This window comes from Suncus etruscus, chromosome 16 (genome assembly GCF_024139225.1).
Source record: "Suncus etruscus isolate mSunEtr1 chromosome 16, mSunEtr1.pri.cur, whole genome shotgun sequence".
NCBI lineage: Eukaryota > Metazoa > Chordata > Mammalia > Eulipotyphla > Soricidae > Suncus > Suncus etruscus.
The window spans coordinates 57,880,278-58,024,456 of NC_064863.1; the positions used below are offsets into that span (position 1 = coordinate 57,880,278).

Here is a 144,179-nt window from a genome sequence, read left to right on the forward strand (position 1 = left end):
ACAAGCTGTTCTATGTTACTTAATAACCTTTCACAAGTAACTCTGAATGTGTTCTGAGTTCTACCTAGGGTGGTAAGTATCCTTATTTGTAATGGAACATTATGTATTAAATATCCTTATTGGTAATGGTATTTTTATTCTGAAAAAATAATGGCATTTTAGACTAAAATACATTTACAGTTTTATCCCTATGATGCATATGTCAGGAAAAATAATATGACAGAGTAAAGAGATTAGGAAAAGCCATTTATAATTTCCTATTTTATTTTATTTATCTTTTTCATTTTATTTTTTTGTGGGGGTCACACCCAGCAGTGCTCAGAGGTTACTCCTGGCTCTACACTCAAAAATCGCTCCTGGCAGGCTCGGGGGACCATATAGGACACCGGGATTTGAACCACCATCCTTCTACATGCAAGGCAAACGCCCTACCTCTATGCTATCTCTTGGGCCCAAGGTTTAGAAATCTTAAAAGATGCTGTTCATAAAGTTACAGTCTTCCTTGCTCCCTAGACTGTTTGTTTTTGTTTTTGTTTTGTTTTGCATAGAAAAGGGTACAAAAAGAGAAAACCCAGACTAAAGTTTCCTTGTCTAAATCTATGGTTCTGAGAAGGTACAAGTGATATATATTTCTTTCAAATAAAGCAAAATTATCCAACAAGATTTTGAATTTTGAAAAAATAAAATTTAGAAAGTGAAACAAAAACAATTGTTGTACAATATAAGCACATCTGGCAAGGAATGCAATTAATAGGGTTATGCAGTGAAAGACATTTTCATTTTGTAGTTTCTTCTAATATTATATACATGTTTGAATTTGTTTTTGGTTTGGTTTTCAGAGGTTGACTCTTTAGCTGCATAATTTTAACCAGGATTTAGCTCTTCTTTTGTCCATGGTAATCTTATCCGTCTACAGCTTAACTGTACATTTCTATGACTTAAAAGAGTTCACAGCATGGTTTTGTGTGGCTTTATTTTTATAGAAAATGCAGCAAGAGTTATTAATATCCTGTCCTGGTTAGATCATTGTTCTTGTGTTTAGAACTATGGGGTGAAAATGTTACACTTAACTCCTAGAAAAATCTCTTATCCCATGGATGAAATGAATTATGCGTTTTATTAAAAATATCAGGATTTCAGATTAAGAAAATGTAATTGTAATTGTTATAATAAAAACATTAATAAAGAAAAAAGAAAGAAAATGTAATTGTAATATGTATAATGATCATATAAAATGACTGCATTATTCTGTGTAGTTAAAAATAGCTATAATAAACAACAGCAAAAATGTTAATACTTCTCTTAGTGAGTCAGGTCTTTATTATCATATCTATTTGAGTATGGAGAGGCAGAAATTATATAAAATTATGTAACTACTGATGAGACATCATAAAATGCCATGTAACTGCTATCTTATTTACCAAAAAACCTCTTGGAATCTGGTGCATCAAAAGAGAAGCTACCTACACTGAAGTACTCATGTCATGATTCTGCTATTGAAACTGCAGAAAAGGATAGGTAGTGTCCCAGGCAATATCATAAATCCTCCAAGTTGTCTGTTTGAAACACTTTCAGGACATTTCAGTATCCAGCTATTGAAATTTGAATTTTCTGTGCAGTCCCAAAGAATCATGGAACAAAAGTAAGCCACACTCTTTTCTTTATCTATTCTAAATACTTTAATAAGAAATCTCTTTGAGAAAAATAATGTTTTCACAGCTAAATTTAGGGACTTTTTGTTACATGAAAATGAGTAATAGGGGACAGAGTGATAGTACAGCAGTAGGGCATTTGCCTTACACACAGCTGACCTGGGACAGACCTGGGTTCAATCCTCCATATAGTTCCCAGAGCCTACCAGGAGTGATTTCTGAAAGCAGAGCCAGTAGTTACCCCTGAGCGATGCCAGGAGTGACCCCAAAACAAAAAATAAAAAATAAAAAGAAGAGTAACAGTTTCAATAGCAGTGGCCTCTGTTTAATTTTTAAAAATGAAAAAATGTTATTTTCAGAAATTGCTTGATAACTCTAATCCTTCAAGGGATTTTTGCAAGACTTCAATTCATCTAAACAATAGTATCTCACATTTATCTTTATAGTTGTATTACTCATTTTAATTTTCCTAAATTATTTTTATTTCTATTTTGTCCTACCATTACCTTTCATTGGCTACCAAACACTGACAATACATGTTCCTTAAAAAAGCAAAATAATAAGAGGTAAATAAATTGTATGAATTTTGAACTTTTGTAATAATCCTTTTAATTTTTCCTTGCTGTTATAGTTAGAAAGTTTTGACAACAAATTTTTCACAAAAGTTGTTCACAAGAAAGTCAATCATGCAAATCATTACCATGATTACCTGCAGTATATCCTGCCTTTTGAATTTTCCCACCTGACATGCTAATTTATGGAAAAGTCACATTCAGCAATATTTAACATTCCTTTCACTGAACCTGGAAATGTGATGATTTTGTAGAATCATGTTCAGACAAAACAAAAATATCTACACAAAGGAAAGGAAACTATGTACTAAAACAACAACAAAAATTGAAATGAGTATTAATAATCTCATAAAAGATATGATAAGTAATCAGTTTTCACTCTTGAGAACCTCTGTTTAATTCAGAGTAATCGGTTCCATTATGATGATCAGATTTAATTGGCTAGCCATATTCTCCATATTTTACAAAGTAGAAGTCTATTGATAATTTTATTTTCAGCCATAATATTCTGGATAATATTTCAGAAGTGAGTTTTACAGCAGTTCAAATTATTGTTTCATAATTTGATTACAAATCAAAATTATTTTCATAATGACAATTTGGGGGGATTTGGGCCACACCCAGCAGTGTTCAGGTGCTATTCCTTGCTAGGCACTCAGAAATTACTTCTAGAAGACTCATAAGACCATATGAGATCCTGGGATAGAATTGGGTTGGCTATACACAAGGCAACATATTTATTATACTATATTTATGGCTTCAAATGTGAGCATTTTTAAGCAACTAGTAACAGAAATTATGAGATGCTTCAATAGCAGCAATACAATAGTTCTAGTATTTTTTTTTATTTCAAAAACCATGATTTGCAATGCCATAAATGTTAGGATTTCCTCCACAAGAGTGTCCTTTTTTTTTTTTTTTTGACTGTGTGAGGATCCCTTCTCAACTAGCCCACCCGGTTCCCAGATCTGTAAACCATTTCTCTGGTGTCTTTCTTGGTCCATGTTTTATTTCCATAATAGTGGAAGACATTTAACAACCCCATTCTCATCATTGGACAGATCAACCAGGCCCCCCCAAAAAAAGAGAAAGAAAAGAAAAGAGAAAAGAAAAGAAAAGAAAAGAAAAAATAGTGGGAAGCAACAGCCCAAAAGGAGGAACCAGAAGAAGTGGATTTAATAGATATAAATAAGGACCTTTATTTTTTAAAGCCAAATAAATATTTTTTCTCTCAGTACACTAGAACCATCTCCAGAACAGAGAACATGCTGGAATGCAATGTGAGTATAACTAAAAGCATGAAAATAGAAGTAGCTTTAAGTCTTTTCTTAGGCCACAATACTGCATATACAAATTAACCATAAGAGTTCTTAGAAATATGAAGAGTACATATAGATGGGTAACAGGCATATGTAAAAGTGCTCATTGTCATTTATTATTAGGGAAATGAGAAACAAAATAATGAAATACCATTTATGTCAATGAGAATACATATATAAAAAGGTTGGAAAGTATCTGTCGGTAACAATGTGGTGAGAAAGGAATATTCATTTACTCTTAATAACAAGAGTATAGACTTTCCTTTAAAATAATAAGCAAATCATCTAGCAGTACTTGATATCTACCTCCTAAACACAAAGCCATGCATTCAAAAAGATAAATGAATAACTATGTTCATTGTAGTAGTACTGAACAATATTCAGAATGTTGAAATAACAAAAGCATCCAAAATGGATAAAGAAGTTGTGAAATTCATACATAATGGAATTCTATACATTCATAAGAAAAAATGAATTCACATAATTTGCTGCAACGGATATGAAACTGGAAGTATCATGTTAAACAAAGTAAGTCAGAGAGAGAAGGAAAAATGCCAGATAATTATATTATTTGTGAAAAGGCATATAGATATAAATAATTAACTAAACATGAAATATATGATATCAAATAATGGAAAAACATTGGTCCAGGATTTTAGAACAAAGAATGTCAAGAAAGAGGGAAGAAGAGGGTTTTAGTAACTTTAGAGTATCTATCTTTATAAAAGAATTAAAGCTGGCTATAGTAACATTGTGGCTTTGTACAGTTTTATCATGTAATATCTCCCTATTATTTGTGCAGAATGTTCTCATGTTCTGGCAAATTTCACAGAATACCAGCACACTTGTAATAGATGAGGACACAAAATCAACACAGCTATAAAACAAGGTGTTGCCTAAGGCAGTTCCTAACTTCCTTCCATTTATAGGCATGCCTGTGTTTGTCTTCTTATTCATTCTGATTACTTCAATTTCATTTTTTTCCTTCTGTGCTTTTAAGTGAACCATTTAGACAAATTAATCATTTAACCATTTAGACTAATTAATCATTTAACTTTACATTTTTAATAGACCTGTGACAGAGAAATTGGAATTTGACAGAAAAATAATAAATCAATAATCTCAGTATTTACTTCAACTGAAATTTATTTTTGTCCTATTTTGCTTTTCAAAATAAATTACTAGAATATAATGACCTGGTAAGGATTATGGAATTCTCACCTTTATTAAATTTAAGTAAGAATTTTATAATGCAAGACTGTGCCATAATTTTAATAATATTTGTTTTGAAACATATTTCTTCTTATATTAGTAGTTTTATTTTATTTTATTTTTTTTGTTTTTGGGCCACACCTGTGACGCTCAGGGGTTACTCCTGGCTATGCGCTCAGAAGTTGCTCCTGGCTTCTTCGGGGACCATATGGGGCGCCGGGGGATCGAACCGCGGTCCGTCCTAGGCTAGCACAGGCAAGGCAGGCACCTTACCTCTAGCGCCACCGCCCGGCCCCATATTAGTAGTTTTATAACTTTGAGACTGATTCTCCTACAGGTTTTCTGATAAAAAATCAATTGATTATGAATATGTATGGTGTGTTACGCCAGAGAGCTTGGTTTAAACATATGGTCTCATAAAAGCAACATAATTCTGTTGCTTTTAGAATAATTTCTTTAGTGTGAAGAGTACCTGACATTTATTAAGGACAGAATATATAAAACTACATATAGGGATTGGACATTTATATGTATACATATGCATATATACTAATTTCACTATTACTACAATCCCATGGACAAGACTATTCTTATTTCTTAGGGGGATAAACTGAGACAAATATTAAATTACCCAACCATTAACACCATGACAATTTTGTCATGGTCAATCAACATAGGTACTCTTACTCCAAGACTTGTAATATTAATTTTTCTAATAAAGTATCTTATTTTTGGTATTTACTGCTAATATCAGTGATTATACTATAGTATATGTTTATATGTATGTAACATTCATATATTTTGCACCATCTTCAAATGAAATCTATATATTGGTAGAAATTATATTCCATTTATTTAGTATTTTATTGTCAATATATGCAATGAAAATTTTATACGATAGTGAAAAAGAATTAATTATGCTGACTAATGAAGAGAGATAAAATTGATCTACTTTTATCTTTCTTTTTTTCTTTATTTCTTTTTGCCTTTTTAGGCCACACTCAGTAGTGTTTTTGGTGATTACTCCTAGTCCTGACAGTGACAAGTATCGAACTTGAGTCTGCAAATCAAGCGCTTATTTCTGTACTATTGCTCCATCTCTATATCTTACTTTTTAACCTTAATTTTTTTATAGTGGTGCCACATCCAGCTATGGTTAGAGCTTACTTCTATCTCTGCTCAAAAGTTACTCCTGGATGGTTCAGAGGACCATTTGGAGTTCCTAAGATCAAATTCCAGTTTGCAGCATGCACATTTTATCCCCATCCCCCATTAATCTTGATTTTTAAAATTTAAAATTTTATTTAATTTAATTATTTCACCATCATTTACAATTTTTAAAATACTGGTATTGGTATCTGGGCATGCTTATAGCATTTTAACACCACACCCATTACCAGAATAACTGTTTTTTTCTATTGTTGTTAGGGTCCCGAATCCCTATTGACTCAACACTACTTTCCATCTCATTGCCATGGCAAGCTTTCATTCTTTAGATTATAGAAGACATTTTTTTCAATGTATTAGTTTAGTCTCTATGATCAGCAAGCATACAACATAATCAATGATAGGGTTTCATTAATACAATACATTCTTACGTCACAGCCCCATCAAACTGTCTACTTACCCTCACCATTGTCTCAAAGTGGCTCCTCACTCTGTCTCACCACATTCTCCTCTACTCCATATCTCACAGATGCAATAAATTCAGTTCTGCAGACCTATTCTGTTGCTTTTGGTTTTTATTTAAATGAAATTGTTAATCAAATCACAATGAGATAGTTACAAAGTTGTTCATGTAGGGTTTCAGTCATACCCATTTCTTCATTAGTGCACATTTCCTACCATAACCAATGTCCCCAATCTTCCTCTTGACCCATCCCTGCCCTTCTCCTGCCTCATCCTATAGCAGAAATTTTTATTCTTTTTCCCTTTCCCCTTTAAACACCGTGGTTTACAATATGGTTACTGAAGGGGTATTATGCATATCACTTTACCTTATTTCTGCACCTAGTTCTTGTCCAGAGTGATCATTTCCAACTATGATTGTCATGGGTGTTTCTTCTCTGCCTTAATTGTACTCCTCTTCTCTTTGTGACAGACTTCCTATCATGAACCAGTCCTCTTGGCTCTCATCTCTATTGTCAATGGGTATTTTTACTATACATTTGTTTCTATTTTTTAATGTCCCATAAATGAGTGCAATCATTTTGTCTATTCCTATCCCTCTGACTTATTTTACTCAACAAAATACTCATCATGTCTATCCATATATAAGCAAATTTCATGATATCCTTTTCCTAACAGTTTCATTGTGTGTATATATATACAATAGTGTCTCATTGTGCATATAAACCACAGTTTGTTTATTCACTCATATGTTCTCAGATATAGATTGTTTTCAGAATCTGGCTATTGTGAATAGTGAATTGTGAATACAATGGACATAGGACTACTGATGCCTTTTTTTGCATTGTATTTTTGGCTCCCTAGGGTATTTTCCCAGGAGCAGTATTATGGGGTCATATGGGAGCCAATTTCTAGTTTATTTTGAAGAATGTTCTTTTATATTGTTTTTTTTTTGACTCTTTGTTATTCTCCTACTATGCTTCTTTATATCCTTCAATGAGAGATATCACATTTATTTGTCTCTTCTTCTTGCTAACTTCATTCCGTTCAATCCATGTAGATGCAACTGTCATGATTTTATCTTTTAATATAGTCAAATAGTATTACACTGTGTATATAAGTCACAGTTTTTAATTTATTTAGTCCTCTATTCTTGGTTACTTGTGTTGTGTTTATATTTATCTATTGTGAATAGTGCTCAATTTACATAGAAACACATATGCCTTTTCTGATTATAATTTTGGAGCACTTAGAGGAGAAGAGGCACATGGAAGCACAACTTTTAGGTATTTTTTTAGACTGGGAGAGTGTTCATATCAGTTTTTTTCTAAAAAAAAAAAAGGTTGAATATGTTCACATTTTCACCAGCAGAGGATGAGAATTAATTTTCTTCCACATCTACAGCAATACTGGTTGTTTTCACACTTTTTGATGTACCAGAATCAGTGGTGTGGGATTCATTGTTTTGAATGGTTTTTTCCTAATAGTGAGACATATAAGATTTTTTTATGTATTTATTGGCTGTTTCTTTTTTTTGCGGGAACTTATTTTCACCACTACCTTTAATTTTTGATGGGTTGTCTATTTTTAGGTTAATATTTATAAGTGATGTATCTTGAATATTAATGTTTTACCTTGTATTTTTGTTGTATGTGAGCACATGTAAATCTGGGTGTGGGAGTGATAACAGGTGAAACTCTCAGTGGTGAGCAACCTTTTTTTTCAACTAAGCCAAATCTCGCCAAAACCACGATTGAAATTTATTTTGAGAGCCACATTTTTAAAACTGAAAATACATTGTTTTTAGTTTCAATAAGGTTTTATTGAGAATATTCTGCATGCAAGTATCCACATAGGTCAGCAGGATACAAATTACACAACTAATAAAACAAAAACTTTAGAAAGGTATTATTTATCGATAATGTTAAATTCCATAAAATTTGCCTTACAATGTAGAGAAAATTATAGCCTGTCAATGACTAACAAAGTCACAAACACTAATGTGAACATTGGCTTTGGTTCTGATCAGAGCTGTGTGAAGTTGGCTGCTGGGGCTGCACACTGAGACTTTATTGATCTTATATATATTTGCTAACAGTATATAAAATTTTAAAAAGTAACCCAAACAGTGGTAGGAACAATAGTGCAGCTGTAGGGCATTTTCCTTGCATGTGGCTGATTCAGGACGATCCCTGGCATTCCATATGGTCCCCTAGCCAGGAGCGATTTCTGAGCACATAGCCAGGAGTAACCCCTGAACATCATCAAAGGTGTGGCCCTAAAACAAAAACAAAAACAAAAAAGTAATCCAAACAAACTCAATAGTACCAATAACAATCCAAAAAATTCTGATGACAAAAAAGAAAATCAATTTTAATAACTGTCTTCAACCATAAAATTATGCCTTACATCTTATTGCAGACAAAAATAATTAACTTCTTTTCAAAAGTACACTATTATTTACAAATTATAAAACAAATGGAGAAAATAACTTTTTCAAGATTCTATACATGAAATCCTCAGTACAGCATGAAAAATTTGATCAAAATAGCTTTATATTATTTTCAATGACTTGTCACTTTTCATAGGATTCAGAGCTGATAAACATATTTAATTAAATTGAAACATAAACTGTGAGATTAGTTTTAGGTTAGTCTACAGCCTCAAAGCCACAGTTCTTGAAATTATTAGTATTAGCAGCTTCCATAATCTTTATTTTTTTTGGTGAAATCAAGTAAAAGAAGCTAAATTTCCCTTTTGTTGTGAAATTCTGAAGTGACATGGATTGAAAAATATTCACTGATAGCTCCCATTTAACAATAAAAAAATCACCTCATTACAAAGTTGTTGCCCATTCACTGTCTGTGAGCCATATTTGTTCTTTGGGTTTCTTTTATGCAAAAGGAATCTATTGAAATCCATATATGAATAAAGATACAATTAAAATTATTCACTGACCTTATAGACAACCTCGATAATTTAAAGATCACAGATCACCTAAAATTTGTTTTTTATATTGATAAATATCAACTGAATGTCTTTACACAATTTTTTTTAGATGGTAGGAACTGAGGATGTATTCAGCAGTGCTCAGGGCTTTATCTTGGCAGGACTGTGGAGACAACATAGGGTGTGTGGATGGCAAGCAACATGGCCAATACAACTTTTATTTACAAGTTTTGCGATTGCCACATATTTTTTAAATTCTTGCTAGTAAAAAAAATTACTTGCTAATAATACCTGAGCTAATGCTTTCAACTCAAGCTTGAACTCTCCCTACTTTCATCAATAGAAGTTTGAAAACGTCTCTTATACTAAGTTTCAACAAAACAAAACAAAAGTTGAATCATCTAACAGCCTTGAGGACATTCTTTGTTGAGGTTCAATGTGGTAATTTCTGTGTTTATATAGCTCTATGATTGCATTAAAACAAAACAGAAAGTTCTGCTGTAACCTGAAATTCTATCTTGTATACATCTTTTATTTCAAATGCCCACTCATTTGGCTTCATTTTGGTTTGTGTTCTCTCTTATTAAGGCCATTCTGTTGGATCCTAAAAAAGAATCAATCACTTGAGGTTAAATTACACATTAAGTGCAGCTACCTGCAAGGCCTCTTTACCTTATAGTTGATACAAGATTTCTGTACAAGGCTGCAGAGATCAAAATAATCATTATAATTCCTAAAATTATATCAAGGGAAAAATTTTTTCCCAATATAATAAAGGTTAAGGAACCTAACAGATCTCCTTTGACTAAAATTCACCCTCTAAACAAATTTTGTCTAAAATGTCATACTTATTTTAGTTTTTATTTTTTGGGGGTGAGGGAAAGGGGGGTTGGAGCACACTAGTCAGTGCTCAGGGTTTATTCCTGGCTCTGTGCTCAGGCATCATTTCTGGTGGCACTCAGGGGACCTTATGGGATGCCAGGGATCAAACTGGAGTCGATATAGGCAAGACAAACACCTCCCCCACTGTGCTATCACTCTGGCCCCTAATTTTAATTTTTAACATTTTTAGACAAAGCACAAATGTATCTTTCAGGGATTTATTATCACTTGTTCATTCAATAAAATTTCTGAACAATATTAAAAATAAAACAAATGGTTAAAGATGAAGCCAAAATTGCCATTACTATTGACAAACCACATTAGAAAATATGATTTCATATCTCAGCCAGAGAATTTCTAAACCTTAAGCAAAATTCATCTCAAGAAAAAAATCACAAGCTCATTCACAGGAGAAAAAGCAACTTGTATAAGAAAAATGTATAGCCATATTATCAAATGCATTAGTCTGAAAGACATTTTGATTTCAGTTGAATTTTACTTTTCTGAGTACATACATGAAAAAATAGTTTTTTAGATTAAAAAAACAAACAAGCTACCTATTGAAGCATCTTTACTACCACTGGAAATAAAGTATTTGTTCACTTACATTTCCCCCAGGCAGCCCATTTTTATCAATCTGAAAAGAGTAGTAGACTTGAAAATAGCAAAGCCCAGTCTGAGAAGATATTTTGTGTTTTAGCTAGAAAGCACCAGAAATTCTATTTTACTGGGGAATCATGAAATTGGAAAGATTTCTGCAACTTAGATATTCCTTTATTTCTGGTAGTTTTCTAATTCCTTAAAGAATGCTAATCATAATCTAAAATCTAATCCTAACTACATATTTAATGAAAGGTAGTTTTTAAGAAGAAAATAATAGTTAAAGGGGAAAAATGATTATTGAACAAATTAGTTGAGTCTTCTAAGACAGACAACTAAAATAGTAGATCAGCCTAAAATATAAAGTGAAGATAGTCCTCAACTTACTGATATAATAGTTGCACTTGTGAGCCTGTTATCCAAATAATAGGATATGATGTACACTTGTCATGCTCCAAAACTGATTAGTATATAATATACAATTCCCAAACAATTCATAGAAGTCTTTAAATTTTGTAGAGTAGTTACTATTAACTAACAGTTAACAGTCTTGAAGAAAATGAAACAGAGGTATTATACTAGCAGATAACTTTAATAATAGTCTTATTAATTATAACAGTATTGTGCTGACAATATAATTAAAAAATTGTGAGCAAAACGAAGATCAGAAATAGATACACATTTTTGAGCTAAAATAAAAAATGGCTATAGCACAATAAGGAAAACACTGGATTTATTTAGAAATCACTCCAGGCAGTGTTCTGGGGACCATATGAAGTTCTAAGGATCAAACCCAGGTTAGCCACATACAAGGCAAGTTTTCTACCTGTTGAACTATCTCTCTGATTGTAGAGAGAATAAGGAGGGGAGGGCTTCGTTATGCTTCCTTTTTTGTTTCTCGAGATTTGAATCTGGTTACTTACACATGTTTTATCTGAAAATATTTATCTGAGTACCTTAGGTTTGTATGTTCTTTTGTGCATACACAAACTTAAAAGAAAATCTGAAAAATAAAACCACACAATAAAAATGACAATAAAACTTAGAAATAAGGAAAGAAATTTTGTATCATTTGCATACTATGCCTTTACTAGTACAGTGTTGTAAAAGATCTTGCTTATGTACTTTTTCTTTAATATTTATTTTTGTCACTTTCTGGTTTCATTTATTTTGTTATACTTTGTTATGTTTGCCTATTGTGCATGAACTTTAAGACTACACTATAAATTAACAAGAATAATTCAGATAAAACAGTATATATCTATTTTTATACATTTTAATATATATATATATTAAGCTTTTATTCAACGAAATGATTAATTTCCCTAAATATATGGAAAGGTATTTTCAATAAAATAACTTTATACCAATTGTTTAAACTAATAAATAGTTAATATACTGAACATACTGTGCTGAGGAAGTTACTCATTCTTTTTAAAACATGGAACACATCTGGATGAAGGCCCAGGTTAAGCTGTATAAGAACTCATTACTTTATTTCAAATTATCAGAAGTCCCTATATTTGCTTCTTTTTTGTTTATGTTTTGTATTTATAATAAGAATATAATCAATCCAATAAGAATTTTTATTTATCTAAATACTGACCTCCTATCCTTGTTTTCTGAACAAGAAGTGACATATTATTATGAAAACTGATTAGATATGTCTTAAAATATTTATAATAGATAATGTAGTTATTAAAATTGGTTTATATTAATAGGAAATGCATAATCTGGGACCTCAGTCCAGGTTATTTTATTAAGATACTTAGGGAAAACCATAAAAATTTTTGTCTTCTTTAAAAATGCCTGTAATGATCTCAGGAATTTTTACACTTTGACTAATAGTACTAAGAAAGAAAAATATACAAAGAATACAGGCTGTTGGGATATATTTTGTTCTTGTCATTTTCCTCTAGTGATCAAAATTGCACAAGAGTTTCTCCATAAGATTTATGAAGGCTGTTCTCTTCTTCCCTGAAGAGAAGAGAACAGGACAGAGTACAGTTAGTACTCATGAATAAACTGCCTTACAGAAACTCTTATTAGTTTATTTGGATTTTTATTATTTCACTAAAGATTCCTTTCTAATTAGCAAGTATTCAAGCATCTTGAAAGTCACAGTAATTGAGATGCATTTGAAAATATTTTAACAGTCAAATATAACAGTTAGAACACAGCTTACAGCAAAAATAATAGCATTTTTACATCTAATCTTCATAGGTTTATAATCAAGTTCTCCAACAGTTGTTCTCTCTAAAGAATATATTTTACACACAAATTTCTAACTATATTTATATGGTATAGTCTTTAGAGATGTAATCTAATGTACAATATAGAAAGATTGTTTGAAATCTTATAAAAATATATATATATGTTACATATAATGTCCTTGTAGTTAAGAATGATATTTTGGGGGACAGGGAAATAGTACACTGGCCATACACACATGTCAACCACTCTAATCTTAAGTGGTTTCTTGAGCTCACGAAGAGTGATCCCTGAGTGCAAAGACAGGAGTAACATCTGAAAACCATGGGTTATGCCAGCCCCCCCACATGCACACAAATATAATATCCATATATCATCTTCTACAATTGATAATTGTCATATGTATAGTTTTATTTTCACATTATTAGGTAGAATGACAATTTGTTTCTCTTGTAAACTTATAAAAATAGTCCAAGATAAGCAATGGTGTGAATAACTTTTTTTTTTTTTTTGGTTTTTGGGCCACACCTGGTAACGCTCAGGGGTTACTCCTGGCTATGCGCTCAGAAGTCGCTCCTGGCTCGGGGGACCATATGGGACGCCGGGGGATCGAACCGCGGTCCATCTCCTAGGCTAGCGCAGGTAAGGCAGGCACCTTACCTCCAGCGCCACCGCCCGGCCCTGAATAACTTTTTTATATACAAAGATATATTATTTGTATTAACTACTTATGAAGTTATATCAATATTTTCTCTAAGAATATTATCATTTATCTTCTTTTGCACCACAGAAAGACAATGTGCATCATTGTTATCTGGTAAGAAAAAATTGCATTTTGATATTTTACTTTTAAAAATAAATTAAAAATACTTGTCTTTTGAATGTAGAAAGTATTATTGCTACACAAAATATGTACAAGATGTCAAATATAATTAAGGCAAAGATACTTGAAAAGGATACAGCCACCAAACAGTACAAATTTTCTTGAATTAATGAACTAATTAATTAATTTGGAGTTAGAGTTATACAGGTAGATTTCAGAGGCTATTTCTTTACTCATTACTTATGAGAGTTCACTGGTGGTTTCATCATATAAAATACTGTGATCACATTGGGGTCCTGCCACAGGTAAGGCAAATGGTTCCAAAAATTATACATATATAACAAATTATATATATAACAAAATAATCTATATTATCAGTTGCTGCTAAATAAAAAGGAGTACATTGTGGTGAGGACAATTTATTAATATGAAAATTCTAATCAAACACAGTTTCTAGTGATTACATATGCAAATTGGGTATTTCTGCAAAAAAATTTCTTAAGATAATCTGGCAGCTCTTCATCAATACCCATTACTATTCCCTTTTTTCTTCCTAGACTTCCTATTTATCATATATAAGCAAAATAATTGTATCTCTATATTTAGTTAATAATAATTATTTTGAAAAATATCCCCTATCTTTGCTTTAGCTATGAAAAATTATGTAATATATAAACTAAAGTGTCATGGCAATCAATAGTGAAATGAAACAGTACTCAAGTTAGAAAAGATCCAAAATATATAATTTCATTATCACAAAAAGGTCTATTGAGAAAAGCCTGTAGATAAGGACAAAGAGTAGAACACAGTGGAATAGGTTGGAGAAAAATTTCTTTCATGAAATTATCTACTAGAACTCACATCAAAGAAAGAAAAATAAAAACACAATCCTAAATGATTCTTATAACTTTTGAACTTCTAAATTTGTGGTTCTTATTAACTCAGATCATGTTCTGAAGCTTAAATTTATCTTGGCCTTCAGTTACATTTGCAGTGCCAAATCTTCCTACTTTAATCTAGTAGGATGATCTAGTTAATATAGGGATATTAAAGCCAGACTTTCCTTTTGTTGTCAACATGGAGAGCACCAACTGTTCCTAAGTTTTACAGGTTATATAAGCCTCTAGGATGCTTTTATTTTGTAATCTCCATCCATGTTTGAGAAACTATTATCAATTTAGAAATGTTATCCTTGAGGTAGCAAGAGATTAACCATATTTTCACTGAATATAATATTAAAACAAAAATTTGACAGAGGTCTAAGTTTATTATTTACATTCAAAACTTAACTTTAAAAATAAAAAATAGATACCATAAGGCTAAAACTTACAACTTTCCATTAAAAGCATTTATAATATCATGAATACATAAATAATTAAGAGAAAAAAACTAAGAATTTTATATCCAGAAATATTTCTCAAAAGGTATAGGAGAAATTTTGGAAGTCCTGTCAGCTAAAACCACATCCATAAACATAGTCTCCATGTTTGTATCTAACCAGCTCGATAGAGCTCACTGACTCGACTCTATTCTTTAAAGATATGTGAAAAAAAATCAAGACATGAAAAAGTGTGGGTACATTGGCCCATGCAGATAAAAATGTCAATATAGGGAGCAGAAGGTGAGCCAAGTCTCCACCTTGCTGAAGACACACCAACTGTACCCACCACCCACAATATTCATTTTGCCAATTGTTCAGTTTCACCACTCAACCAGAAATGTCAAACCAATGGAAATTCTTGGTATGCTGGTATTTGAGTTGATGTTTCCAAGACGTTTTTAAAGTGAGTGCAGGAACCCTCCCCTTGCCTTCTCATACTTACAGAAGCTATGACAGCCAAACCACACCCTATGAATGCCACTATATTAGCCACAGAGCCTGGAACTCCTGAACTGCACAGCCAGGAATTCAGTCATGCAATAACCTGAATTTTTTTCGGTACTGTCATCTCAGTAGGAATTTACAAATTTAGAGGTCAACATAGATTCAAACCCACCTAAAGTTCAGGAACAAAACAAATGACAAAAACTTAACTGACAACAAATTTCTTATAAACATTCTGACAATGATTTAATTACCTCACTGCATGACACATTAACATTTTCACAAATTTTCTTATTGCACTACTTTATACTAAAATATTTAAGAATACTACTTAAGCATACTTAAGAATGCTTTAAATATGCACATTAAATAATAGTGAAAATAAAAGACATGAACATGAAATATTCAAAGGCCCTGGGGAGTGAGAGTAGTACTCCTTGTGTTATTTAATTAACTATATGGCCATTCTATGGTGTAATGATTACTGTTTGGGACTCTGATATTCAGTCATTCTGGAGTCTAATATCCAGATGATTCAACAATGTGCTCAACTATGTGATGTGCTACAAGACCCTAATGGGCTAAAATCATTAGAACCATATCCAAAGTGCTGGGGTGAGGGAAGAGTCTATGGTGCTGAAATTATAACTAGGGACCTTGAAAATTCATTGCATGTGATCCAGCTCCTTTGAGCCATCTACCAAACCTTGGGAAATTAATTTTAAAGCTTATGTGGAAAAGATCAAAATATCAATAATATAGTAGTAAAAATATAAATAACGAAAGGTCAATAATAATCACCAATACTACAGTAGAACCAAGTTGGAAAACTTGCAAAAAATGATTTTAACTTATCGTATAGAAGGCTAACAGCACAATCATGTGTAAAGTAGCATACACACATTTTAGTAGAGAGGAATATAGAGCTCAGCAATAGGCATATTCAAAAGTAATCATGTTGATGGAGTGGTGACAATGGGTGTCTGTGTTAGCCCATGATTCCCAGGTTCCTCAATGTTCTCAAGAATAAAAATATTGAATAAAAAACCTGCTCAGACTCAATACAAGGTAAAAAGGTATATTGAAAATAGAGGAGAAATAATAGTTCCTCTACATATGAGGAGGAACTTAAATAGGTCTAAATTTAATACTATTTGTTTGTGAGATTGTGAGTGTGTGCGTGCATTTTTAGATAGTAAAATTGCATCTTTGTGCAGGTCTTAAAAGTGTTATTAAGTATACTCTAATTTGCTTCGAAAATTTCTGGTATTACTTGCTGCTCTTTTGTAACCTTTTATTTATGATAATTAATGTGATTACTGCACCTTGGTTGGAAATCCTGCAACAGTTGTAATTTTTAAAACTGGGAAAATAAGTAAATGTCAACTTATAATAAAATCCAAATGAGTCCTTGAAAAAAAAAAAGAATCCTAGAGTGGTCAAGATTATCTGAGACCTTTGTGTTTGTCATTTACCATAGGCATTTCCTATTATCTTAGTCTTTTAATGAGCATAATATCAGAGATAGAATGTCATGGTCTTGGGGAATTATAGAAATGTTAGGGGCCAGGTGGTGGCGCTAGAGGTAAGGTGCCTGCCTTGCCTGTGCTAGCCTAGGACGGACCGCGGTTCGATCCCCCGGTGTCCCATATGGTCCCCCAAGCCAGGAGCGACTTCTGAGCGCATAGCCAGGAGTAACCCCTGAGCGTCACCGGGTGTGGCCCAAAAACAAAACAAAACAAAACAAAAAAAGAAATGTTAAAAATTGTAGCTGGTGGTAGTCAAAAATGGGACTGCTCATAGCAGTTGGCAAGGGAAAAAAGAGGCTTCCTCTTCCAATGTAATCTGTTATTTAACAAAGGGGAGTAATTGGCAACACAATAGAGAAAAAAAATAGCATGTACTTGTGTTACAGATTCCCAGGTTTTGGGGTTTTCCAGAACTATGCATTTGCAAAAGGTCAGGATATATTTTCTCAAAATTATTTGAGGGAAGAGAAAGATGGGAAAGAACTGTGTCATGTTTGAGAACAAGGAAACTAACCCAGAATATGTTGTCTTGGCTTACTTGAAGTGGGGTGTCACCCCCACCCCCATCTTCCTGTGTAACCTTACCTGAGGCTAAGATCTGCACTTTTCTGGGAGGGGTCTTTAGTAGGTAACAAAAGGATTACCTGAGGGATGGATTGAAGGATTTAGGAAGGGAGATGGAGGAAGGAGACATGGCAGAAAGAGGTTGAAATGTCAGGGCAAATGATGAGAGCCTGCTTAAAAAAGGTTAAGATTATAGGCCACATATATTGTCCAGGGCTTTAATAAAGTTGATGACTTCTGAAATCTGATTGCTGTGGATCATTTCCTCATGGCTATTCTGAACCCTCAGACCCGCCTGCTGGAAGGAAGGGGTTGCATGCGAGTGGCCCAGGATGCTAGAGAAAGGCCTCTCCATCCATCTCACCATCATCCACAGCCATCCAGGACTCAAGAATTAATCTTTTTTTCTACAGTAGGGATGGTAGTCAAAGGTTTTAAACTTGGTCTTGCAAGATTCAAAAAACACTTTCCAATTAATCAATTCTCTGTCTATTGCTAAGGAACTGTGTAGCCAATCAGAAATGTGCAAGGTCCACTAATCTGCACATAATTTATTTGGCTATGTTGTGAAATCTTAGACAACAGGTAGTACATGCCTAATAGAAATCAATGACATGTGGCTTAAGATGACATGATTGATAATTACTACAAAACACAATGTTTTGATGTTAGTTATCACTGCCAACAGGCCATGTGTGAAGAAACTGTCTTTGCTATAAAAGTAACAATGGCAGAAATTCCTAATTGAGTAAGATAGTTGTAATGAAAGTTCTCATAGCTTCATTATAAACTGGGGGAGAGGTGAGGTGTTTGTCTTGAAGAATGTTCTATGAGAATTTTACTTTTGGTGCTCTTTTGTAAAGTGAGAATTCACATTCTACAAGATAGAGACTATCTTATACTCTATGGGTAAGAAAATGAATATTGACAAGAAAATCTAACTTAAGCCAAAATTAACATAGAACCAATCACAGATTCAAAAGTAAGAACTATAAAAAGTTTTGAAGTTTTAGAACAAATGCATAAAAAATCATCAGTATGATCAGGAATCTGGTTATTTGTTTTTAAATACAGCATTATAGCATAAGTCATGAAATGATAATCATTTTAAAGCCACATCCAGAAATGTTCAGAGCATATTCCTGACTCTATGTACATTGATAATTCCTTGAGTGGTTTGGAGACTGTATGGGCTGTTTAAAATCAAATATCAGTCAAATGTGTGCCAGAAAATACTTACCTTGCCTTGCATACTCTCTCCTGATGTGATATCAGATTATATATACATATATATATATATATATATGTATATATAATAAGGAGAATTGATTTTTATTTGAAACCTTAGAATATTTTTATGGTCTCTTATTTAGTACATAAACACTAATAATTTATAGTAAGAAGGTGGAAAAACAATTGATAAATTAATCAAACAAATCAACAATAAGGAAGGATGACCGATGATTATCCTGGGGAAGAACTGGGTGCTAAAAAGAGATAAACTATATGCATGATAACCCTTCAGAAACAATATTGAAAAGCACAATATTAAGGAAAAACTTAGACGAGAGAAAGAGACATATGAAAAATGTTTGCTGTAGAGGCAGGCAGGGAAGAGGGCACAAGGGGAGGGCTGGAGGGAAATGAGACGTTAATGGCAGGAAATGTGCACTGGTGAAGGACTAGGTGTTAAACATTGTATGACTAAATCTCCATCAAGAACAATTTTGTAACTCATGATCATTCTATTGAATAGTTAATTTTATTAAAAGAAAAAACAGATCATTAAATTGAGGAGTACAGGAAAAAAAACTTTAAAGAACAAGCATAATGATTCAATGGATTTAGAAAACATGGTTCTAAGAATTTAGAAACATGGTGCATTGTGAAAACTGGTGAGTAAATTATAGTGATTGAAGGGCAAGGTAATGCAAACCAATGCAGATATTTGATTTGCAAACAAAATATTTTTGGATAGAAAAATTTCTATCCAAAATAAAAAAATAAAAAATTGCTAAATATCTGAATAAACAGAAAATCAAATAAAAATATAGTCAAAAATTATAAAGTAAATGTCAATAGTGGGTGCATGGAAGAGCCACAGAGGGAAAGGATAGTCACCAGAGCAAATGTGCTATCATCAGTCTCTAGCTGGGCTCTCCACTAAATCACCTTTATTGAATTAGGCACCCAAAGAGGTCAGATTCACAAGATTACAGGTGCTTTTACACTGCAAGGAGTTTGGCAGTTTTCACAGTCTAACCTTCATCTGGGATCCTCAGGCTTCTCTATTCTTTCAGAAAATAATTTTAGAAGTTCATAGAGAAACTTTCATTAAAAGATGAAGGAGGAGAGCAAGAGACAGAAGGGAGGACCCAACACTGCCAGGTCTGCAACTACTGGCTAGGTTGCATAGGGGGTTACATACGACTACTAGTTCCAACAGCAAAACTGAAAATGGCTTATATTTTAATATTTTAAATAGGAGTAATGGGACCTAATAGGGAATGTAATAGAGAGAGAGATAGTAAAGCAGATAAGGTATTTGCCTTGCATGCATTTGACATATGTTTGAACCCCAGCAGCTCATATGGCCCCTTGGACACTGCCAGTATTGATTCCTGAGTTCAGAGCCTTGAATAAACTCTGAGTCTCACCAGATGCGGTCTAAAAACAAAACAAGACAAAAAGTAGGGAATAGGATACAGATAAATAGATTACAGTGTAAGCACAGGGCCTAAAATTTTATCTCTTGAATCCTTTAATCCCCCAAGGTCAGCAAGCCCTAGTTGAACCCTGCATCATCATTGAGAAGGTCATCAAAAATAGCAAAGAGAAAAATGAACTAATATAATCATAATTTTATAAAATTAAGATGTCATCAAATGTAATGTGATAACCTGAGTGACTTCGTCGGACAAAAAATGACAATTGTGAATGACTAGAAATTTAATGTTTGAACTTTAGCTAAAGTGACACATATGTATGTGTTCTTTAATTATGGAAGAATTAGCATGTTAATATATTTTTAACATAATATCGAGCTCAGAGTTCTCAGAAACACTCTGTACTTTCTTTTCAATAGATCTATTAGTTCAAAACCTTTATAAAGACAATATTAAAAACAAACAAGCAAAATACAACCACTAAACTTGACACAGAGAAAGGACAGTTGATCTTCCCCAATTCTACACTCCCAGTTGCTTGGCAAGTTCTGAGGAAGCAGATTCCAGGAATTCATTATCCTCAGGACTTAATGCCTAAAATGTTAGAAGATGAAAAAGAATTTTAATTTACTAGTGCAAAAATAAAATTTTAAGAGACCTTTAATTTAGGACTAATTAAAATTCTATTAATTCCATTGATTTCTTTTTAAGGGATGTCCCTCTGTTATAGAAAATGATTAAATTTATTTGGCAAAATTACTCTCTTTCTCTCGTGATTTATTTATTTAGCTAGTTAATTTTGGGGGCTACACACATGAATGAGTATTAAAAAATTACTCCTGGCTTTTGCTCTAAGTTTACTCCTGGCATATCTTCAAGATCACCACTGGCAGGACTAGGAGGCAGGGTGCCCTTATTAAGGCAAGAATTTAATTTACTGTGTGATTTTTCAGACTCAAGCATGTTCTCTTTAAAAGGTTAAATTTAGTGCCTATGATCAGTTTATCATAATTAGAACTTCAATGTTCTTAATATTTTCTTCAATATTCCTAAATACATTATTTTTTAATTTCATTCAACATAATAGATTCCATGTACATTCCTGTATAGGAACATTTTATGTCTTCAACTCTTCTGAGGGCTGCATAATATTCTATATATTTTATATGTATATATTCTATATTCATCTGTTGAAGGGCATCATGGTTGTTTCCAGAGTCTGGCTATTGTAAATAACACTGCAATAAATATAGGTGTGAGAAAGGGATTTTTGAATTGTATTTTTGTGTTCCTAGAGTATATTGCTAGGAGTGGTATAGCTTGATCATATTGGAGCTCAATTATCAGTTTTTTGAGAAATCTCCATATTGTTTTCCATAAAGACTTGACTAGAAGGCATTCCTACCAGCAGTGAGTGAATGAGAGTTCCTTTCTTCCCACATCCCTGCCAGCATTGATTGTTCTTATTTTTTGTGATGTGAGCCAGTCACTTTGGTGTGAGATGTTATCGCATAGTTATTTTGATTTGCATCTCCCTGATGATTAGTGATATGGAGCATTTTTTTAATGAGTATTTTGGCCATTTGTATTTCTTCTTTAAGGAAGTGTCTGCTCATTTCTTTTCCCCATTTTTGATGGGGTTAGAAATTTTTTCTTGTTAAGTTCTGTTGGTACCTTGTATATCTTACATACAAGCGCTTTGTCTGAAGAGTATTGGGTGAATAGTTTCTCCCATGGCTTTTGTATCCTAAACACTATTTCCTTTGAGGTGCAGAAGCTTCTCAGCTTAATATAGTCCCATCTGTTTATCTCTGCTTCCATTTGTTTGGAGAGTGCTGTTTCCCCCTTGAAGATTAGGCCAAAGATTTATTCTTTATATTTTATCTAACTTTTACTGCACCTTTGCAAAAAACTGCCATCCTTTTTTTAAATGTGTTTGTTGGCCACTGTTAGTCTACATCAGAGAAGTATCTGTTCATTTTCTTCTCCCCATTTTATTTTTATTTTTTATCTTTTAGATAGGGGCTCCCACCTTTCATAGAACTCTGGGACATGAATTACTCTGTTCTACCTCATATTTCTGCATTTTTTAATAAAAGTTAAGAATGGGGTAGAAAGGATGGGGCTAAGGCCAACTTGTGTCATGTGCATTGGTGGTCTTCTAAAAGGACTATCAGGAGCCAGAGAGATAACATATGTGGCCTTGCATGCGGCTGACAAGGGGGGAACCTGGTTTGATTCCCAGTATTCCATATGGACCTTCAACCTCCAGGAGTTTCTCAGTGCAGAGCCAGGAGTAACTCCTGAGAATCTCTGGGTCTGACCCCCAAATCAATCAATCACTCAAAAAGTTTAAAAAAAATACAAAAAGGACTATATAAGCCAAAGTAAACAACAATGGAATCAAGAGATCCAAAATCTAACAATCTAAACTTAAAATGGTCCTGTTATACTGGTAAGCCAAGGGGCAAATAAGATGCACTCTAGGAACGTTGGTGGAGGGAGATCAACACTGGTGATGGTAATGATCCTCTTTCACTATATATCTGAAATACAACTATGAAGGGCTTTGTAAATCACAATGGTTTCAATACATTAAATTTATAAAAATAGATAAGAAACATGTATCTGAATATGAATTTAAAGCAACATTTGGAATAAAAAAATTCTACATAGTACACATTTTTAAGTATATGTAGTTACTTACTATATCAGTCCCATGACTCTTTCAAATGAAAAGAAGATTTCCTAGAGCAAACTATGACTTATTCTATCCACCACTGAATATTCTTCAGAGAAGGGGACATAGAATCTTTCTGTATTAGTAAGAATTCATTAACATTTATATAGATTGGTATTTTTAGTAATGATTTAGAAATCATTTAGTAATAATTTAAATTTCTAGTAAAATTTAAATTTCAGACAATTGAGATACATTTTTGTATAAATAACTATCTTGCATGTAATATTTATGACATACTATGCTAAATAAAATAGCTAGATGACTTGAAATTTGATTTGATGTTCTGAATTTTATTTAAAACATTAATAATAAATATGTATTAATTTGCTAAGTATTTAATTATGCTTCTACTGACATGGCACATACAGGAACAGCACCAAATATAGAATGAAAAATAACCATTCTAAAACTAACTATTCATCTATGACTATGATATTAATATATGTCTTTTTGTAATAAAATGTTTATTTTTTATATTTTTAAACGTAGTTAGAGAAAATGCATCACATAGTTGACAAGGTAAGTGAAAGTAAAGTTAATTAAAATAAAGAAGGAAAAATTAAAAAATAAAGGAATAAAGTTAAAAATGAAAAAAGAAAATAAAAAACAATAGCAAAAACAATTGAGGAAATTATTGTATCTCTAATTAAGTCATGAATACAGGGGTCTGAGCAATAGCACAGCAATAGGGCATTTGCCTTGCATGCTGGTTAACCAGGATAGAACTCAGTTCAATCCTCAGTCCCAGATGGTCTCCCAAGCTAGGAGCGATTTCTGAGCGCATAGCTAGGAGTAACCCCTGATTGTAACTGGGTGTGGCCCAAAAAGCAAACACTCCCACACAAAAGTTCATGAATACAATAGCAAAAGGTTTAGTTTTCTCTTGTTATCTTTCCATTCTCTTAAATTGGTGTAAACCTAAAGGTATGATAGCATTAAACAAGAAGTTGTTCAGAGATTCATAGCACTATTACTGATACTATGAATTTTAGGGCATGTACTCAGCTTCCAGGGCTCCTGGAAGAAGGAAAGTGGGAGGGTTTCTGCACTCACTCCAAGAAACCTTGGTGGTATCCAAAGCTTTGTCAGATTGGTTTCCCAGAAGGGAATCGTAGAGTCAATGATGAGACAGGGACGTTGAAAAAATGGTGATTGTGGGTGGTAAAGGTTTCATGCATGGCTACAGCAAGATGAGGTATCTCTTCTGGAGATAGCCAGCTTTCTGCTGTATGGGTTGGTATACCCATAATCCTTCCTGGCTTAGTTTATATCTTGTTTGGAAAAAAAAGAGTGAGTCTACAATGTTGGTCCTGTTCGAAGATAGCAATTGTGTTTGTGGGTGTGGTTCAATATAATTTTCTTATATATTGGTGATAGGTTTTGTTTTGGAATGATGTATATATAAAATCTGTGATTAACCATACTGTAAACCACAGTATTTTAAACCTATTCAAAGGGGTTTAAAAATTAAATTACATTAAATTAATTGAAAAAAATTCCTATGTCTGTTGTTCCTTTCTACTCAAATTTGAGGTTCTTTAAGTTAACCCTAATATTTAAAAATATAAATTAAAAATAATTTCAAATAGTATAAATTCAACATGTACATTCAGAAGTAAATCTGATTACAAGTTGAGCAACTTTCACGAGTTTATTCTCAACTAAATACTCTCCAATGATGCTCCACAATCTCACGAGGCATCTCTAGCTTTCTAGTACATGAATACTTTAATTTGTAACATTTTCATTGTAGACATTTCTATGATCTGGGAGTATTAACTCACAACTATTGAACTTTATTTGGCTGTTTGCTTAAGAATAATCCATCCTTTGTTTAAAGATTTAGGCCAAATTTTTTCAAATTTTAGAGTTACACATTGAGTAATGGGATGCTCCAGGCATTAGTTCTTCTCTACCTGTGAACACATTAACTGCAACTGGGAGATATAACTTTGATAATGCTTTCCAAATTTTCCAAAGTATCATAATAATCCCATTTTATCATTCAAGTTTCTTAGTAGCATGTTTCTTAGCTAGTAATACATTTTTTCCATCTTTCTAGAGGACACCCTCTTTTTCTGATTATCTCTTGAATCACTAAGTATTTCTATTTAGTTTTACTTACTGCCCTTCTACACTATTAACACCCTAAAGAATGAAATTCTAGACAATTCAATACTGCTCTTCTAATTGCTCAACATTTTTTCTTGAGTAAATAATCACATTAATTCCAAAGTAGAAGATGGTGAAAATTGCCCAATTGAAATGTCACTTACCTTCAAATAGCATAATTTTAACCTTAATAAAGTTATTAACTAGGACTTTAAATGTGAAAATTTCACACAAAATTGCTGTTAATCCTATCATCAAATATATCCCTATCAATTATTTATTTATTTATTTATTTATTTGGTTTTTGGGCCACACCCATTTGACGCTCAGGGCTACTCCTGGCTATGCACTCAGAAATCGCCCCTGGCTTGGAGGGGACCATATGGGACGTCGGGGGATCGAACCGCAGTCCATCCTACGCTAGCACTTGCCAGGTAGACACCTTACCTCTAGCGCCACCTTCTCGGCCCCCCTATCAATTTTTTATATGACAGCTCACTTGAATACAGAAATAAATCTCTGGGATTGTTCTGCTGTTATGTATTAGCTTTTAAGTTTCTAACACATTCTAGAAACTAATCCAAATATATTTTCCTCACATTTTGAATGCCATTTCCATGCAGAACTTCACTGTGTATTTATATTTCAAACAACACAAACAATTAAGAACGACTTATTTTTGGTCTAAAGCATTGTATATATTCTGGCCCAGAGATGCCACAGGGGCAAAATGCCTTAGTCTTGCACATAGCTGGTTCTGATTCAGCAGCGCAGATGATCCCTCAGGAACCTCCTTGCATAATCCCTGATCACAAAACAAGAGTCTACCATGAATATAGCTGAGTGTGATCCAAATCCCAAAACAAATCAAAAACATAAACTTTGTATCTTTTTCTTAATATAATAAAATAATTAATACGTGACTTCTAAAGAACCACAAGATTCTGAGAATTTGGCTCAGTTGTATATCAATTACCTTTCATATAGGGGCCCATAATTTGATCCCAAGCATCACCCCATATACTTCAGTAGAAAGTGGCAGCAAAGATGCACAGAAAGTATCCAGTATGTAGCACTCAGAAAACACATCAACAAAGTGTCAGATCCCTGATAATTAGAGAAACAACAAAAAGAAGGGGGATCAAAGAATCCCTCACAAGTCCTACATGAGCTGCTCTAGTTTATTTTGTCTTGACAAAATTTTCCTTACTTGATTGATTGTTATTGTACCTGTTCTTTTTGTTTAGTTTGTTGTTTCTAATTGACACAAAAGTACGTTTCTTTTTAACCTGTCTGAAATAATATTCCTCCTACCATATGCATGATTTTAGGATAAATTTAAGAACAATAAGGATAATATTTATTAAAATAAATTCTACTGCTATCCTCTTTCATAAAGTTCTATTCTTTTTATACTTAAGACTAATATGTAGATAAGAGAAAGAGAGTAAAAATATATGGCAGATTGGGTAAAGGGGGACTGGATGTGGGAACTGGGGAATTGATGGCAAGAAATAAATGTGCACCAATGAAGGGATAGGCACTGAAACATTGAATGAATGAAACTCATTCATGAGCAAGTTTTTAACTGTGTATCTCACTCTAATTCAATTAAAATATTTTTAAAAACTCAAAAATATGAACAAATTGTTAATTTGTATGTACATCACAATATTAAATATTAAACATAATTCTCTTTTTATTTGTATTTTGGGGGGACACACTCAGTGATGCTCAAGGTCACTCCTGGCTATGTACTCAAAAATCATTCCTAGCTTGGGAAACCATATGGGATGCAAGGGATCAAACCACAGTCTGTCCTAGTCTAGCATGGGCAAGGTAGACACCTTACCACTTGCGCCACCGCTCCAGCCCCTAAACATAATTCTTCAGCATTTCCAATCCCAATTCCAAATAGCCCGCATTAGTAAATTCTTTAGGATTATGACTTCTAATTTAAAAATTAGAATTTAAAATTTTAGAATTAAAAATTATTTTTATTTAGCTACTGTGAAGTAAATAATTATTCAAAAGTATCCAACATACATTTTTAAAATAAAAATTAAATGAGTTATCAGCTTTATATTTTAGGATACTTTGGTACATTAGACTTATTTAACTATAATGTCCTAAATTAATTTTGTTATTTTTATACGTCAAGTTCTATGCAACAGGGGCCAAAGTGGTGGCACAAGCAGTAAGGAGTTTGCCTTGCATCGCTAACCTAGGATGGACTGCGATTCTATCCCCTAGGGTTCCATAAGGTTAACCAAACCAGGATCCATTTCTGAGTGCATAGCCAAGAAGGAGTAACCCCTGAGCATTACTGGGATGGGCCCCAAAACAAAACAAAACTCTATGCAACAATGTTTAATAAAGGCTGTCTTTTTTCATCTTTTAGTTTTGGGGTCACACCTACTTATGCTCGGGTATCCACACTTGACAATGCTTAGGGAATCATAGGCAGTACCAGAGAACCAAGCCAGGACAGCCATATGCAAGCCAAATGTCTTATCTGCTCTGTCATAAATTTTTTATCATTATTAATTATTTATAATTAATATTACATAAGTAATTAATGTGGCAGACAAATGATCGAAGCCCATGTTTAGTTTAATTATTTACACATGCTATTTGTTTTGTCATGTTTACAGATTCTTACTTGCAAAAGGCATATGCAACTTAGTTGGTTGATTCTACAAACATATGGTGTAATTACATAGATAGGTGGTGAATTTTGGGTTAGTTGGTGTTGCTACATTAGTTGTAAAAATGTTGTGACAGCAAAATCTGAAGGTTAATGTGCTAATATTACTAGCTCTTTATAAAAACTTAAATGGAATCAAATTAATATAACAATGTATAGTATATTAAGTTATTAAAATTATTTTTTACAATAAAAATCTTTGGGGCCTGGAGTGATTTTACATTGGGTAGGGTATTAGTTTTGCTTGAACCAGCCTGGGTTCAATCCCCCAGCATTCTATATGGTTCTCTGAGCACTGCCAAAAGTTATTCCTAGTAAAGAGTTAGGGTAACTTCTGCGCATTTCTAGATGTGTCACGAAAAATAAATAAATAAAATTCTCATCTTCTATTATCATAAATGGGTAGGCAATAAGCTAAACTACTATTTTTATGTGTCTTATAATATAACTAGAAAACTCCCATTTTATCACTAAACCAAATCATTTTTAGTGTAAATCATAAATAAAAGGTTTCATAAAGCATATTAAAAATTATAATTCCCAGGTGATTTGGAATTACCTGAAATATTTAGTCTAAAGAGAGACATTTTAAACATTGGATTTTTTTGTTTGTTTTTTGGGGGGTCACACCTGGCAGTACTGGGTGTTACTCCTGCCTCTGTGCTCAGAAATCACTCATGGTAGGCTCGAGGGACCATATGGGATGCCAGGATTTGAACCAGGTTTTGTCCTGTGTTGGTCCCATGCAAGGCAAATGTCCTACCACTGTGCTGTAGCTCCAGCCTCACATTGGATTTTTTTTATTCTAATATTTAGACACTCTGCTTTTAGGCCTTGGATTATATTTCTACTAACCTACCACTTTCCATTATCTCCAAATTCCAGATAGCAGTTCACAAAACTTCTTATTCTCAAATTCATGCACAAAGCACTCTATGAATCACCTACATCAGAAGTTTTGCTACTGTAAAAATAATTTGAAGCAAGCCTCCATTCAATTTCACCATCTTCCTGGGAGAAAAATGGCCCAGCTTTACTACTGAGCTCCAAAAGAAAATGATGACTCTTGACTCTTCACAGGTAAACTTGACTGATCAGACAATTTTGGGTCTTCTCAGAAGGGACAGACTCTGTTTTCTGTCTGAAGGCACAGTAGCTGGAGGTCATACCCCTTACTTCAGTAGAAATGTACCAGCTCCACAATTTAACCTTATCAAATTGCAAAGTCACCAAATTTGTCCTGGATTGACACCTCAAAACATCATAGTAGTGTAAACAGATTATGATCACAGCAAATCTGCAGGGAAAGTTGCATAGAAGACCACCAATCTCAATGAGGTGGAACAGTATCACAAAAGTCTCAACTTGCAGCAAGAACCACTCAGTAAGGGGCCGGGCGGTGGCGTTAAAGGTAAGGTGCCTGCCTTGCCTGCGCTAGCCTTGGACGGACGGCGGTTCAATCCCCTGGTGTCCCATATGGTCCCCCAAGCCAGGAGCAACTTCTGAGCACATAGCCAGGAGTAACCCCTGAGCGTTACCGGGTGTGGCCCAAAAACCAAAAAAAAAAAAAAAAAAAAAGAACCACTCAGTAAATCCATAATCAATGACTTTAGCAACATTATTAAGAGATATAATAATTATTTCAAATTTACTCTTAGTGATCTAAGTTTTTATAACAGCATTTATCTTTGTGTTGCATGAACACAAACATAAATTTCTTTGTGTCTGCAAGTTTGTGTCTGTTTGTGTTTGTGTCTGCAAGTGGGCAGGCCATGGTGGTGGGAAACTGGGAATACTGGTGGAAGCTAGGTCACTCACACTGGTGGTGGAATTGTTTTTTTTGATTTTTGTTTTTTTGTTTGTTTGTTTGTTTTTGGGCCACACCCAGTGATGCTCAGGGGTTACTCCTGGCTATGAGCTCAGAAATCACTCCTGGCTTGGGAGACCATATGGGACACCTGAATATCGAACCAAGGTCCATCCTAGGCTAGTGCGTGCAAGGCAAACTCCTTACATCCTGCGGTACTGCTCCAGCCCCTGGAATTGGTATTTTAACATTTTTTGGTTTGTTGGTTTGTTTGTTTATGGGTTACATGCAGAGGCACTCAGGGAATACTCCTGACTGTGCTCAGAAATAACTTCTGGCAGGCTCTGAAGACCATATAGGATACGGGGGATTGAATCCCAGTCAGCCACAAGCAAGGTAAATGCTCTACCAGCTGTGGCCCAGTATTTGAACTTTTATTTTTATTTTTATATACAATCTTTATTTAAGCACCATGATTACAAGCATGATTATAGTTAACTTTCAGTCACAAACAGACCCCCATCCATTTCATCAGTTCAACATTCCCACCACCAATTTTGATAGTATTTGGACTTTTCATGCCTGAAACAAATAATTGAACAACATGGTAAGTCATGGTGTTAAAATAGCTTTTTTTAATTAATATTTTTTTTGCTTTGGGAACCACACCTGTGGTCAGGGTTTCCTTTTGGCTCTGCTTTTAGGGATCACTCCTGGAAATGGTTGAATTTGGGTAAAAGTAAAAGTCTGAAGCACCATCTAGTTAAGACAAAGGAAAAAGAAAAATCAATATACCGGCCGAAGAGATAGCACAGTGGTAGGCATTTGCCTTGTAAGCAGCCCATCAAGTATGAACGGTGGTTCAAATCCTGACATCCCACATGGTCTCCCGAGCCTGCCAGGAGCAATTTCTGAGCACAGAGCCATGAGTAACACCTGAGCACTGCCAGGTCGGACCCCCCCCAAAAAAACCCAAAAAAATAAACTAATAATAATAATAATAATAATAATAATAAATTCCAACTTAAAACAACTTAAAACTGAACACTAAAGAGTAAGTTCCTCTTAATTTTCTAAGTGTGTGTGTGTGTGTGTGTGTGTGTGTGTGTGTTTCTTTTTCTTTCCTCTTGTTTTTAACCGTTTAGATTAAGTTTCACATAAGGGTTGGTGAATTACTTGATAAGAGGCTATGTTCAGTCTATCAACACAAATGTCAACTTTATCAATTCTCAGAGACACACCTAAAATAATATTTGATCACACCTGGTTAATGTATGGCCTTCTCAAAGTAACAATTTATCCTCATAGAAAATTATACTTTATTTACTTTGTGCTAATCTATAAACACTGACCTTTGAAACTGATATCTTTAAGTAATTTGGTTGCAAATTAAATGTGGGAGATGTATTTATGCCACTTTTAATCTTTCTCTAACCACATGAGGTATATAGAAATTATTTTTTAAACTGGGTGTATCTTTTGGAGAATAAATTTTATTTGATTGTGCTAAATATATGTTCTGTTACCAATTTAGAAGCTAAATCTGATTTTTATTTTATAGATGTCTCAGGAAAAGTAGCTTTAGATAATATTCTCAAAGACACATAAATGTAAGTGGCAACCAGTTGATTTGGCTTACTTGGTAAATTGTATCTCTGTCATAAGTAGGCTCCATCCAGAATCAGACAACATTTGTATTTTATCTTTATCAAGTAAAGGGTTTATAGATTATAAAAGAAATATTTCTTGATAAAGAAATTTTCTTCTGACAACATATTAATGCTATTAATGGAAAACATTTTAAAGAATGTATTAATGAATAAAATATGGCATAAATTGCTATACTTATTAGAGACAAAATATATTTCAAACTGAAGAAGCTAATAAGAGACAAAGATATATGTACCAAAATAAGTTTCTATTTAGTATTGTTTTCTTGATATAATAATCCCTTAATCATACGCACACATATATACATATATCACCAAATAATGGGACAACAAAATAGAGTAGCAATTTACTGATCTGAAAACTTTAATGTTTTTCATCATTCATCAAAAAGACAAAATAAAAAGGAAGCAACTATATTAAGTAAGGAGTTAAAAGAATTGGGCTGATTAGACACTTGTAGAAATATTCACCCTTAAAAGTCTGGGTACACAGTCTTCTCCAGTGCACTTTTTTAGGCTAGATAATATTTTGGTAAAAAATAAAATTAATAATATTATTAATTAATAATTTTTCAGATCACAATGCTAAATGGATAGAAAATAACCATAAATATTACAGAGGTCTCTGCCCTCATTGCACTAATAAACATCTTCAGTGAACAGACTTTATGCTCAGGTTGGTCCTTGTTTGATAACAAATATCAGTGTAGATAAATTTATGACTACTTAAGTTATAAATAAATAACAAAGATATCTTGCTTCAGGAGCCTTGTGCTCAGCATTTCTAGTGGGGAGCAAATCCTTCAATGAGAGGAAAACAGGTAACACGAGTGGCCGAATATGAAATATGAAATAATGAAACCACACACAAAGTATGTGGGGTCAACACATCTTCTGGCAGGAGTGCGACAAGTTTAATTTTTTGAGCAGGGAGATTTATAGAGGTAAAACTAGCCATAGGTGTAGAGAAGAATAATTATAGTCACAAAGCAAAGTACAACAGTAACAATATCTAATCTATGAGTGTGACTGTAAAAATTCTAAGTTACAAAGGAGATGGTTACAACTCAAGGCAGCTCTTAGCAAGCATACTTCAAATGCAAAATCAGGATTAGGGGGAAATAGGAAATATCTAGGCACTTGGTCTCTGCTGAGCTGGGCTCTATAGTTTTAGAGGTCAAATAAAGGAAGGACCCAAATCCCCTTAGGTGTGGTTAGGTGTGATTCCCTTTTTCTAAGGAGAGTCAATAGCCAAGGGTCTGCTTTCTGGCTTTGCCCTTGATTACCAGAAATTGCAGCTTCAAGGACACATTATCTTTGCTTTAGGTGCTAAATATTATCCAGAAAAAAAGGGTTTTCTTAGTAACTTTGATACTGAAATTTCTGAACCAAATTACTTGATAGAGGCCATAATTTTGCCTGATATTTACAAAGGCGAGATAGTCAAATACTGACTGAAAATGTAATGCCAAGCATCTCTTTGGAAATTCCTCAACCATCCACGCAGGGGAAAAAGGCATTCACAGAGTGCCTTTTGAGGAACTCCGTGGGGGTTATTTTAGTTCTCCCCACCAGGAAAATCTGAGAATACATTTGGTGGGCTGAGCTCCCCTAAAAGTTTATGTATGTCATGACAATATCTTTTTAGATAACAATGTTTATAGAAAGGAAATTGACAAAGAAAACTTGTAAAATATCAAATATGTTGTAGCTGAAAAACTATGCTACTGATAACCATATGATAAGTATAGGAAGTCAAAGGAACATAAAATAATTTCAGAAAGCAAATAAGAATAAATTCAAGAAGTAGCAGAATATGAAAGACACAGTAAAAGTGGTGTTAACTGAAAAATTTAACATAATACAGGTTATAATAGAAAACAAAGAAAAATACAAATCTACTATCTAAATTCATATTTAAGAAACGGAAAAGAGGGGCAAGAGCGAGAGTCAGTAGATAGGATAATTGCCTTTCTGGTAGGTGACCTGGGTTTGATTTCTGATACCCCATATGGTTCCCCAAACTTATTTCTGAACACAGAGCCAGGAGTAGGCCTCGAGCACTGCCAGTTATGCCTCAAAAAAAAAAAAAAAAAAAAGGAAAATAAAAGAAGCTACAAATAATAACAAATGAAACCCAAAGTCAATGGGGAAAAAAAGAAAAAATATTGAAAGTAAATAAAATTGAAATAAAACAGAACGCAAATCATCAATGCATTCAAGAGAAAGAAAGGAAAGGAGGAAGAAAGAAATAAAAATGATAAACCTATTATCTAGAATCATCACAAAATGTAAAACCAAAAATAGGTTGAGAAATGAAAGAGGAGTTTTAATAGACATCATGACATAAAAATAAATTCTATGAAAGTGTAAGGTAAAAGAATTTCTCTGCAGCTTCCAGAGGACTCGCCCTTGACCGAAAGATACATTTTTTAACTGTTGAGCTTCAGGAGGACCCTACCCCTTCCTTAATCCCAAGAATTTACCCTTGACATTTTGACTGTTACAAATCTTATGACTTGTGGTTATCTATATTTTGCAAAAAATGTAACTGAGCAAATGTCAAATGAAACCCTACTGTGAAAGTTATATAAAGGCTTGTTAAATCTTGTCGGGGTGCTCATCATCTGGCTAATGCTAAGCCACGATGGGACCCCTAACATATGCTGAATTAAACCCCTTGTTTTTGCATGGATTCTGACTCTTGGAGTCATTAGAGGGGTGCATGTGGAATTCCCGACCTTATCAAAAGCAATTAATTAACCCAGGAAAGTAAACAGGCTACAAAGTAAATATGTAAAATATTTTGATTTAGAGGTGGAAACTTTGAATTCAAGCAAAAAGAAATGAAAAAATCTCACTCAATTTTATATCAAGAAAAAATCAAGTCCCTAAGAATCAATTTACTTTAGATGATGTGAAGAATAAATGGAAAAGTGTAAGATAATATCAAAATAAATAATATGATACTATTACAATAACAATATATTATATTATAATATTATATAAAATATATATAACATTAATAAATAATAAATATACACACAGAAAAATACCTTCGTGTTCAAGAATTGGAAGACTAACTTGTTGATATGACCATCTTACCTCAAAAAGTATTTTATTTCAAAATAATCCCTATTAAAAGACAAATGCCTTTTTTCATAAACATATAATATTTATTATATTATATACAAAATGATAGATTTTCTCCCTCTTTCTTTTGGTGAGGGGTAGAACTTGGGTCAATTGTTGCTATATACAGGGCTTCCTGGTTCTGTACTCAAGGATCAATTCCATAGGTTATCAAGGGACCGTATGTGGTGCTAGGAATAAATCTTTGGGTCAGTTATAATCAAAGCAAACATGTTTAGCTCCTGTCCTAATGAATCACCACATGTATATACAGATAATTTATGATAAAGGAATTAAAAGTATTAAGTTAACTAAACCTGACATAATGTTATAGCTGAGTTTGTAAAATATTTAAGAAGAGGAGAAATAAGGGACAAAGAGAAAAAGGAAGAAAATAAGGAAGACTGGGGCCTGAGAGATAGCATGGAGGTAAAGCATTTGCCTTGCCTGCAGAAGGACGGTGGTTCGAATCCCGGCATCCCATATGGTCCCCCGAACCTGCTGGGGCGATTTCTGAGTGTAGAGCCAGGAGTAGCCCCTGAATGCTGCCGGGTGTGACCCAAAAACCAAAAAAAAAAAAAAAAATGAGGAAGGAAAGAAAAGAAGCAAGAAAGAGGAAGGAAGGAAGGAAAGCAAGAGAGAGAAAAAAGAAAAAAGAAGAATGAACAAATGAAAAAAGAAAGTGAAAAAGAAAGAAAGAAAGGAAGGAAGGAAGGAAGGAAGGAAGGAAGGAAGGAAGGAAGGAAGGAAGGAAGGAAGGAAGGAAGGAAGGAAGGAAGGAAGGAAGGAAGGAAGGAAGGAAGGGAGAAAGGAAGGAAGGAAGGAAGGAAAATACTCTGTGGCGTTCACTTTAGTGGTACATTCTGTGATTCAACAACTTAAAAAAAACTAAAAGAAATACCAAAGACAAACAAAAGGATTACAACACTGAGAAATAAACTATTGATAAAACCAAAAGGCATCCTACAGGAGAATATATTTGTACAGCATGCTCTGACAGAGGCTAATGTACAATATATATAAAGCATTCACAGAACTATACAACACAAAAAGGAGAAAGAACTAAATATTTCTCCAAAGAATAAAAGAGATGGTAATAGACACAGACACAGACACACACACACAGACACAGACACACACACACACACAATTAGGTATGTTTATTATCAGGAAAATTCATATAAAAATGAGAGTGACATATAACCTTGCACTAGTGATAATGGCCTAGCTATGGGAAAAAATAATCTAATGTCCACAGTAAGACATATGTCTTGTGTACACCCTGACTAGGTTTGATTAATAGTATCGCAAATAATCCTTGGACCCACTAGGAGTGATGCCTGATTTCAGAACCTGAATACTATCAGATGTGTCTATTCCCTAATACAAAGAAAAAAATTTAAGCTATTGAAAATATAGAGCAAGAAATTATGGGAGTGATAGGAAAAAAATAACATTCACTGTTGATGGGAATAAATACTGGTTCAACCTTTATTAAAAATGAATAGAACTTCTTGAAAGATGTTAAATAGAACTCCCATGAAATCCAGAAATTACTGTTAATTCCTAGACCAATATGCTAAGAACATAAACCATGAATTCAACATAATGTATTTGCACACCTGTCTTATTGCAGAACTATTCTAAAAGCACAGATATTGAAAGAGTGCAAGTGCCCCTGAGTGGTAATAGTAAAGAAAATTTAAATTGTTTCTTTTTTTACAATATAGATAGACCTCATAAAAGTGAAATACATCTGGAGAAAATCAATACCAGATGATCTTGATCTAACCTTAAAGAAACAAAGCAAAGTATATACATTATAAAAAGCAAAACAAAGCAAAAAAAAAAACCCTATTTAACTCTGAAATAGAACTTAGGTTACCTAAAATGGGGTAAGAGAATGGAAGCAATTATATTGCTTAATTTTCTTGGATTATAATCATCATTGAAACAGAAATGAACACAGAACTCTTCCAAACAACTACTATCAACAAATTTGTTTTCCTTCCACAAGAAAGGAAGATTTAGGCCAGAAATCGAGTACAGAGGGCAAGGAACTTGTTTTGCACCAAGCCAATACTTGGTTAGATCCCCACACTACATATGGTCTTCTGAACAAAGCAGGAGTGAGTTCTTAAGAACAAAGCCAAGAGTAAGCCCTGAACATAAATAGGTGTGGCACATAAAACCAAAACAAAACAAAACAAAAAAAGAGAGAGGGAAAGAAAAGTTTCATTTGGCAAGATAAGGTTCTTAGGAATGTGTATATGCAAATATTTTCTTCTTGATAATAAGTGAGAAAAGTCTTGTACCTAATGTTCAGTCTTCTCATTTATATTTACTACACTGTATTGATAAGGCCCTCCCCACTTTCAAAAACACAAATATGATAAATCTACTCTTGCTCACCATAGCATTATAAGCTTACATATATTCCTTCCTTTTCTTTACGGTGATTGAATAAGCCCATTGAAACACTTGCTCTTTCTCTTGTTTATCAGTTCTGGGAAAAGTAAGAAGCTGCATCTACTTCCCATACTTTTCCCTAGCATTTACATTTTCTGAAAAATAAGTTATTAAAAGCCTTCACAAGAAAATGTACTTTTGCTAGCAGGAGAGATGGCTCATGATATGCATGCAAAGGGCTTCTATCCTCAGAACCTCATGGTCCTTAGAAAAGTGCAAGAAGTGAAACAGCAGTTCGAAAACCAGCATCCCATAAGGTCCCCCTAGCCTGTCAGGAGCGATTTCTGAGAGTAGAGCCAGGAAGAATCCCTGGTGGCTACTGGGTTAGACCAAAAAATTAATAAATAGATAGATAAATAAATAAATAAAATAAAAAGAAGTGAAACAGGAGAGCAATGCTATGCAAGGCCAAGAAAGCAATGCCAGAGAATTATCAGTGTGCCAGACAAATGCCCTACCCACTATATTCACTCCATTCTCCCTTAGATGAATTTTCCTCCTAAGTTCCATCAGTGCCTTGTATATGTTAGATATTAACCACTTATCAGATAAGTATTGGGTGAATAGTTTCTCCCATTGTATCCTAGTCATTGTTTACTTTGGAATGAAGAAGCTTCTTAGTTTAATGTAGTCTCATGTGTTTATCTTTGCTTTTACTTGCTTAGTCACTGTTTTTTCATCTTTGAGGATACCTTTAGATTCAATGTCATAGTGTGTTCTGCTTATGTTTTTCTCCATGTACTGATTTAACATTTTTACATGTAGTTGACCTGTTTTCTCAGCAACACTGGTTGAAGAGTCTTTCTTGTTTTTCTTTGTATTTCTTGCTCCTTTATTAAAGATTTATTGAATGTATACTTATCATTCCATTTTAGAATATGAAAATCTATTCCATTGATCTGAGAGTCTGTCTTTGTTTCAGTACCATGAAGTTTTAATAATTATTGATCTGTAGGACAGTTTGAAATTTGGAAAAGTGATTCCACCCATCATTTTGCCAAAGACTGCTTTAGCTATTCATGGATATTTATTGTTACATATAAATTTCAAAGATTTTTGATCCACTTCTTTGAAAATATTATGAGTATTCTCATAGGGATTGCATTAAATATATACAAAATGCCTTGAGAAGCATAGTCATTTTAATGACGTTAATCTTCCCAATCCACGAGCAGGGTATTTTTTACTTATTTTTGTCCTCTATTATTTCTTTTTTTTTTTTTTTTTTTTTTTTTTTTGGTTTTTGGGCCACACCCTGTGACGCTCAGGGGTTACTCCTGGCTATGCGCTCAGAAGTTGCTCCTGGCTTCTTGGGGGACCATATGGGATGCCGGGGGATTGAACCAAGGTCCGTCCTAGGCTAGCGCAGGCAAGGCAGGCACCTTACCTCCAGCGCCACCGCCCGGCCCCGTCCTCTATTATTTCTTGAAGCAGTGTTTTGTAGTTGTCTCTGTACAGGTCTTTCACCTCTATAGTTGAATTAATTCAAATTTCTTTGATTTCCTGAGGCATAATTGTGAAGAGGATTATTTTTAATAAATTTTTCTTCTTTCACTATTTGTATATAGAAAAGTGATTGAGTTTTGCATATTTATTTTGTATCCTGACACTTTATTATATAAATGTTTTTTTTCTAGAATTGAAATTTTTTTTTCTTTTGTTGAGTTTAGGATTTTCTAGATACTGTGTCACTTCATCTGCAATCAGATGCAAAAAGCGAAAGCTTAATTACTTTGTTTCTTATAGAAACAACTTTGTTTCCTGTAAAATTGTTTTTGTAGAAATTTTCAGGCAAGTACATTTAGTACTATATTGAATAGAAGTGGCAAAAGGGGGCAACCTTATCTTGTAACAGATCTTAGAATAAAGGATTACATTCCTGGGATGAATTTTACTTGGTCATGGTATATAAGCTTCTTGATAAGTTGTTGGATTCCATTGTTAGTATTTTGGTGAAGATCTTTGCATCTATGTTTATCAAGTATATCAGTCTCCTAATTTGTGGTATCTTTGCCTGCTTTGTTATCAGGTAATGTTAGCCTCTTAAAACTATTTCTTCATTTCTTCTCCATTTCTTCAATTTCCTAAAGAACTTGAAAAGGATCGGCAGTATTCCCTATTTAAAGGTTTGAAAGAATTCACCAGTGAATCCATCTGGGCCTGGGCTTTTGTTTTTAAGTATTTTTTTTACAATTTAATAGCCTGATTATCATTACAATTTTCTCACTTTTGATAGGTCTGTTCAGGTATTTCAGATTATGTTAATTCAGCTTTTTAAGTTTATAGAAGTCCTAAAATTTATCCATTTCTTTTATAATCTTAACTTTTGTGGCATAAAAAAATCTCAAAATAGTCTTTGATTACCCTCTAAATTTATATAGTATCTGTAGTGACATCCCCTTTTCATTTCTGATTCTGTTTATTAAGTTTCTATCTCCCTTTTTCTGTGAGGCTTACTAAAAATTTCTTGATCCTGTTTATATTTTTAAAGAAATAACTCTTGCTTTCATTTATCATTTGAATTGATTTTGGATGTACAGAACATTCATTTAAGCTCTAAGATTTATTGTTTCCTTCTGCCTGCTTGCTTTCAGTTCTTGTTAATTCTATTCCAATTTCTTAAGCTGTGCCAAGAAGTTATTTCCATAGACTTTTTCTTCCTTTTTGACGAATGTTTGTAAAGCTAAAAACTTTTCTCTTAATATCACATATTTTGTGTCTCACAAATTTTGATAATTCATTTCACCATTGTCATTTGTTTTCTAGGATCTTTTGATTTCCTCTTGGATTATATCTATGATCCACTCATTACTCAACAAGTGAGCTGTTTAATTTCTAGGTTTTAAAGTTGTTTCTCCATTTCTGTTTGTAATTTACTCTTTTTTGGGTGCACCATAGTAGGAAAAGATAATTGATACAATTTCTATCCTATTTATTTATTTATTTGTTTATTTTTGTGGGTTTTGGGTCACAACCAGCAGTGCTCAGGGGTTATTCCTGGCTCCATGCTCAGAAATTGCTCCTGGCAGGCACAAGGGACCATATGGGACACTGGGATTCGAACCGATGACCTTCTGCATGAAAGGTAAACGCCTTACCTCCATGCTATCTCTCCGGCCCCTATTCTCTTTATTTTTATGTAATACGTATTATAGCTCAGTATATGGTTTATCTTGGAGAATGTCCCTCATGCATTGGAGATAAAAACATGTATTCAGCTTTTAGGTAATGAAAATATACACACACATAAGTTACTCTCTTACATTTCTTCTTTCAAAGCCAGTGTATCTGTTATGTATAGCCTTGTTGATCTATCAAGAGGTGATAGAGTACTGTTGAATTCTGCCACCACTATTGTGTTGTTATGGATGTCTTTCTTCAAGTTTATTGGCAGTTGTTTTTCTGGCCCTTCATTGTGTGCATTTATGTTTAAGATCTGATTTCTTCCTGAAGTACAAATTCCTTTGCTAGGAATGATATTCTCTTATAAATTTTTTTAAACTTGAAGTCTGTGTCATCTGATATTAGTATGGCCATCCCAACCTTTATAATAATATTTTTGTTTGAAGGTTGTTCTCCAAAAAAGTTTTATGTAAGCACTTTAAACTTTAAGCATAATAAATATATAATTGTTAATCATTGTGTTTCAGTCATACAATGTAAACCATCCTTCAACTGTGCACCCTTCCCTTCACTAATTACTCCCGTTTCCCTCCTAGCTTTACACCCACTCTTGCCTTGCTCTAAGTAGGCAAATTTCTCTCTTTCTCTTTCCTTTTTGACACCATGGTTTGCACTATTGTTAAAGGAAGGGTACTTGCCTGTTAGTTTCTCCACTTTCAATAGTGAGTTCTTGTCCAAACTGGTCAATTCCATCGATCATTTTCCTAGTCAATCTACTTTAGGTATACTATTTAATCTTTGTAGTAAGCTTTCTACCTTGGGCTGGATCTCCTGACCATTGTTTCTATTGTGTCTGAGTATTATTACCATACTATCTCTTTTTTTTCCTCTATCTCACAAATTACTGAGATTATTCTATATCTACCACTTTCCCATTGGCTCATTTCATTCAGTATAATAACCTGATGTCCATTCATGTATGAGCAAATTTCATGACTTCTTTTTTTCTAATGACTGCATAGTATTTCATTGTGTAGATGTTTCACTTTAGCCAATCATCTGTTTATCAGAGACCTAGGTTGTTTCCAGATTCTATCAATTTTAAATTATGATGTGCTGAACATAGGAATAAGAGGATTATTTTATTGTGTTTTATTTTTTTTATTCCTGGGGTATATCCCTAGGAGTGGTATTTCTGGATATTTAGGAAGCTCAATTTCTAGCTTTTAAAGTCCTTGTTGTTTTCCAAAAGACTGGACCAATATCAATTTCCCCCAACAGTGAGTGAGAGTCTCTTTCTCCCCACATGCATGCCAGCAATGTTTTTTTTTCTTGTTATTTGTGATGTATTTTAGTGAGTTGATTGTTGTTTTTGTTTGCATCTCCCTAGTGGCTAGAGATCATGAAAATTTTTTCATATGCAATTCTTGGCAAAAAAAAAAATACAGGAGGAATCACTTTTCCCAATTCTAAACAGTATTATAAAGCAGTAGTCATTAAAAAAGCATGGTATTGAAAATAAAACAAACCCTTAGATCAATATAATAGTCTTAAATATTTACAGATGGGATCACAAGTTTATGAAAAATTAATTTTTTAAGAAAGAGTAGGAAACACAAAGTGGAACAAGGAAAGCCTCTTCAACAAGTGGTTCTTTGAAAAATGGTCTACTACATGCCAAACAATGAACTCATACCTTCCTTAACATCATGTACAAAGATCAAATAAAAATGGATCAAAATGGATTAAAGACCTAAACATCATTTGGGGCAGGAAAGATAGTAAAAATAGAATGTTTTCTTTGCCATCAGACAACCCTGGACAGACATGGGTTCAATTTCCAGTATATCATATGGTCCCCAGAGCCTGCCAGGAGCTATTTTTGAGCACAAAGCCAGGAGTAACCCCTGAGAGCCACTGGGTGTGGCAAAAAAAAAAAAAGACCTGAAACCTTAAGGAAGATAAAGAAAAAGGTAGGCAGAAACCTGCACAACATTGAAGCTAATGACATCTTCAAGGATAAAATACCACTGCCCAAGCAAGTGGAAGCGAAGATAAACAAATAGGACTACATTAGACTCAGAAGTTTCTGAACCTCAAAGGAAATAGTGACTAAGATACAAACGCTACCCACATAACGGGAGAAACTTTTCACCCAATGCTCATCAGATAAGGGATTGATATCTAAACATACGAAGCACATACAATTGTCCTGCAACTTTTGACTTTGAGTTTGTTTGTTCTGATTTTCAAATGTGTTTCTTGCAGGCAGAAAATTTTGTATTCAATTTTCTGACCCACTATATCACTCAGTGCCTTTTATTGGTGCATTTTCTCCATTGACATTGCGAGAGATGATTGTCATGGTATTTTGTTCAACTTTCTATTTTGTCTGGTTTTGTCTTAAAGTAGAGTCTTCAGTTCTTCTTTTAAGGTTGGATTTGAGTCTGTAAAGTTCCTTAGCTGTTTTTTTTTTTTTTTATCTGTGATGCTGTATATCCTTCCTTTGAATCTGTATGAAAGTCTGGCTTGTAAAGAATTTTTGGTGAGTTCATTTCATTGAAATTTTTTAACTATATCCCTCCACTTACTGGAGGTTGCTTGTGATTAATCTGATAAAATTTTAGAATCTAATAAGTCTACTAAACTCTGATATCATTTCTTTTTACAATCCTAACTTTCAATTTATTTTATTTTTATTTATTTATTTATTTGAGGTTTTTTTGGGGTACACCCAGCAGTGCTCACTTAGAAATCACCCCCGGCAGGCTCAGGGGACTATATTGGATGCCAGGAATTGAACCCAGTCAGCTGAAAACAAGGCAAACTTCCAACCACTGGGCTGTAGTTCTGGCCCCAAATCTGATAAAAAAGTCTTATGGATGATAAATCTAATCAAATTTTAAGGATATTTCTTTGAATGTAATTTTTCTTTTGATCAAGTTGCTTTCATAATTGTGACTAGAATGTGCTTGTGGTTGTTTTTATTTGGGTCTCTTTTAGCTAGTTGTCTTCAGGTAATCAGGATGTGGATACATGCATTTTTCAGCTTTGGTAACATCTCAGCAATGATGTCTGACTGTTGCTTCTTCATAGGGGTTTTCTTCCTGTCTCTCTAGGACCCCTATTATTCTTATTTTGTTCATGTTACATTTATTCAAAAGGTCCCTTAAATATTGTTACCGTACTCCATTGAGGTTTTTGTTTTGTTTTGTTTTGTTTTTTGGTTTTTGGTTTTTGAGCCACACTTGGTAGATCTCAGGGATTACTCCTGGATCTGAGCTCAGAAATCAAACCTTGGAGGACCATATGAGATGCCGAAAATCAAATCTGGGTTGACTGCATGCAAGGCAAATGCCTGCTCGCTGGGCTATGAATCCAGCTCCTCTTTTGTTTTCTTAAATCTTGCAGATGAATGAGACTATTCTGCATCTGTTTCTCTCCTCTGGCATGATACTCTCCATTCCCATCCATACAGGAAAATTTCATGACTTCATTTTTCCTAACAGCTGTGTAGTATTCTGTTGTGTAGATGTACCACGGTTTCTTTAGCCAGTCTTCTATTGTCAGACATCTGGGTTGTTTGTGGATTCTGATTATTGTAAATAGCACTGCAATGAACATAAGAATGCAGATTTTATTTATTTATTTATTTATTTATTTATTTATTTATTTATTCATTTATTTTTGGATCTGGGCCTCACCCTGTGATGTTCAGAGTTACTCCTGGCTATGCACTCAGAAATTGCTCCTGACTCGGAGGGACCATATGGGACATGGGGGAATAAACCAAAGTCAGTCCTGGATTTGCCGAGTGCAAGACAAATGCCCTACTGCTGTGCTATCGTTCTGACCCCATGAAAGCAGATTTCAAACTGGCCCATCTGATTTATTTCAAAAGCTTCCCACTGTCACCACAGTTATTAGTCCCCACTTTTATCTGTCACAAGGCCATGCTCTTGTCAGTGTGAATGAACCTTATTTAAAAATGCAGAGTGGGACTGAGGTTCTTGTTGAGTTATTATGGAAATGAAACCAGGCCTGTTGAAAGGATGCCCATATGAGGAGCTGCTCTTAGGCCTCACTGTTATGGCTGGCCAGCTATCCATCTGTAGCCAGTCTTTTAAGAGCTGTGCTGCCACTGCTATTAATGGCAACCCTGCTTCACTTAGCCGTACTCCTTCGGTGCCTCAGCTACACTTCTTAATGTCTGTGTCCTGTGATCTTGGACATGCAATGGACCCATGCTACTCTCCAAATCTTCCTTACAGCCAGGACAAAGTTAGGGTTCCAATCACTGTGTTACTGTATTCTCCAGCAATCTTCTATGTGCTTGATTTTTGGTCTGAAGATGGATGGTGTTTTCTCTCCAGGAGCCTGGCATCCCATCACTGGTCTCAGGGTTTCAAAGTTTCACTCTTGGGAGCTCCTGAGGATGAACTGTTCTTGTTGTCTCAAGCTCTCATTCAACTGCTTTGTAGCAAACACAACTGTGAGTACCTCTAATTTACCAGTACAATTTTTAAAAAATGAATATTTATTGATTTCAGAGTGAGTAATATATTGCACATGTATTCACAACTTAGTAAAAGTAAAAAAGTTTTTAAGATGGATCTAGAAATTAAGATGCTATATTTTACTATGTCCTTAAATTTTTTTGTTAAAATTTTGGCCACTTTACCCATTTACCCAGATTACTTTGCAGCTAATTGTCATTATTTATTGGTTTACAATAATTTGTATCATTTTTCCCAACTTACTTATAAAGTTCCTCAATTCAAGCTATTAAATTCAACTTTTACTTTTGTTACTTTGGCCAAATCTTTGTTCAGCAATCAATCCTAGTAGTCCTCAGATGACCAGATGTAGAACTAAAGAACGCCATGTATTTGGCAAGTATACTATTTTTATAGCTCAAGATATTAAAAAGAAAGAAAATTAATATAAATGTTAACTTTCAAGAAATAAAATAAATTATAGCTATATTCATTTTAATTTTAGTAAAATTAAGTTGTAACATTTATTAAGCTGTTCAACATTTATATTAATTTGAAGTCTGTGAGACTAAGGTATTTTCATTTTTTAAAAGAAATAAACTGCTAAGTCTGTAGGTAATTTCACATTACTCATTAATACAGTATTTTAATTGACTGATATTTTGAATAATATACCCTATAAAATATTAATAAGCTCACAAAATAAATAATCAGATCCAAAAATTAACTCAGAATGGTGAATAAATCTTCATAAATTCCAATTCTTTTACTAATAATTTAAAACCTCTCCTGAAAAACCAAAATTCTTAGCAGGATTAATGTGCTGAAAATTAATAGGGGTAAATATAATATATAAAATATACATTACAATTCATACTTCTATTTTCATACACACAAATCATGTGCCTAATTTTAGGACCTAATCAGCTATGTTTTTCTTTGTTATATGTGACTTTATTTACAAATTACTTAATCTCTCATATTTGTACCTCTTTTGTAAAATCAGTAAGTACTTAGGATTAATACTTTCTAGCTGGTATCTATAACTTTACTATTAGTAGTCCCTGAAAAATAATTCTTAATTTCTTCAGTATCTATTTAATTTATAAATCATGACTTTTTTTTAAGGATGAGGTTGAAGTTATAAGAAGTTAGAATTTTTGAGTTCAATTCTACTTTTCTTTAAAAATGACATCCTAAAATTTATTGTTTTTCATTCTAAACTTAAAACTGTATATATACACATGTGATTTTTAATCATGAACACTGGAAATTCATGTAATATTATAATATAGTGTTATCTCTAAAAAAGGATGTAAGTATAATTGAAAAACAAAATATGTGGGACAAGAGAGATAGCACAGTGGTAGGGCATTTGTCTTGCACACAGCAGACCCAAGATGGACCAGGTTTGATTCCTGGCATCCTATATGTTCCCCTGAGTCTGCCAGGTGCCATTTTTGAGCACAGAGCTAGAAGAAACCCATGAGCACTTCTGGGTGTAGTCCCAAAATCAAAAAACAGAATAAAAAACAGGAAAATTCTATTATTTACCTATAACTATATATATTTGTATATTTTTTCTCATCTAGAGCTGCATTCCTTCTGAATCCTAAGTCTCCATTTATCTCTCATTGATAACATTTTTGTTTGTTTGTTTGTTTGTTTTGGGTCACACCCAGCAGCGCTCAGGGGTTACTCCTGGCTCTATGCTCAGAAATTACTCCTGGCAGGCTCAGGGGACCATATGGGATGCCAGGATTTGAACCATAATCTTTCTGAATGCAAGGCAAACACACTACCTCCATGCTATCTCTCTGGCCCCAGTGTTAACATTTTTTAGACATATTTATTTTCCAAAATTTTGTAGTCATTGTAGTGCCTTAAACTATGATAAATATTCTTCTAGAGTCACAGCTGTAAGATTATAATATCTGTTTTACTTGAGAATTTTATTTGATTTCAAAAGAAAATATAGTCTTATTTTGAGTTATCTATGCACTTTTCCATGGTTTGGAGCCTTATGTTATTAATATTATGTTATAATATTCAGCAGTTATTTAACAAGAGGATTTAAGAAGAGCATAAGTACTAGAATAATTTGTTTGATGGCCAGTAATATATTCTTTCTAATTGTTACAGAAAAACTGTAATGGACTTAGAGTGAAGAAGAACAGAGGCTAATTTGTAATATTAAATAATTGATACTGAATGATTTCTAATTTTTCTCAAGTATTATCAATAAAATGTAGTTTTATTGGCACATTTTGATGGTTGCCTGCAGCAAAAGTCACCACAAGGACTAAAGAGTTATACCAGTAGCACATGGTTGACACGAGTTTTATTTGTCACCACATATATCTCTCAAATCTTGCCAGGATTGACTTCTGAGCATTGAACCAGAAGAAAGACCTGATCACAGCCTGGTTGGCCATGGCCAAAACCCCATACTTCACAGAAAAGAGTTTCTACAATCCATCAGCAGCTCAATAATGCTGCAGTCACTGTTATTTTTTTATTTTTATTTTTATTTATTTATTTATTTTTATTTATTTATTTATTTATTTGGTTTTTGGGCCACACCTGGCATTACTCAGGGGTTACTCCTGGCTGTCTGTGCAGAAATAGCTCCTGGCAGGCACGGGGGACCATATGGGACACCGGGATTCGAACCAACCACCTTTGGTCCTGGATCTGCTGCTTGCAAGGCAAACACCACTGTGCTATCTCTCCGGGCCCTATTTTTTTTTATTTTTTAAAATAATTTTTATTGTGACCAAAAGAGAATAACAGATCTTTGACAGTAATATTTATGGCACATAGTGACAATGAATCAGGGCCATTCCCAGCACCAGGGTTATTTTAAAGTTCATTTCTAACTTTTTCTCTGGTTTCTGCTTTTAAATTGTTTTAGTAAAATATTTATAAAACATTTATTCTATACTGTTATGAAGTAACTTTCAGTCATCATAGTAGTATTATAAGTCACAAGAGTTAACTATCTTTATTTAAGCTGAGTTCCTGAACCAAACTATATTGGTATCAAAAGAAGCATCCAGTTTAGAGAGGGTTAAATATAATGCTTAGTCAGAGCGAGAACTAGATAAGAACCATACAATTTTCCCAACTGAGGTACCCATGTTTTGTAACTCAGATTAATTTAGATAACTAGTCAATTAGGACAAGTTTTTCATTCACTTTTATTTCTCTTCTTTTGCTTTAAAATTCCTATTCATATATTGAACTTATCAACAAGTAAATCTGTGAATCCCTGAAATATAAATGCCTCTTTTATTTTCTTCTCTCCTAATAAGAAAAAGAAAGACTATTGAAAGTAATTAAGGATGAACTTTTTGGAAATGATGAAATGTGAGAATTATCAGCTTCATGATGTCTGATGTGTAACAAAATTAAGAAAACATTTTAAAAACAAGAACAATATGACCTGTAAAGGAATAACATTGCATTGTCAAAAGATTTCACAAGCAGCAATGGTCAAGTATATTTGACTAACATATTGTGAAAAATATTTGACAAATTTGAATTGTTCTAAAACAATTTGTTTTTAAGAGCAAGAAGGGACCCTGTGTTCTAATTGTGGCCTGGTAGCCCCTGGCACGATATAACTCATCCTCAACTTTCAACTCCTGTACTGATGAGAAATACTCACAAAGTAGAAGGGCTGTATAGTATAATCATGAGTACTAGCATGCTAGTATATTTATTTATTCATTTTTTGAGTTTGGAGTCACATCCAGCAGTGCTGAAGGGTGACTCCATATACTGCACTCAGGAATAATAGGGATTTCAAGGATCTTATTTAGGTCTACCCCATGCAAAGCCAGTGCCTTAATCACTGTATTATATCCCAGCCCCTTGAAAGATATTTTATTTTTTTTGTTTATTTGATTTTTTGGCCATACCCTGTGATGCTGAGGGCTTACTCCTGGCTATGCACTCAGAAATAGATCCTGGCTTGGGGGACCATATGGGACGCCTGAGGATTGAACCATGGTCCATCCTAGGCTAGTGCGAGCAAGGCAGACACCTTACTACTTGTAGTATAGCTCCTGCCCCGCTTGCAAGATATTTTATACAAAAGCACCAAATTGCTGCTCAAAAAACCAGGTATGCATAAATAACTCTGAATAAAGCATTTTTGAAGCAGTTATCCAATAATAATAAAAAATTGAAGTAATTCAATTGTTTCAAAAAATAAGGAGAGAATTTTAGTCAAGTCATCAAGTACATAAAATTGATCAGTGCTGGCCAAGTATGACATCAGAGCAACAATCACCTCAATCAGCTTACTGGAGGAAATCTTTGGAAGAGACAATAAAGAAAAATTGAGGAAAATTTAAAGACTATGTGAATAGAATTAAAGTAGCTTTAGAATACAGTAGAAGTCTCAGCAGGATGTCTCAGGAGAATAGAAGCAGCTAACAATTCAACCAGTGGCATTGAAGACAAATTGCAAATACATAAACAAAGAAGGAATAATAAAAATAAAATTTTAAAAGTCAGGAAATTCTAAGATAGTTAATGAACAATTATAATAGTAAAACCTACTAAATTATAAGATTTTAGTGAAATAAGCTAGAAAAAGGAAAACAGAGGATGATTACACTTATGTGTGGTATATAGATTAACATCAGGAGGAAATTTAATGTAGTAAAACTAAATAAATAAATAAATAAATAAATAAATAACCCAGAGAAGGAAAGAAATTGAGATGGGGGAGTGAAAATGTGGAGTAATAGGGAATAGATGTCTGGGGCCTTGGTTAAGTGTAGTGGAGTAGTAGTATAGCAATATATCCAAAGCAGAGTCAGAAACATTGAAAACATGAAATTCATACTATAACCACCAAACTATAAAATGTGTCTGTTAGGGTGAGGGAATGCCATATGGGAAGAAACATGGCAGCACTGATGGATGAAAACTGACACTTGTGTTTGGATTGATGTTAGAAAACTATATGTCTAAATCTAAACTATAAATGACCATAAATCATAGTTCTCCAGTTAAATAAAACACTTAAAAAGAAAAAAATCACAAGCTAGCTAAGGGGAAACAAAAATATTTCAGCAGGAGATGAAAGAGAAAGGGAAAAAATTACTGGTAGAAAACTGAATTTTCTCACTCTGAGGAAGGAGAGCTGTGTCCAAATGTAGGAGACCTAAGGATTGCCAATGATTTGATTCCACTGGAAAATAGTACAAAAATAAATAAATGAGACTACATCAAATTAAAAAGGGTTAACATGCTAAGAGAATCATGGATTAAAATAAGAATCATAGGGGGACCCTGTTTTGCAGAACCTAGAGCCCTCCACTTCACCCTCAAGGCCAGGTGACAAACAATGCTCCCCTCCAGCTGCCCTGTGCCTCGATGCTGCTCCCCTATCGCCCATTTCTTACCTCTGCGGCCCTTAATGCTAAGATAGTCTCCTGGAAGAGTTGTACCAAGTATACCGTCATGCCCTTCGAGGAGAAGATCATCAACATCCGCTATGACCCCTGTAGGTCAGCAGACATAGCTCTGGTTGCCAGAGGCAACCGGAAATGCTGGATCATTGCCACAGAAAACATGCAAGTGGGAGATATAATCCTGCTTTCGAATCAGATAGGCCGAATGGCAATTGCTGCTGGGGAAGGGGATGCACACCCTCTTGGGGCCTTGCCTGTGGGAACCCTCATCAACAATGTGGAGAGTGAACCAGGCCGGGGGGCTCAATATATCCGAGCTGCAGGGACATGTGGGGTCCTGCTCCGGAAGGTCAATGGGACAGCTATCATCCAGCTCCCTTCCAAGCGACAGATGCAGGTCTTGGAAACGTGCATCGCCAAGGTGGGTGTCGAGTGTCCAACGTGGATCATAACCAGCGGGTCATCGGCAAGGCTGGTCGCAATCGCTGGCTGGGCAAGCGGCCTTCCAGTGGGCTTAGGCATCACAAGGAGGGCTGGGCTGGCCGCAAAATTCGGCCGCTGCCCCCATGAAGAGTTACTTGAAGCTGCCCTCCGGGGCTGCCCAGAGCTGATGTATATAGTGTGTGTGCGCATACATGTGTCCCTACATTCTAATAAAATGACCCCCTAAAAAAAATAAGAATCATATGTTTTGCCTAATGGGAGAAAACATTTACACACAACTCAATATTTAAGAGGTAATGTACAAGATATGCAAAGTCTTCAAAAAGTTCAGCAAAAAATAAAACTAGTAAATTTATCAAATATAGGCCGAGGGAAAAAAATAGGCTGAGGAGATGAATAGACATATCAATGAAGTGGTTATATGTTTGACCTATAGGCATTAAATTTAAATACTGTATTGCCGGCGTATAAGACGTCTGGGCGTATAGGACGACCCCCTAATTTTGCAGTTAAACATAGGGTTAGGCCTATATTCGCTGTATCAGACAGAAAGTTCCTGTGCTGCAACTGTATGTACCACAGTGAGCCAATCACAACAAGCAAAGGTTCAAAGGTTATACTGTAATAAGACTTCCTCTCTAACTCTGGCCAATCTGAGCAGGCTTTTTACAGTGTAGATTCAGGTCCAGAACATTGTCTAATTTGCATGCATAAAAAGCCTGCTTGGGTTGGCTGAGTTAGAGAGGCCGTCAGAGCAGTCTTGCAGTGATTGGTGCAGGATCGAGTTGGAAAATTTGTTTTGTGGCAATATCCAGAAGATTTTCATTTAGTGGCATATAGAAACGTTTTTCGGGATATACTCGGCATATAAGATGACCCCCGATTTTCGGTTGACTTTTTTTTTGTTTCAAAAGTCGTCTTATACGCCGAAAAATATGGTATGTGATTTGAATTCTTTGAGATGCATTTTTAGAATAATATAAAAGAATATTTAATTCCTAATTCTGTGAAGAGAAGTGATATGTACTTCAATATCTAAGTAGACTAAAATTGAAAACAAAACATATAAAGTAAAACAAAAGGAAAACTCAGTTCAAGATTATTTTATTATTAATTTTTGACATATCAAAATCTCCAAAAAAGCAAATCAAAACGAAATAGTATTATTCATTCATATTTTAAGCTTTTAAAACAATTTTAAAATCCAAAGTGCTTTGTTCTATAAGAAATCCATTTTTTAGTAGTAAAATCTTGCTATATAAATATAATCCTTCATAACTCAGCCAACTTGAATAAATAATGGCTTAGAGTTGGCTTATTACTAATGAAGCAATAAAAAAGGACATTTTTGATGTGAGCCAACCTCACTGGTGTGAGGTGGTATCTCATTGTTGTCTTGATTTGGATCTCCCTGATGATGAGTGAAGGTGAGCATGTTTTCATGTGTTTGTTGGCCATCCTTCTCTCTTCCTCAGAGAAATGTCTATTCATTTCATCTCCCCATTTTTTTATGGCTTCGTTTGGTTTTGAAGGACTCAGGTTTCTGAGCGCTTTGTATGTTCTAGATATCAGCCCTTTATCTGATATATCAAGTGAAAAGACTTTTTCCCATTCTGTTAGCTGTCTTCTTGCATTAAGTAGGGTTTCTTTTGCCATGCAGAAGCTTTTTAGTTTGATATAGTCCCATTTGTTTATAGTTGATGCTAACGTTTTTGCCATTGGCGCTCCATTCTCAAAGACCCTTTTAATATAAAGGTCTTCGAGTGTTCTGCCTATTTTATTCTCGATAAACTTTATAGATTCAGGTCTGATTTCCAGATCTTTGATCCATTTTGAGTTGATTTTTGTATAAGGAGTGAGATATGGGTCGATTTTCACTTTCGTGCATATGAGTTTCCAGTTGTACCAACACCATTTGTTGAATAGGCTTTCTTTGTTCCATTTCATATTCTTGCCTCTTTTATCAAATATTAGTTGGCTATATATCTGGGGGTTTATGTCTGGGAATTCTGTTCTAATCCACTGATCTGAGGTCCTGTCTCTGTTCCAGTACCATGCTGTTTTTATTACTATGGCTTTATAATATAGTTTCAAGTTAGGTAAGGAGATACCTCCCAACTTCTCATTTTTCAGAATGTGTTTAGCTATCCTGGGTCTTCTATGGTTCCAAATGAATTTTATAATTGATTGTTCTATTTCTTTAAAGAATTGTGTCTGGATCTGGATAGGGATTGCATTAAATCTATAAAGCAATTTGGGTAAAATAGTCATTTTGACTATGTTAATTCTACCTATCCATGAGGATGGAATGTTCTTCCATTTCTTTAGATCGTCTTCAATTTCTTTCTGAAGTGTTTTGAAGTTTCCCTGGTATAGATCTTTCACTTCTCTTGTAAGGTTAATTCCTAGGTATTTGATATCATCAAAAATAATGGGAACAACCTTTGTTGGAGAGGATGTGGTATGAAAGGAACTCTCATTCATTGCTGGTGGGAATGTCCCTTGGTCCAACATCTATGGAGAAAAGTCTGGAGAGTGCTCAAAGAACTCAGAATTGAGCTGCCATTTGACCCAGCAATTGCTCTCCTAGGCATATATCCCCAAGATGGAAGGACATTCATTCCAAAATACGTATGCACCCCACTATTTATTGCAGCACTCAGTATAATAGCCAAATCTTGGAACCAACCTCGATGTCCAACAACAGATGAATGGATCATTAAGATGTGGTACATATATACAATGGAATATTACATGGCAGTTAGAAATGATACAATCACAGACTTTGCAGCAACGTGGATGGACCTAGATCATATTATGTTAAACGAAGTAAGTCAGAAGACAAAAGAAAAACACAGAATGGTAGCACTATTCTGAAACACCTAGAACACATAAAAAACAAAAAAAGGACATTGAAGAAGCATAACTGCTAGAACCACAAAGAAAGACTTCATAAACTTCATTCTGTGATCTGCACAGCCACTAAGACCTCTAGAAACAGGTCTGATTTTACCATCCAAGATAAAGTAGAAGTCTTCCACATACCACGAAAGCAGCAAGAGGAGAATAAATGATCTATTTTTTTTGACGTCTTTATTTTGGTGTGGAGATTACGGTTGATGTCTCCAATATTATTTTACTTTATTTTGTTTTGTCTTTCTCTTTCTTTTTGCACTTGAGTATGATTTGATTTCAGAACCGAGATTATTGTGTGGTGCCTGTCTTTATTGTTGTGGTGCTTATCGGTTATTTAATTCGATATTTTTTTTTTGTGTGTGTGTATTGTTGTGGTATTTTAATTACTTTTTTCACATCCTCTCTCAAACTGAGATTGGAAGCCTCTAGACAGGACTCTGCCTATTTTCAGTATATTTGATTTTTGATTGAGAAGAGGACATATTAGGTGATGGGTATTCCCCTGATTCAATGTGAATATGTACCTAAAATACTACAGTGAAAGATATGTAAGCCATTATGGAAAAAAAAATTGTGTTTTTAATCAGAAACTTTCTTTGACTTACATGTATTATTATTATATCAATTATATTATATGTTATGTTATGTCACTATATTATGTTATATTAGTTTACCTCATTATGTTAATCAATTTTGTCCTTTAAATGAATTCTTACTTAAAAAAAAAACAACTTTAGTTTGCCCTGAAGAAAAAAAAATCATAAAATATAAAAAAAAAATGGACATTTTTTGGTTCATAAAAATTTTTTCTCAGCCAAGCAATAGACTGGTATTTATTTAAATGTACATATTTAAATGAAAGGAAGGTTTAATTTAATAATATACAATCTTAGAATTTATCAGATTATTCTACACTAAGCACATATTTTTCTCAGTACATGATTGTAAAAATTTTTTTCCAGTAAAACTCAAATATAGTTTTCACTTTTAAAAGAATTTTTTTGGGGTTGGAGAGATAGTGTAGTGCGTAAGGAGCTTGCTGTATCAGAATCTGACCACTACTTATAGTCTTCCATCTTTGCCAGAAATGATTTCTGAGGACAGAACCGGCAGTAAGACTTGAGCACAGCCAGCTGTTGCTCATGCAAAACTGAAACAAAACAAAACATTTGTTCTTTCTGTGTAGGATATACTTTTTATTGCATTTCCTTTTGAGTACATAAATAATGTAAAAATTGAAGATATTAAAAATATAATAGACTTGTACTATAAGGCAACTATACATATTTATGGCATATATGAATAAATAGGCTTTAAAACTGGACCTCTAAAAATTTTAAGGGTGAATGAAAAACACTTTTTAAATAAGTAGGAATTTGTCCCATATTTGACAACATGGGAAACTGAGAAGCCATTTGACTAATAATGCATAGAAATGTTAAAAGTAATTGAGAAGAATAAATAAACAATGAACTTTGTTTCTATTGAGCCTTTGTCTCAATTCTATACTGTGGATAAGTTTACTTTCCTTTTGGAACAGTCTGATAATTGATATTTATTTTTCCTTCATGGAATTTAATCTCTTTAATCACCTTACAATAAGCTGCTTCCTGATTAGTGATGAATAGAGAGATCATTTTATCAGTGTTTTTCATATAGTTGAGCAAGGTAAGACCATAGGTACCATTGAACATTGTTCTTTGGTATGTTATTTTATGATAATATTATAAAATTAAAAATAATAGTGAAAAACTACCTAATTTTCCTTCAAACTTCATATGAAAATAGGAATTTTCATAGCAGAAAATATTATTTAAAGCTCAAGGTCTTCCACAATTGCCATTATGTTAAGTATAAAATACTATTAGGATCATAATTATGATTGTGATATTCAAAAATTTAAATGTTGAAATGTACAACTTCCATGATTGCTAATTAGACAGTGCAGAGGCATAATTGCACTATAAGACTACTTTTTATTTTTTAAACTTATTAGACATAATGTTCACTTTTTGAAATATAACAAGAAATTGCCAGTTTGTTAGAGAATAACAGTCCTTCAATTTGAATAGGAGAAACTGAACACCTACAGACAACATTTATCATAAAAATAGTGAAAGAAACATTCCGTATTATAAAGTCAAATGACATTTATGCATTATCTTGCTGTAGATAGGGGTCAGGAGGTATAAAAATATTTGAAGTGTGACTTAAAATAATTTATATAGATAATTTTGTTTTAAAAGTATTTATTATAAAAATATTAGTCTCATTGCAATGGATATTGTGAGAATTAAATAGGTACTTTAGAAAAATGCTTATACAGGGGCTGGAGAGATAGCACAGCGGTAAGGCATTTGCCTTGCATGCAGATGGACAGTGGTTCAAATCCCGGTATCCCATATGGTCCTCTGAGCCTTCCAGGAGAGATTTCTGAGAATAGAGCTAGGAGTAACCCCTGAGTGCTGCCGGGTGTGACCCCCCCCCAAAAAAAAAAGAAAAATGCTTATACAGAATAAAGGCTAAAATGAATATTAACAGTAAAGATAGACATACTAGTTACTTACCATGTAGCAGTTTTTGAGGCTGCTAATTATCTACCTACCTTAAAGAAAACAAAACAAAACAAAACAAAACAAAACAAAAAAAAAACAAAAACAAAACTGAGGCTTGAAGCTAATATAATAAAATCCCAAAATCAAATTTTTATTTTTCTGAAGTAAAACAAATGTATACTTAGTTTTGTAAATTCTGGAGTTGATTTTATTATTTTCCTTTTTTAGTTAAATAACTAGTTTACTTTGTTTAAAAAATGCTAATATGAAAATATAATTTGGGATTTATCAGAAATCACAATTTCAACCCAATTCCAATTTACTTTTTCTATATTTTACTATTTAATAGCTGCTGATCTAGAACATTATTTATGACTTGCACAGAAATTAATTTATTTTTGTTTCTTTTTCCAATCAATAGCATTTTGTATATGATACTTAAGATTTTTCACTTTGAAAGCCAGCTGTTAAAGCATACATTGTATTGTTATGTTTATTATGATATTAAGCTTTAGTCCTTGAGCTTTCTGCCCAGACATTGTTTATAATTTTAAGTCATCTTGATTATTTCTTAAAAGGAGATACTTTCTTATTTAAAATAGATTGCTTTCTAGGGTCATTACTGTAGCTTATAAGAATGGGGCTGGAGACTGTGATAGGTGGGTAGTAGGGACACTGAGAAAAATGATGAAGGGAAGTAGACACTTTGGCTGATGTGTGGTATTTGAAAACTGTGAATAAGATTCTATCATTAGCATTATTGTAATTCATGTTGGTTCAAATAAAAACTAAGTAAAGTAAAATATATTTTCAGGGGCAAGTTGATCTATGGTAGAAGAAGAAAATTAGTTGGGTATTGTCAGATCACTTATCACCAAATATTCCAAATACTGGCCTCAGCAATAAATTCCTCTTATCTAGGAAAGAATTTTATCTCCATTCTTCTTTCTCTAGTAAATTAGCTTTCAGAATATGTTTATATAATTTGTTTTTATACTGATACTGATCTTGGTGCACTGTGAAGTTGAATAAATCTAGCTAACTTTATTGCTGCCCTCTTTATCTTTACTTGATATTCCTAGACTTAGAGTCTGATTACATACAGGTCTTTTAGGATATTCTGAAAGCATAAAAATACTTCTAAAATAAATTTTGTCCATTTTGGAAATCACTTTAAACTCTACAGAACCTTGAAAATATTACACAACTTTATAAAAACTTCCTATAAACGTTTTGAATCAGCTTTATGTTGTCCTTAAAATATTTTCGAAATTAGATAATATTTTTGAAGGCTATATCAACTTTTGAAGTTAGTTTCAAAAGCTTTAAGTTCTTTAAAGTATCCTGCAAATAAAGAAAGGTTTTTGAATGCTAAGGACTATCAAACTTTGAAATCAACTTCACAAGCTACAGGTCCTTGAAAGTTTAAAGGAAATTTATAAAGGCTTTTGAAAACTAGTTCTTAACAAATGAAGCATTTCATGTTCTTTCTAGTTTTTTCATATTAAAATTCTTTCTAGTTTTTTCATATTAAAATTCTTAACAAAATATGAAGTTATTTTTAGATTTAATCGACAAAATTAAGAATTTTCTTTTTTAATAAAATATTTATTTAAGCACCATGATTGCAAACATGTTTGTAGTTGTTCAAGCATGATCAAACGTATTTAAAGTTATTGAAAAAAAACCTCAAATTACTTTGGAATATCATGAGACACAAAATGAATTGTGTGACACCAAATTCACCTATTTTCAAATTCACATAATTTGTTTTAGTATCATATCTTGTATAATACATCAATTATATCAACCTAATTTTAAGGGTTAATTAACCTAATTTTAAAGTACTATTTAACTTTATACTTTTAGAATATAAATGATGCCTATTAGTTATATAGAGCAATTTAGTATTATTTTCATAACAGGTTGATAACCTTCAAATATATACATTTTTATATTTACATATATATTTTTAAAAGAATACATATTTTAAAAATTTGGAAAAACTACTTATCACAAGCATTAGGCTAGATAGATTACTCTGACTTACCAAAAGTAATTTAACTTGAAATACTGGATTTAAAATGTCTTACAGTTTAAAATTGTATTAGGAAACAATATTTGTTACAATACAATACAATATGGCTCTATTATGAGAAATTTTTGTACGAATGTAGCAATCATGGAATACTGCTTGGGTCTCTGGGATGTGATTCTGTGGCAGATCATCTACTTTGTAAGCATAAAAACTTGAGTTTGTTCACTGGCATCAACCGCTGCATCGTGACAGTCATAGCACTCTCATTGAGATTCTTGATGACTCAACATTGTGCAAATCTCCTTTGCATCACCACCAATTACATAGGCTGCCATAAACAAGAACCAATAGCAAGAATGTAGGCCCTGCAACAAGTGTGCTGCTTCAGAGTGTGTACCACAACCAAGAAACAACATAGAAAACGGAAAAGGAGAACAAATAATGCTTTAGTAAGAGCAAACCAGAAAGACCCAGTGATATAAAAGAAACATTTCTGAAGTGATTGTTAAACTAAAAATAAAATTACAATAAAATATTGTTTTAAAAAAGTAAGGATCAGAACAATATAGTACAATAGTAGAGAGCTTTCCTTGCATGTGACTGACCAGATTTGATCTTCAGCATTACATGAAGTCCCTGATTCCTCCAGGAGTGATCCTTGAACACAGAAATGGAAGTAAGGCCTGTACACCACGAGGAATGGCTTCAAAATTTACTAACTAAAATAATAACAGCCTACCTTTCATTTCAAAATTTTTTAAAGTTTGAAATTCTAGAAATTTGGAAAATATCATTGTAATAGCTCTATGATTTTATGTTTAAAGGATGGAGTATACATTATAGTAAAAAAACATTGTCAAATTGTCTAAATTCTTTTCAGAGCTGTAGTGGATGCACAAGCTGTAGGGTGTTTGCTGTACATGTGGCTAACCTAAGACTGTGGTTCAATCCCCCGGCATCCCTATGATCCCCCAAGCCAGGAGCAATTTCTGAGCACTTAGCTAGGAGTAATCCCTGAGCGTCACTGGGTGTGGCCCAAAAATAAAAAAATCACGTGGTTATTAGTGGAAAATTCACTATGTACCATTTAAAATACGTTTTAAGGAGTCTTAAAAGTATACAAAAGCAATCTAAATATTTGGCTAGGAAAAAAATTGTTGCCTAAAATTGATTTTCATACACTATACAGCTATTTTAAGAAATTCACATAGCAGTGTATTTTATAAGAAACTTTCTTTGAACTAAATATAAATGTTGAAAAGGTTAAGGAATTATAGACTGTATAATTATTTTTATGTAGATTAACCTAACATTAGTATTTTCAGACTTTCTCAGCACAATTTGAAATATGAAAAGTAACCTATTATTTTGTCATAGGACTCTGTCAAAGCATCCATACTAAAAACTTGTATCATCCTCTAATTGTAGAGTTTAGCTTTATGTAAAATTTGGATACTCCATATACATAGTCAATAACTCATCTATTTGATGCTTGGCCTTTCGTCTGCTGGGACAGAGGAATCTCTCAGATGATAGTAAGGAGGCTCAAATCCTTCACTGTAATTCAACACTCAATATGAGGTCTGGAATGTGATGCTAAGCAGAACCTGTGATAATATGAATTGCTCAGATCAACATGGCGGTACTCCAGTCCATTGGTAATAAGTAACTCCAAGGCTCTACCCAGACATTCTTGGGATATTTTAAGGAGCTGCAAATAGATCCTGGGTCAGCTGCATAAAGGTATCTCCATGATTGTCCTATAGCTCTAGACCTCCAGGTGTTTGGAGGAACAGTAGGTTCAGAATTTTCTTGAAAAGTTAATGGTTAACAGATGTGCCACTTTTTATATACACTAGGAAAGAACAGCATGGTGTTATTGTGATAGTGATGCTTAACTTTATTAAATGTTTACGATTTCAAAATGGTCTTTTGCTATGAGGTTGAATCAGTTCCAGTATATGTACTAAGCTTAGAATCTGAACAATTTTGTTTCTGTCCATGATGAAAACATGAAGCACAAAATACATATAAAGAACTTGAAATATACAAAGAACATGAAACTCCTTAGTATTCCAAATAATATTTTGTGAAATTTGTGGACTATTTTGTGAAATGAGAGTCTTTGTCTTTAAGTTCAGTCTTCTCAAAACCATTGAAGAGCTGAAGAAGTTCATAGACTTAATGTTTTTCCTCAAAAATTTATGTTTCCTGCATTTCTAGGGAATAATTATAATTTTTTTCTCTAAATGCTAGATGCATTTAGTTTAACTCTCTGAATTTATATTTTACATTTTTTTAATCCTATGCTTTCCCCTGGGATGCTGAAGTATATGATTACTATCTATTTGACAAGAGATCTAAGGGAGGAAAGAAATAAATTTAAGTTGATAAGTTCTGTGTTATTTTACAAGAATTTAATTTAATTTGAAATATGTGCTCCAATCCAATTAACTAACTTGGTAAGTTTTACAACTTAAATTTCTTGCTTTAATTATGAGATATTTTTCTCATTTTTTTCTAATGGCACTAAATTATGAATTCTTATATTGCAATTTAGCTTGAACATAAATATCTGACTTCCAGTCAGAAAAAAAAATAGGAGCATACTAAGAGTCTGAAATAAATCTGATATTTTTTTATAAATTAGCATAAAATAAACTCTCAGGTTCCAGGTAAATCATTTCTAAGGGTTAGAGAGAGAGAATGAGAGAGAGAAAGAGAGAGAGAAAGAGAAAGAGAAAGAGAGAAATAGACTAGAATAAGTGTTATTCTTGTTTAGTCCAACTGGTACTCAATAGATTTGTATTGGATTCCAATAAATGAATCTAAATGGCATTGTATCATAGTATATTTTATCACTTATATCTTCATATTCACATTTTTCTATGGTATTATAGCAAGTTTCCTCCAAATGTGGTAGCTAAAAGCAAAAGACATTCATTATCTCACAATAATTAAATAACTTAATTTAAAAATTATTTTGCTTGTTTAACTTTAGCAAAATGTCTGACCCTTGACAGATGACTTCCTTTCTTTTCCCAGATGGCCTTGTTTATAGAGCAGCAAAGTAAACTTTGATAAGGCAGCATAGCATAGTTTATATTTGTGCAAATTACAAAATTAATGCCACAAAAATTTAGTTAATATTTTTCCCATGGGTCAAAGAGATAGTCCAGTAGGTAGGTGCTGACTTTTTCAAGTGGTCAGCTCAGATAAGATCCCTGCATGGCATATGCTTTCTTAAGCACTGGCAGGAATGATCCCTAACGGAAAAAAAGGAGTACACTCTGAGAACAGTCATGTGTGGCCCAAATATATTGCCTCTTTCACCAAAAATGAATATTCTAGTCTCTGTATTTATTAGAACACTTTTTTGATAGTTAAATGTTGTCAAAGTATACAGCAATACTTAACATGTGAAAATTTTTATGATTCTTACTACATAACTATTTAGGTTATCTGTTTCATTTTATATAGGTATTACAATTAGGGGTTTTGAGTAATTGCTCATTTCTTTTCTATAAAAAGCAATTATGAGCAAAATTGTTATTCTTATTTCTTATTCTTTTGGTTGTAGAATTTGTCCTATATCCTAATTTAATTCCTGACATTGCTCATTTGCTTACTTTATCATCATCTTTATTGTGCTTGATATATTATTAATTTTATTAATGTTATAAAAGTATCTTTGTTTTCATCAGTTTCCAATTGGACAGTCTTGGATACTTTAGTGCTGCTGAAAGTGCAATCATTTCATACATCAAACCCATACGTTTTAACACTATTATAGCAATGTAAATTAAACTACAATACAAATTTTAATTTTCAGTTTTTATTTTGAATTTACTTATTTCTTATTTTAGTAAATTTGTTATTTTTTCTTACACTTATTTTAGTCTTATTTGAATTTTAGCTAAAAATACAACTTTAGTAGTGAGTTACATCCTGAAGAAACATAAACCTATATAATTGAAATGTTAAGACTTTCTCGTTTTCCTGAAGTTTACTGAGCACTTAGAAGAATTTTTAGAAATGTTTGTGGAAATATAAGATAAAAGTGACTAGGGCTCAGAAAATGTTGGTGTTAGTGTGGAATATGAATATAAATGTAAGTTCAGGTTAGGTCCTAGGATATAGATATCATATATATTAATTAGGTGTAGCCTTTCTAGTCAGGGTAGTCTTTATTTGTGTAAATAGATATTAGCATATTTATTATTAATCACACTTCTAAATTAATCCCTGATGGTTTGGATGAACATAATAAAAATGTGTAAAATTGAGTATATGTATACAGTTGCTTATATATGTATATGTTTATAATGAGAGAGAAAATGGTGAAATACCAACAATTAGAGAAAATTTGAAACAAATACTAAATATTTTGTAACTAGAATTTTGTAACTTTTCTGAGATTATTTTATAACAAATTATTAATAAAGAGGTAAGAATGAACATCATATTAGCATTTAAACATTCAGATGTCTATCCTGGGGCTGGAGCAATGGTGCAGTGGTAGGGCGTTTGCCTTGCATGTGGCTGACTCAGGATGGACTGTGGTTTGATTCCTCATAGTCCCATATGGTCCCCCAAGCCAGGAGCGATTTGTGAGCACATAGTCAGGAGCAACTCCTGAGAGTCAATGGGTGTGGCCCCAAATCCAAAAACAAACAAACAAATAAATAAATAAAAATAAAATAAAATGTATATCCTTAACCTTTTAAACAGTTCCAAATATCAAATTTCTTCTGCAGAGGAAAAATAATTTATTTTTTCAAAAAATTATAATACTATAATTTAAAACTAAAAATATTACTATAATTGTAACTTTAAATTGTAACTATAAACAACTTTTCCAATGCAATTTCCAATAGAAACTTCCAAACATAATATAAGAAAGTATGAATTGTCTATACTATCGTTCCCCAACTCTCTCTTTCATCTTGTGAAAATGGATCTTTTACTAGCTAAAAATTAATTTTAGTAAATCTTTTAAATGCCCCTTTTCTTGAAAAGTGTTTTATATTTTTGCTACCTTTTTTTATACTCCAGACACTCTTGATATTCTCTGTTTAGTCTCCTCTTTTAAACTGTGTTAATGAAATGTGACTTCAACTCAAAAAAGATAGTTATTTTAAAAAGTGACAATAATAGTGTTTGATCCATGTGTAAATAAAGACCATATCAGAAAATCAAAAGTACAGAGACCCTAACAACTCAGTTGACTTTTAACCAAAAACCTCATTGGTATTTTTTTCCAAACACATGTACCCTCATGTAATAATGTAATAATAACATTGGCTATGCAAGGAATTTTCAATATGTGAAATGCCTAATTTTCATGCATAGCACTACATAATCCCTGGTACCATCAAAGGAGAGCCATAAATACAAAACTGGGATTAGGCCTTGAGCATTGCTTATGTAATCACCAAACAAAAGACTAACTTAAAAAGAAAAATGCATACTATTCAAGTGCCTAGCAACATTAACATTAGTACATTTAACTCAATTTGTACATTTAGTACAAATACATTTTCTAATTTTACTCATAGAGATTGGTTTTATTTTGTTGTGTGGTCACAGTTGGCCATACTTAGGTCTTACTCCTGGGTCTGTACTAAGGTGCTCATTCCTACTAGAGCTCGGTGGATTAAAGCCAGGTTGAACACATGCAAGTTAAATGCCTTCCCAGCAGTTTTCTCTTTGGCCCAGTAAAATAAATGTTTAAGAGAAAAAAATAGTTATTATGGGCCAGAAGAGATAGTTTAAAGTTTTGAGTCCCAAATTCAATCTCAGGAATTTGCGATTCTACAGACATCCGAGTAAGATCCAGGTGCAGCCCTTGAGCATTGCCTACCTAGTATGGCCCACAAATAACAACAAAATCTAACAAAAAATGTGGACTACCTTATAGATAATTAAACATGTCAATCTAAAAGGATATTTTTAAATAATATCTTTACTTAAGCACCATGGTTACAAATATGTTTGTAGTTGGGTTTCAGTCATAAGAAGTACACCCACTTCACCAGTGCAACCTTCCCACCACCAATGCCCTTATATTCATCCTCCCCACCACCTTCATTCTTTGAGACAGATATTATATTTCTCTCACTCACTACCATTGTCATGTTAGTTGTTAGTGTAGTTATTTCTTTAACTGCACATACCACACTTTGAGTGGTGGTCTGGTTTTCCAGCACTCATCTCTATTGTCTCTGCATATTATTAAAATAGTGAATTTTAATTTCTTAAATCCCATAAATGAGTGAGACTATTCTCTGCGTATTACTCTCCTTCTAACTTATTTCACTCAGAATATTAGTATCCATGTCCATTCATGTATAGGAAAATTTCCTGACTTCATTTTTCCTGATGGCTGCATAGTATTCCATTGTGTATATGTACCACAGTTTCTTTAGACATTTATATGGTGTTGGGCATCTTGGTTATTTTCTGATTCTGGCTATTGTGAATAGCCATGCTATTCATAATTTTCCTCAAAGAAGAAATAGAAATGACCAAGACACATATGAAAAAGTGCCCCACATCACTAATCACCAGGGAAATGTAAATCAAAACAACAATGTGGTGCCATTTCATGACACAAATACTCACACAAATCACATAGAACAAGAACCATCAGTACTGGTAGGAATGTGGGGAAAGTAACTTTTATTCACTGCTGGTGGGAATGCTGTGTAGCCACACCTTTCTGGAAAACAATATGGAGATTCCTCAAAAAACTGAAACTTGATTTCCCATATGATCCAGAAATACTACTCCTAGGAATATACCCTTGAAGCACAAAAACAATACAAAAATGCCCTCTGCATGCCTAAAAGGTTTTCTTTGTGGGTAAGCATGAATTTTTGTGAAGACAGAAAACTCAGGGAGTGAAGTATACAAAAATCATCACATTTGGTTATACCACCTCTGAGTCTTTTTATACAAAGTTGACACCAGCTTTTAGGTATTATGATGTAATTCAGGCTGAGAGTGAAATGCTTGGCCCATGGTGCATGGGGTTCATAAAGTATTGGGTTTTTATTTTTGTTGTTATTGTTGTTGTTGGTTTTCTTTGGGGGGAGGGCTTTTGGGCCACACCCAAAAGCTTTTTGGGTCACACACGGTGACGCTCAGGGGTTACTCCTGGCTGTGAGCTCAGCAATCTCTCCTGGCTCGAAAGACCATATGGGATGCCTGGGGATCGAACTGAGTCCATCGTAGGTCAGCCGCTTGAAAGGCAAACGCCCTACTGCTGCACCGCCGCTTCAGTCCAAGATTGGGTTTCTAAACAGATGCTTTATCACTTTGCCCAAACTCTCGGGACAGTATTAAAAAGATGTAATGTAAGTAGATAGGATGCATTCAAAACATAGATAATGATCTATTTCTTAGTGTAAATATTGGCTTTACTTTTATGTTTATTTTTTATACTATACATGTGTTATAGTTTGGAGTTTCATAAACTTTCTTGCCTACTATCCCCTGTACAGAAAAAAAATTGACTTGGAAATCTTTGTAAATATAAATTACAGCTTTCCAGTGATTCAGTATCACCTATTTTGGAAAATATGAGCATATTTATGGGAAAGGCATTGTATGTTTGTGAATGTGGCTTATATTTCACCAAAACATTATAAAGCAAGGCATGGCTACAAGTACATATGTAAATAAATATAGAATAAGACTCATAAAAATGGGGGACAGATGGATAGCACAGCAGTAGGGTATTTGCCTTCCACGCAGCCAATCCAGGACAGACGGTGTTTCAAATCCAGGCATCCCATATGGTCTCCTGAGCCTTCCAGGCGCGATTTCTGAGTGCCAAGCCAGAAGTTATCCCTGAGTATTGCCAGGTGTGACCCCGAAACCAAAAAAAAAACATCATAAAAACATACACTGAGAGAATAGAAAAAAATAAAAAACCTATATAGTGAGTTTAGGCAATTTTTGAATTAATGTTAATGCATAAAAAACCAGGAATATTTTTTGAAAATGTAAGGGAGACTTTGTGCAATAGCTGGATTTTGTTTGTTTGTTTTAAATTGTGAAATATTACAATATCTTTGCTTATATGGACTGGCCAGATATAAAGAATAAACAGTGATGACACAAAGAACTATAAATTATAGAAGTAGATAAAAGAAAGAAAAGATAAAGGAAATCACACTGTTAAGAAATAGGCATTAAACATAGATCAAGGTTTGCTTTATTATTTTTAAGAAAATATTTGGATTTTTAGGGAACAGATACATATCTAATGGTGGCAAAGGAGGAGCTACTTCTCTCTCTCTCTCTCTCTCTCTCTCTCTCTCTCTCTCTGTGTGTGTCTCTCTCTTTGGCTAAAGGAGACATCCTTGTGATAAAGGATGTAATGTTGAATGTCAATTAAGTATTAACTCTATGTGCAAGTTTATTGGTGGTAAAGGAAGAACTAATTCCTTTTTATTTGACTTAAAGAGACAGAAAACCCCACCATCAACTGAAACTCTACTATTTCTGTCAGTTTAATATGGATTAAATTTATGTTGCATGCTCTTGGATCACAAGCAACCCAAACAATCTTGCACAAAGTAAGAATAGCCTTTAGTCACTCTAAACATGACTCCCCAAAGCCAAAAGGCAAACAAAAACATTAACTCTAGATTAAAAAATTGACATCTGGGACCAGACCAGTGGCGCAAGCGGTAGGCTGTTTACCTTGCATGCACTAACCTAGGACGGACCATAGTTAGATCCCCTGGCATCCCATATGGTCCCCCAAACCAGAAGCAATTTCTGAGCTCAAAGCCAGGAGTAACCCATGAGCATCACTGAGTGTGGCCCAAAAACCAAAATAAAAAAATTGTCATCCAACAATTGCCTGTAATAGCAGAAACAATACAAATTAAGTTACTTGGTTCTAGCAATTTGACTGCCCAAGTGTACAATGAAATTGTTGTACATAAATAGACACCGTGCAATTTTAGATTTTTTTATTATTGTTTATATTTTGTTATTTTAATAATTTTTATTAACATTATTAGTTTTGCATTCTGTACCACAACCGGTTTTGCTTGGCATCTACTCATAGCTCTGTGATCAAGGATTATCTCCGGTGGTACACTGAGGATAAAATGGAATGCAAGGATTTAAACTAGAGTCGGCTGCATGCAAGACAAAGATTATCTATACTACCCTGAACCATCTCTCCATCTCCATTTCTAGAGTTTCTCTGAATAGGGAAAAAAGTGTTGCCTAGAAGAGTATATGACAAATTACAATTCTAAACCAAGAACTGACATCTATTTGTTTTTAAAAAATAAAATATTTTACATTTTCGGTTATTTGTTTGTTTGTTTTGGTTCTGCAGGACTGCATTAGTGATTATTGTTGACTCTGTGATTGGCTTTCAGTCCTCAAAGCCACTTCGTGGCTCTGGCTCTGGCTGTTCTTGGGGTACTATCTGTGCTACCGAAGATGAAACCTGGGCCAGCCACTCTCAAAGTAAGTGCACAACACTTGAACTTCTATATGTCTCCTATAAATAGCATATTTTATTGAAGTGACAGATTAACTTAAATATCGGTGTCTATGACAATTTTCAACTTGTTACAAAGTTTAATAGTGAAAAATTTGCCTCATATTCTGCTTGTTTGAAAACATTTACTGCTTGTATCCTTTAAAAGTATAGATATGGATTATCACAAATGTTTTTGATATCAAATACCCATATTTCTGGTTTCTTACAAAACTATGCTACATTTGTTATGTGTATGCTAGTTAATATTATTAAATACCTTTCATTTTTGATAATTTTATAATTTTTTATTATTTATATTCCAAAAATCTTTCCAGGACACATTATATTTAAGTATCATTTCTCTTAAAACACCTTCTGATAGTCAGTTTCTAAAGTCTACTTATTGATGATCTTACTAAAACCGAGCAATCCTGAATATATATTGTATGTGTTGTCTTTCAACTTGGAGTTAAATTACTGTTTTGGGGGAGAAAGACAAAAATATATGACATTTTACTACACATAAGAATATTTATTCACAATACATCTTGACCATCTGGTTGGGTCATTATTCACCATGATTCTCCACGATAAAAATACACATCCTTCTCTCTATGTAGACAGGGCCCTTCAGAGACAGGGTTGTGTCCCATTGAGATTGTCACTCTAGCAAGGTTGACTCTCACACCTCTGAACAGAGCCCCTTGAAATGAGGGGCACTCTAGGACTATGCCCGCAATGAGAAAGAGGGGGGAGATGAGCACTTGTTGGAGCAATCACTTAACATGTCACAATGGAGCCCACCTCATACACCTTTCCTAGTCATTTAAGTCATGTTACCCTAATCACATAGTTCATGTACACAGACCTGGTATGTGGCAAGTACACCTGACCAGTAAGGGTAAGGACCTTCCCTTCCTTTTGTTCAGTCTTCCAGCGTAGGTAATCCTATTGACTGTGTAAGTGTTTAAATACTCCTTATGCCCTGATAATAGAGTCTTCTCATTGCGGTGGCTCCCAAAGGCTTTTGTTCTCTGCTTTCCACCTGCCCTAAGCCGACCTGAGTAATGTTGTGACCTTGCTCAGACATCACTGTCAGACATCACTTACATCATCTTTTACACTTCTACATTCTTTCTACCACATACATTTTTCTCTTTGGAAGGAAATCATTCTCTGATTTCCATATTTAAGGACAGGATGGAAAGTTATATGTAACGATATAATTAATCCAAATTCTTCTATATGGAATATTTATTTTTCTTTTCTTACTATTCAGCATGTATCCATATCTACCTGGGCTCATGTGCATATATGAGCATTGTATTTAAGTATATTTAACGTATACTATTATTTAATTTCATAGTTATGTGAAGTAATTCTGTTTTAAGGTTTTATAAGCAATAATTATATTTTGATGCTTTCTGAGTACTTCACAATCTTAATGTGCTATCAATATGTGAATTAAACAGTAAGTATTGCTTATAAATATCAAATATTTTTCTGGAAACATAATTCTAGATATGCAATTATTGAGACAACTTACATAATAATGAATCCAGAATCTACAGAAAAAGGACCTATCCTTATGCATCCTTACTATCTTATTTTGTCCAAGCTCTTCAATGTTCTCAGTCCACACAAATGTTAAATTTAGTCAAAATATCAAGGAAAAATGTCAAGAATATAATATGAGATTGAACTATCTATGTGAGGTGAAAAGTATATTGCAGATGTCCTTTTTATCCAAGAAAATTGCAGAAATTTAGGGACAAGATATAGAGTAAAGTGACTACTTTGAGTGTCAATCAATTCAACTTTATGTACATTAACCCATGACAAAAAATTTAAAGACACCAGGTTTAGTATTTAATTGCATTTTATTAGTTATGAGTTTTAAACAACTATAAATTAAGAAAAGGTTATAGCACTATAATATTAAATTACAATATATAATAATAGCACAATATATTAAATAAGATAAGATGCTGGTTACTTGAAAAGTGAATAAAAACTTGATTTTATAGATTGAGATTCTGCTTCATATCTCTGCAAAATCATAATTTTCAATTTCTAATTCAATGTATAACAGCCATGTTAAACATTGAAAGAATAACACCATAAAAACATAGCTATAGAAAAAAACATGGCTGAAAAATTCCTATTTCACCAGAGTATAAATTTAAATTTTATCAAATATCCCTGTTTTGCCACTTAGATAATTTATTATAGATACAATATTCTATTGAGGCACTTTAGAAAAAAATTTATGAGGAAGGGTGTTTTTTATTTAGAAAAATTGACATAACTGTAGGATAGAAAAATAATAAAAACAAAACAGAGAAGAAAATCTGAATCTTATATGTCTTAAGAAGAATCCTAATTATTAGATTTCAGTTCTCAATTTCAGTGTGGACCCCTTCATTTCCTGTTCATAGTGTACATCAAATTTTTCATTCAGAGCTACTGTAAAGTGATTCTTCCAGTCTCCTGAAATCCCTGTAAACAAACAAATAAATAAAAAATACTATATTTTAAGTCAATTTATATATTTAAATATTTGTTACTTTCATTGATGCTAGCCATATATTATAATTTTATAAACAATTTTAGTATTAAATATGTTTAGTAGATAACATATTTCATATATAAATGTCATGTATTTTATTTGCCACAGATTATTTATATAATGCACTAAATTTGTACCTTTTTATACACTACATATATTTAGCATAGTATATTATCTCTAACAAAAAAAGGAGTTGGCTATTGTTAAGAATTGAAAGAAAATCAAGTAAATTATCTGTCCAACTCTTCACTCTTATGCTACTTAGATTTTCTTCAATTTAATCTCAAATACTGGCAATCCTAAGGCAAAAATATGTTTAACATAATGCAGGCATTAAATAATAATTTTAATGCCAATAATAGTAAGATAAATATTTCTTCAGTTTAAAAATAGAATAGTATGTTACTATAAGAAATGATGCTATCAAACAATTTGCTGCAATACGTATGTAACTAAAATTTATTATGTTCAGTAAAGTAAGTGAGAAGAAAATAAAAATGTCATGACTCATATATGTGGAATTTACAATAACTGCATGAAAAAATACAATGGCTTAAGAGGGAATGTCTAGATCATCCTTGACCTAGGGCAGTGGTCGGCAACCTGCGTCTCGCGAACCACATGTGGCTCTTTATACTTTTAATTTGGCTTTTCTGTGTGCCGGGCAGCCGTTCCTAGCCTCTGTCAGTTCGCGCCCTGTGTGGCTCTCAAAATAAATTTCAATCGTGGCTTTGGCGAGATTTGGCTCAGTTGAAAAAAAAAAGTTGCCGACCACTGACCTAGGTTATAGGGAGGAGAAGAAGAGAAATGGAAAAGAGGTGTGGAGGAGAAACGTAGATGATAAATAAGAAGGGGCAGAGGTCAAGGGTATTCAAATATATCAATGGTGTTAAGAAAGGGCATTATTGAATATATAACCACAGAGTCAACAGCATAAAAATTATGAAACTCAAACTTTACCAAATGTAAAGAGGTATCTGTCAAGAGAGAAGGCTAAGAGGGGGCAGTATGAGAGGGAACTTGGGATCATTAGTGGAGGAAGGTTGATACTGGTGGTGGAAATGGTGCTAGAAGTTTGCTGTTATTGTTTGTTTTGCTTTATTTTGACCACAACCAGCCATGTTCCGGGTTTGCTCCTGGCTCTGCTCAGGTCAAGGATCACCCCTGGTCATACTCAAGGGATGATAGGGGATGTTGGAAATCAAAATTGGGTTGTTCTTGTGCAGGGTAAAAACACTACACACTGTATTTTCATATTGGTGATGGAACATATGTCTATAACTCAATTATGAATAACTACAAATCATGGTGCTTTAATAAAAATGGATATTACATATTTATTAGAAACTAAATATTTCTATTTTGTGACAGTACAACTAATCATTACTATAATAAACTGTTTACATATTTAATATTAAGAAATCTACATGATACTTCCATGTATATTGCATACAGATTTTATAAATTCAACTCATTAAAATAATTTTTCTTTCTATCACAACAAATTGTATATTCTTTGTCTACCTTTTCATAACCTGGTGAATAAAAACCTATATGCAAGACATAATCCTGAATATTGTCAAGTATGACCTTAATTCACATTCATACTTTCCTAAATGCATTTTCTCTTTTATATTTTTGCTGTCATGTATATATAAATCCTTTAACATTTCCCACCTTAGTTATTACAGTTTTTTAGCAGGTATTCTCCTTTGTTTCTACAGATAGCATGAAGCCATCTTATCTATAAAATAAATATATAGTTTTTTTGTATAATTACTTCCAGGAGCTATAACTTTTCCCAATGTAAAACTCAGAAGACAGAACATGTTTGTATTCAAAATCTGGTAGATTCTGATGGCAGCTCATGAACTATGTCTTTTAAAGTATGGCTATAATCTTACATCTAGATTCTTTAAGTTACAACTATATTTCCTCAACAACTATATATTTTTATATTAATATGATTATTAGTAAAGACATATTGCCATTATGAAAATATACTGACACAAGTCAAGAATTAAATTTATATGTAACCTATACGATACTTTCTTTTCAGTTCTTTACTGGTTTTGTTCAATAGCATATGTGCTATTCTTGTAACTAAAACATTTCTCTAATCAAAATTGGAGCATTATTACAGAAGCTGGGATGTTTGCCTTGTATGTGACCAATGTGGAGTTTAATCCCTAGCATCCTATATGTTCACTGAGCACATCAGGTGGAATTCCTGAATATAAAGCCTGGAATAACTTCTAAGCATTCCTGGGTGTGACCCCCCCCCAAAAATAATGTTTTTAAAATTCTTTAAAGAATCTCAATCTCATTGTTGGCTTTGTTCAAAAGCAAAATTTTCTTAGGCATAAGCATAAAAATACCACAAAATGTATAAATGTTTCCTCATCTATCAGTAATATTGGTATGTATTTACTCTGTATGTTCATTATATCTTGTAATATAGAAACTGAATATATCTCATTATTTCACATCTGTTCCAAAATATTGATATTTTTTCTAAATAAAAATGGTTTTAGTTTGTGATTTCACTTAGCATTTTAACAGCCTTATGGAATCATAGTTGTATACCAAGAACTATATATGGTTTACATGAACACTCTGTTAAGTTTGAATATTTGTCAACTCAATCTTGAAAATTTCTTTTTTATCTAAAATTGAAAAATATAATTGTTTCAAGATTTTTTATCATCAAAATGAGATGCTAATCGGAACTTTTTTCTAGACTAGTATGATTTCAGAAATATTTTAATTAAAAATTATATATTAAAAAATAAATATATATAGCCTATAGAATAGAGAAATTTTAGTAAGAGAGTATATTGGTATATTATTCTTGAATATATAGTGGCAATTCTTTTCTTTTCATTTTTTTTTACTATGTGCATTGATTGTTATATCAAACCTGAGGCTCCGAAGTAGAGATCATGTACTTAAGTCATATGTTCTAGACCTTATAGTCAACTCAAACACTAGCAGGCACTTAATATAATTCATAAAACGAACAGAAATTTAATGTAGCAATTGTAATAGTATTGATAGTTGTTATATTTTATACCTCAAAAGTACTGATGATGCAAACTATAAACAGTGCTGGACAAATTAAACTGTTTCTACATGCAATAATAGGTTTTAGTAGATGTCGATAATCAAGTCAATTATAATTTTCTCATGGCATTTGAAGCAAATGGAGGAGAATATTGTCACCTTTACGTATGAAGGAACATATCTTTTGGTTCATCATTTCATCTGGGAGCATTGTGTAATTAGTACTTGGATTATTCTTCATTTCCTGGAATGAAGTATGTTGTATAATCTTGTCTACAAGTTCCTTTGAAGATTTTCTTCCCAGAAATTGTATCAATTTTATTACTTCCTTTCTGATATCCTAGAAGGGGAAATCAATCAAATAGCAGAACAAAGATCAGAACAATCAAATAGCCAGAACTAAATAAATTGCAAAGAAGTGTTGGAAAGATAATAAGAGTTAATGTGCTTGCCTTTCACAAGGCCAAACCTTTGCAAGCTCCAGCACAACATGTAGTTTCCTGGAGACCACTGACTATAATCCCTAAACAAGAAGCCGGAGTAACCATTATGTACCATCTGATGTTCCACATCGATCGCCCACAATGAGAAAAGAAAAAGAGAAAATCTTTTCCCCCACAAAGACTAAAATTCTATTACTTGAGAAAAATAATTCCTAGAGAAATTAGTTTTTGAATTTCACACTCAAATAGTGCTCAAGGAACTTGTTATGATTCTTTGCCAATTTAACTAGATGATTTAAGGTTAAACTCAATACTGGTGCAATACTTCTCTGAGTCTCTGGTGATGAGGTCTACCTGGGCCACCCTGGCAGGACTTGAGAACCATGTGATGCCAACATTTTAAATGCGTTTGGATATTCAATGAATACTCTTTAAAACGTGCATACACACACACACACACACACACACACGCACACGCACACGCACGCACACACACACACACACACACACACACACACACACACACACACACACACACCAGCTTTTTTTATGGTTTCGTTGGGGGAATTAGGCCACACCAGACAGACAGTGCTCAATTGTTCAGTCTTACTGCTGGCACTGAGCTTAGGGTTTACTAATGGCTGACTGTGATATCCAATGGGTGTAAGGATTGAAGCAAGATCAACAGCATGCAAGTCAATCTCTGAACCTGCTATACTATCTTTCTGACCCATTTTTTAAAAAGAAACTTCAGAGTGTTGAAAAAAGTTTCAGATTGTTTAGCATTTTTTCTTTCCTTCCCCCATTCCCCTCCTCCTCATCCCCTAGATTGCTTAGATTTGAATAAAATAATATTTATAAAATATTATTTTTTCTTTTTGATGTATAATAGACATTAACATAAAATTTCAAGACTATATTCACTTTTATTCTTTTGAAGTACAATGGCTTTATATGAGAGATATGAAATAGAAGCTAGAGGAAGACAAAATGTAACATATTAAAGAGAAAATGTGGGCTTTTCCAGAAGGGAGAGATTCAGGGGTAGCAGATAAGTTAAAGAAATAATGTATTTTATTTATTCATTTATTTGTTTTGGGGGCACACCAAGTGACTCTCAGGAATTACTCCTGGCTGTCCACTCAGAAATCTCTCCTAGGTTGAAGGAACCATATGGGACGCTGGGAGGATCGAACCATGGTTGGTCCCAGGTCAGCCGCGTGCAAGGCAAATGCCCTACTGCTGCGCCATTGCTCCAGCCCCCAAAATAATATAATTTAAGTTGAGATTTAGATGTACACAGAAATGGGAACAAAGACCACAGAGAGTCTCTTATGTCAAATCTTTGATAATGAGAATAGTCAATCAGCTTACACCTTTCTTCTAATTGTTTGACATAATTATAATGGAATAAAGGAAAACAATTTAGATCATGTATACAAAGAGACATCAAGAAGCATCAGATGTATATAAAAATACAAAATTTCCTGTCTATATAACACTTATACAGAATTTCTATTATCCAGTTAGCTCATTCAAAAAAACTTTTGTAGTAACAACTATATTGTTAACTGTTCTGTAGTTTCTCCACTCAGAATGTCATTGTTCTTTGTCCACACAAAATGTCATATCAACTCCTTTGCCCAACAAATTAGATGTTTCATGTCAAACTTCAGCAAAATGATCACAGATAAGGAATTAGTTCTTAGCCTTTATTAAAAATCTCTATATATTTTCATATAACACTGCTGCACTATACATTCATTCATAAAAGTGAATAAATTTTTATTAAAGTTTGATTTTCTTCCACAAAAGTAATGTTTTTACAAAAAGTTTTATATATCTCATTCTAATATTACTTGAAATATTTAAGCAAAAATTATTTCAGAGCGATAGCACAGTTGTAGGGCACACAACTAACCTAGGACAAACCTGGGTTCTATCCCTGGTGTTCTATATGGTCCCCTGGGCCAGGAGCAATTTCTGAGTGCAAAGCCAAGAGTAAACCCTGAGTGTCACTGGGTGTGGCCACAAAATAAAAAATAAATAAAATAAAGCTCTATTGCTTTAATATAATTTTAATAGCTCTACAGAAAAAAATTATATTTTGGGCCATAGTACTCAGGGATTACTCCTGGTAGGCTCAGAGGACTATCTGGTGTTATGGGAACTGAATAGGAGTTGGCCCAATGCCCCTTTATACTGATTCTCTTCGTAGTTCTTTTTTTAAAAACTATTTAAGCACCATGATTATAAACACGTTTGCAGTTGGATTTCAGTCATAAAAAAGAACATCCCCTTCACCAGTGCAAAATTCACCACCACTGAGCAAGACATTTCTCATCTCTTAATGAAGAGTGAATATTGTATTTATGTTTTTAAAATAGTTGATATGTTTATATATGTTATTTAAAATTAAATATGGATTTCTTATGTAATTTACTAAATTAATACCAATAATAATTGGATATCTTCAAAGTAATATAACCAATACTATGTTTTACATTACCATGTTTTATCTCATGTATGTACTCCCAGTCCTACTAAATCTAGTACTTTTCATTACAATATATGCTTAACTTTAGAATGCATGATAGCATATATTATGTACTAAATCAAGTATGTTTAAAATATTTATATTTTAAATAATAAAAACACTATTATATAATTAAATTTACGTATATAAGCGATATCCATCTGTATCTATGAGTGCAAGTTCTAGATCATTTGTGTGTGTTTGTTCTTAGATATTTTCCATAGTACTTTTTCCCAACTTTTCTTTCAACAGTATCTGATTTATCACTGATCAATATTCTACTATTGGCCAAATTCAGACTTTTTTTTTGCTTACTGTGAAATATCTAATAGTAAATTTTAAAATAATTATTAAGATCACTAATGAAGCTAGAGAATAACTAGATTATGAGGGGATTTTGAGGCCATCATATATTTATATACATTTTGGGGGGGTTTTGGGGTCACACCTGGCAGCACTCAGGGGTTCCTCCTGGCTCTAACTCAGAAGTCACTCCTGACATGCTCTGGGGAGCATATGGGATGCCGGGATTCGAACCACTGTCATTCTGCATGCAAAGCAAATGCCTTACCTCCATGCTATCTCTCCGGCTCCTATATACTTCTTTTACTAAATTCTATTTACTGTCAATAATTATTACTAGTTTTTTTGTAGATTTTAGTTCAAATATGTACAACCATATTCTTGTCTCCTCTATACTTATTATTCTATTCCTTGCGTGTTCAATCTAGCTCACTATAGAGTTTATATAGCTACTTCTTTGCTCAATATTCTACTTATTTTATTATACTATTTATTATTGTGTATTTAATTTTTATTTATTTAAATCTTTTAATTTATTAGTGCTAATTTTAATAACTTATATTTTTGCTTTTTAACATATCTTTGTTCATTGTTGTTTTTTTTTGGGGGGAGGGTGTTACCTGCAGCACTCAAGGGTTACTCCTAGCTCTACACTCAGAAATCGCTTCTGGCAGGCTCCGGGGATCATATGGGATGCTGGAATCAGAACCACTGTCCTTCTGCATGCAAGGCAAACACCCTGCCTCCATGCTATTTCTCCAGGCCCTTTTGTCTGTTTTTATTTCTTTACTTAATTGGTATCTGCACCATACCTGCCTATGCTCTGGGCTTACTCCTAGCTCTGAATTCTGAATTCTGGTGGATCTCACAGACCACATGAGGGTCTGAGTATCAGTCCCAGGTTTATGAGTGCAAGGCATTTTCTGTAAACCTCTTGTCAATTCTTATAAAGTTTTGTTTTCTTATATTTAAAAAACTTATAAGTTGTTATTGAAATATTTATATTTAGTACTGTTACTTATAGTCTATATCTGATTACTGTAACATGTAAAGATTTGAAAAGCAGTTTACTTTTGCTCAATTGCTATTCTTTGCATATGTGAGCTGTTCAAACTTTGTGTTTGATTATTTTTGAGATAAGATTAAAGTATTTATTAAAATGTTTTCCTGAATAGTTTCGTATCTATGCTAAATGTAAATATTTCTGTTACTGCAACTCTAAAAGGCCACAACATAATTTATGTAAAAAAACATATACACATAAAATATTTTTAAATATTCAGACTTTAGAAACTCCTTTGTCCCCATATTTTCAGTATCTCACCTCTTTAAGGTCTTCATAGTAAAGAAATAGCATTCGTGAATTATTTTTCTTCTCCCACCATGATTTTGCATGTTTATACCAAGAGCCATATGGAACTAAAATTAGAAATAAGAACCATGTAAGAGAATAGTGCCATCTTTATATACTTTGAAAATGATTGTAAACATAGTAAAATTCAAATATAAACTTAAATTACTATGGAATTAATATTAGTGATCAGTATTACATTTTAAACAATTTTTCTGAGACTAGAAAATAAAACAATGTTGAATACATACAGAGAAACATATCAACATTTCAAGTATGTCAAAATTTGTGATATAGAAACAAACCAAACTACTTTTAATCAATTTAATTAATTTAATTTATTATTCAGAACATTCCAGTATCTTTAAAATCTGCGAATCTGTATGTCTAATTGTATGTGTTAATATATATGTATGTACAACCAGGTTCCTAGTGAAGAAATTAAAGTTGTAGACTTTCAACATTCTATTATCACAATTCAGTTTAAACTCAAATTTATCACTTACAAACTATTAGTAATTATAGATTTTTACTATTTTCAAGGTATCTGTAAGTGGCATTAAAAACCCTTACTGTCATGTTCATACTAAAATCTGATGTGTTTAAATAGAATATATTCTTCTAATTTTTTATTCTTTTACTTAAGGTTAGGGAGATATTACAGAGATATTGCTTGCCTTACAAGCAATATAACTGGAATACACATGGTTCTCTGAACACTGACTCTCAGGAGAGATCTCTAAGTCCTGAATATCATGTTGTATCCAACATCCCATCAAAAATAACTTAGAGGGGCCGGGCGGTGGCGCTCGAGGTAAGGTGCCTGCCTTACCTGCGCTAGCCTAGGAGACGGACCGCGGTTTGATCCCCCGGCGTCCCATATGGTCCCCCAAGCCAGGAGCGACTTCTGAGCGCATAGCCAGGAGTAACCCCTGAGCGTCACCGGGTGTGGCCCAAAAACCAAAAAAAAAAATAAATAAATAACTTAGAAAACCAAGATAACTTAAATTAATTAACTTAAATTAATATACATGTGCATGGAACTGTAAAAAAACCTATGCCTTCAATGTTAAAAGCATTAAATAAATTTTGTGGCTTTAGATTGTTTTGTGTACTGCTAAGAAATGTTGGGGCCGGGCGGTGGCGCTGGAGGTAAGGTGCCTGCCTTGCCTGCGCTAGCCTAGGACCGCGGTTCGATCCCCCAGTGTCCCATATGGTCCCCATATGTTGCCAGGAGCAACTTCTGAGCGCATAGCCAGGAGTAACCCCTGAGCATCACAGGGTGTGGCCCAAAAACCAAAAACCAAAAAAAAAAAAAAAAAATGAAATGTTATAATGTACTACAATCTGGGGACTTGAGGGACAAAGTAATTGTGCATGTGTTTATTTTATTTTTCTTAATGTTTTTTTGGCTGAAAGTTCAAAATTAAGGTGTCAGCAAAGGGATTTCTTCTGAGAATTCTGTTTATGGGTGATTGTCTTCTCATTGTAACTTCACCTTGTCCTCTTTCTTTGTATCTTTGTCTCCATAAAATAAAAAAGAAAACCAAGATAAAAATTTTACCACCTAGTAAAAAAAAATATTAAGAAAATACAATGATATGTGAAGAAAATATCAATTTTTTCACTAAGTTCTTGTTTTAAAATTTTTTAATGTCTTTATATAGAAAAATTTACATAATAATATTTAGTCATAATATTTATCCCTTTTGTGGTAGTAGAGCACATTTAATAAGTCATGCAATAAGGCAGATTTTTAAAATTATAATATAAATATAAATATAATTTCTAATTAATTATTTTTAATGTTTCCTTTACTTATTAAAAATAATTTTAGAGAAACACCTGACAGAGTTTAGAATTTACTGTTGATGTTTACTCTTATATTTTACTCATTCTTTTATTTTTGTTTGTTTGTTTTTGGGGGTTACACCTGGCAGTGCTCAGGGGTTATTCCTGGCTCTATGCTCAGAAATCACTCCTGGCAGGCTCAGGGGACCATATGGGATGCCGGGATTCGAACCACCAACATTCTGCATGCAAGGCAAAATGCTTTTACCTCCATGCTATCTGTTTGGCCTCATATTTTACTCATTCTTGCTGGAGCTCTAGGAATTGTATGTTGAGCTAGTAATTGATTACTGATTAGCCATGTACAAATGATCTAACTGTGCTGTTTCTGATCCTAGGTCACAATATTTTTCCTAAAATGTAAAACAAAGTATGTCTTACATTTAGCCACTCAAATATTATTCAATATTTCTAAGTGCCAAATAACCTTCAATACTCAATTTGAGATCATTCTGAATGCTTCCTTTCTTGAATCCAGTTGTACATTCACTCATCTACTTTAGTTTGGAGCTAACCAGAAAAATTAAGTTTTTCATAATCTCTGTTAAAGTTAATACTTGTGTGATTCTAATAAATTTGGGCAGGATATTTAGAATGTATTGGTGTGATGAACAAGAAATTTACATATGTATACAATGAATATATGTATATAATATATGTATATATATATGTACATAATATGAATATATTTCACACTGTCTATCCCCAAATAACAACTGAAATTTGGGGGAATAAATGAAAATTTTCTATTTTTTGGTGTCTGGAGTTTTAATGGCATCCTGTGAAATGCTTTTCTCAAATACTTTTCTCAAATAAAATAAAATAAGATCAGAAAATAATTGGAGACTCAGGTTATATAATATATAACATAGGCAAAAATTGTTAACTTCAACCCTCAAAATAACTAGGGCTGGAGTGATAGCACAGCAGTAGAGCATTTACCTTTGCACTTGACTGAACCAGGACAAACCTCAGTTTGATCCCTGGTGTCCCATATGGTCCCCCAAGCCACGAGGTATTTCAGAGTGCATAGCCAGGAGTAACCTATGAGCATCACTGTGTGTGCCTCCCAAAACGAAACAAAACAAAACAAACACAAAAAATAGTCTTCTATAAATTTATTTTTAAGTATTGAAATGGAATGTCAATATTGAGCATTTGCCATCTGTAATTGGAAGTACTATGATTTTTAAGGGTTTCTAGAACTTCTCTGTTTTAATTCAAGATCAGATACCTTAATCCCTTTATAAATGCTGTTTGTCTCATCTAATTTATCTTGAAAATGATTCAGAGAAAAAGTAGTTAAATTTATGTCAAACTATCAGACCCAATGCACTACACAGAGAGACCATAACCTCCATCATCTAGGGAGGGAAGGAAGGAGGGAGGGAGGAAAGGAGGGAAGGAGGAACAAAGGGAAGGAAGGAGGGAGAATGGAGGAAGGGAGGGAGATAGGAACTTACCCAGACCATTCATAAATTTCTCCACAAACTCTGAAAAAGTTCCAGGATCTGGGTGAACAGGTACCATTTTAAAGAAATAATAAAAAGAAACAGCCACATCTTTTGCATTCCGGCACACATATATAATCTAAAAAGATAAAAATGATATATAAAATGATCAATGTTTTAAAGATATGCTCTAACAATGTGAAAAGGAAGCTTTCAGTCATAAATAGAGTAAATAATTATTGTAGAGAATGTCTATAAGAAGAAACCTATAATCTGAAATGATAACATCATATTTAGCTTTCTTCTTTTTTTGTTTAATTTTTGGCTATGCATGAGATTACTCCTGACTTTGTGCTCAAGAATGTCTCCTAGCAGTCTTTGGAGATACTATGGGATACTAGAGAACAAGCCAGTGCTGGTAATGTGCAACACAAACACCCACTCCACTGTATTATATCTCAGGCCTCAAATAGAAGCACTTCTTAAATGTGAGTTGTGACTTTTAATTTTTATTTAATTTGTACATGTAATATTTAAGTTTATGTCCTAAGTTAAATTTAAAAATTGTGCCGGACATGGTGGCAAGATAGTACAATGATTGAAGAAACACTTGACTTTAATGCAACTGACACTGGTTTCATTTGTGGCATAACATATGGTCACTCAACAACCGCAAGGGACACTCCTGAACAAAATACTTAGAAATTGCCCCTGAGCATCACAAAGTGTGGACCAATCATTTACCTCTAAAAATATCTTAGGCCAGACAAATACAAGAAACTAAACTGAGGCTTAGATTACATAACTGAAGACAAATATATAAGAATAAACAATTTCATAAATCATTCAATAAAGTAAAGCATACAATCTGGCTGTATACAACCCGATTATTCTGTATAATTAAGATAAAATCTTTTTTCATCACTCATATTCTTGAAGAAATGTTTTTGAGGACTCATTTTAATTCGTGATAAAATGGTGAAAAATCAAACATGTCTTCCTTATTTTTCCTTTCACATATAAACAAATAACAATAAATTAGCAAAAGTGGAATATTGATTTTAGGTAATATTGACACTAAACAATTCTATCATTTGTTAAGTTCTACAGTGTTCACAATAGCCAGAATCTGGAAAAAATCCAAGTTCCCTATAATCAATGAGTGGATTAAGAAACTGGTACATCTATACAATAGAATACTACACAGTAGGTAGGAAAAATAAAGCCATAAAGTTTGCTTATCTATAACTGACATGGATATTATAATGCTGAGAATAAAAATGAGTCAGTAGGAGAGAGACATAGAATGATAATACTCTCATAGGATATGTTTATTTAAAATAGTATAATAATACTTTGGATAGACAATAATATTCAGAATATCTTTGGATAGATAATCATATCCAAAAACAATAGAGGCAAGGGTCAGGAGGAATAGTACATGGTAGGAAGCTTGCCATATATAGTTGGGGAGTACGGTGAGGGTAGAAAAGGTCCACCATGACAATCATAGATAGAAGTGATCACTATAGACAAAAACTGGGTGATAAAAGGAGATGAAGTGGTATGCCATGCTTAATACCCCCTCAGTAACAATATTGTAAACCACAGTGTTCTGAAAATAAAAGGAAGAGTGAAGAAAAATGTCTTTCACAGAGGAGAGAGGACAAAAGAGAAATTGGGGACATTGGTGGAACAAATTTGCAATAGTGAAGTGTTGTACACTGTATGACTGAAGCTCAATAATGAGCAACTTTGTAATTGTGTATCTCACAAGGATTGAATTAAATGATTTTGGTTTTTTTTCCTTGGGGGGGGCGTCACACCCGGTGACACTTAGAGGTTACTCCTGGCTATGAGCTCAGAAATAGTTCCTGGCTTGGGAAACCATATGGGACGCCAGGGGATTGAACAGCAAACCATACCAGGTTAGTGTGTGCAAGGCAAATGCCATACTGCTTGCTCCTCTTCTCTGGCCCCTAAATAATTTATTTATAAATAATTTTTAAAAATAGAAAAAAAGACTTTAAAATAGTTTTTAAAGGGGCCAGAGCTGTGGCACAGTTGGTAAGGCATTTGCTTTGCACGCAGCTGTCCAGGACTGACCTAGTTTCAATCCCCGATGTCCTATATGGTTCCCCAAATCACATTCTCTGAATGTCACCGGTATGTTCCGCCAAATAGTTAAAAAAAAATCACTTATAACCTAAAATGTCTAGTGACAAGTGAATTGAATGAGATCTTAATTATCTTTTCCAAATCTGATACTCAAAATTATTGGAAAAATATCTTCTTTTTTTAATTTTTTTAAATTTTTTTAATTTTTATTTTTTTTATTTTTAATTATGAGAACAAGGGTGCAAAGAAAGAGGACAAAGTAAAGTTACAGTGGAAGGACAATCACCCATAACATAATTCTCAGAAGTCCCCTTGCTGATATCTTAACTTTGAAATTTCAGCCAAAGAACATTAAGATAAATAAGACAGAATCCATGTACAATTACTTTGTCCCTCAAGTCCCCAGATTGTAACACATTATAATATTTCTTTTTTTTTTTTTTTTTTTTTTTTTTTTTTTGGTTTTTGGGCCACACCCGGTAACGCTCAGGGGTTACTCCTGGCTATGCGCTCAGAAGTCGCTCCTGGCTTGGGGGACCATATGGGACGCCGGGGGATCGAACCGCGGTCCGTCTCCTAGGCTAGCGCAGGTAAGGCAGGCACCTTACCTCCAGCGCCACCGCCCGGCCCCACATTATAATATTTCTTAACAGTACACAAGGCAATCTAAAGCCATAAAACTTACGTAACTCCTTAAACATTACAGGCATAGTATTTTCTTACATTTCCATATACATGCATATTAGCTTAAGTTAACCTCAAATTTTAAGTGAGTTCTTTTTAAGGATTAGAGTCAAAGGAGCACAATAAAAATGGTGTTAGAGTGGCAATTGTTGTTTGCATAGGCCCACCAAAATATGAGGGACATGGAAAGAAATAACCTTGGCCTAAGTACAAAGAGAACAGACCCCTAAAGTTTCCTAAGGCTAGTGAATAATACTATCTGTAAAATCTGCCTTATTTTCTTTTGATTACTGATATGATTAAGACCAATACCTTGGTCTTATTGTAGTCATTACATTTATTATTTTTACTCTTGTGATACATTCTAACAAGTTGTTTTCATTTTAGGTTTCACTATTAAAAAACATCCTTTCCATAGATGAGCATTATTTTGTGTTAAAGTTATGTTCAATATTTTCAATCATAGTTAGATATATATTAAATTCTACTTGTCCATTATATAAGTAGAATTCAACATTTATATAAAATATGGCTCTTATATACTTTACTTTAGAACTTTACTCCATTCCTTTATTCATATTATTCTTTTTTATTTATAATATCTTTATTTAAGCATCTTGATTACAAATATGATTGTGATTAGGTTCCAGTCATGGAAAGAACATCTCCCTTTACCAGTGCAATATTCCCACCACCAATGTCCCAAATCTACCTCCATCCCACCCCACCCCCACCTGTACTCTAGACAGGCTTTCCAGTTCCCTCATTCATTCATATGGTTATGGTAGTTCTCAGTGTAGTTATTTCTATAACTGCACTCACCACTCTTTGTGGTGAACGTCATGAAGTTCCAGCCTTCCTCTCATTGTCTCTGGATTGTAGCAAAAATGACTTTTATTTTTCTTAAAACCCATAGATGAGTGAGACTTTTCTGCGTCTCTCTTTTTTGTTTGTTTTTGTTTTTGTTTTTTTGGGGCCACATCCGTTTGATGCGCAGGGGTTACTCCAGGCTAAGCACTCAGAAATCGCCCCTGGCTTGGGGGGACCATATGGGACCCCCGGGGCTTGAACCACGGTCCTCCTTGGCTAGTACTTGCAAGGCAGACACCTTACCTCTAGCGCCACCTCACTGGCCCCTCATGATATTCTTGAATAGTCACTATAGTCTCAATATAGTTTCAATAGTTTGTATATCTCAAAATCCATATCCATATCATATAATATCCAATAATAGCATAAATTCAAGCTCTCTCAGACTTTGCTATCTCATTTTGAACAGCAAGAGGAGATATAAGTTAAAGAAAAGTTAAAAAGTTAAAGCAGGTTTCTATTTTCTTAATACTTCAGTTCCTATTCTATAAACCAAACTTCACATTCTACCTACATTTGAAAGAATATCTAGGTCTTTCTTGAAGATATGACTTTGCCTGCAGTTTTCTCAGGTTCCTATCACTAATTTATCCAAAATTTAGTTGTGATTATAATATATTCTAGGAATAAATCCCAAATTGTAAAGACCCTTGTTACTTTGATACACAATCTATGCCTCTTTCAACTAACTTCATTTCTAATCTGTGGTCATTCCTTTAATAATAAACATTAAAATAATGTTTCATAGTTATAGTTTTATAGTTATATTTTATGCTACTATCTTGTATAATTTTAATTTTAGGTATATGATTTATATGACTATAGATTAAGCTAACCACTTTTGTAATCAAATTGTGAATCAAGTCAGTATTCTAAAGATTTTGTTTCTGAAGACTTAAGTTGAAACTTCCTTTTTTGTTTATTTTGTTTGTTTGTTTGTTTCAACAAAGCATTGCATTGATATGTAAGGTCTTTACCTTGCACATGCCTATCTGACCCATTGAGCCCATATGATGTGAGTCATATGATGTGAGCCCATATAAATCAGCAATGATGACTGATATCAGAGCCAGTTGTAAGCCCTGAGCAGTTCAGATATGGCCCTAAACAAATGAAAAAAGGCAACAACAACAACAGACCTGTATCTTCCTTATGAAACAGTACCTCTGCTACACTTCTCCAATATTCTCATATTTCAGTTATTTACTTATTTACAGTTTATTTCTTTCTACACTTTCTTATTACTTAGTTTCTAGTCAAATATACTTTCAATAATAATTTTAATTTGTCTCTTTTTAATGTAATTTTAATGCAATAAATTCTTTGGAAAATAGTATAAACAGTGCTAAATATATTCACTGCCTATGATGATATTTAATCTCTGATAATTACCTTTATGAAGACAGAGACTATAGTAAGTGTATAGTGGAATTAAGAAGTAATGAAGAGCAACAGCCTACTACACAAAATAATTGCATATGGTTTTGTTACGTGTTTTAAAAAATAGTATTTCTGGGGCACCAGGAAAAAAATAGTATATCTTTTAGAAAATACCAAATGATGTTTTAAACTAAGATTATTTTGTTAGAAACAAATTCACTAATATTTATTTAGAATAGCTAGGATTGCTTTTATAAAAACAATCAAGAAAAATGTTTATAATTTTGAACCAGGAAAATACAGAATATGTCAAATATATTAAAATATCTGAGTACAGAAAAAAATTGTTCAATGGTTGTTATAAGTTTCTTTTCTTGTCCCATCTGTGGTAATCAAATGCTAGCTTATCTCCTTTATTTATCCAGTCTCTGTGTACATTCAAAGTTCAGCTTAAACTGAATTGGGTTGAGATGGTCTTGCATTCTCTCCAAGGTTACATAAATTAATTCCAATATATAATTCAAATCTAAGGTAAGATGCAGCTTCCTCTTGGTTGCCCTACCCTCAATGACTGGACTAGAGTTCTTCTCTTAGTTTACTTAAGTGATATCTTGTATTGTCTTTTGTAAATATGTCCCTTTCCCTCAATGACCATATGTTTATAAATAGAAGAATTTTATATAGCTCAGTGATTATTATATTAGTGGCACATGATATATACTCAATTTGTAATCACTGCTTTAGTTTTTATCTACTACTTTTTCATGTTTTACATTTCCAAGAACAATAGTTTGAAGGTAGATAAATCCAACAAAATTATTAATAATAACTATACAATCAATAAAAATTTATTGGGTGTTTATTTTGGATAACCATTAAATATTTGCAAAATTACTTCATTTTATTTCTTTTTTATAAAAGTAAGCAAACTGATATTTAGAGCTTATTTGTTTATTCAAAATTATCTTCGCTATTTGTTTATTCAAAACTATGCATATGTTGACCATACAGATATTTATTATATTTCTATTAATTCAGTGAACCAATATATATTTTTTATATATATATTTTATATATAATATAAATATAATAATAAATAATAATTATAAATAAATAATAAAAATAATAAATAAATAAATAATAAATAATATAATAAAATTAATATATATTTTATATGAACTAATTATTCAAAATATTTTAGTTGAATTATTTTCTATAAGTATTTTATTTATTTACCTTACAATTCTTTTCCCAAAATGAGACTGGAAGAAGTTCTGGTGGCAAATGAGTCTTCACAAGTCTTGGAGATGCCATCAGTTTTAATTGCTTAACTCCTAATTTAAAAAATACATTAAGAATTATAATATGTAAAATATAATTAAAGAGACTTGTTATGCATCCAAATAATAATTCAGATTAATTATGACAAGGTTAATAGGTGTACCAGAAAAAATATAAATACAAAAAGCATTTCATCATTATGCTAATATTGAAAGTCAAATCATACCACTGATGTCCATTGAACCCCCTCTCCCTCTTAAAAAAATCTCTTTATTCCCTCTGTGGTACTATGAGTTCTGTGATCTGATATTTTAAGGATTTTTTTTGACCATGAGCATTTCATTGCATTTCTTTTCCATTTTATCACTTTTATCACTCATGGGTTATGGATTTTCTGTAAAAATATACCTATATATTTAGAATCACAATCTTAGACATAAAATATTATACATTTTATGTATCTACATAAATCTACATAATTGCTATTTTGTATATTTATTAATATAAATATATAGTATGAATAACATGTGGATTAAAATTAATTTCCATCTTTTGATTCAGCATGTGTCATTTATTTATTTTAAAATTACTTTGTTATCATGACTTACAGTTGTTCATATAATATAGTTGTTTTTTGTTTCACCATTCTAAAGTAGTTCTTGATTGAGTTTCAGTCATAGAGTGTACAACCCCCTTCACCAGTGCACATTTCCACCACCAATGTTCCCAGTTTCCCTTTCATTCTCTCCCTTGGCATTTCCCCTGCTTGTCTTTGTGGTAGACATTTTTCTTTTCTCTTTTTTTTTTTAACCATTTTAGGTACAGTGGCTTGTAAAATTGTTACTAAATGGATATGATGCATATCACTTTTTATCTTTTCATTTAGTTTTGTCCAGAGTGATCAAATAGTTTCTATCATAGTTAAATAGATCTCTTCTTTTTTTGGGGGGAGCACACCCGGTGACTCTCAGGGGTTACTCCTGGCTGTGCACTCAGAAATCGCACCTGGCTTGGGAAACCATATAGGATGCCAGGGAATCAAACGCGATAGGTCCTAGGTCCAAGGCAAACGTCCTACTGTTGCGCCATTGCTCTGGCTCCAAGAGAACCCTTCTGTACCCTAGCACTCCTCTATTTATGGCAAACTTCCTGCCATGTACTGGTCCTCCTGGCCCATTTCTCTATTGTGTCTGGATATTATTACAATATTATCTTTTTCATACTCCACAAGTGCCACAAGTGAGTGCAATCATTCTATGCATATCACTCTCCCTCTGACTCATGAAATAGATGGATGAAATTGGTGCTGAACAAATTGGATTTTTGACATTAAATTTCTCTTCTTAATAAATCATACTGAAATTACAAGATCAAGGAATATGCAGTAATTAAAATTTTTTCTCCTCCCAGAAATTATAAATTTTAATTATGTAATTAAATTATAGAATTATTTAAACTGTCATACTATTGATTTTACATTTATACTGGTTATAATTATTGACAATAAAAGGGATGAATGTGAATATCCTACTGCACATACTTTGAAAAAGTTAGAAATAATTTCTAGTTTTAAAGTGCTATTACATTTAACAAGTAAGGAGAAAAATATTAATAAATTATTAGCCTGTGCTAAAATATGTGAGAGCCATCATTAAATTCTCTATTTTAGTTACATACCATGCTTTAAAGTCTATCAAGATTTAAATTTAAATGTGCATGTTATTCAGGCGAAAGTGGACAGCATTGTCATTTTTGCTTAGTCTCTTTGATCGTATCATTTGTAATTTTCCCTCGAAGTACATCACTAGTTTTAAAAATCTATGTAAACATTACCATTTAGGGCATCTTCTTTTCTGCACTCCAGGAAAGGTATTCTATTAAAAATGGCATCTTCTCTGCACTTTTTATCATCACCTTCTTTGTAGATCATGTCTACAATTTCACTAACCCAAGTTGTACCTGTAAAAATTAAATAAATCTCAGGTTACCAATAACCACATTGTCTGATACAAGTAGTGGATTTATAACATATTAAACAAAGTTGGATTATGTAAATGTAGTGTAATTTGGAAGGTATTAAAATAGGAAAAATCAATCAAGGAAAACTTTAATATTTATTTTTATAGTACATCAAAATAACCTAGTAAATTTGGACAAATACTGAACTAAAAGACAGCTGTGGCATGAGTCCAATTTTGAATAATATTATTCAAGCATACTTTAAACCACAAACAATGCTTTCTTCTGCTTATGTTGTGTCTTAGTTCAGAAGACACTGAAAAACAAAAAGTTTTGTACTTGTCTTCTGATATTCAAAGTTCTTTTGATATGTCATAAACAATGTCAAAAAGCAAACGACCCCCTAATTTTGCAGTTAAAACATAGGTTTAGGCCTATATTCGCTGTATCAGACAGAACGTTCCTGTGCTGCAACTGTATGTATCACAGTGAGCCAATCACAACAAGCAAAGGTTTTGCCAGGTTATACTGTAATAGACTTCCTCTCTGACTCTAGCCAATCTGAGCAGGCTTTTTACAGTGTAGATTTGGTACAGAACATTGTCTAATTTGCATGCATAAAAAGCCTGCTTGGATTGGCTGAGTTAGAGAGGCAGCCGAGAAGCCTTGCAGTGATTGGTGCAGGATTGAGCTGGAAAATTTGTTTTGTGGCAATATCCAGACGATTTCATTTAGTGGCATATAGAAACATTTTTCGAGATATACTCAGCATATAAGATGACCCCCGATTTTTGGTTGACTTTTTTTTTGTTTCAAAAGTCATCTTATATGCTGGAAAATACGATATATATATATATATATATATATATATATATATATATATATACACATATATATATTAAGATGTTATAGTACAAGTGGATTCAGGATTTTAAACAAACACAATAAATATCAGTTGACATAGCATATAGATGCTATCCTTATGGGTGTTTGTGACAGGGGCCACACCTGGTCATCCTCAAGGGTTACTTCAGGCTCTGCTCTTAAGAAATGCTCATGGGACCATATGGGATGCTGGGGATTGAGTAGTAGTCTCACATGCAAAGGCAAGCACCCTACAAAGCACCATATAACCCAGGCGCCTATTATATTATGTTTTAATTTTTTAATAAAGAAACCTTCAAGGGCCCGGAGAGATAGCACAGCGGCATTTACCTTGCAAGCAGCCGATCCAGGACCAAAGGTGGTTGGTTCGAATCCCGGTGTCCCATATGGTCCCCCGTGCCTGCCAGGAGCTATTTTTGAGCAGACAGCCAGGAGTAACCCCTGAGCATTGCCGGGTGTGGCCCAAAAACAAAAACAAAAACAAAAACAAAAAAAGAAAAGAAGAAGCCTTCGAGAGGACAGGGTAATCTAATTTAACATTAGTGAATAATTGACATAAATTAATCACTTTCAGAAAGGCGACCATTGTTTGGTGAGGTTTTAATTATTTTCAGATAAAGACTAGATAATATAGTAGTGAGTCAAGAAATTTAAAAGATATTACATCCTAAATTATAAAGCCTCTCTAAACAAAATTTAAGATAAAACTAATGAAGAAAGCACAGAATCTTTTTTAGTTCATATTACAAACTCTTTCACCCTAAATAATTTGAGTTGTTTTCTAATACTTATAAAAAGGAACCTTGTTCAGACCAAAAAAATTATGATCAAGTGGTGCCTGATAAATATTTCTCTAGTAACAGCATAAGTAAAGCAAAATGATGCATAAGCAGAAGGGAAGACAAATAATGTATAAAAGACATTATGGATACATTATAACTAAAAATAGAAAACATGGCTGATTGATAAATATCAAAGATGCAGATGCTGAAGCAAGATAATTTAGTCACCACATATTTCAACATTTTTGTTGTTGTTGTTGGTTTTTGGGCCACACCTGGTGATGCTCAAGGGTTACTCCTGGTTATGCGCTCAGAAATTGTTCCTGGCTTGGGGGACCATATGGAATGCCAGGGGATTGAACCACGGTCCTTCCGAGGCTTAGCGATCTTACCACTTGCGCCACTGCTCAGGTTACAACAATTTTTTATAAATCAAGGGGAAATGAAAGAACATTGTAAGAGTATCCAAAAACATGTGTGCATTGGTGATGGGAAAGTTGCACGATGAAGGGGGGTGTTCTTTTGTGAATGAAGCCCAACTACAGTCATGTTTGTAAACACAATGTTTAAATAAAGATATTAAAAAACATATATAGTATTTTAAATACTTTAACTGCTCAAAAGGATAGGAAGTTCCAGGAACCAAAGTGATACTACAGAGGTTAGTGTGCTTACCTTGTATGCTGTTAGCCTGAGTTTCACCTTTGGCATTCCATATAGTACCCTGGAACCCACCAGGAATATTTCTTGAGTTCAGACTCAGGATTAATGAGCACAAACAGGTGAGCCCCAAAAACAAATCAAACACACACACACACACACACACACACACACACACACACACACACAATTCCTTACCAGTTCCTTTTTCTTTTCATCTTAACACTCCAATATATGAATAGAAATTGAGTTAATCTCGAAAAATAAATATTACATATAATATAAAAAGATAGAATTTAAGAAGCTGTAGAGATAGTACAATGGGTGATGCCCTTATCTTGCATGCCGCAGAACCAGGTGTTATTCCTGTCACCCAAGAACTCAAGAGTGATTTCTGAACATAGAGCCAGGAGTGAGCTGTGGGCACAACCCAAGTATGACCCCTCCCCCCCCCAAAAAAAAAAACAATAAAACAAAGCAAACAAAGATAGAATTAAAAGAGGAACTGGTCAATATTTTTTTAAAGTGGTGTGTGTGTGTGTGTGTGTGTGTGTGTGTGTGTGTGTGTGTGTGTGTGTGTGTGTGTGTGTGTGTGTGTTTTGATTTTTGTCAATACCCGGTGCTTCTCAGAGGTAATTCCTGATTCAGTGTTGAGGAGTGTTTCTGGGAGATTTGCTGGACTATGTAGCATCAGAGAATGAAACTCAGGCTACTTTGAAAGCAGGCATTCTCTTGAACTATCTACCCTGAAAAGGTGATCTTTTGACTATGTGAAAATCACTTCCAATTTGTCTGTGCAATGATTATATAAACAAGGTAAAGTTCGTGACTTTAAAGTTAGTTAAGTTTCATTATTCAATAATCCTCAAGTATAGAAATTTCTATAGTATCCAGTAATATATGTCATTTTTGCTCAAGTTATAGTTTTCTACTGTGGTTTTAGATTAGTATTAAAATTTAAATATTTTCCTCTTTTTCTATCAAACTTACAATGAACCTTATTTAATAAGAAGAATAATAGTGGAAAAATTGAGCAGTATTAATGTATATTTTTATTGTTATTTAATGAAATTGAAACAATTTAACCCAAAAAACTTACCTGATCTGGGATAGGTTACAATCAGAACATCATCTTCTCTTGCCTGGAATGTTTCTACATCATCCCAATATTTGAGAAAGTCTTTATACATTAAAATTCCATGAACTTTGCCAAAATTTTCAGAATAGTCAGACTCTGAAGAATCCATCTGAGCAGAATACTGAAAAAACAATGATTTAATTTATACTTTATATGCTCTTTAAAAGGTTTTCATATTAAAATATTTGTATAAATTGTTTCCCATGTGGGCAACATTTCTCAGCTGCTATGCATACAGTTTAATAACTATCAAATGAGTATATACGAGCTCTTTAAAAACTGGGGAAAAGAGCTAGACTGACTTCACAAAGATATTGACAGTTTATGATTATCAGTTATAAAAATGCAATTTAATAAGTGAAATAACACTTAATACATGTATTAGAAGTAGATGTAAAAACTGCAAACACCCCGTGTTTTACAGGGGAAGTAAAGGTATATTAAGAACATCCTTCTTTCACTTCTGATGGACATAAATTAGTATAGTCTCTTTAGAAAATAGTATGTATTTCTCAAAAAATGTATCTATCATTTGACTCAGCAATTCCAAAGCCAAGAATCGCTAAAAAAAAACCCACAAAAATACTCATGCAAGGATTATGTGTATATATATATATATACATACATACACCTATGCTCACTGTAGACTATTTATAATTAATATATGTATATATATAAATTTCAAGTGTCTAATAATACTTAAATTGTTAAATAAAATGCATTTATATATGCAATGGAATAAGATAAAGAATTGTTTTGTGACAATATGTATATAATTAAAACAGACATAGTAAACAAAATAAATATGAATAAAAACAGGTACCAAATAACCTTAGCAATAAGTGACATAGGTAATAAAAAAAATAAATGAAATGAAATGACCATTTTCAAAAAGAATAATATCCCTTATAAAAAACCTTTAAAACATCAGATCACAGAACTCACAGTACCAGAGAGAGAATAGAGAGAATTAAAAGTTATAAGGGTTTTAATTGGCAGTTGTAGTACAAGATTTATTCTTTTCAATACTATCATAGTGAGGTAATATAGTTTGTAAAGGTGTAAATATGTACTCAAAATATGTAACATCTTGAGGATCAGTGCTATTTAAATAAAAATAAAGTATACTGTAAATTTACTTGTGTTTTAAGGTTATAATCCTATAAGAAATAAGTATAAGAAGCAAGATAAAACACTATAAGTAAATGTATTTGGGAAGGGTGGTTGGGCCACAGAAGACTGTACTCAGAGGTTACCCTGACTCTATACTCAACTGTGGACTTAAGGAAGCATATGGGCTGCAGAGAATCAAATTCCAGTAGGTTGCTTGAAAACCAAATGTCGTACTTACTGTACTATCTCTCTCTCTCTTTTTTTTTTTTGGCCACACCTGTTTGATGCTCAGGGGTTACTCCTGGCTAAGCACTCAGAAATTGCCCCTGGCTGGGAGGGAAACATATGGGATGCCGGGGGATCAAACTGCGGTCCTTCCTTGGCTAGCACTTGCAAGGCAGACACCTTACCTCTAGCGCCACCTTACCGGCCCCTGTACTATCTCTCTAGCCCCAGGAATTATAGGGTTTTTGTTGTTGTTGTTGCTGGTTTTTTTCATACAATGAAAAAGACCTTTATTTTCAGGTTACTAAATCTTGAAATACAATTCTACATAAATAACAGCAATTAATCTAAGCCAGAATCTCCAAAATTAAGTTACCATTTCTAAAAACAAATATATAAATTATGCTGTATTTATACTTGAAATGATATTTTAGTTTTCATAAATTTGAACCAAACTTCATTCAATTTCAGTCTGACCTTATATTGAATCTTCCACATTAAATATTCATGGTCTGATAGAACCAAGGGGGATGTCATTTTTTTCATTAAAAAATTAAATAAATTCGGGGCCGGTGAGGTGGCGCTAGAGGTAATGTGTCTGCCTTGCAAGCACACTAGCCAAGGAAGGACCACAGTTCGATCCCCCGGCGTCCCATATGGTCCCCCTGAGCCAGGGCAATATCTGAGCGCTTAGCCAGGAGTAACTCCTGAACATCAAATGGGTGTGGCAAAAAAATTAAGTAATTTGTAACAACAAAAAAGTACAGCTTTGTACTTAAAGCCATATTTAATAGTGGCCCTTTTATTGATGCCAGAATGATGGCAGGATGCTTGTCTTGTGCCTAGATGGTCAGGGTTTCATCCCAATACCATGTATAGTCCTTCAGGCATTGCCAGGAATGATTCCTGTGAACAGAGTCAGGACTATTATTTTAATGCCATAGGTAAACGTGAAATCTGAATCTGCACAGATAGTACAGTGGACAGGGCATTTCCTAGCATATGGCTGACAGATTTGATCTTCTGCATTCGATATAGCACCCAAACACTTTCTGGGATAATTATTAAGAGCAGAGTTAAGAATAAACTCTGAGCATAATAAATTGTGGCCCAATATTCTAACTACAAGATAAGAGATTAGAAACAAATTTTGGGGACCTAAAGAATAGTAGCGCAGGTAAGGTGCTTTCCTTGTATGCTCTTAACCTGGGTTTAATCTTCAGCCTTATATAATTACCTCAAATCCGCAAGGAGTGATTCCTGAGCACTGCCAAGTGTGGCCCAAAACAAGACAAAAAGCAAAATCTTTGTTAGCATCCTTATATTTATACATGATGAATTTTATAATAAATGAAAATAGTAGTTCATTTTCTTTGTAAAAATTGACAAGGCATACAAAATACTTTAAAAGTTTCAGAATGAAGTTTTTAGACTATCATAGCTTTGATTATGTACACATTAAATAATAACAAATATTGATACATTTGATACCTATTTTCAGATATAATAAAAGCATCCTTATAATACATAATATATAATAATATATTATATATAACAATATATATAATATATAATATCCAATATATATTATTTAAAGCTTTCAATTGCTTGCTGTGGACATTTTAAAGGAAATAAAATTAGTGACATGATATATCTAGATACAGATGCTTGTTTTTTTTTTGGGGGGGGGGCACACCCATTTGACGCTCTTGGCTATGTGCTCAGAAATCACTCCTCGCTTGGGGGACCATATGGGAAACTAGAGGATCGAACTGAGGTCCATCCTTGGCCAGCGCTTGCAAGGCAAATGCCTTACCTCTAGCAACACTGCTCTGGCCCTAGATACAGATTTTTGAGAATACAAAACTTCCTTTCTGACCACTGACAGTTTTATATTCTCTAAAGTTAATCACTCCCATTAATATATTTTTCTTCCAAATGTTTAAATGTATATAAAATATATACTTACTATATTAATGTTTATTAGACTTGTAATATATTAGGTACTTTATTTTCCCCTAAACTCATAAACCTATTTTGTGTTGATACACAAATTATATTTTATTCCTATCAATAGGAATGAGCAATCAATTATATTGCTATAGTATAGATCAACTTATTTTGTTTTGTTTTTGGGCCACACCCGGTAGAGCTCAGGGGTTACTCCTGCCTCTACACCCAGAAATAGCTCCTGGAAGGCTCAGGGGACCACATGTGATGCGGGGAATCGAACTGGGGTTCGTCCTAGGTAGGTAGCATGCAAGGCAACCTCCCTACCTCTGTGCTATCGCTCCTGTCCCTAGATCAAACTTTTTTATGGACAGATGCAAAATCCTCAATTGCACATTTTGCTTCAATATACATTACACTGTTAGAAATATCTTAAGAGACCGGAGTGATAGCACAACGGGTAGAGCATTTGCCTTGCATAGCTAGCCTGGGCTCTATCACAGGCCTTCCATATGTTCCCCAAGCCTGCTAGTAGTGATTTCTTAGTGTGCAGAAATAGGAGTAACTTCTGAGCGCCTCTAGATATGTCCCCTTTCCCCCAAAATAGAAGTGATTCCTGAGTTCAGAGTTAGGAATAACCCTTAAGCACAATAGGGTGTGGCTCCAAAAATAACCAACCAAAAAATGTTAAGCATTGGTATTTTTACCCTTTGCAGCTAAACAGCATAGTCACGCTAGAAAGGTATGTACATGTCAGATACTAATAAAGTAAATTTTTTAGCAAATTACTAATTTATATCAGTTTTAGAGCACTAGGCATTTCTTATATTCTTGCATCCTTACAAAATTAAAAATTATTTGTTTATTTTATAATTTAAAAATTTTAAACTATGTTAAGGATTAATTGAAATGTTTGTGTTTTCATATATTGTAACTTTATTGTGTATTTAAATATTTTGGTTCATTAACCCCATCAACTGTGTTGGTTATATATACGTGATTTATAATTTATTATTCATTTATAGAATCTAACTATCTGTTGTATTTATATTATGTTTTCAAATATTACTTAGTTTCAAAGGTTTTACATTGAATTTTATGTTTCATATACCAAATGCATCAAAATTTTGACTTATGGAAATTTATAAAAACTGACATTTTAATAAACATGATTAATGTTTATAGATTCATATTAATATAGATAACTAATATACAAAATGGAGAATGATTTATAATTACTGAAAGTAATATTTATAAGACAATCACTCTTCAAATATTTTTCTACTCTTTAAAATTGTTTGATCTTGGCAATTTTTTTTACCATGCTTCATTTTATAATCTACAGATTGAGGATAATAATTATGCTGTTTACCTAAAACTTCTACTTGGAACTAATGTACATAAATATGTCTAATTTTAAATGTTTAATAAATATGAATTTTCCTACTATTACAGAGTCATATGATTATTTAGTTCAGAGATTGCCAAACACACTTGGCTTTTTGCCCCCTTTCCAGCTAAAAAGATGAGTCTGCATCCCCTTATAAATTTGCTTACTGTAATGGAACAAACAAAAAATGTCCCCCAATTGCTGCAGAGACTATTACTAGCTCCTGGATTTTTCAAGTGTGTGTAGGCAATCATGCATTTTAAGAAATACTCATACAAAGGAATCAGACATTGCATTCTCAGTAATAGAACATATTTCATAATACTATGTTTATTCACAACAAGGGAAAGCATAGTGTCAAAACTCTCCAGAATGTGTTTTATAAATACAAGAGCATCTGGAGAAAGTCAGTCGATAATCTTTTATTTTTCACTCTGGAGAAGCCTGCATTCTCTTTTGAACATGCACATTATCTCTTTCCCCTTATATCTTTCTTAATAAGTTTCATGCAATAAAAACTATCTTGAAGGGCTGAAGAATAGTGTAGTGAAGAAGGGGACACTTGCCTGGCATTTTGCCAACATCCTATATTATTTAATATCCTATAGAGTTCCCTAAGTCTGCCAGGAATGACTCGTGAGCACAGAGCCACACCCACCAAGGGGTGGCCCCAAAACAATCAAATAAAACATACTATCTAGTTCACACACACACACACACACACACACACACACACACACACACAAAGATCTCTGGGTCAATTTAGTATAACATCCATTCATTTTTACTCCAATTTCTACACCAGAGGAGTAGCATAATGAAATATTTCCTTTTATTTAAAATTTAATTCAAAATAAAGTTATGGCTATTGTTTTTAGAAACCACAGGAAATTAGTCACAGATATTAGTACTATTGGGAAAAAATTGCTTAAGCCTTAAAGACAGAATATCATTTTTGGGGAGGGAGACAGGAAGGACTCCCAAGCAGTGTTCAGAAGATCCGGAGCTCCAACTATCAGGCTGTTTAATGTGAGGACTCTTGGATGCTCAAGCGATCATGTGGAACTGGACATAAAATTAGGTTAGCACCATGTAAAGCAATCACCTATTCTTGTACTGTACTTACTTTTAGCCCTGACTTTTCCAAAACTACTTTCTCAGGCATATTAGATGTAATCATCAAATTATGAGATTTTTATCACAAATCAATCTTTAATAATTAAGCTTCTTTCCCAACCTCTTTGTTTCATCAAAATAGATCTTCTAGGAAAAATGTGCATAAATATACAACTTGCCCTGTATGTTTATTTACTCATTTTAACAATTTTGCTTGGTGTTCTGCCATGTATGCAAAAGTTGGCTGACAGTAGGGAATAACTGATTTTTACTAGCCTGTTGGCTGACTTCTGGCTACACCGATGATTACTTTTAATATTACATTAAACTAAGTAATATAGTAGACCCCCCCTGTTTTTAAACTTCATACCACAATGTGACATCCTGTAGTAGCTCTCTAAAAATGAAAAAGTCATATTTCCTGGGCTTGAGAGGATAATACAGGAGGTAGAGTGTTTTACTTGCAAATAGCAGCATAGGTTCAATCTCCCAACTCTGCTTGGAGCGATCCCTGATTGCAGAGCCAGGTTAAAAAAAAAAAAAAAAAAAAACCAGAGCACCACCAGATGTGTCTATCAAATAAAACAAAACAACAAGCAAACAAAACTTAAGTTATATTTCCATGAATTTCACTTTTATAACTGATTATGTTGGTAAGTATCTAGCAGCACCAAAAAAAATTACAACTGATTATCAACTCAATTGAATTTGGATTTTTTTAAGTTTATTTTTCCTTCCCATTCCCTTTTCTTTCTCTATACATTTTTGTTTATTCCTCAATCTGGCTTTCATTTAGTAAATGCACTTAAAAAAATTTGAATAAGCAGGTAAAAAACAGAACACTTTGATATTTTAATATCTGAACCCTCATTCAGGACTAGAAACAATAGATTAACTAGGCAGTTTGCTAAAAAGTATTGCTTAGCTTTAATTACTGGATAAATTTTCTAATAGTTACTACTCTGTTTAGGATCTACCTATCAGCAGAAACTTGGATTTCTATTTTTCATTGGATGGATTTCACTGTCATTTGCAAGAAATCTGCTACTAACAGATTGTTTCTAATATAGTTCACAAGAAATAAAATCAGATTAATAGTCAATTTTCTATCTTAATTTTGCCATCATTCTTTCTTTATTTTTATCAGAAAAATGAAGAACTTGTACAAAGTATAGAACTATGATAGATTTCTGTTAAAGCTCACTAGGCAGTAAAAGATAATGTAAAAGCACATATAGTTTTTAATATCAGACAAATTTATTTTTAAGTTTTGATTATTTACTTTATTAATTTAATAAAATATGTTACTTTGTTTCCCTTTAAACAGATTTATAATAGATTTAGTTCTATAATTTTATGTGTAAAATTTAAATATTAGTTTTAAAAATTAATATCCAACCTGTTCAGCTGATTCTCTAAAAGAAACTGGTGATCCTGTATAGTTTTCTTCAATTCCTTGCTTAAGTTTTAACCTGCAACAAAAGATAAGAACCACTGCATTTGAAATATTTCTGGTAAGCTTTTATGCTGAATGCCAGAGAAAGAGGCGGGGACTAAGTTGTGAGGCTTGGCTTCATGAAGTTCATGAGGCAGTGCAGTAACACTAAAAGATGGACACATACCTGCAAAAGCAAGTACCTACACAATCACATCCATTCATACAGAGATGTAGAAAGCCTCTGGTGCCACTTTACATTTTTGGCTTACAATCAAATCCTCATGTTTGCCAAGTGCAATATGTGGGCTGGAAAAAGGGAGGGAGAGGAAGTAAAAGAGAAAATTTCAGAAATAGGAATAAAAGAGCATGGGAAGGGAGATTCCCCTTACTCACTGGGTAGATTGCCACTTAAAATAGAAAGGTGCTGGAGGAATGAGAAAAGAGGAAAAACTGAAAGAAGAAATTAAAGGGAACTCAGGTGCCTGGATCAAAACACCTAAATCTACCAAGCATTGTTAACTTTGCAGTACTAACTGTGCTCTAGCAAATCAACTGGAATCTATTGATTGTTCTAACAATTAATTATAAAATACATTCAACTTAGAATTGTTTTACATGTGGTTCCAAAACAGGTCTGAAAATAAAAACATATGACAGCTAAAACAGAATGTAAACAAAGCTTACTTATGGTTTATTATTTTATAAGTATCATATTTTTCTGTTCATATTTATTAGATAATGTAATAGGAGGGACTTTCTGGGTAAAGTTAAATATTGATCTTACTAGAACTAGATAATAAAAGTAGACAAACAACAGGTCGAAGGTTTTTTAAACTCAGATGTCTCTGTATTTTAATACTGATGCACTTATTTTTGGTCAATTAAAAATGCTTTTTTTCTATCCACTAGACCAGTGGTCGGCAAACCATGGCTTGCAAGCGACATACAGCTCTTTACACTTTTTAATGTGGCTCTTCTGTGTGCCTGGCGGCCACTCCAGGAGTCAGGACTTTGCTCCTAGCCTCTGTCAGTGCACGCCCTGTGTGGCTCTCAAAATAAATTTCAATCATGGTTTTGGCGAGATTTGACTCAGTTGAATATAAAGGTTGCCCACCACTGCACTAGACTCATCAATAACTTGAACTCAGTGTTTTCTAGACCTCAATAGTATTCATTTATCTTTCAAGTTTTATTATATTGCAACACTTCTAAAAATGTTTATCTGACTCTTGGAAAAATTCATTCCCCTGGGTGGATTTTAAACTTTGCACTTATCACAAATTTTTGCAATTAAAGTATACTTATCTAAATTATTTGATATTTCTAAAGCCTTAAAAACAGATTATCTAAAATTAGGACACAGCATTGAGTACAGAAATAAGCAATGTATAGTATATATGGGGGAACAAAATTGGTGACAGTTTGTGAATATTTTTGGAATGATGATTATTTCAATCTGATTAGTCTTTTAAAATAACAAGATTTAGATAGTTTTCCTTTTTACCTAGCCTAAAAATACCTAAGAGAATTTAGGGCTGGAGAGGTAGCACAGTGGTAGGACCAAAGGTGGTTCAAATCCTGGCATCCTATATGATTATCCATGCCTGCAAGTGGCAATTTCTGAGCAGAGAGCCAGGGGTAACCACTGAGTGCCAGCGGGTGTGGCCCTAAAACAAACAAACAAAAGAAAACAAAATAAAACCTAAGAGAATTTAGGTAGTGCTTCTTTCCTGAAAAATAGTTATCACCACAAGTAACTACAAAGAACATAAGCTAAACACAGTAAATAGGGGAAATCTTGGCAAGACCACTGTGTTTAAGGATGTCTCTGTCCTTGCATAGTATGGCAAACAGCTATTGCATTTTTGCTCTTTCCATTTGTTGGGGGGCCTACACCCAATGGTGCTCAGGAGTTACTCCTGCCTCTGCATTCAGAAATTGCTCCTGGCAGGTTGGGAGGCTGTGTGACCATATAGGGTATATATAGTACTTTTCCTACTTTCCCTACACTCAAGCATGACTCAAATAAAATTTATCAAACTATCAAAGCTTTGTTGATTTGAGCATACCCAGTAGTGTTCAGGGCTTGTTCTGACTCTGTACTATATGTACCCTATATATACTGTACTATATGTACCATATAGGATCCAAGGATATAACCCGGATTGTCCACATGCAAGACAAATGCCCTCCCTATGGAACTACCACTTTGGTCCCAGCTTGTATATTTTTATAAATTGCCTCTTTACCCTTTAAGTACTAATCCCCTACCCACTACCTGATTGTTGGGAGAATTTGTATTTTTGTGTGATACTCTAATACATTCACTATTAAACATTTTCTACAATTAAGTTACATAGAATAGAATAGTGTCACATATCTCCATTTCCTAAAAATCACATACGCCTTATCTCCCCTGTTCTGAATTTATGACAATGACTGATCATATTACTGTCTTCTCATATAGACATTTCTGAAGAATTATATGGTTATGTTTTCACAATATATCATAATAAAATCTAATTCAAAACGTAAAATTGAAGATCTAATTGGCTTTAAAAATGATTCATAGACCAGTCAATACTTAAAATGGCTAATAGACTAATATAGCAATCTATATAAAATAAAAACTTTCTAGAGATTCAGAAAGATATAAAACAGGGTAGGGCACTTGTCTTACATATAACTAATCTAGATTTATTTTGTGATATTGTATATTGTCCTCATTTAATATGTTCACTATCAGTATAGTTCCTGAGTTCCAGGAGGAGACCCTGAGAACCACTCAATGTGGCCCTAAAAAAACTTGAAAAGTCTAATATGGGGCTTGGACTCAGGCAAGGTGGGTGATAGAGCTGAAGGAACCCAGACCAGAATGCCGCTTGGTCCTAGGTAGGGCAGGTGAGAGAGCTGAGGGGACCCAGACCTGATGCTGTTTGGTCCCAGACGGGGCGGATGACGAAGCCAAGGGTCAAGGGTCAGAGCACTGCTGGGTCCCAGGGGGTGATAGCGGAGAGAGTGAGTGAGTTGAGGGGACCCAAATTGGAAGGGCGCCAGCTCACAGGTGGTGGGAGAGGGGTGAGTGATCCAGGATCAACTGCACTCTCCACCATTGTGGCTAGGAATGGAACTACACTGTCTGGAAGAGGGGAAGGGAGATTGACAGGAGGTTGTGGGAGGGGACAAACCTTAGTGAATCCAGCTAGTATACCCACCCAGATCCACACTCCAGAAAAGGACAAAGACCCACCCCATAGGTGGCAAAAGAGGGCTGAAATCAGAAGGCACTGCACTCCAAGCCAAACAATTACATACAAAGAAATATGGGTAAACTAAGGAAGACTCTAACAATGGGGAATATAGAGAGAAATTCTAACAAGTTTCCAAGTCCACCAAAATGCACAGAGCCAATAGATGATCTAAAAGCAGCTATGAGAAAATAAAGTCAAGCCATAGTAAGAGAATGAAAGAATCACTAGCCAGTGAGTACAAGAAATCCATAGATGAACAAATCAACTAACTTAAAGAAGACCTCTTACAGAAAATGAGAGATTCCATACAAATGGAATTAAAGAAATTAAAAAACACCACAGAAAGCCATAAGAGCAGAATCACACAGCAGGAGTACCACGTAGAAGAAATCGAAAAAAAATTAAAACAAAAATCTATAAAGAAGTCAACAAGGAAATTAAAGGTAAAGCACTGGAAGAAAAGATCCAGTATTTAATGAACAAAGACAAAAGAAATAACATAAGAATTGTAGGTATACCAGAAAGAGAGGAAATAGGGAAAGGGGAGGAACAAGTAGTCAGGGAAATAATAGCAGAAAACTTCCCCATCCTCTGGAAAGAGGCTTTGATACAAATCCATGAGTTGAAAATGTCCCTAATAAAATAGATCCTAATAAACCAACTCCAAGACATATAGTAATACAAATGTCAAAAAACAAAGAGAAAGATGAACTACTTAAAGCAATAATGGAGAAAAAAGACCTCAAGTACAAAAAAAAAAGAATATAAGAATCAAACCAGATCTCCCATTTAAATCATTTCAAGCAAGAAGACCGTGGAATGATATATTTAAATGCCTTAAAGAAATTTACAACTTAGAGTCCAGTACTCACCAAAACTCTTTTTAATATGGGAGGGAAGACTAAAAACATTCTCAAACAAAAATGAACATCATTATTCATGCAAACAAAACCAATGCTAAATGACCTTCTCAGAGATGAATTACACAATCCAAACCCATGATTTTTACAACAACCGCTCTACACAATACAAAAGCACAATAGCCCTCTCTGTCAATAATCTCCCTAAATGTCAATGGACTAAGTTAGAAGAACTAGGGCTAATAAACCTATGTAGGGCCCTCCACCTCCAGAAAGCAGAATACACATTCTTCTCAAGTCCACATAGTACCTTCTCCAGAATAGACCATGCCTTAGGATATAAATCTAACTTGTATAAAATCACAAACATAAAAATCATTATAAGCACCTATCAGATCACTATCCAACAGAGGTCAAAATTGACTGCAAGAGGAAGCAATGGAGAAAATCCAACACCTGGAGATTAAACAACATGCTGCTCAACAACAGCTGGATCAAAGAGTAACTCACAGAAGAAATAAAAAGATTCCTTGAGACAAATGATAATGAAGAGACAACCTATCAAAATCTGTAGAACACAGAAAAAGCAGTAATTAGGAGGAAACTTATAGAATACAGGCCTATGTCAGGAAAGAGAATGACAAAATCAGCAGTTTAAAGGGTCACCTTAAGGAGCTGGAACAACAGCAGCAAAGAAGCCCAACCACAACCAGAAGACAAGAAATAATAAAAACTACAGCAGAAATAAACAACATAAAAACTGAAAACAACAATACAGAAAATCAATGAGACCAGGAGTTGGTTCTTTGAAAGAATAAACAAGGTAGACAAACCACTGGCAAGACTCACCAAAAAAAGAGAGAAAACACTCAAATAAGCAGGATCATAAATGAAAGGGGAAATATTAAAACAGAACCCAAAGAAATTCAACACATCATGAACAACTATACTCAGGCTAGAGAATCCAGAAGAAATTGACAGATTCCTGAAAATATACCATCTTCCAAGTCTGGAAAAGGAGGATTTAGAAACCCTAAACAGGCCAATTATGTCATAGGAAATTGAAGCAGTAATTAAGAATTTCCCCAAGAAGAAAAGTCCAGGTCCTGATGGCTTTACAGGTTATTCTATCAAGCATTCCAAGAAGAATTACTATCACTGATCCACAGGCTCTTCCAAACCATTGAAAAGACAGGAACCCTTCCTAACTCCTTTTATGAGGCTAATATCACACTCATTCCCAAAGATGGTAAAGACACTGCCAAGAAAGAAAACTTCAGACCAATTGCACTAATGAACATAGATGCAAAAAGCCTCAACAAAATCTTAGTAAACCGAATTCAGCACTATATCAAAAGGAATATACACTATGTTCAAGTGGCTTCATACCATGAAGGCAAGAATAGTTCAACATACACAAATCAATCAACATCATTCACCACATCAACAATAAGACAAAAACCATATGATTATATCAATCAATGCTGAGAAAGACTTTGACAAATCTAACATCCATTCATGTTGAAAACACTCATCAAAATAGGACTGTAAATAGGACTCAAAATAGTTACAGCTATCTATGAAAAGCCCACAGCCAACATTATCCTTAATGGCGAAAAACTGAAAGCATTTCCAATAAGGTCAGGAACTAGGCAAGGCTGCCACTCTCTCCACTCTTATTCAATATAATCTTAGAAGTCCTAGCAATAGCAATCAAACAAGAGAAGGGAATCAAAGGAATTCAAATAGGGAAAGAGGAATTCAAACTATCTCTTTTTGCAGATGATTTACATCAAAAACCCTAAAAGTCCACAATAAAACTCCTAGAAACAATTAGCCAGTACAGCCAAGTGGCCTGCTACAAAGTTAATACACAAAAGACAATAGTGTTCCTCTATACAAATAAAGAAGTAGAGGAGAAAGAGACCAAGGAGACAATCCCATGTAAAATAGTATCAAAAATACCAAATACCTAGGAATCAACCTTACAAGGGAAGTGAAGGACCTATACCAGGAAAACTTCAAAACACTTCAGAAGGCAATTGAAGATCTAAGGAAATGTAAAAACATCCTATGTTCATGGGTAGGTAGAATCAACATAGTCAAAATGAATATCATACCTAAACTTCTATATAAATTTAACCAATACTCATACAAATTCAGACATCATTTTTTTTGTTTAGTATACATCTACATTTAATTATGAGAACAAAGATGGAAAGAAAGAGGACGAGGTAAAGTTACAGTGGAAGAACAATCATCCATAGTATAATTCTCAGATGAAGTCCCCTTGCTGATACCTTAACTTTGAACTTTCAGCCAAAGAACATTAAGATAAATAAAACAGAATCCATGTACAATTACTTTGTCCCTCAAGTCCCCAGATTGTAACACATTATAATATTTCTTAACAGCACACAAGGCAATCTAAAGCCATAAAACTTACATAACTCCTTAAACATTACAGGCATAATATTTTTTACATTTTCATGTACATGCATATTAGCTTAAGTTAACCTCAAATTTTAAGTGGCTTTTTTTAAGGATCAGAGTCAAAGGAGCACAGTAAAAATGGTGTTAGAGTGGCAATTGTTGTTTGCATAGGCCCACCAAAATATGAGGGGCATGGAAAAGAATAACCTTGGCCTAAATACAGAGGCCCTACCCCTGAAGTTTCCTGGCATAAGACCAACTCTAGGCTCCAGGCAAGCTAGATAGTTCAATCCAAGACATTGTAGTGCCAGCACACTTTTATTTTCACACAGTCTCTGTTGTTGGTATCATGTTTCTGTATTAAAGATCCTGGAATCTGCATATCCTACATTGAAGTCAGGATGTGGAGCATCCTCTCGTTTCATCTCACAATTAAAGGGCAATGCAGAGAGCCCTGTCCTGTAAGCAGGTTGTTGTTGTTGTTAAGTCTTCTGAGTGTTAAGGGAAGTCTCTTTTTAGCAGGTCGATGTCTAAGCAGTGGTAGGGTCTTCTGTGGTAGAGGATTGCTTCCAGGTGATGTTATAGACAAATCTGGATGTTTCGTGGATGGCTTCCCTGGTTCAGGGGTGAATGAAAAATGCCCTTTCTTTTGAGGCCTGTGCCAGGTCGTTATGTCAATGTTCAGGGTGTAAGGTCCCTTTGCACTATAAGATTTGTGTGTTCCAATTTCTGTTAGATAGGATCTTATTTGTATGTATAGTATTTTCCCATTTTAATGTGCCTATGCAAAAAAGAAGCAATGCCACGTAGTATTATTGGCACATATAGGGGCCATAAGAACTAGTCCAACTAAACCCATGACATAGTTCAATCATAAGCATTAAACTGGGGGACTCTTTCACCAAAATTACTTGTTGAACAGCTCATAAAGAGAAGATAAACATTGGTTAAAATCATCACTGTATAAGAGAACATTTAGTAAGACTTATAGCTGTCAGAGAAAAAAGCACAAAATATTTGAAAGAAATACGTGTCCATTTTATGTTAGACATCATTTTTAAGACTTAGAACAATCAATCATAAAATTCACCTGGAACCACGAAAGACCCAGGATAGCCAAATACATACTGAAAACCAAAAAGCTGGGTGGAATCTCGTTACCAATCCAAAGCTATATTGTAAAGCCATAGTGATCAAAACAGCATGGTACTGAAACAAAGACAGCCTCAGACCAGTGAGTTAGAACAGAATTCCTAGACCCCTAGATATACAGGCAACTAGTATTTGACAAAAGAGCCAAGAATTTGAAAAGACAGTCTCTTCAACAAATGGTGTTGGTACAACTGGAAATACACTTGTAAGAAACTGAAAATTGATCCATACCTCATTCCTTATACAAAAGTCAACTCAAAATGGATTAAAGATCTTGAAATCAGACCCAAATTTATAAAGCTTATTGAGGAAAATATAGGCAGAACAATTGAAGACCTGTATATAAAACAAAGTCTTTGAGGATAGAACCCCAATGGCAAGAACTTTAACATCAAACATAAACAAATGGGACTATATCAAAGTAAAAAGTTTCTGCATGGCAAAAGAAACCCTACTTAATAGGGTTGTCATCTTTTGACCTGTGCAAACGCCAAGATCACTACCCACAGATGACTGACTGTGACAACGAGGACTAGGCAGAATGCATCCTGGGTCTAATAAAAAAGCCCTAATCTGGAGTTTGACCTACAATCTGTACAACAACCAAGATCTCTAACTCCAGAGGTCTGACTGTGACAACTGCAACTGAACAGGTCTTCTGGAAACAGAATGAAAATGTTATCCCAGGTTTTATCTTAGGATCAGCGCAATGACCAAGACCACCAACTACAGAAGACTGATTCAAACAACAGTGAAGGAACAGAACTTCTAGAACTGTAAAAATAGACTTCTTCATAAGCTCCATTCCTTGACATATGCTGATACCAATATCTCTAGATAGAGAGGTCTGATTTTAATCACACATGATGGAGCAGATGTCTTCCATACACCACAAAAGGATCTAGGAAAGAGTAAATTAACATGCAAGGAGTCTGTAGTTAGTCCCATGACAGTATATTTTAAGGGAAGAGAAGCCCTGTATATCTCAGGGCAAGGAAATTCTCTTTCTAATTTCCCCAATATTTACTGTGCCTACGCAGAAAAAAAAAACAGCATAAAATAAATTTTTGGTTTTGTTATTGTTGTTGTTTTTTCTTTTTTCTTTTTATTGTTGTTTTTTTTGTGCTCTGTTTTGTTTTTATTTCAGGACAGTGATTATTGTGCGGTGCTTGTCTTTATTGCTATAGTGCTCATTAGATTTTTGTTTGATTTTTCTTTTTGTATTGTTTTGGCGATTTTCTTCCTTTTCCCCTTCCTCTATAAGGACCTTCCCATCTTTAGACTAATTGATTTTTACCCCATTTTATTTCTTTTCTTTTCTTTAAATGGAGCCACATAACTTGAACCATCTTGTTCTGCCACTCAAATTGAGAAGGAAATAATAGAGGGTTCCAAAAACAAACAGCTGTATGATCATTAAGTAGTAAAAAATGATCAGACTTAAACACCAAATCCAAAGCTAATGACAACAGAATCAATACTCAATCTACAACAAGCTAGGCACATAGACACTTATACTAGCAGCCCTGGGGGTAGGAGAGGGGGTTATGGAATGCATGCTGGGAATGGGGATAGAGGAAGAACAACTTCGGTGGTGGGAATTCTCCTGATTCAATGTTAATATGTACTTAAAATATCACTGTGAAAGATATGTAATCCACTTTGGTCAAAATAAATATTAAAAAGTCTAATATGAATATAGGTTATTAATAAAGTGAAAAAAACATTATTTGCAGTAGAACTACTTATTTTTCAGACCATTTGTCTCTGAGACTGTCTTTTATAAATAAGTAATATACACTCAAAGTTTCTTAATTTTGGTTACTTAACATTTAATTTTGTTTTATTGCTAAATAATACTCTAATATCTACATTACACATTGAAGTCCATCAAGTTGATTTTAAATTTTACAATTATAAATAACTGCAGTACTATCATTTATGTGCAGGGTTTGAATATTAATTTTTACCATATTTACCATAGATTAGTATTCAGTACTGTGACTATTGAATCTTATGAAAAAATAAAATTATTTAGATTTGTCAGAACTACCATAGTGAATATATACTCTTCGTTCTGATGACACTGAATGTGTTACTATTAGAGATGGGTTGGGACGTACACACACTGATTCCTGCTGGGTTCTGCTGAGTGTCAGAAGGGCACAGAAGCCATCTTAGGCCACGCTGCTCCCAGACCTAAGATCAGATCTTATCAGCATTCCTGCCGGTGGTCCTGCCTGCTTCAGTGGTGGGGCGGAAGGTACACAGATTAATTCCTGCCAGTTTCTGCTGGGTGTCACAGGCACTCAGCGGTCATCTTGGGCCTTGCTGTTACCAGCAGCTTGAGATTGAATTTCTTCAGCTTCCTCACTAGTGGTCTTGCCAATGAATACCAACACAACACGTAGAAAAACCCACACTACAACTGTAACAATGGGGAAACAATGAAGGCCAACACCAGGCAATGAATATGAAGATGGCAATTCTGAAGACCCAAAATCGGCCAACCACCTAGTTAGTCTCTCAAATATGGAGTTTAGAGAAGAAATATTGAGGATGTTCAAGGAACTCAAAGAAAGTATAGAAGAGAACACTAATAAGAATCAAGAGAATATGAAGATAGAAATCAGAAAACTCCAAACTGAAATATCAGGTCAAATAATAGGTCAAAAAACTCAGTAGACGAGTTGACAGGCAAAATAGATATGCTCTCCAACAGGGTAACAGCAGCTGAGGATACAATTAATGTGCTGGAAGATGAGATGCATAACAACTCCATACAACAGAAGAGACTGGAAAAAAGCCTTAAAGCAAATGATCAAACAATAGAAAAATTAGTCAAAGAATGTGAACAGATGAAAATAGAAGTCTTTGATAAGCTCAATAGAAACAACTTAAGAATTATTGGAGTCCCAGAAAGAAAATCTCCAGGAAGAATCAACGGTCAAGAACATCATTAAAGAGAAACTACCAGAGCTAAAGAATACATGTGACCAAATTCTGCATGCCCGAAGAATACCAACTAAAAGAGACCCCAGGAAAAACACCCCAAGACACATCCTAGTCACAATAAATGTGTTACTATTATTCAATATCCTCATTAGGATTTATCAGTTATGAATATTATGTACCTAATAATTAGACTGCATTTATAGTAGGTTTTACAGCATTAATATCCTTAGTTATAGTGTCTTAGACACTAATTTATTCTAATGGCTTTTTTTAAATGTCTGCCACTGTTTAGTTGTGATGCTCATACATTTTAATTCCTATAATTACCCAGCAGTTGTGCTTCTTTTTGTGGTTCTTAAACACATGACTATGGTACAGAAGATCACTTTTCATACTAAAAATTGTAGATATGAATGCTGTAAAGACAGGCTTTTTGCATTTTAGAAGTAGAAGGGTGATGAGGGAAGAAGGGTCAAATGTGATTTGACCTTAGCACTATATTCAGTAAAGTAGATACCATGAATAATTCCTCAAAAATCAATCCTCTCTCACTTTTCCCCCTTTTTCCTCTCCTCTCTTCCCATCCCCTCCCCTCTTTACCTTCTGCCTCCTCATTTACTCTCATTTCCCCTTTACCTCCTCTTCCTTCTCCTTCTTTCTTCTCTTTTTCCTTCACTTTCTTTCCTCTCCTCTTCCTTTTCCCCTCTTTTCCTCTCCTCTCTGCTCTTCTCTCATTCCCTCCAATCTCTCCTTCCTTCTTTCTCTTTCCTTCTCATTTTTCTTTTCCTCTTCCCTTAATTTTTTTTTTTGGACCACATTAGGTGGCACTCAGGGGTTATTCCTGTCTCTGTGCTCAGAAATCACTCCAGGCTCTGGGACCATATGTGATTCTGGGGATTGTACTCGTATCCATCCAGGGTCAGCCATGTGCAAGGCAAATTTCCTACCACTGTGCTACCAGTCCAACCCCTTTATTTTTAATCTCTATTTTTTATTTTCCTTTTGTTTCTTTTCTTTATTTTTATTCTCTCCTCCTTTTCTATGGTAGTGTTTCTTTCCATTTATCTGTTTAAAGAGCAAGTCAATGTTTCTTCTTTAATTTTTTATCATGATAAATTTTTGACACTCCTGGAAATTAAACTCATAAAGTTATTGCATCTCAAGACCTACTTTCAAGTTGGGTTCTATTACTTGTCTCAACTATATGTTTGAGTTCACTACTTGCAGTTCTCTGGAAACTGAAGGGTTCTAAAGATCAAATCTGGACTTCTGAATGCAAATATGCTTGTCAGATATTTCCAAAGCTAGCCAGGATTCTTTCCTATTGCTTCCATACTTCAGAATTCCTTTAATCACTTATTTAACAATTCCGACTGGCTATTGCTTCCAGTGATTTTTATGCTTATTTCCCTTTCTTTCTTTATTTCCGTTTTTATTTTTAGACACTATGTTGGCTTATAGTAATGATGATTGTGCTTCATGCATAACATATTCCAGCACCACACCATGATCAAGTGTACACATCCATTAACCACTTTCTCAGTGTTTTCCACTATTTTTCTTTTTGCTCACTTCCCTCCCACATGGAAAGCTTTCTACAAATTTCATAAATTCCTTTTCTTTGCATCTTTTGGTATCTCCTATTTTAAGAGATGCATATTTCTCATTAATTTTATTTTTTCTGGTCGATTTACAAATAGTTAATGTTCAGAGATTTTTTTTGTTTTGTTTTAAGAATTAAAGTGATCAGGGCCAGCATGGTGGCACTAGAGGTAAGGTGTCTGCCTTGCCAGTGCTAGCCTAGGATGGACCATGGTACTATCCACCGGCGTTATATATATATATAATTTTTAGCCTTTCAAGCCATATTGCTAAATAAATCACAAAATATTTATCAGCCATAATCTAATTAAATACTCTGATTATAGTTTTGTATACTTTTTTTTTTACAAAACTTATGTAGGCCCGGAGAGATAGCACAGCGGTGTTTGCCTTGCAAGCAGCTGATCCATGACCTAAGGTGGTTGGTTCGAATCCCAGTGTCCCATATGGTCCCTCGTGCCTGCCAGGAGCTATTTCTGAGCAGACAGCCAGGAGTAACCCTGAGCACCACCGGGTGTGGCCCCAAAACAAAGAAACAAACAAACAAAAAATAAACTTATGTAGACAATTAAGACCTCGACAAGAGCACACAGAAATAAAATGTCCCAAGACTATTCTGTACTATGATTAGAAACTAGAAATCAAAACCAATGATTGTGTTGAGATAAAAGAAAAGGCAAAAGGCGTTTTGTTACATTTAATGTAACAAAGGGCTTGTTAATTAAGCTTATGAAATGAGTTTCTAGTACTGTATATACATAGAGTATAATCTGAGCTCGGTTTAGAATTGGGTCATACAGGTTATTTGATTCTGTGTGCATGCAACAAATCAAATGCACATAGTCTTCAGTCGTCTTCAGTTGTCTGCTGAAGGGGGCGGTGCTTCAGCTCAGTCCACAAGTGGTAGCTGAACTGAAGAGATAGGCAGCTGAACTGTATGACACTGAACTATTTAATCCACAATATTCCATGCTTTGTATAAGACTGACAGAGGTGATGATAACTGTGAACTCAGTGATGATGACAATGTTTTTATTAATTATAATTTTGATCCAAAAATATTTTTGAAAATTATAAATATTTGTTAAAAGTCCAAAATATCACATTAAGCAAATTCTTTATTCCTGTGTTTGTTGGTTTTGGGAATGTGTATTGAAATAATACTTGATATCAAATAGATACAAGGCCAGATATGAACAGAAAATGTCATAAATATTTTTTACATTTGCCACTGAAAGTCTAATTTCTTTTTTTAATAATAAATTTACTTAAACATCTTAATTACAAACATGATTGTAATAATATTTCAGTCATGTAAAGAACAACCTCCTTCACCAGTGCAACATTCCCATCACCAATGTCCCTAATCTCCCTCCACCACATCCCACCCCCACCTGTACTCTAGACAGGCTTTCCAGTTCCCTCATTCATTCACATGGTTATGATAGTTCTCAGTGTAGTTATTTCTCTAACTGCACTCACAACTCTCTGTGGTGAGCTTCATGAAGTGAGCTGGAAGTTCCAGCCCTACTCTCTTTGTCTCTGAGGATTGTTGCAAAAATGTCTTTTATTTTTCTTAAAACTCATAGATGAGTGAGACTATTCTGCGTCTTTCTCTCTCCCTCTGACTTATTTCACTCAGCATGATAGATTCCATGTACATCAATGTATAGGAAAATTTCATGGCTTTATCTCTCCTGACGGGTGCATAATATTCCATTGTGTATATGTACCACAGTTTCTTTAGCCATTCATATGTTTGAAGGGCATCTTGGTTGTTTCCAGAGTCTAGCTGTTGTGAATAGTGCTGCAATATTGGTGTGAGGAAGGGATTTTTGTATTGTATTCTTTTGTTTCTAGGGTATATCCCTATGAGTGGTATAGCTTAATTTCTAAGTTTTTGGAGGAATCTTCATATGGCTTTTCATAAAGGTTGGACTAGACGGCATTCCCACCAGCAGTGGATAAGAGTTCCTTTCTCTCCACATTCCTGCCAGCACTGTTTGTTCTCATTCTTTGTGATGTGTGCCAATCACTGTGGTGTGAGATAGTATCTCATAGTTTTTTGATTTGCATCTCGCTGATGATTAGTGATGAGGAGCATTTTTTCATGTGCCTTTTGATCATTTCTATTTCTTCTTTATCAAAGTGTCTGTCCATTTCTTCTCCCTATTTTTTGATGGGATTAAATGCTTTTATCTTGTAAAGTTCTGTCAGTGCCCTGTATATTTTGGAAATTTTCCCTTATCTGATGGGTATTGGGTAAATAGTTTCTCCCACACTGTGAGTGGCTCTTGTATCCTGGGCACTATTTCCTTTGTGGAGCTGAAACTTCTCAGCTTAATGTACTCCCATCAGTTAATATCTGTTTTCACTTGTTTGGATAGTGCAGTTTCCTTCTTAAAGATGCCTTTAGTCTCAATGTCATGGAGTGTTTTACCTAAGTGTTGTTTTATATACATTATGGTATCAGGTGTAATATTAAGGTCTTTAATCCATTTGAATTTTACCTTCGTACATGATGTTAACTGGGGGTCTATGTTCACTTTTTTTGCAAATAGCTAACCAGCTCTACCAACACCACTTATTGAAGAGGCTTTCTCTGCTTCACTTAGGATTTCTTGCTCCTTTGTCAAAAATTAGATGATTGTATGTCTGGGAAACATACTTTGAGTATTCAAACCTATTTTACTATTCTGAGCATCTGTCCTTATTCCAATACCATGATGTTTTGATTACTATTGCTTTGTAATATAGTTTAAATTTGGGGAAAGAATTGCTTCCCATATTCATTTTCCCTAGGAGTGCTTTAGCTATTCGAAGATGCTTATTGTTCCAAATAAATTTCGGATGTGTTTGATCCACTTCTTTGAGGAATGTTATAAATATCTCTAGAGGAAACACATTAAATCTATATAATGCTTTGGGGAGTATTGCCATTTTAATTATGTTAGTCCTGCCAATCCATGAGCAGGGTAAGTGTTTCCATTTTCATTTTCTTGGAGCAGGGCATTATCTTTGTTTAGGTCCTCCATGTCATTGGTCAAGTTGACTCCAAGGTATTTGAGTTTGTGTGGCACAAATGTGAATGGGATTGCCCTCTTAAAGTTCATTTCTTCCCTCTCATTATTGGTGTATACAACGTTCATTGATTTCTGTGTGCTAATTTTGTAGCCTGACACCTTACTATATGAATCTATTGTTTTTAGAAGCTTTTTGGTAGAGTCTTTGGGATTTTCTAAGTAGAGTATCATGTCATCTGCAAACAGTGAGAGCTTGAATTCTTCCTTTCTTATCTGGATTCCCTTAATATTTTTTTCTTGCCTAATTGCTATAGCAAGTACTTCCAGTACTGTTTTAAAGAGGAGTGGTGAGAGCAGACAGCCTAGTCTTGTACCAGAATTTAGAGGGAAGTTATTAGTTTTTCTCCATTAAGGATAATATTTCCCATTGGCTTGTGGTAGATGACCTAAACTATATTGAGAAACGTTCCTTTCATTCCCATCTTGCTGAGAGTTTTGATCAAGAACGGGTGTTGGACCTTATCAAATGCTTTCTCTGCGTCTGATATTATTATGTGATTTTTCTTTTTTGTTGTTGTTGATGTTTTGTATTATGTTGATAGATTTACGGATGTTAAACCATCCTTGCATTCCTGGGATGAAACGTACTTGATCATAGGAATGATCTTCTTGATGAGGCATTGGATTCTGTTTGCCAGGATTTTGTTGAAAATCTTTGCATCTGCATTCATCAAGGATATTGGTCTGTAATTTTCTTTTTTGGAAGCATCTCTGTCTGGTTTTGGTATCAAGGTGATGTTGGCTTCAAAAAAGCTGTTTGAGTTGTTCCTGCTTTCTCAACTTCATGTAAGAACCTAGCTAGGATTGGTAGTAGTTCCTCTTGAAAGGTTTGAAACAATTTATTAGTGAATTCATCTGGGTCTGTGCTTTTCATTTTAGGCAGATTTCTGATTACAGTTTCAATTTTCTCCATAGTGATGGGGGTGTTCAGATATGCTATGTCCTTCTTACTTAACCGTGGAAGGTTATATTTTCCAAGAATTCATCCGTTTCTTCCAGGTTCTCATGTTTAGTAGCATAGAGTTTCTCTGATTACCCTTTGGATCTCTGCAACATCTGTCGTGATCTCCCCTTTTTAATTTCTTATACGGATTATCAGGTTTCTCTTTCTCTCTTTCTTTGTGGATTTTGCCAATGGTCTATCAATCTTGTCTTTTTTTTCTTCAAAAAACAAACTTCTGCTTTCGTTAATCTTTTGGATTGTTTTTTTGGGTTTCCACTTCATTGATTTCTGCTCTCAGCTTTGTTATTTCCTTCTGACCCCATATTTTTCTTTTCTTTTGTTGGTCATTTTCTAATTTTATGAGTTGCATCAAGCTATTCAGGTATGCCCCTTCTTCCTTCCTGATGTGTCCTTGCAAATCTATAAATCTTCCTCTCAAGACTGCTTTTGCTGTGTCCCATAGGTTCTGATAGTTTGTGTCATTATTGTCATTTTTTTTCAGGAACGTTTTGATTTTCTCTTTGATTTATTCTCAGACCCACTGCTTGTTCAGTAGCAGGCTCTTTACTTTCCAATTTTTAAAGTTTTTCTTTTGTGTCCCTTTGTAGTTCTCATCTAATTTCAGAGCCTTGTGGTCAGCAAGGTAGCTTGCAAAATTTCTATCCTCTTGATTTTATGGAGGTATATTTTATGTGTCAGGATGTGGTCTATCCTGGAGAATGACCCATGCACATTGGAGAAGAATGTGTATCCAGGTTTTTGGGGATGGAGTGTCCTATATATATCTACTAGTCCTCTTTCTTTAATTTCTCTTTTCAGGGTTAAAATATTTTTTATAGATTTCAGTCTGATTGACCTATCAAGTGTTGTCAGGGCCATGTTAAGGTCTCCCACAACTAATTATTGTGTTATTATTGATGTCTTCTTTCAGATTTGTCAATAATTTTATTAGATAGTTTGCTGGTCTCTCATTTGGTGCATATATGTTTAGTAGTTTGATTTCTTCCTCTTGCACATATCTCTTGTCTTTTTTTTTGTTTTTGTTTTTTTGTTTTGTTTTTGTTTTTGGGTCACACCCGGCAGCACTCAGGGGTTACTCCTGGATCCATACTCAGAAATTGCTCATGGCAGGCTTGGGGGACCATATGGTGTGCCAGGATTTGAATTACTGACCTTCTGTATAAAAGGCAAACGCCTTTCCTCCATGCTATCTCTCTAGCCTCCAAGCACATATATCTCTTGATTAGTACAAAGGGTCCATATTTGTCCCTTACAAAAGTGGGCCACCCCCACTTTTTTTAAGGGTGTAGTTTTTTTGGGTGATTTTTCTCTATCCTTTGATTTTGAGTCTATGTTTCTTCTGGCTATTCAGGTGTGTTTGTTGTAGGCTGCAGAAGATTGGTTTTATCTTTTTAACCCATTTTGCCACTCTGTGTCTTTTAATTTGTGCATTTAGTCTATTGACATTGAGAGAGATGGTTGTCATAGGATTTAATGTCATCTTTGTGGATAAGTTTGCTGTGTTTGTTGGTCTGTCTTGTCTTAACGTAGACCTTTCAGTTTTTCCATCAAGGGTGCTTTTGCATCTGTGAAGTTTCTGAGCTGTTGCCTATCCATGAAGCTATGTATCTTTCCTATTCTCAGTGAGGCATTCATTTCATTCAGTTTTGTCACAATATCCCACCACTGTCTTCTGGCCTTGAGCTTTTCTTGTGACATGTCTGCTGTAAGTCTTAAGGATGCTCCTTTGAATCAATCTAATTTCCCTTATAGATATTGCTGATTGCAGTATTCTATCTCTATCTGTGAGATTTGTTATTGTAACTAGAATGTTTCTTGGGGTATTTTTCTTCAGGTCTCTTTTAGCTGGTATTCTTTGAGCATGCAGGATTTGATTGCATCTAGTCTTAAATTCTGGGAGTATCTCTGTAATGCTATCTTTGACTGTTGATTCTTCCTGGGGTTCTCCTACCTGGGCCTCTGGAACTCCAATGATTCTTATGTTGTTTCTGTTGAGTTCATCAAATACTTCTATTTTCATCTGTTCACATTCCTTGAGAACTTTTTCCAATGATTGATCATTTGTCTTAAGGTTATTTTCCAATTTCTTCTGCTGTATTGAGTTGTTCTGCATCTAATCTTCCAGCATGCTGATTCTTTCCTCAGCTGCTATTTCCCTGCTGGAGAGGCCATTCACTGAGTTTTTCAGTTGAGCTACCATGTTTTTCAGATCTGTTATTTCAGTTTGGAGTTTTGTGATTCCTGTCTTTGTGGTATGTTCAGATTAATCTATGCTTTCTTTGAGTTCTACAAACATCCTTCATATTTCTATTCTAAACCCCTTATCTGAGAGGTTAATCAGATGGTTGGATTTTTGGGGGTCATCAGAACTATCATCTTCATTCTCTGTGCGTGGTGTTTTCCTGCGAGGTTTCCCCATTGTCAGGCTTGTAGTGTGATTTTTTTTGCGTGTTGTGATGGGGTTCATTGGTTAGAAAGCGTGTGCGGCTGGCCATTAAGCAAAGCAGAGCTGTCTTGGTCTTCCGTAGCCTCTAGGTGACAGTTTTTTTGGGGGCCCTTCCTAGCCCTCTGAGGAGAGTTTCACGAATTCAGAAAAGAGATACAAGCAAGGCCAACACATTCACATTCCTTCAAGTTCTCAGAATCATCAAACAGCAGGGCAGAACCTCCACAGACAGAGGAATCTGCTCTCTCCCTGTCGACCCCCACAGCCAGTCCTTACTCACTCAGTCTTTCTTGGCTTCTTGGTTTAAGCAGCTCCAGGACGCAGTTTTTTGGGTGCCCTTCCTATCCTTCGATGAGAGCTTTAGGGATTCAGAAAAGAGGAGATGACAATGTTTATGCTGATACCCTCACATCAGATTACAGCTGAGGCTCTGCTCAGATATACAGATGAGGAGGAGAAATGATCCAGTTTTTAAGGATTTTAACCTTTGTTATTTAGCTTGATTAACTTTTAAATTACAATTTTCTGCACTTTGTTTAAAGTTTAGTTATTCTAGTTTACAGTTTTTCTTCAGCAAGAAATATAGAAAAATATTTAACCTAATGATTTCTCAATTATTGTAATTTGAGGGGTATATATTTTTATTTTTGAAATTTACCAGTGGCTTCTGCATTTTCCACCTCAGTTTATACTCTAGTCACTTTTTTCCCAATTTTTAGGGTAAAATTAGGGGGTCAGTTTATACTCAAGTATATGCAGTATTTTATGGTATAATCCATAGGCAGATAGTGCTACTACATACTGGCATCTCCTGGCTAGGTAAATAAATCATTAATAACTATTTATTTAGTTTATTAAAATACTTTAGTTTAGAGGCAAATAAATGTTGCAAACTAGAACTGTTTAGACTTAAAAAGGAATGGCTCTCCCAAGTATAATAAAACTTTTTCTCTTTAGAATTAAATAATAAGTTTATTCTTTTTGTAACATATTGAAAAAGTATAAACATTCTCAATCAATATGGATATAAGAAAGTAAGGCAAGAAAAACCACATTTTAGGTATTTACAGTTCTTTGGTCATTTAGGAAGACTTATCAGATACTATCTGCTAAAATATCTGGACCTTCAAGTCTAGTCAGGATTTCGTACTTTCTTTGGAGGTAACCTAAAAATTTAATTTCATGTACCTTACAGTTTAATTGCACAAAGATTCCTCAACAATATTGACAGGTAATTTGCCAACAAGTTTAAAGAGTATCTAAAGGGGCCCAGGGAGATTGCATGGAGGTAAGGCATTTGCCTTTCATGCAGTAGGTCAGTAGTTAGAATCCCAGTATCCCATATGGTCCCCTTAACCTGCCAAGAGATTTCTGAGCATAGAGCCAGGAGTAACCCCTGAGCGCTGCCAGGTGTGACCCAAAAACAAAAACAAACAAAAGAGTGTATCTAAAGGCATCTAAAGGCATCTAAAGCACTTAAACATGTATTTTTAATAAATAAAATATCCAGATTTTAGGGTATTTTCTTTAGATTTTTACTTCTTTGTAGTAACTGTTAAATCAATTTTAAAATCAGAATATGGCTATATCCAATTAAAATGAGATTTTCTATATTAAAGCTTATACTCTTTAATCAAGTGTAGATTAAAAGAGAAAGAGACCGGGTTGCACTGAATATCCTGGGACTATTATAAAAGGTCAGCTTTCATAAATTTCAGGTTTGAAGTATCAGGACAATAATTTGCATAAGGCATTTTGAGAATCCAATGTAGTAATTTTAGTAATTCTTTAACATTTTAAAATAAAACTTGTGAAATTGGCTTACAGTTCAAAGTTGTCAAAGCATTTGGGCAGTATATGAGTTCATCATTCACTATGATGGTGATTTCAACATTTTTACACCTGTGGTCTGAAAAAAAAAACATGACTAAGTGGTTGAAAACATTGTATTATGAAATTTGAAAGGAGTTCCCTAATAGTACAAGGGTTAAGAATATTTTGCTTCTGGATGAACGGGTTAAATACCTATCACTGCCTACCTTCCCCTGAGCACTGATAAGAATGATTCTTAGGCACAGAGCCAGGACTAAGTGGTGAGCACAATCAGGTATGACCTCAAAACCAAAAATGAGAATATTCCCTTAGGCTAGAATAATCTTTTCTGGAGGAACTTTGGCTATAGAAGAAGCAGTTTCCAAACAAATGTCCCAGGACAATAAGAAACTTACAGATCATAACTGAAATATTTATAGCCACTTCACAGGAATAAGTATATTATTCAATTCTGGTCTTAAATAGCTTATCAGGCAATTTAAATTACCCAAGAGACTTGCAGATATATTTTCATGCATTGTATTTTTGACATGCATGATAAGGTAGGTACATTTTGTGGTCTTATTGCTATTTTTCCACCATCACACTATTATTAATTCAAAAATGTTATCACTTATAAATCAATGGATTAATGAAAATATAGTAGTTAGAAATAAAACATTTAAAGTCTCCAGCAAGACTAATCTAAATCAGAGCTGTTTATTATTTTTAAATTAATAATTATAAAACATACACTTTTGGGGAGGCATAAAAGAACTTACTTTTGTCTGTTCTGATACAATTACTTGGTTTGTCTGATTAATCTAGGTTCCCAGCATATATAATTTTCTGTGGAGAATATTAGAAATTTGATTGCTATTGGTTTCTTTGAGAGGAAACTTACTAATGCAAATTATTAGCAAAAAATTTTGGTTAAAAATTTTTATTTTATAATGCTCTAGACTCTCAATAGTTAATACAGTCAGTTAATTATAATAGTCAATAATTTTGTTTTAATAGAGGTTTTAATTTTATTTGCACTATGAATAAGAAACTTATATTGTTTCCATAATTTTTAAATTATGTTACTTCAAAAGCAAATGTATCATTAGTGTAAATTGGGAATTCTTCATTAACTAAATTTTTAGTTTTTGTGACTGCACATAAGTCAATTTGATGAGTTAGCCAAATATTAATTTAATTCACATAACAAGATGTTCCTATTTCACAATATTTACCACTAGATAGCACATTATTTACTATTTTTGCCTGTTGAATAAGAGCCATAGTGAATCATTCACTATCAGTATTCCCAAGGGATTTTTTCCAAGGTCATCACACTGGGTCAAATAGTGATCTGTCAGTGTTAGATAGTGGCAAGAGATTTAATGTGTTAATGTAGAAAGGATAACGGTGACAGTGTGGCAACTATATGAGGTAAAGCCAGTAATTACCTTTTAAGAAGCATGATCTCTGACTTAAAAATTTGAAATAAAAATTATAAAGATTTGGGAGGGGGGGAAATTATAAAGATTTGTACTAAATGAGCTACAACTATTTTTTTTATTTTCATTTCTTTTTGCTACATTCTACACTTCTAAGTGCCCAGGTTTTACTTCTAGCTGTATGCTCAAAAGTTGCTACCAAGAGTAATCAGAGAAACGGATGATGCAGGTGACAGAATTAGGGTCTCCCACATGCTTTTCATGAGCTAAGAGCTTTGATCTATCTCTTGGCTCCAGTATAAACATTTCTAAAAATGATTGTGCAATAACTTATCAGTATCCATAATTAAAGAAGCAGTAGCAAAAATGCTTGTAAAGTAAATTAGGTTGGGGCTGGAGAGATAGCATGGAGTTAAGGCATTTGCCTCACATGCAGAAGGTTGGAGGTTCGAATCCCAGCATCCCATATGGTCCTCTGAGCCTGCAAGGAGCGATTTCTGGGCATAGAGCCAGGAGTAATTCTCGAGCACTTCTGGGTGTGACCCCCAAAAAACAAACAAACAAAAGAAACAAAAAAGTGAATTAGGTTATCTTAGGGCTACTGGGTCCCCTTGCTGCTTACTCTGCCCTCTGAAACAAAAGTGGTTCTCCAGCTTTTAGATGGTTATTAAAGAGCATATGACACCTCATTTAAAAACAACATAAAAGAGATCTGAACAACTTTTTTTTCTTGTGAAATGGGATTAGGCCAAGCCCTCTTGTACCCAACAGACCAGGAGAAAAGCCAACAGCTCTGACCACACCCACCATCTGCCCAGCTCCTTCACAAAGCTTCAAAATAAAATAATGGCTGCTGACATTTTCCAACTAGTCACATATTGGCTGATTTATCTGTGGAGCAGGTTACCCTTTCTGCATGAACTACAGTAGCCCAATGTCACCCCCTTATACCTTTTCTGACAGAAACAACCCAGCTCTGAAAGTTAAACTTATCAAACTTCCAAGCCACCCAATATGCTTTAGATTTATACATTCTGGACCATGCAGCTTCATGCAGCTATGCTACACCTCAATATGCTATAATTGTGTCAGTTCAGTAGTATCAAAGGAAATCTTATGGCAAAGTTACATAGTGATTTACCAAACTTGGTGAACCAGACCAGTAGCAAAGAAGGTTCAACTAACACCAACCACACTGACTTTACTAATGCCACAGAAAGAAGTAACAAACATTTTGAATTAAGCTGTGTTGGTCTAAAACTTGATAATTCCATTTTTCTTTGAGTTGTAACAAGCATTATGAATTAAATTTGTTTGCGGCTGCATGGAGGCAGACTATAATGGCTGGTGACTGATGGGGTCACTGAGAAAGGTCATAATGATGGTAGGATTGATGTTTAAATATTTAATGCCTGAAATGACTTTATTTTGAACAACTTGCATCATGGTATTATTATAATCTAAAATATGCAGGTATATTAGCTTGCATATATAATATAATGTAGGAAGCTACATAGTCTGATTATGTATAAATAACTGATAATTTTACAAGGATAATATTACTTAAGAACATAACTTAGAAATATATTTCACTTCTTGAACCAAGCATAGATATAAATTAATCTATGATGTAAAATAAAAATCAAATATTAAAAAGATGCTCAAGCACTTGGGATAAAAATTAATAGTATGAAGATAAATTACCATAGAATACACAAAATCACCATTGTAATTTATAACAGAGATCCTTCTCCCTTAATATTTGGAGTTCTTTACATGTAATACTGTCATGATATTTATTCCAGTGAAGAAAATAAGGTTTTAGAACTTCTAAATATTATTTTACAGTTTTATACCCTTAAATGCTTTTTACTTAATTAGTATAAATTCTGAGATTAAAAAAAATCCATTTGTATCTTGATGAGTGGTATACTATATTTTGTCAACATGAATAGGAAAATTTACACTTAAATGGTAATAGTATCTGACTTAGCAGAGGCAAATTCATTGTCTGTAGACTATAGTATGCTCAATTTCAAGTATTCTAGATATTTTTTATGAAATTATCCCATTTTGAATCTTAGTATAATTCACCATTTCCTTAATTTTGAGGTTAATTTTATAATTCACATTTTTCATATGAAGGAAAAAGAAATATGATGGGTAAATTTATGGTTTGTTAGTAAGTACATCTCTCACTACTTATTATGTACAGAAATTTATGAGATTAAAATAGATGGCAAGTGCATTTATTTAGCAAAATAATGTAATCAATTAATCCAAACGGAGCAAGTGATTTCAAAACTAAATGTACAGATATGTTTTGTTAAATTTATTTTTTAAATATGTATGCATATATATTTTTATTTAAACAACTTGATCACATACATGATTGTGTTTAGGTTTCAGCCACTTAAAGAACACCACCCATCACCAGTGCAACATTCCCATCACCAGTGTCCCAAATCTCCCTCCTCCCCACCTAACCCCCACCTGTACTCTAGACAGGCTTTCTATTTCCCTCGTACATTCTCTTTATTAGGATACTTCTAAACGTAGTTATTTCTCTAACTAAACTCATCCCTGTTTGTGGTGAACTTCATGAGGTGAGCTGTAAATTCCAGCTCTTTTTTTCTTTTGTGTCTGAAAGTTATTATTGCAAGAATGTCTTTCTTTTTTTCTTAAAACCCATAAATGAATGAGACCATTCTGTGTTTCTCTCTCTCTCTCTCTCTCTCTCTCTCTCTCTCTCTCTCTCTCTCTCTCTCTCTCTCTCTGACTTAATTCCCTCAGCATAATAGATTCCATATACATTCATCTATAGGAAAATTTCATGACTTCATTTCTCCTGACAGCTGCATAATATTCCATTTGTATATGTACCACAGATTCTTTAGCCATTCATCTGTTGAAGAGTATCTTGGCTGTTTCCAGACTCTTGTATGGTAAATAGTGCTGCAATGAATATAAGTATAAGGAAGGGATTTTTGTATTGTATTTTTGTGTTCCTAGGGTATATTCCTAAGAGTGGTATAGCTGGGTCGTATGGGAGCTCGATTTCCAGTTTTTGGAGGAATCTCCATATCACTTTCCATAAAGGTTGAACTAGATGGCATTCCCACCAGCAGTGGATAAGAGTTTGTTTCTCTCCACATCCCTGCCAACACTGCATGTTCTCATTCTTTGTGATGTGTGCCAATCTCTGGGGTGTGAGGTGGTACCTCATAGTTGTTTTGATTTGCATCTCCCTGATGGTTAGTGATGTGGAGCATTTTTTTCATGTGTCTTTTGGCCATTTGTATTTCTTCTTTGTCAAAGTGTCTGTCCAATTTCTTCTCCCCATTTTTTGATGGGATTAGATTTTTTTTTCTTGTAAAGTTCTGTCAGTGCCTTATATATTTTGGACATTAGTCCCTTGTCTGATGAGTATTGGGTGAACAGATTCTCCCACTCAGTGGGTGGCTCTTGTATCCTGGGTGCTATTTCTTTTGAGGTGCAGAAGCTTCTCAGTTTAATATATTTCCATCTGTTAATCTCTGCTTTCACGTGTTTGGAGAGTGCAGTCCTCTTTGAAGATGCCTTTAGTCTCAATGTCCTGGAGTGTTTTACCTACGTGTTGTTTTATGTATCTATGGTTTTGGGTATGATATTGAGGTCTTACATCCATTTGGATTTAACCTTTGTACATGATGTTAGCTGGGGGTCTAATTTCAATTTTTTGCAAATAGATAGCCAGTTGTGCTAGCACCACTTGTTGAAGAGGCTTTTTTTTTTTTTTGCTTCATTTAGGATATCTTACTCCTTTATAAAATATTAGATGATTGTATGTCTGGGAAACATTCTCTGAGTATTCAAGCCTATTCCACTGATTTGAGGGCCTGTCTTTCTTCCAATAACATGTTGTTTTGGTAACTATTGCTTTGTAGTACAGTTTAAAGTTGGGGAAAGTAATTTCTCCCATATTCTTTTTCCCAATGATTGCTTTAGCTATTCTAGGGAGTTTATTATTCCAAATAAATTTCAAAAGTGCCTTATCCACTTCTTTGAAGAATGTCATGGGTATCTTTAGAGGGATTGCATTAAATCTGTACAATGCTTTGGGGAGTATTGCCATTTTAATGATGTTATTCCTGCCAATCTATGAGTAGGGTATGTGTTTCCATTTCTATGTGTCCTCTCTCATTTTTTGGAGCAGAGTTTTATAATTTTCTTTGTATAGGTCCTACACATTTTTAGTCAAGTTGATTCCAAGATATTTGAGTTTGTGTGGCACTATTGTGAATGGGGTTGTTTTCTTAATGTCCATTTCTTCCTTATTACTATTGGTGTATAGAAAGGCCATTGATTTTTGTGTGTTAATTTTGTAGCCTTCCACCTTGCTATATGAGTCTATTGTTTCTAGAAGCTTTTTCATAGAGTCTTTAGGATTTTCTAGGTATAGTATCATGTCATCTGCAAGCAGTGAGAGCTTGACTTCTTCCTTTCCTATCTGGATTCCCTTGATACATTTTTCTGCCTAATCGCTATAGCAAGTACTTCCAGTGCTATGTTGAATAGGAGTGGTGAAAGAGGACAGCCTTGTCTTCTGCCCGAATTTAGAAGAAAAACTTTCAGTTTTTCTCCATTGAGGACAATATTTGCCTCTGGCTTGTGGTAGATGGCCTTAACTATATTTAGAAAGGTTCATTCCATTCCCATCTTGCTGAGAGTTTTGATCAAGAATGGGTGTTGTACCTTATCAAATGTTTTCTCTGTGTCTATTGATATGATCATGTGATTTTTATTTTTCTTGTAGTTGATGTGTGTATTATGTTGATAGATTTACGGATGTTAAACTGTCCTTGCTTTCCTGGGATGAAACCTACTTGATTGTAGTGGATGATCTTCTTAATGAGGCATTGAATCCTATTTGCCAGGATTTTGTTGTGGATCTTTACATCTGTATTCATCAGCGATATTGGTTTGTAATTTTCTTTTTTTGGTAGCATATCTGTCTGGTTTATGTATCTAGGTGATGTTGGCTTCATAAAAGCTATTTGGAAGTGTCCCTGTTTTCTCGATTTCATAAAAGAGTATTGCCAGGATTGGTAGAAGTTCCTCTTGAAAGGTTTGAAAGAATTCATTAATAAATCCATCTGGGCCTGCACTTTTGTTTTGGGGCAAACATTTGATTACTGTTTTAATTTCCTCAATAGTGATGGGTGTGTTTAGATATGGTAGATCCTCTTCATTCAACCTTGAAAGATTATAAGATTCCAAGAATTTATCCATTTCTTCCAGGTTTTCCTTTTTTAGTGGCATAGAGCTTGTCAATGTAATTTCTGATTACCCTTTGAATCTCTACCATATCAGTAGTGATCTCTCCTTTTTCACTTCTAATACGAGTTATCAAGTTTCACTCTTTCTCTTTCTTTGTTAGTTTTGGCAGTGGTCTATCAATCTTGTTTATTTTTTCAAAGAACCAACTTCTGCTTTCGTTGATTTTTGGATTGTTTTTCAGGTTTCCACTTCATTGATTTCTACTCTCAGCTTTATTTCCTTTTGTCTTCCTATTTTTTGGGTCCTTTTGTTAAGTACTTTCTAATTCTATGAGCTGCGTCAATAAGCTATTCAGGTATGCCCCTTCTTCTTTCCTGATGTGTTCTTGCAAAGCTATAAATTTTCCTCTCAGTACCACTTTTGCGTGTCTCATAGGTTCTGATAGTTTGTGTCTCTGTTGTCATTTGTTTCTAGGAAGGTTTTGATTTCCTCTTTGATTTCATGTCGGACCCACTGGTTATTCATTATGAGGCTGTTTAACTTCCAGGTGTTAAATTTTTTCTACTGTGTTCCTTTGGAATTCACAAATAATTTCAGAGCCATGTGGTCAGCTAAGGTAGCCTGCAATATTTCTATCCTCTTGATATTATGGAGGTATGTTTTATGTGCTAGCATGTAGTTTATCCTGGAGCAAATGCCATGTAATTTAGAGAAGAATGTCATGTAATTTAGAGAAGAATGTGTATCCGGACTTCTGGGGGTGGAGTGTCCTGTATATATCTACCAGGCCTCTTTCTTCCATTTCTCTTTTCAGGTGTAATATGTTCTTGTTGGGTTTCAGTCTGGGTGACTAGCCAGTGTTGACAATGCCGTGTTAAGGTCTCCCACGATTCTTGTGTTGTTATTGATATTATTTTTCAGATTTGTCAACAATTGTATGAAATATTTTGCTGGCCCCTCATTCGGTGCATATATGTTTAGGAGAGTGATTTCTTCCTGCTGTACGTATCCCTTGATTCGTACAGCGAGTTATCTTCAGATGAGCCACATACAGGATGAAATCAGGTCGAAAATGGAGCACAGCACAGAAGACAGGCAGATAGGGGTGCTGGCATATATGTTCCAGCAAGGTTCAGCAGCTTCTCTTATCTGGGCATGTAAGCTCAGCTCCAGGGACAGAACAGGAGACAGACACACACAGGTAGCACTCACAATTTTTCACGGTCGGGTCATTTTTCTTAAAACCCATAACTGAGTGAGACCATTCTGTGTCTTTCTCTCTCTGACTTATTTCACTCAGCATAATAGATTCCATGTTCATCCATCTATAGGAAAATTTTATGACTTCATCTTTCCTGACAGCTGCATAATATTCCATTGTGTATATGTACCTCACTTTCTTTAGCCATTCATCTGTTGAAGAGTATCTTGGCTGTTTCCAGAGTCTGGCTATGGTAAGTAGAGCTGCAATGAATATAGGTGTAAGGAAGGGACTTTTGTATTGAATTTTTGTGTTCCTAGGGTATTTTCCTAGGAGTGGTATAGCTAGGTTGTATGAGAGCTCGATTTGCAGTTTTTGGAGGAATCTCCATATTGCTTTCCATAAAGGTTGAACTAAATGGCATTTCCACCAGCAGTGGATAAGAGTTCCTTTCTCTCCACATCCCCGCCAACACTGCTTGTTCTCATTCTTTGTGATGTGTGCCAATCTCTGTGGTGTGAGGTGGTACTTCACAGTCCTTTTTATTTGCATCTCCCTGATGGTTAGTGGTGTGGAGCATTTTTTTATGTATCTTTTTGCCATTTGTATTTCTTCTTTGTCAAAATGTCTGTCCATTTCTTCTCCCCATTTTTTGATGGGATTAGATGTTTTTTTTTCTTGCAAAGTTTTGTCAGTGCCCTGTATATTTTGGAGATTAGCCCCTTATCTGATGGGTATTGGGTGAATACTTTCTCCCACTCAGTGGGTGGCTCTTGTATCTTGGGCGCTATTTCCTTTGAGGTGCAGAAACTTCTCAGCTTAATATATTCCCATCTGTTAATCTCTGCTTTTCTTGCTCGGAGTTTACAGTTTACTCCTTGAATATATGCCTGTAGTCTCAATGTCCTGGAGTGTTTTACCTACGTGTTGTTCTATATATCTTATGGTTTTGGGTCTGATATTGAGGTCTTTCATCCATTTGGATTTGACATCTGTACATGATGTTAACTGGGGTCTAAGTTCAATTTTTAGCAAGTGGCTAGCCAGTTGAGCCAACACCACTTATTGAAGAGGCTTTCTTTGCTGCATTTAGGATTTCTTGCTCTTTTATCAAAAATTAGGTGATTGTATGTCTGGAGAACATTTTCTGAGTATTCAAGACTATTCCACTTTTTTGACGTCCTGTCTTTATTTCAATACCATGCTGTTTTGATAAGCATCGCTTTGTAGTAAAGTTTAAAGTTGGATAAAGTAATTCCTCCCATATTCTTTTCCCCAATGATTGCTTTAGCTATTCTAGGGTGTTTATTGTTCCAAATGAATTTCAAAAGTGCCTGATCCACTTTTTTGAAGAATGTCATGAATATCTTTAGAGGGATCACATTAAATCTGTACAATGCCTTAGGGAGTATTCCCATTTTGTTGATGTTATTCCTGCCAATCTATGAGTAGGGTATGTGTTTCCATTCCCATGTATCCTCTCTCATTTTTTGGAGCAGAGTTTTATAATTTTCTTTGTATAGGTCCTTCACATTTTTAGTCAAGTTGTTTCCAAGATATTTGAGTTTGTGTGGCACTATTGTGAATGTTTTTTTTTCTTAATGTCCATTTCTTCCTTATTACTATTTGTGTATAGAAAGGCCATTGATTTTTGTGTGTTAATTTTGTAGCCTGCCACCGTGCTACATGAGTCTATTGTTTCTAGAAGCTTTTTCGTAGAGTCTTTGGGTTTTCTAGGTAGAGTATCATGTCATCTGCAAGCAGTGAGAGCTTGACTTCTTCCTTTCCTATCTGGATTCCCTTGATACCTTTTTCTGCCTAATCGCTATAGCAAGTACTTCCAGTGCTATGTTGAATAGGAGTGGTGAGAGAGGACAGCCTTGTCTTGTGCCAGAATTTAGAGGGAAGGCTTTTAGTTTTTATCCATTGACAATATTTGCCTCTGGCTTGTGGTAGATGGCCTTAACTATATTGAGAAAGGTTCCTCCATTCCCATCTTGCTGAGAGTTTTGATCAAGAATGGTGTTGGACCTTATCAAATTTGTTAAATTTAATTAAAGAAAATGCATCACGTAGTTGACAAAACTGATCATCCAACCCAGATTTTTTTTTCTTTGAGTTTGATTTCTGGGAGTTTTCTCTCACACAGGTTTAGTAAGCTACCACAAAACATAATCATTTTTTGACTCAACACAATGATAACGACCTAAAAATACAACTAATATAGTTTTTTTAATGCCAAGACTAGATTTGACATAGAATTTGGTATTAAAATAGACATAATGTCATTATTTAATAATAACATATATACATTTATTACTAAGAAGGCTGGAAATTTAGTCTAAGAAGTTTTTATGGGGGATGGAGCAATAGTACAGCCAGTAGGCCTTTGCTTTGCATGAGACTACCCTAAATGTAATCTCTGGTAAGAGTCTCATAAGTTCTCCTGAACAGCAAGGAGAAATTTCTGAGTGCAGTGCCAGAATAACCCCAGATCATTATTGGTTGTAGACCACATAAGATGTTGATTACAGTTATTTTTTTTGTTCTTTTTAATTTTTAATTTTTTTATTTTTAACTGAAATCAAACTACAAACATGTTTATAATCACAGTGCTTAAACAAAAACATTTCTTTAAGATATAAAAAATAAATCTTCAATCCATTTTCTTTTTTCCTTCTCTTCTTTTTCTTCTTTCTCTTCTTCCTCTTCCTTTTTCTCCTCCTCTTCTACTTCTTATTCTTCTCTTCCATTTCTTCTTCATGGTCTTCTTCCTCTTATTCCCTTTCTTCCTTTTCTCAGGTCTTTTTTCTTATTTTCTTTTCCTTCTTCCTCAATTCTCTTCTTTTTATTTCTCTTCCTCTTCTTCCTACTTTTCTTCTTCTTCCTCCTCCTCTTTTTTCCTCTTCTTCCTTTTTTCATTTTATTCTTCACCTACTTCCTCTTCTTTCTCCTCTTCTTCCTCCATGCTATCTTCTCACTCTTCCTCCGACTCTTCTTAATATTCTCTTCCTGAGTCTCTGGGACTCCAATATCCTTATGTTCTTTCTGTTGAGTTTAACAAAGACTTTTATTTTTATATGTTCACATTTTTTGAGTAGTTTATTCATTGTCTGATAATTTTCTTTAAGGTTATTTTCTAATCTCTTCTTCTGTATGGAGTTGTTCTGCCTCTCATCCACTGGCTCACTAACAGAAGCTGAGGAGAGCTTCTGTTACTCCCTTGGAGAGGCTTTCATTGAGGTTTCCATTTCATCTACTGAGTTTTTTAGACCTGTTGTTTGGTATTGCAGTTTTTTGTGTTCTATCACTGTGGTCTTTTCAGCTCGATCTATGCTTGCTTTCAGTTCTTTGAGCATCCTCCTTATTAATACTCTAAACTCCTTATCTGAGAGTCTTTTCAGGTCATCTTTATTTTCTATATGTGGTGCTGTCATGCGTTGTTTCACCATTGCAACAGTTGCATAGTTATTTTATTATGTGCTGTCCTGGGGATCGTGGGTTAGAAGATACGTGGAACCTTGGAACAAAGCAGAGTATCTATGCACCTCTGACTCCACCTTATTGTGTGGGGCCCTTACCAGGTTTGGGCCTTAGAGATTGAGTTAGATGGCATCTTCTTATTGTTTTGGGCAGAAAAGCAGACAGGGAACAAGGCAGTGGTCTTTTATAGTGGCTCTCATGTGTCCAATCACACAGTAGGGATAGGCACCCAATTTATTGGTGGGACCTTACTAGGGTTGGACCCTAGATATTGTGTTTGATGGACTCATTTGGGCTGTCTCATGCAGAAAAACAGACAGAACACAAGGCAGCCATCCTTTGTAATGGTTCCCCTTATTGGGCAGGGCCCTTACTAATTTTGGGGCCTGGAGATTGTGTTCCCTGTCACTGTCTTAGCTGTCTTGTGCAGTAAGTCAGACAGGGAGCAGGGCAACAAACTTTACAATGCCTCTCCTTATTGGTTGGGGGCCTTTACTGGGTTTGGGCCCTGGAGATTGTGTTAAATGACTTTTCTTGTCTGCCTTGTGCAAAAAAGTCTAAATGTACAGTTTTAAAACCTTTGATTTTTCATTATTGTTACCAGAGGGCTTGTCTTCTTCAGATGTAAACGTTCCACCCAAGAAAAGAGTACCTACATTCTGCTGTGTGAACTGAAATATGCCATATGTCTCAGTCCTCCTCTGCTGCTCTGTGTCCTAAGATTTAGATCCACTCAGCCATTTTTCTCACAGGGCTCCTTTTTGTCAGAGATGAGTGTCCCAGTCACAAAGGGTGGAGCCAGAAGACTGAGTCTGCTCCAATTTGCTTTAAGGCCTTGTGCATATTTTAGCCAATGAACACAATCACAAAAAAAGAAAAAAAAACACAATATAAGCGTCAAAATGAAGAGACAATGCAGGCCAAAAACAAACATTGAGAATAAAAATGGACACTTCCATGACCTGAACACTGTTGAACACCTATAGTTAGTCCCTCAGAAATGAAGTTTATAGAAGAAATATGGAGGATGTACATAGAACTTAAAGAAAGCATAGATTGAGTTGAACGGAACACAAATAAGAGTGAAGAGAATATGAAGATAGAAATCAGAAAACTCCAAACTGAAATAACAGTCTGAAAACCTCAGTAGACAAATTGAAAACCTCAATAAAAAGCCTCTCCAAAAGGGTAACAGCATCTGAGGATAGAATGAGTGAACTGTAAGATGAGATGCCTAACAGATAAATACAGCAGAAGAGATTGGAAAAAAGCCTTAAAGAAATGATCATGCAATGGAAAAATTACTCAAAAAATGCAAACAGATAAAAATAAAAGACTTTGATAAGCTCAAGAGAAATGACATAAGAATCATTGTAGTCCCAGAGACCCAGGAAGAAAATCCATGAGAAGATTTAGCCATCAAGGATATCATTGCCAAGAAATTCTCAGAGATAAAGACTGCATGCAACCAAATTCTGCATGCCAGAAAAGTACCAGCCTAATAAAAACCAAAGAAGAGTTTTTTAAAACACATCCTAGCCACAATGATGAATCCCACAGATAAAGAAAGAATACTGAAAGCAGCAAGATCAAAAATGGAAGTTAGATTCAAAAGAGCACCCTTAAGATTTACAGAAGACCTATCACAAGAAACCCTCAATGCAAGAAAGCAGTGGTGGGTCATAGACACAAAACTCAATGAAATGAATGTTTTGTCTAGAATACTGCACCCAGCCAGAGTCACTTATATATATTATAATATATTATATAATACATTATATAATATATATAGTTAGTTAGCTTCAGGATAAACAACAGCTCAGAAACTTTGCAGACTCAAAACCAGACTTAAAAGAAAAACTGAACCGTCTATTTAAGACAAGACCGACCAAGAGTCACGCCAATCTTCTACACAAAGATATCATTGAATCCCATGACAATTCTCTCTCTCGATGTCAGTGGAATAAATGTCCCAGTTAAGATTCTTAGAGTAGATAAGTGGATCAAAAAACTAAATCCAATCATTTGCTGCCTACAAGAAACACACCTGAATAGTAAGAACAAACAGTCTCAAAATCAAGGGCAGGAGGAAAATCATCTAAGCAAACACCCTTACAAAGCAGAAGTGGACATACTAATATCAGATCACATAAATTTTAGACTGAGAAAAGTCATAATGGACAAAGATGGATATTTAATACTAATCAAGGGATATGCAAAATAGGAAGAAACCAGACACCTAAACATATATGCACCCAATGAGGAACCTGAAAAATATTTAATACAATTGTTGACAAATCTGAAGGAAGATACCAATAGCAACATAATAATTGTAGAAGATCTTAACACTACCCTGTCACCCCTTGATAGGTCAACCAAACTAAAACCCAACAATACTATATTAGCTCTGGAAAGAGAAATGGAAGAAATTGAACTAAACGATATATATAGGATATATAGGGCACTCTATCCCCAGATACTTGCATACTCATTCTATTCCAATGCACACGAGTCATTCTCCAGGATAAGACCACATGCTGGGCAATAAAACCTACCTCCATAAAATCAAGAGGATAGAAATGATGCAGACTACTACCTTTGCTGATCACAAGGCACTGAAATTAGACATGAAGTACAAAGGGACAGAAAAAAGAACTTTACCATCTGGAAATTAAACATCTTAAAACTGATCAACCAGTTTGTAAGAGATCAAATCAAAGAGGAAATCAAAATATTCCTGGAAACAAATGACAATAAAGACACAAATTATCAGAATTTATGGTATAGCAAAAGCAGTATTGATAGGAAAATTCATAGCTTTGCAAGGACACATCAGGAAGGAGGAAGAGGCCTACCTGAATAGCTTAATGACATAAAATTAGAAAATGAGCAACAAAGAGACCAAAAATAAGAAGGCAGAAGGAAATAACAAAGCTTAAAGCATAAAATAATGAAGTGGAAATTCAAAAAGCAATCAGATAGATCAATAAAAGCAAAAGTTGATTCTTTGAAATAATAATCAAGGTTGATAAATCACTGGCAAAATTCACAAAGAAGGAAAAAAAGAGAAACTTGATAAATTGGATTAGATATAAAGTGAGGTATATCAGTTATACTGTAGAGATTAAAAGGGTGATCATAGTCTACTTTGAGAAACTCTATGTTATGTTATGAAACATGATAACTTGGAAGAAATGGATAAATTCTTGCTTGTTATAACCTTCCACAGCTGAATACGTATAAGGTAGCATATCTAAACAGCCCATCACTATTGAGGACATTAAAATGGTACTCAAAAGTCTTCCTACAAACAAAAGCCCAGGCACAGATGGATTCACTAATGGATTCTTTCAGACCTTTCTAGAAGAACTACTACCAATAATTTTCAGGCTCTTTCATAAATTTGAAGAAACAAAAATGGTTCCAAACAGTTTTTATGAGCTACTATCACCTTGATACCAAAACTAGACAGAGATGCTGCCAAAGGAGAAAATTACAGACCAATATCCCCGATAAACACAAATGCAAATATCAACAAAATTCTGGCTAATAAAATTCAATGCCTCATCAAGAAGGCCATTCGCCATGACCAAGTAGGTTTCATCCCAAAAATGCAAAGATGGTTTAACATACATAAATCAATGAACATTATACACCATATAAACAAAAAGAAAAAGAAAAATCATATATCATATCAATAAATGCAGGAAAGCATTTGAATAGGTCCAACACCATTCTTGATCAAATAAAAACCTCCTCAAGATGTTATAAAAGGGATTATTATCAATATAGTCAAGGCCATATACCACAAGCCAATGGAAAATATTATACTCAATGGAGATAAACAAAAAGCCTTTTCTCTAAAATCTGGAACAAGTCAAGGCTGCCCTCTCTCACCACTCCTATTCAGCATAGTATTGGACATACTAGCTCTAGCGATTAGGCAAAAAAAAAAAAAGATATCAATGGAATCCAGGTAGGAAAGGAAGAATGCAAGCTCTCACAGTTTGCAAATGGCATGTTACTATATTTATAAATTCCTAAAGACTGCCATAAAACTCTAGAAACAATATATTTATACAACAAAGTACAGATTACAAAATTAACACAAAAAGTCAATGGCCTTCTTAAACATAATAATGACAGAGAAGAAATGAACATTTAAAAAGTCCCATTTACATTAGTGCCACATAAAGTCAAATATCTTAGAGTCAAATTAGCTAAAGAGAAAGGACTTATACAAATAAAACTACAAAAGCCTGCTTCAAGAAATAAGAGAGGACACAAACAATGGAGACACATACCCTGCTCATAGATTGGCAGTATTAATATCATAAAAATGGCAATACTCCCCAAAGCATGGTACAGATTTAATGCCATATCTCTAAAGATACCTATGACAGTCTTCAAAGATATTCTTCAAACACTCCTGAAATTCATTTGGGACATTAAATACCCACAAAAAGCAAAAGCAATCCTTGGCAAAAAGAATATCGGAGGCATTACTTTCCCCAATTTTAATTTGTATTACAAAGCAATAGTTATTAAAAAACATGGTATTGGAATAAAGACAGATCCTCAGATAAGTGGAATAGACTTGAGTATTCAGAGAATGTTCCCCAGGCATACAATACACTAATCTTTTATAAAGGGGCAAGAAATCAAAAATGGAGCAAGAAATTCCTCTTCAGCAACTGGTGTTTGCACAATAGTTAGTCACTTGCTAAAAAGGAAACTCAGAGCCCCATCTAACACCATGTAAGATTGTCAAATCCAAATAGATTAAAGACCTTGATATTAGGCCTGAAACCATAAGGTATATAGAACAACATGTAGGTAAAACACACTATGACATTGAGACTAAAGGAATCTTCAAGGAGGAAACAGCACTCTCCAAACAAATGGAAGCAGAGATAAACAAATGGGACTATATTAAGCTAAGAAGCTTCTGCAGCTCAAAGGAAATAGTACCTAAGATACAAGAGCCACCCACTGAATGGGAGAAATTATTCACCCAATACCATCAGATAAGGACTAATATACAAAATATACAAGATACTAACAGAACTTAATAATAAAAAAAACATCCAACCACATCAAAACATGGGGAGAAGAAATGAAAAACACTTATTCAAAATAGAAATATAAATGGCCAAAAGACACTTAAAAATACTCCACATCACTAATCATCAGGGAGATTCAAAACAAAACAACTATGACATAACATCTCACACCAAAGTGACTGACCCACATCACAAAGAACAAGAACAATCAGTGCTGGGGAGTAAAGAACTCTCTTTCACTGCTGGTGGGAATACCAACTAATTCAGCCTTTATGGAAAACAATATGAAGATTCTTCCAAAAACTGGTAATTGAGCTCCCATAAGATCCAGCTATACCACTCCTAGGAATGTACACTAGGAATACAAAAATACAATTTAAAAATCTCTTCCTCACACCTATATTCATTGCAGCACTATTTACAATATCCAGACTCTGGAAACAACCAAGATGCTCTTTAACAGATGAATGCCTAAAGAAACTGTGGTACATAAACACAATGGAATATTATGCAGCCATCAGGAGATGAACTCTTCCTATACATGAATCTAAATGGAATCTATTATGCTGCATGAAAGAGGCCAGAGGGAGAGAGATAAACACAGAATAGTCTCACTGTTTTATGGGTTTTAAGAAAAATTAACCATATTATTGCAATGATGCCCTGCGACAATATAGATGAGGGCTGGTGTGATGAGAGAGTCCAGGAGATTTTTGCAAGGTGACCTTGAATGTAATAGAAAGTCTCTATTTAGAGACTTATGTCCCTGCTGTTATGAGTTTAGGAGAAAATCTTAATAGAAGGTTTAGGAGAAAGTCATCTGCTGGATGGTGGTGGATGGTGATGGAGGGATGAGAGGTCTTTCTCCTCCAGCCCAGGCCAAGTGTCTGAAATCCCCTCCAGCCAATGGGTCTGCAGCTTAAGGATAGTGGCGGGGAGAAAACTCACATGCAGGTTTCAGGAGACATCCGCTTGAGTCAAAGCCCTAGCCACCATGTGTGCGGCCTCTCATAACCTTTTACGCTGGATATCATCAGCCCTGCATCCAGGCTCTTTCAGCCATCTCTCCTCCTGATCCTTCTATTTCAATCCATCCTCCAAAACTCCCCTTCTCCCCTGAGGCTAAACCTTTTGTTACCCTCCAAAGACCCCTCCCAGAAATGGACAGGTCTTATTAGCAGGTAAGGTTACACAGGAAGAATGGGGGATGGGCTAACATTCTGTCCCTTTCTTAAAACAAAAGAAAGCAAAGAGCATAGGTTATATATTGCTGTCCTGGCTTCCACCTATAGCCAAAGGGTGAAACCTAATATTCCCATAGCAACAAATTTTAAAGTGAAAATTAACATTTCAGCCTTTTCTATAAACATAACTTTTTCTGCAAAATATACCTGTAACTTAAAATTTTCTTAATACTTATTTACCAAGCATTATCCTGGAACTTCCTTGTTCCTATTCTTCTTAATGCTATTTAAGCGAGCTTTTTTTTTTTACTGGAACTTTCTTATTCCTATTCTTCTTAATGCTATTTAGCCCAGCATTATTTCCTGGAACTTTCTTGTTCCTATTACCCTTTCCCTAAACACAAGTACAAGAACATTTATATAAAACATACATTTTGAAAACAGACTACTACATCAAAATACACAGTAAAACATTATGTAATTGGGAATATTAATTGTGGAAAACTGTAAAGCACATTTATATCAGCAAGAAAATGACTTAGATCAAGAGATACACCTGAAGCAAAGTTAGATGCAGGCGGTTTGAAATCGTATCTTTCAGTTGGGCTTCACTCTATCTCCTTTTTTTTTATTCCACCATCAAATTGTCCAAGCGTGAAGTCAAATACCATTTTATCCCAGAACCTAAAAGCAATTGTCCAGATCCTGGGCTTCTTCCAAGCTGCTCACCACTTGTCTTATCTCCATGGAATTCAGGTCCCTGCAGGCAGGTCTGGTCAGGAGCCGTGGCACCTGCCACCTCTGGCCTGATTGAGAGCTTCTCTGCCACAGCCTCTGATGCGGGCCCAGCTTATCCACTATCAGGGAAGGAACAGTCCAGTGCTTTTCGCTGAGAGTGATGCCAGCTGCTGCTGCAGCTGCCATCACCGCAAGATTCTCAGCTGCAGTTTCTCTGCCAGGTGCATCTGGGTGTCCATTGTTCAAAGTGGTCCAAGCTGAGAGTACGAAATTTCAAAGTTGAAGTCCAGGTTGGGATGAAGGTCGTACTCAGGAAATCAGTCTGCTCTTAGTAAAGATTTTTTTACTCGTTCTTTTCCAATCAAGGCTCTCCATCAGTCTCTGAGTAGGCCGAGATCTTTGAAAAAGGGACTTTTTACAACAAAGTCTCAGTCCTGAGCCTCATATGGGGGTGATCCAAACTTTCACCTCCCCTCCATCACTGGCCTCTCTGCCCCTAGAGGGGGACTCGGCGATCTTTAAAAGTGGCAGCTCCATGTGGCCCAAGGTGTTGGGCTCACTCCCAAAATCAAACACAAGAACAAGAATCTTAACATGCTTTCTTGATCCAGGATTCAGATCACAGTTCGAGTGCCATTATGTTGATAAAGCCCATAGATGGGACTGGATGGTGGTGGATGGTGATGGAGGGATGAGAGGTCTTTCTCCTCCAGCCCAGGTCACGCATCTGCAACCTACTCCATCCGACATGCAGGTTTCAGGAGACATCTGCTTGAGTCAAGGCCCCACTCACTATGTGTGAGGCCTCTCATAACCTTTTACGCTGGATATCATCAGCCCTGCATCCAACCTCTTTCAGCCATCTCTCCTCCTGATCCTCCTGTCTCAATCCATCCTTCAAAACTCCCCTTCTCCTCTGAGGCTAAACCTCCCAGAAATGGGCAGGTCTTATTAGCAGGAAAGGTTACACAGGAAGAATGGGGGATGGGCTAACAGTCATCCATGTCAAACAACCTGTCTAGGCTAATAGTGCCACAAGCATTGCAACCGCTATCGTTCCATACTTCCTGATTTAATGATGCCATGGGTATTGCTATGCTATCCTTACAGACTTCCTGATTTAATGATGCCATGGGCACTGTAACTACTATCTTCGCATGCGATCCAAATAAATGATGCCATCTACCTTGTGACTGTTGTCTCTGCATACCATCTTGTTGCTGTAATGTCTATAACTGTATTACCCATGTTCTGGCTCTCTCCTAAAGTTTATCCTTAAAAGCATTGTCCCTACCTTCAACAAACGAAGTCCATTGCTTTGACAATGCTTCCCTGTGAGTGGTCTGTGGCTCATAGTTTTCTCTCTTTTCCAAGTCCGGCCTCAAGGCCAAGGTCTGGATGAGACCTTTACCGACCCTTGCATCAGCCTCATTGAAGGACCTGGTGCCAGAACCCTACAGGTCAGAAGGATCAGCTCTCACTATGACGCTCACCACAAAGAGTGGTGAGTACATTTAGGGAAATAATTCCACTAACAACTATAATGGCAATCTTAATGAGTGAGAGAAGTAGAATGCCTGTCTCAGGTACAGGCAAGGTTTGGGAAGGAGGGGAGGGGGAGCATTGGTTGTGGGAATGTTGCATTGGTGAAGGGTGAGTGTTCTGTTTATGACAGAAACCAAATATAATCATGCTTGCAATTGTGGTGCTAAAATAAACAGTTTATATATTAAAAAAAAGAATTAAATATACAGTATGATTATAGTGTAATGTACTAAGGTGTCATATAATATTCTAAAAATGACTTGTTTTACCCCAAACCCTCAAAAAATAAAAAATATAATCTCTTTGATCAGATCACTCTAAAGTACCCCCTTTTACATGTCCTACATTCTTCCTCACTGGTGCTGACAAAACACAGTTTCTTTCCTCCAACTCATTCTATATCGGTTAGTCTATGAATAAATTTTGTGTGGATAAAATTTTTTCTTTCCTTTGATAAATTTTCTTTTTTGAGATACAAGAAAATTGGGTGTCTACAGTAATATGATCTTTATGGCAGGGTAGATGCTTAGTCTAACAACATTACTTTAAAAAACACAATGGAAACTTTTGTGGGGACTTGTGTGTATTTGGGGCTTTAGACTACATTCCATGATACTCATAGGTTGTCTGAGCTCTTCACTTAGAAATAACTACTGGAAGCTCTTGGGGAACCATATATGATATTGTGGATCAAACATAGGTTGGTTGCATGCAAGGCAAGCACCCTATTTGCTTTACTATCTCTCCAGTTTCACAAAATAATGTATTGAGGGAAGAATTACATGTGAATGTGGAATAAAAGATTATGATGCAGCCACCATTCAAGAAACATTGACAGACATCCTCTGGATTTAAAAAATAAGAAGCAATACACAATTTTATCAACAGTGTGAAGAAGCCATGGCTCTGCTGACATCTTAAGTTTGAACTTTACTTTCCTAAGTTGGAGAATAAAAAATTTTTTAAACTTTCAAGTTATAGTATTTTGTATGGTAACGCTGAGAAGCTAAAGAACTGTCCTTGCAATCTCCAAGTACAATATAGTTCTCTATCAGTAGCCTTACTATTGACCATGTAACTTATCTTCCCCAATAAATAATGGCAGAGATGACATATCTTAGTAAAACTTTGAAAAGTCTTGTGTATTTTGGCTGCCACTCTGATTATTTTCCTTCACCATAAGAACAGGATGTCCCCAATAATTTCTTATTCTTCATCTTCAGTCCTAAATCAGAAGATATAATCTTCGGAAGAGACTAGCTGTGTCATAAGTGAGTTTTAGCTCTCAAGCAACAATAAAAAATCATTTTTTCTCATTGTGTAACCATGGGTATTTTTACATGATTGTTATTTTAATTAACTTTAAAAAAAGGAGTAATTATACAACTTATGTTAAGTATTCTTAAATAAGTTTATCCAACTAAGTTAATAGTAGTCACGCTAATAATAAATGGCATAATAAATAGGACATTTAAGAAAGAACAGTTCATTTTAATCAAAACATAAGGAACTCATTTTAGTAAACTAGAATCTATGTGCCTTTGAATAGATATATAAAAGAAAATACTATTCTGTATATTATATTCACAGTCAACTTTTAAATCAAAGGTTAATACAATAATAAATAAAGAGTTATAAAAAGTGTAGTGGATTTTATATCTCAAAGATACTTATGTGCTACATCTGAATTTTTACAGATAATGACAAGTAAATATCAAAATGTAGATGTAAAATATTACCTATGCTTTTCTTGTTTCTTGACTGATAAACTGTCTGTAATAAGAATAATTAACCAGAGAAAATAGAAATTTAGTTTTGTATATTATGGAATCTCACAAGACTGGAGAGGTTTCCTAACAGTAAACAATTGGACATATTTCTATGTGACTGTTTGATGTATATTAGATATTTGACATTTATCTCCTGTAAAATTTTTTATTGTGAGAGGACAGACAACATCTTAAATAAGTTCTATTTTCTTTCTCTTAACCACATTGATTGAAAATAATCACTATCATGAAACATTTCAAAAAAGACTTTTCTTATTTTTATTATCCAAATAAAACTGAAGATTGAAACTCACCTTAGAAATGTGCCAATTCCTGTGTGCTTGTCTTGTCCTCTTGACACTTTGGAATCACTAATACACACATTTTGAGCTGGTGAGTTTTTGCACAAAAAGAATCTTAGTTCCAGCAGCAGGTTAAAAATAACCCTACTAGTTATATTTCTTTAAAAAAGAGAAATAACTACACTGGGAACTATCATAACAATGTCAACGAGTGAGGAAAGTAGAAAGCCTATCTTGAATACAGGCGAGGGGTGGGGGGATGTGGGGGCTTGGTTGTTGGGACTGTTGCACTGGTGAAGGGGGATATTCTGTCTATGACTGAAACCCAACTACAATCATGTTTGTAATCACAGCATTTAAATAAGATATTATTTAAAAGTTAATAATGCCAAATGTAAAATAAAAATGTGATTAGATTTTGCAGAGATGTTATCTACTTTGTTTAGGAAAGATCATCAGAACTGAAGCTTGTAAAGATTTTTTGACCTTAGAGAGTTACTGTAGACCTCAGATTAGACTGTGTAACTTGCCCCTGGCTTATTATTTAAATAGTTACAATATTACAAAGGTCTTTTGGAGACCTTTGTAACATTGATGTATGATATCTTGTTTGGAAAAATTTTTTTTTCTATTGACTTCAAGTCTTTGTAGCTCAGCAGCTTTCTACAGTGGAGACATTTTTTTCTTTTTTTACTATTCCCAGCAATGCTCATGGTTTACTTTTAGCTATGCCTTCTGAGATAACTTCTGGAGGTACTTACGGGATATGGGATGCCAGAGATAAAGCTGTGTGGACTGTGTGTAGGACGAATGGCCTACTTGCTTTACTAGCTTTCCAGCTTTATTTAGATTTTTACAAAAATAAAATTTAGTCAGGTCCATGAGAATATGAGGGAATGTAGGATCTTGGATTCTGAACAAAGAGGGATGCCATTTTGTAAATAAATTTAGTCAAGAATATTATAGATGCCATAATTGAAAACATATTATGGAACTGAGAGTACAAATATTATGCAGGAAATAACTTGGACTTCTTTTAAAATATTGTTAAAATAACCTAGTAATCCATCGTCACAAATTTATTTTATTTTCTGATAATTCTATTTGAAATGATTGAAAGTTTTATTGTAGAAGGAATATAAAATAAAGTTATGTGACTGCCAAGGTGATAGGCTAGGGGCTGAGAAAAGCTTGGAGATATTCATGGAGAGGTCACCCTGGTATTCAGATTTGTTTGGGGATATTTTATACCTAAAACAATTGTATCATGAAAACTTTGTATGACATAGTGCTTAAACAAAATTAATTTAAAAATGTTTTACTGAAATTCATAGCAAATTTTATACTTGTTGATGGTCTTAGAACTTTTATTAAACATCAGAAAGTTACAGAAATTGCACATAAATTAGATTAATACATTTCACACCGGAACTTGGAAGCTCCAGGTTATTCATCCAGATTGGTAAAATATGAATATCAAATGTCCTT

The 144,179-nt window shown here is 34.1% G+C and overlaps 2 protein-coding genes across 2 annotated transcripts; one reads left to right on the top strand and one right to left on the bottom strand.

Annotated features, from left to right (window-relative positions):
- Positions 1-44,225: 44,225 nt before the first annotated feature.
- LOC126032165 (39S ribosomal protein L2, mitochondrial-like) lies at positions 44,226-50,769 on the top strand. The gene is given in 4 exon segments (XM_049789858.1): positions 44,226-44,688; positions 50,040-50,548; positions 50,551-50,686; positions 50,689-50,769. Coding segments are annotated over 4 exon segments (1,152 nt in total). The 3' UTR covers positions 50,733-50,769.
- Positions 50,770-69,954: 19,185 nt separating this feature from the next.
- Positions 69,955-100,201, bottom strand: LOC126032373 (sulfotransferase 1E1-like). The gene is made up of 8 exons (XM_049790031.1): positions 100,106-100,201; positions 92,874-93,033; positions 89,322-89,447; positions 87,444-87,541; positions 81,168-81,294; positions 77,827-77,921; positions 73,380-73,560; positions 69,955-70,087 (listed from the first exon to the last, which is right to left on the bottom strand). The coding sequence occupies exons 2-8, from the start codon at positions 93,019-93,021 to the stop codon at positions 69,975-69,977; spliced, it is 888 nt and encodes a 295-aa protein (XP_049645988.1). The 5' UTR covers positions 93,022-93,033; positions 100,106-100,201; the 3' UTR covers positions 69,955-69,974.
- Positions 100,202-144,179: the final 43,978 nt, after the last annotated feature.

Coding starts and splice junctions, on each gene's coding strand:
- LOC126032373 (XM_049790031.1), bottom strand. CDS start 93,021: ATGGATTCTTCAGAGTCTGACTATTCTGAAAATTTTGGCAAAGTTCAT. Junction 73,561..77,826: donor ACTATGAAGACCTTAAAGAG/GTGAGATACTGA, acceptor TTCCCCTTCTAG/GATATCAGAAAGGAAGTAAT. Junction 70,088..73,379: donor ATGTTCCTTCATACGTAAAG/GTGACAATATTC, acceptor GTTTGTTTACAG/GGATTTCAGGAGACTGGAAG.